A 144,179-nucleotide genomic window follows, 5' to 3' on the forward strand; every position below is an offset into this window, starting at 1 on the left:
TTAGTCTTTTTACTGAAGAATAATATTCCTTAACATTCATATACCATAATTTATTAAGCCATTCTCCAATTGATGGGCATCCATTTAGTTTCATTTCTAGACACTATAAAAAAAGGCTGCCACAAACATTTTTGCACATATGGGTCCTGTGCTCTCCTTTAAGATATCTTTAGGATATAAGCCCAGTAAAAACACTGCTGGCTGACCCTGTTCTTTTAGGACTATCACATTTTTGTATTAATTTTATTTGCCCATGCTTTTGGACACATCTTTTTAAAATCTGAGAGTACACCCACATAAATGTCCTTAGATAACTCCTTTTTCTTCTCACTGGTATTATTTTGCTTTTGTGCCTTTAAGATATCACTTGAGAGCTTTCCATTCCTCCTGGACTCTGACTTTGCTAAGGAATTTTAGCCCATGGGATCCTATTCTTTCATTCAATCCCTTGGACTCTATGCAACCACAATCTTGGACCTGTGTCAAACTTCACTCTTTTATCACATAGTCTTAACATGTAATCACATCCCCCTTAAGTTGTCCCCTCTCTCATGCCTTCAATGCCTTCTTCACTACTAACTTGTTCTTATCTACCTCTAATTATAATTGGATCTCCACTATCATAAAGCCCTTCTGTGACTCATCAGTACAGTCCCATTTGTATTTTCTATCTCTAAACTTTTGGAAAAAGTTGTCTATCTCAAATACCCCATTGATTCTTGAAGGCAGGAACTTTATTTAACCTTTCTATTTTTTCCCCAATAGCTAACACATAAGAGTTCTGTACATAATTTTTGTGGAATGGACAACAAAATACAGGGTGGTTGAAATGGGAAAGAACAAAATGATCAGATGTTTCTTCAAAGTGAATTAAAAATGCATTCTTAACCTGAATTAAAAATGCATTCTTAACCTACAATCAAAATATCTCACTGATTAAATTTTCCAAAGGGATTTGGTAAAGACTGAAGTTCACAAGTCGATATAGCATCCCTCTGTACCATCCCTGCCCCTTTAACCCAACCCCACCAAATTATAAGAATATACCTCTCTTTTTCCTTTGCAGAGGGAGTGTGGTTATGAAACAGTTCATGTGGTGTCTGAATTTGTAGATGGGCTAGTCCTGCTGGATTCCTTTTTTTTTTTTGGACTCATTTGGAGTAGTGATTATTAGGAAATGAATGCAATGTAAAAGATATCAATAAAAACTTTCAAAAAAGGTCCAACAGAAAAGTAAGACATTTTCCCAGAATATTGACTTCAACTTGTATAATTATCAAGAATGCTTCCTCATAAGTCTAATGCAAATTAGAAACTAATGCTTAGAAGTCTGAAATATATGCTCCAAGATATCTGGTAGCACATTCTTCAAGAAATATTTCTTATGTCTAGGGACAGTTTAAATATTTTCCTCATTTATATAATAAAATTGTAGATAGAAGCAGCTTCTACAATAATGGTAAAGTCAAGGGGAGAAAGCCCATCAAAATGCTTGTTTAAAGCCCATTATCCAACAGTGAAGAAGAATGAGACAATAAGGATAACTCAGTCTACAGAAATGTCTGAACAAAATTGATTTATATATATAAATTAAATGACTTTTTCATTAAGATTTAAAAACCAGTTTGGAATAAAATTTTTAAAAAGTCTCTGTAAGCACATTTTCACAATACAAGTAAGAGATAGAATGGCATTTCTTTGTTAACTTGTATGGATATTTTGTAGACTGGCATCACAGAAGTTCAGTCTCTTGATGTTACAGTCGAGGGGCTCCATAATCATCTGGCATTCTCTCAATGTTATACCTATTTAAAAGAAAAAGAATTAATACACTGTTCAGAAAGCTTGAACAATCTATTCAATGACCTTTATTTTGCTTTTGTATTATTTGATTTATATTCTCTTCTTGGTTTTGCAGCAACATAAAAGGGTATGAAATTTATCTTAGAATCTAGAATTATTCAGGCATTGAAAGAAATGCTGAAGAACCAAGAGAACACTGTATACAGTAACAGCAACATTGTATGATGATCAATTATGACTGACTCACCTCTTTTCAGCTATTCAATAATCTAAGACAATTCTGACTCATGATAAAAATTTCAATCTACATCCAAAGAAAGAATTGATGGAAGCTTAATACAAACTGTACATATCTAACCTATATCAAACTGCTTACTATCTTAGGGAGTGGAGAAGGTAGAAGATAAAATTTGGGACTCAAAACTTCATAAAAAATGAATACCAAAAATTGTCTTCATATGTATTTGGAAAAAAATAATATTATTTAAAAAAAAGAAATTTGAGGAAAGAATTTGTAATAGAGTATACTAAACTTTGTTTAGGCAGAAAAAAATTATAGAAAAAGAGGAAAACAATTCAGATTTGGAGATGGACTTAAAAAAGTAAAGGCAGTTCTTTTATAAGCCTTTAATTAACCAGGTTCAAGATGTCAGAGAGATTTCTGACACGTTTAGGTCTTAGACTTGGATTTGTGATTTCTTTGTCTAAAATCAACTACCTCCATATCCTCCACTACTGTCTTGTATTTCAGTACCATTCACTTTAATTCCTAGCACTTTCTTTTGTCCTTTTCCCTGTTGCTTCATCTTTATTCCCCCCCACCCCCCACTCCCTGCCTTAATATTTAACTATTTAAATATTTGACACAATTATCTGTAAGGTTTTGCGTCTTGACCTTAAATGAATAAACATACCTAAAAGGGCATAAAATTATGAATAACCACATTCCATTTATTATCTTCAGCCATGTCTTACCTATGGTTAGAAATGTACATGATGGGAACTCCAGGGATCTTCCGGATTCTTCGCTTAAGATCTCGATCAACTGTAGCCACAATGTAACACTTGTGCTGGAAGAGAGACAGGGGCTGAAATTATCTAGAATAGACAGACAAATGATACTGTCTAGTTTACAGAGAATACTAATGAAAAAAGTTACCAAAACAATATAACATATAAAATAAGTAGTTTTCTAGGTGAAAGAATTAATCACTCCAAGAGACTACTATCAGTAGCTATTTTTTATCTCTTCTTTTTTTTCCCCCCTCAGGAAGAGATATTCTCACTTATGAGTAGGTTCCATATGAATTTCCTCCCAGGATAAGTGGATGTTTTTTGGCTATATGTAGATCACAGTTCATCAATTATTAAGCAATTTTTTCTAGGCTAAGCACAAAATAGAGCCTTCAAAATGGATACCTGTGTGACCCTTTGGACTAAGCAATCATCTGCATATGTTCCTTTGTGTGAGCATGGTAATCGTTCAAATCGTGGGTCCTTGGCAATCCTGCAAGGATATAAAAGCTGAATTCAGAGACAGATCTAGGCAATCTGGTCACTATCATTTTTTAAGTAATAGATTTACAACAGAATTCATAAGGAGATATTAATGGCAGCATTTCTTTACATAGTTCAGTTCTATCAATAATGTAAATAAAAGCTTAGATAACAATCCTGTTCAGAACAGGTTAGATTATGCCATTCTGGATGGCAATTTGGAACTGCGCTCCACAAGTTACTAAACTGTACATATCCCTTAATCCAGTGAGAGCACCAGTAAGCATATTATACTGGAAAGGTATAAAATAAGGAGTGAAGAGACCTAAACATATAAAAAAATTTTAAAAAAATTTTTCAAAAGGTAGTTTTCAGCATTTATTCTTGCAAAACCTTGTGTTCCCAAATTTTTTTCCTCCCTCCTCATTTACTCCCTCCCCTAGATAGTAAGTAATCCAACACAGATTATACATAGCAACACTTTTTATTGTAGTAAAGAACTGAAAACTAAGGATATGGTACTTTTCCTTAAATTGAATTTAACGGAAATTCTGTTAAGTAAGTGTTCCCACACAGTAATACCATTTAAGAGAACAGGAAACTTAAAATGTCACCTTTAATTGAATATGGAGATAAAAATTTAAAAGTTGTAGAAAAATATGATTAACCAAAATATCCTTGCTTATGAATTTTAGAGCTCTGAATTCTTACCTGAAACTCTATAGATAATTAGCTTGAATTTTAACTAAGTTAATAAGATGAGAAAATTTAGGACATTAAATAAATGAAACAAGACCAAAGGAATCTTTAGTATGTCCCTACCTCAGGGCTACTCGGTACTTCTGTCCCAGTTTTTCAATTTCAGCCATTACACAGTCAGTTATGCAAGGAATGCCTACATGTAATAATAATAATAAATAAATATATATATATATATATATCAATTGTCCCTGTAAAGAAATCCATATCACTTTGCTAAAGATATATTAAGACCTTACTTTCTGATAGTATCATGATTTATTTAGAAAATTCCAGAAAACTGGCAAAGAAACTGAGATGATGAACAATTTTAGTAAAGCAGCAGGTTATAAAATACATACACTGAAATTACCAGCATCAACACTGTTCACAGTTGGTCAGTGGCAATATAATAAAAATGTTAAAACTACTTTGTAAGTTTCAAACTAGAACAAATCACCAAAGGATTACTTTATAGAATTAGAGAAAAGTAATAAGCAAATTAATTTAAAACAAAGGTTCCATGCATCTCTTTGACACATTAGTGAAACCTATGGACTCCCGCATAGAATACTATTTTTAAATGTATAAAGTACATAATAATATATAAAAAGATTACATTAAAATAAAGTTATCAAAATGTTAAAGAAACAAGTTCATAGACTCCAGGTTAAGAGGAACAAAGATCTAAAATATCAAGTTTAATAATTATATTTTAAATTTCAAATGCAACAAACTAGAGGTGGCAGGTGGCACCTGTGAGATCCATGATTTGAATTCTTTTAAAAATGTGGGTTTTTTTTTTGTATTTATATCATCTTTCTTTCTAAATATATTCTTCAAACCTCTACCCAATGAATCATTCCTTTTAGCAAAAATTTTTTGAAAAAAAGTTCATCAAAACTAATACATTAATGAAGCACAAGTATATTGTTTCTTTCTTTTTTCTTTTTTTTTGTAGAGGCACTTGGGGTTAAGTGATTTGCCCAGGATCACACAAGTGTTAAGTGTCTGAGACTAGATTTGAACTCAGGGAGTTCAGGAGAATCCTGACTTCAGGGCTGATCCTCTATTCATTGCGCCACCTAGCTGCCCTCAAGTATATTGTTTCATCTTAGGAGAATTCTTAACCAAACAAAAAATAGAGGTGATCATAAAAGAGAAACGACTTTCAATTGCATAAAATTTAAAGCAAAACAAACAAAAAAAAATTTACATGAACAATTTTGTTGTTCATATTAGAATATTCTAGTTCATACTAGAATATGAAAAACTCAAGTAGGAAAAATATCTTTGTATCAAATACCTGATAAAAGTCTGATATTCAAGTCATATCAAGACACATTTAGCAAAGTAGCATAAACATAGATCAAGAGCTATTCTGAAAAGATGAGCGTTCAAAAATATATTTTTCAAAAGAATTGCAAACTATCAAGAGGTGAAAGAATGCTCCAAATCATTAATAAAATAAATGCAATACTCCTCAATGTGGCAAAAATGATAAAAGACATAAACAGTCAATGGTGGCGCTGAAAGAGGCTGAAACTAAGATATGTCTTGGTGAAACTTTAAAATGGAGTAATCCTTCTGGAAAATAATTTGAAATTGTAGGAGAAAAGTCTCTGAATTGCCCCAATCCTTTGACACAACAATCTCATGATTGGGCACATCTCATGATAGCCAAAGACAGAAAAGGCTAGCCCTATATATACCTAAGTATTCAAAGTAGTATTTTTGTAATGACAAAAACCCTAAACAAATAAAAACTCAAAAAGTAGATCGCTATTAGCGAGGAAATGGTTTAACAAAGTGTGGCATATGAATCTAACAATATATTACATGATTAAATAATTTTAAGGAATCCAGAGAAATATAGGCAAATCTATAAGAACTGATATAGAGTAAAATGAGTAGGACTAAGACAACATAGGCAATTACTACAATAATGTAAATTAAAACAAAACAACAAAGCTGAATTGAGATGAATTATAATGAGTAATCTTGATTCCAGAAAACAAATGATGAAACAATCTCTCCTCATAATATACCTAGGGAACTATGGCTGTGCAATGTAGTGGATATTGTCAAAATGTCAAAAATGTTTGTTACATCACAAAGTTTTGCTTAATAGCTTTTATTACAACGAGGCAGGAAATTACTATAGTATGGAAAAAACAAAGATAATGACAGAAGCAAATAAAAGCAGCAAAACTATGGGAGGGTATAAGAATCACCATTTATGGGATTATCCTCAAAGGTTAATGAGAAAACTGAAACTTTTCTATAGTTATCCATTTTATTACATGAATAATTTTTATGTGCCAGTCCTTCAAGAATATCCATGATTTCATCAACATGGGCGTATCCTTTACTGACTTAAATAGCAATACCTTCATATCAAAACAAAACATTTTATTGCACTTCTTTGACCAAAAAATTTTTTTCTGCTAGTCAAACTTTCTGGTGATAAGTTCAGCACTTAACCATAAGGCCCACACCTGAAGCAAGTTCAATTTGGTAGACACTGGCAGAGCTTATGCTCCAGAAAAACCCAGTCATTTTTACCATGACAATATTAGCAATAAAAACTTATGCACAAAAATAGCATATGTCTTCTCCATGACATGTCTAAATGGAAAATGTGGGCAAAACATGGGAAAAAGATCGCTTGAAAGATTCATAAGAGGGGCTTAAGCATAAACCAGATCTTATATGAAGGATTTATGAAATTACAGGATGAATCACATGCCAATAAGGCACAGTGTAGATGCAATCAATATTGGTGGAAGGATTACTTGCACTGATCTGTGGAGCTATGAAGCACGTGTTATAACAATCAATAAACACTTAATAGATGAATAATATGAAATATGAAATGAGGTCCATTTCTCATTGAAAAGAAAAAAGAATAATAAAAATTCAATGATTTCCAAATTAGAAAGCTCCACAGAATTTATAAAATATTATACATTGATACTTGATACTCTAGAGGCACCAGGAAATTCTGAAGCAACTTTTAGAAAAATAATTAAGGATTAAATGCTTTTACCATATTCCATTTCCTTGAAAACTGATGCTGTTCTAGTAACCAAACATAAATATAAAATCTCAGGATAATAAGAACTCCTCATTTCACAAGTATTGTAGGTAAATGGAACTTAACATGTTAAGGGAGAGACTGTTTCACTTTTGCTTTTGTATTCCCAGCACCTGACACATAGTACATGTTTTAGTAAGTGATCATTGATTAATTCATGTTGAAAAAGTTTTATTCCAAATTGTGGTATATGAATATTATGGAATATTACTGTTCTGTAAGAAATGACCAACAGGATGATTTCAGAAAGGCCTGGAGAGACTTACACGAACTGATGCTGAGTGAAATGAGCAGGACCAGGAGATCATTATATACTTCAACAACAATACTATATGATGACCAGTTCTGATGGCCCAGGCCATCCTCAGCAACGAGATCAACCAAATCATTTCCAATGGAGCAGTAATGAACTGAACCAGCTATGCCCAGAAAAAGAACTCTGGGAGATGAGTAAAAACCATTACATTGAATTCCCCATCCCTATATTTATGCACACCTGCATTTTTGATTTCCTTCACAAGCTAATTGTACAATATTTCAGAGTCCGATTCTTTTTGTACAGCAAAATAATGTTTTGGTCATGTATACTTATTGTGTATCTAATTTATATTTTAATATAGTTAACATCTACTGGTCATCCTGCCATCTAGGGGAGGGGGTGGGGGAGTAAGAGGTAAAAAATTGGAACAAGAGGTTTGGCAATTGTTAATGCTGTAAAGTTACCCATGCATATATCCTGTAAATAAAAGGCTATTAAAAAAAAAATAGGAAAAAAAAAAAAAAAAAAGAAAAAGTTTTATTCCAAGGATGATACTCACATTTGGCATACAGACAATCCATCATTGACTGCACTAAGTCCAACTTGGCCTTGATGGAGAAATTGATAAAGTTGGTATCAACCAAGATGTAGTAAGGGGGTCCCAACTGTGTATTATATTGGAAGAACAAGCAGGATGGGTGCTGGGGACTAAAAGACAAAGAGTATAGATTAATGTAAAATGATTTTTACTCAATACCAACAACACACTTGACAACAACTGAAGTTCTTTGACAACTGAAAGGTGTCCAAACTCTTTAGAGACATGCTCTAAAAAGAATGCTACACATTAAAAAAGGGAAAGGTATTCTGAGGCTTAGCTTATTTCCCCTTTTTTTCCTACAAAGAGAAAGACTTTGGACAGACTTTGGAATGTTGGGAAATGGTGAGGATGGAGAAGTGTTTGATGGACAAATTTTAAAGGGCTTTTTATAAGGACATTATGTTGAATCCCAAATGCTACAAGGAGCTCCTGGGGAAATGACAAGGGCACTTCAGTAAAATCACTCTGGCAGCTGTGAAGAAAAGAAAGTGGAATAGACAAGATTTAGAAAGTCCTGGAAAAGGCTATTGCCATAAAAGCAAGAGGGATGAGGGCCTGAACCTAGGGTTGTGGCCATATAAGTAAAGATAAAGGAATAGTTGATAGACACATTACAGTGGGAGAAATGACAAGATCTCACAATTGATGGCATATGTAGGGCAACTACATAAGAGTCAATAATTCTCATGTTGATGTCAGGGTACCCCAAGAAAAATAGGGAAAATGGGAAGCAAGGTAGATTTTTTGGGAAAAGATAATGAGCTCAATTTTGAATATCCCAAGTGTGAGAAGCCTGTGGGTCAGTTAGTTTAAAATACTCAATAAAGGATTGGAAGTAGAGGACCACAGCTTAGGGAACACACACACACACACACACACACACACACACACCCTTTCGAAGTCTTCTGTACAGAGATAACTTAACTCACGGAAGCTACTGAGATCATCAAATAAAAGAGTAGATAGGAAAGAAAATGCAGACCGGTTTTGGGTATGCTTAACCTTACAGGGTCAATGACCCGGCAAATCATATGATCATATAGTTAGGAAGAAAACAAAGAGAACAACATTATAAAAACTTAAGAGAAGAAATGACAGTTAAGAATATTAAATACAGCTGAGAAATACAGAAAGATGAGAACTGGGAAAAGGCCATTAGATCTAGTCAAATTAAGAGATCATTGGTAACTTTTTTTTTAGAAGCCACATTGCAAAATATTTAGAATAAAGGAAATTAAGAGACAATGGGTTTAGATGCTTTTTTCTAAGACGCTGGCTATGAAGAGAGAGTTTTGCTTGAAAGGATGGTATTGTCTAAGAGGATTTTTAAGTATAGGAGACTTGGATATGTTTGTGATCAGCAGGGATGTAAGGGATGATTATGGAGATCTATTTGAAAAGATGAAAAGAGATGAGATCAAGGGAACAAAAAGAGTTGGCCTTGATGAAAGGAGTCATGTTTTTTATTAGAAGTGTAATACAAGTGAGATTAAAGGAAGATATCGAGGGGTTTTGGAGACAAAGAGAAAGGGAAAAGAGAGAGTTTATGGTAAAAGGTTTCTATTTCCTCAATAAAAAATGAGATGACATTCTCAATGAGGAGAGAAAAGAAATGATAAGAGCATGAGGAGGGAAGAGAAAGCTTGGAACAAACTCTGTTCTGAATAGAATGTTGAACCAGTTAGTAAGGAGTAAAAGGACTGTCTAACTGAGGTGAGGGTGGAGCTGAGATTAGATAACACAAATTTGTAGTAGAACAGTTAGCTAGATTGCATGGCTTTCTCCAACTCTGTTCAGCAGGATGTGAGTAGCAATGGAGGAAGTACATGTTCAGTGTAAAACAGGATTAGGATCTGGAAAAAGGTATCAATGGGAGCTGGGGCAAAGTAGGGAATGAATTAATTAAATGTAGTTTGGAGAAATGGGGATAGTAAAGTTAGAGCAGGAGTGAAAGTCTGGGAGAGTAGAGAAGGAAGGGAGATCAGAGATTCCAGTGTGGACAAAGAATAAATTCAGGAGGGATATGACATAGGGAGATATGGAATGATAAGAGCTTATGATCTAAGAGGTATTTTGAGATTTTTTGATTGTTGAAGTGAAATACATGTTGGAGAAATCAAGGGTGTGACCATCCCCAAATGTGGCTGAAGTGAATCAGAAGAGAACTGAGGGAATGGGAAAATTGGGGTATGCGGGGACATCAATAAAAATTTGAATAGACTGATCAGGTGGAGAGTGGGGAACTAGAGGTGAAGAGAAGAATATTCCTACTCCTTTTCAAAGACCAATACGTAAGGGGAATATGAAGGACTGAAATTTCTTAGTATAAAGGTAGCAGTTAGGATGAAGATTATGAGCCAGGTACCGAACTCCTTGAGAAATGCACTAAAATATCTTGGGCACTGATAGGTAATTGCTGATACGATTTTTTAACTGGTTCATAAACTTGAATGGGTTGATGGTGATAAAGGGAGAATCTGCAAATGGAAGTGAGGAATAAAGAATATTCCAACTCACCCTCAAGGACCAGTACATAAGAGAAGTATGAAAGAAAACTCAGGAAATGCTAGATAGTGACTAGGAAAGCACTATTACCTAGGAGAAGCCAAGTCTCTTAATATAAGATGAAAAGAATTTAAGAGGAAGAGGTTTAAAAGGGATGTTTGTTAACTACATACAATCATTCCAGAGGGCTTGGTGGCAAGGATGGAAGTGGACATGGGAAAATACCAGGAACAACTTTGGATTTTCTTCAACACTTACACTTCTCTTTCTTTGAGAGCACTGGGATCTTTCTTCTCTTTCTTTTTTGGTTTTAATCTATCTTTTTCTTTTCTAACAAAATAAAAAATAAAATTGAGAATAACATCCTAGTTTAAAAAAAATCCTTATTAAATTTAAGGACAGCCAACTCAATGTCATTAACAAGAATAATGACTTAATCAAATTGATTAAATTTAATCTAAATAATTAAATCTAAATTTGTTTGGTTTAATCCTATTAGTAAAATCAGTTCCTTGAAGGCTGCAAGTGAGAATTACCTTAATAACATATTGGATGTCAGGAGATTAACTTAATTAAATATCTTAATATCCTGAGATTAAAAACATGTAGTATTTTTTATTTACTCCTAAACAAAAAGTAATTGTGGTTCACAAAGAGATAAATAATTTTATTTCTCTCAATCAATAACTTCTTTATCAAGGATTAAAATCTACATGCCAATGATAAACAATCACATCAAACACTTTCTCAAATTTTACAAGAATAAATGAGTTAGAGTTAGGGCTGGTTAATCAGTGCAGGAATTAAAATATTTCTCCAAATAAGAACAAATGTATTAAGATTTAATGTGGGTGCAGTGGATAAGAGCACCAGCTCTGAAGTCAGGAGGATTTGCATTTAAATGTGGCCTCAGACACTTAAGTCCTAGTTGTGTGATCCCTCAGCAAGTCACTTAACCCCAATTATCTCAGCAAAAAAACAAAAACAAACAAAGAGTTAATGTGGATATAAAGAAAGGAAAAACTTTTCCTTTGAAAACTGTCAATTGCATACTTTTCAGAAGAGCAGATTACTCTAGGAGTATAATGATGCACTATTCATAAACTCAACATCTTTCTCTACCAATCTCTAAAACTGTTAGGTAGGTAAGCATAAATTTTAATCCTCCTTTTCCATCCTCTACTCATTTGCTTCAGGTGTTATTCTTCTCATGCTTGCTTTAAAAAGTTTAAAAAGCTTAAAAAGTTCCCATGCTTGTATCAGTTATTGACTGATACAAGGAAACATCTTACAAAATGTTTTTAGCAACAGCATCAGATAATTAACTTCAGGACACAAAATAAATTACTGGTTCAATCTGGCTGTGGAGCTTGAACTCACCCAAGTTTTCTAGACTCCAAAGCCAATTCTCTATCTACTCTGCCAAACTTTAAATATAATAAAATTGAGATGAACCGAGTAACTGAACTGAGGCTATAAGAATGTCAAAACTTAAATTTTTTGGGGGGGGAACTAATTACTTATTGAAAGCAGCTATATTACAAGCAATCTTACATAAAATAATTCTCCTAAAGAGAAGATTTTTAAAAATTAAAATTTACGTTCAGATTTGCATTTTCTTCGAAATTCTCCCTTTCCCTAAATTCAGAGGAGGCTTTTAAAAATTTAAGTCCCATTTTAAAACGGGAAACACCTAACCAGGAATCCGGGGACCAATTCTGCAAGCAAATTAACGACTTTCCTCTATAAGCATCTGGTTTTAGGTTGGTAGTTGCGAGACCACTCACAATCTTTCGTCTCGTAAACTAAGCATTCGCTTCATGGTCGCGTATTTCCTCGTTTTCTTTTGTTTCCCCTGAAAACAAGCGACACCTTTGAGTTAAAATCCTTATCTCCGATCAGATGTTCTCCTCCCCCCTCCCCCCCTCCCCCTCCCTCCGAGGGCCCTCACTACATACTGAATCGCCCCAACACTCCCCCTCGCCCCTGCTTCCCTCTCGTCTCCCTCTCTCCGGCTCCCGATCCATAACCTCGGCAGGAAGCTGAGGAGAAACACACCCTCAGAACCCGGCCCGAGAGGGCTTGCACCATCCCCTCCAGACTCTTCATTCTTTGGTGAAGATAAATTAATTCCTCTACGGTCCCCTCTAGTCCCAGTTTCTCACCATGTTTCTCGATCCCTTCACAAGCTGAGGTACGACGAGCGGCGCTCACTTTCTACGTCACTTCCCCAGACTTCCGGCAACACGAAACCCCGGAACTGGAAATGCTCTCCGTTCCTTGAGAAACGGAAGAACTTCTCCAGCCGGACCGGGACCGGGACCGGGGACTGAGGTCTCCGGCAGGGGTGGCGGCCGGTCCGGGGGACTCGGTGCTGGCGCTGCCCTAAGGCAGCGGGGCGGGGCCCTCGTGTCGCTGCAGTCCCCTCTCTGGGTAACGTCTCTCCTAAGGCTGGGAACCCCTTCCGGCTCTGGGCTTACCTCAGGGTCCCCTAACGAGCCCGGGGTCGCGGGGAAAGTGGCCCTAAGGCACCTGCGATGTCAGGGTCCTGAAATGCGCTTCGGCCCGCAGGCCTAAGCCGCCTTCCCTCCCCTGGAATACTGCCCTGGGTAGATTGATTCATTCGGCTATTCATTGGACAGATGAGTGCCTTGCATTCGTCCCTTAAAGAGGAATTGGGGCTTATTGGGCAGTACAGCTTCGGTGTCTTTGCTAGAGAGTGGCGGAAGTTGTTGGGCGAGAATCTCGATGGTGGTTAAAATATAATGGGTACAAATTAGAAAAATAGCTTCATACTGGAGAGAGAAATCTTATGTGAGTGCATTCGATACGCACATGCTGAAAATAATTTGGACATTTTAAGTACCGTGCGTGCGTGTGTGTGTATATATGCATACACACACACAAACTTATACGCATGTGTGCACATATACACCTATGTATATGTGTATAATTAGCATACTATAAGCATATTTCTGCATATAGCTTGTGCAGTGCACATACACACATCTGTATATTTTAGCATCATACTACATATAGCCAGCATACATACACGCATGTGCATATACTTAAGGGCATATACATGTACATGTATGTTATATATAGCTATTGTGTATGTGTACGTATATATGTTAAAAAGCATCGTTAGCACCTCATATATGTATATAGGTGCATATATATGTGCATTGTGACTTTCTGCTACAAATTACTTATGTCAACATGGTGCATTTCTCAAGTGGCACTTAAAAAAAAAAAGGTCCTTGAATGAATAAATAAATGATCTAATTTAATCATCACAGCGTCATTGGTTAAGTAGTCAGCATTATTCCCATTTTACAAATAAGGAAATGGAGGCTTAATGAGTTTGCAAGTTAATTGAGGTCAGTTTGTCAATGTAGGGATCTGGACTGACTGGACTTTTAATTCTGGTGTTCTTTCCATTGTGCCTCATTTTTCTCCATTGTATTTATGAAGGCATTGTTATTCATATTTGACTCCTTAAGTAATATAAATGATTTAAGATGGAAATAATTGAGTTATCAAAGTATCTTTTGGCTCTTGTCTAATTCTGGGTAATGCAAAGCCAGACTGTAGCTCTTCCCTTAGACATGAGTGAAAGCCATAAAGAGGTTTGTCAGATAATAGTTAGGGGTTTTTACTTTTATTGTAAAAGAATGGAGCATCTGACTAATAACGTTTTTAGCTGGATTTTTTGATCTTTTGTTTGTAATGATCTAAGCATTCATGAATCCCTTCTTTAATTATTTGTTTTAGATTTTTATCAATAGTGTGTCTTCAAAAACACCAATCTGTTAGAACTCATACTTTTTCTTCAGTTAATTTGAAATTGAATAAAATGGAGTGGAAAAAAAAATCTTGATTTAGTTTGTGTGTTGAAATTTAGAATTCCTGGAGAATTCTAAAAGTATGATTACTCAGCACACATCTTTTATACATTTTTTTTTCTTTCTCAGAAGGTTTCTGTTTGCTTTTACTTGATAGAGAAATTTCCACAATTACTTAACCAAAGTAACCAGGTCATGTATTCATTCTTTGAAAAACATTTTTTTTTCTCTATTGAGACTTGATACTGTTACCAGGCAGTAGTGGCATCGGTAGAGTCTGTATGTATGCTTTGAAGAAGGGCTGTGTTGTTTTGGGTGAAGTAAAATCAAAAACTGATTTACTTCTTTGATTTGACTTAATGCTGTTGTGCAGTTACAATAAAAGGAGATACAATGCTATTTGTAGTCCAAAAGGGAGAATTCCTTTTACATTTGATCCACAGCCTGAACTCACTGAAGCTCAGATTTGCTCCATCTCATAATTAGACTTGTTATATTAAGACTAATTTGAAAGTTATTGAAATCATTAGTGTTTATCTTATAAATTTTTATATAGGTAGGGGAAATTTGTATGGGCACTTCTTGATATTTCAGAACAAAAGAATTATAAATAGACTTCTGCTATAATTACCATAGACAAGAGTTAGTTAATCCAAAGACAATTTCTGGAATGTCACCATTTTGTTCTTTTCCTTTTTAGTTGTAGGCTTCATTTAATCACATGTCTGTTTTTTACTAGCTTCTGGTGCCTGTTATAGTTGTGGATCATTGTTTTTTCATTGTTGATCTATAGAATTTTGTAGACTATATAATTAATATTCTATTCTATAATTCTTTATATTGAAACGTTTTATACAGGAGTTTGAGAGAATAATTCTTTCTCATGTACATTGAAACAAGAAGCCCCAAGCTGTCTCTTGTTGCTTTTGTTTGAAGAAAGGATTTTGTTGATTTGTTGCTATTTTCTCTATATTTTATTTTTGTTATTGTGATTTTACAGTTCTGCTTTTTGAGTCAAAATCCATGTAACAAGACACTATTCTTTAACAGTGGTTTAAAGTGATTTAAACAGGGATTTAAGAGAAATTGTGTAAGTTGTTTTAGAGATATCAAGTTTTGATTTAGAGGCTGAATTTTTCCATTGAAGAGGTAGTAGAAATGCATCTAGAGACAATTATTCAAAGATTCTTTTCATTTGATAGTGACTATTTTGGGTTTTACATATTGGAGTAATTGACATTTACATTTCAGGCTATTATTCAGATTAGAGTACTGTAATTAAAAAAAAAAACATTTCTTGAACATCAACATACTTGGCCAAATTTTATGGCTTTATCAAGGAGTCTTTGGGAGGTAACATTTTGCATTTTAAATGTTTTGGGCTATAATTAGCTTAGATTTAGGTTTCAGAGAACTTTGCTTTATTCATATAGAACTTATGGCACCATTTGCTTTTAGTGATTTTCAAATTTTTGAAATAGAATCTTCATTTTTTTTTTTTTTTTTGGCTGAAGCAATTGGGGTTAAGTGACTTGTCCAGGGTCACACAGTTAGGAAATGTTAAGTGTCTGAGACCAGATTGAACTCAGGTCCTCCTAACTTCAGGGGACTTCAGTGCTCTATCCACTGCCCCACCTAGCTGCCCCTTTCATGGTTTTTTAATATGAAATTTTGATCATATGTTGCATAAAGTTTTTTTTAGTGTTACATTTAACATATAAATATCAAAACTGTCTTATCTATGTCTTGCTCTGAACTTTTTGCTCTTTTCTACGTATTTTAAAAAATGTTTCTTTGATTTTTCTCCTTTTTTGAATCATTCTCATTCATCAACTTCTCCCCAAATAGAAGAAGCCCTCAATTATAGCTAATTATTGTTCAGTCATGTCTGACTCTTCATGAGCTCACATCATTTATAGGCTTTTTTTGGCAAAGCTAACAGGAGTGGTTTGCCATTTCCTTGTCCAATGGATTAAGGCAGAGTTAAGTGATTTGCCCAGGACTATATAGCTAGTAAGACTCCGAGTCCTTCCTAACTCCAGGTCCAGTGCTCTGTCTAGTGAGTCTTTTAACATAAATATAGTTAAGACAAATCAACATATTGTCTATGTTTATAATGTATGTGTCTGCATCTCTAGTCTATTACTTCTGTGGGAAGAAGTGGGAAATATGCTTCATCATCAATCTTTTGCATTTGTGATTGGTCATTTATTAGTGATCCTTTCTTTTTTTTAGAAGGAATAGAGAAAGATTTATGTAATCCCTGTAAGGAGCTCCAGGAACAGAAACTCCCTTTACCTATGGGGAATTGATATTTATTTTGCTATTTTCTTAAAAAATTGCCTGAGTACACTGAGAGATTAAGTGTCTTGCTCAGGGACTTGTACCCAGCTCTCTCTAAATTTGAGTCTGGCCCTGTGTTCTCTATAACACTGACTATAAAACTGACTATTTTGCATGAGTTTTCAAACCTTAAATTTCCAACTTTGATTAGATTAGTGGGGTACTGTGGAGCCCAGAGAAAACAAATATTTTTAAATGCTTACTATGTGCCAGACATTGTGCTGAATGCTGGGGATATAACAAGGGCAAAAAAGTTCTCTACTCTCAAAGAGCTCCCATTTCAATGAGATAACAACATGCAGAAAACTAGATAATAAAAGATAGAAAGATAGAAAGTATTGTTTCAGAAGGAAAGCATGAAGGGTGGGAAATACTGGAGAAAGGCCTCACAAATCATATACATGTACTATGACCATACTTTCCCTGTAGAACGTAGTGAAAAATGTGGGTGAAAAAACTTTGATCTAGGATTCTTATAAAAAAAAAAAAAAAGCATTAGAAAAATTGTTTTTAATTTGTTATAAGTCTAGACTCATGATAAAAGATCCTTTTTCTCAAGTAACTGACTTAAGGACATAGAATTTTTGCAACCTTAATTTAAATAGCTTATGGTATTCCAGTTGGAAATTAAATTTCCCTCATCTTTTGTTTTTGTTTTTGCTGAGGCAATTGGGGTTAAGTGACTTGCCCAGGTGTAGTGTTCTCTTCTCTAACTAAATATATAATGTTCTCTGAGAGCAGATTTCTTGGGGGGACTTCTGGAGGCAGCCTTAGGTTCAGTTTAAAGTAATAATCACCCCAAATGCAGCCAGGAGCTAAAAGTTCATATCCTTTATTGTCTCCTTCAAAATAGCCCGGTTAGGTTTTTTAGAGGCCTATCTCTCTCCTTGGTTCCAAGAGCTCTTGCCGCTTGTCCTTTGCCTCTGCCAGCTTCAGCCTCTGTAGCTGAACTCTGAATCTTGGCTTCTCAATCTCCCCTTGCTCCTAGTGGGCTTGTCTTTTTATATGCTCTTTTAGAGGTGTGAACTCAAAGGTTGACTCCTCCGAGAGTGGGATTGTGGGCTTTTGACTTGTGAATCTTCTCCATTTCTCTTTGACTTGTGAATCTTGTAGAACTCCAATGAGTACTAAATACATTAGTGAGCTAGAGAACTGTTAAGTACCATGCTAAATTAGATAAATGACTTAGCACCTTGTAAGACTCCTAACACTCAGGGTCACACAGCTAGGAAATATTAAGTGCCTGAGACCAGATTTGAACTCAGGTTCTTCTGGCTTCAGGACTGGTGCTCTATCACTGCACCACCTAGCTGTCCCCTTCATCTTTTTAGATTACAGAAATATAAACATCAAAGTTGGAAGGAAACCCTCTGAGATCAAAGGTCATCTAATCCAAAGCTTCTTAAACTGGGGGTTGTGACCCTATACGAGATCATGTAACTGGATGTTTTGGGGTTGCAAAAAATTTGGCAACAGTAAAAGGTTTCTAAATGCAATGACCAAAACTTAATTCAAAATCAAATGCCAAATGAATTCTGGCAGTGCTGTTGATGTTGCATTACTTTACTTCACTGTAGCATTAAGTCTACTTCACTTAGCGTTGATTCTGATCACATAACCTGCGCACTTTGCACTGCATATGCACTAACAATGCTAGAAACACCTCTGCTCAGATTCGAGACAGTAAAAATTTCTTGAGTGAAAAGGGGTCTTGTGGGAAAAGTTTAAGAAACCCTGGTTTAGTCCAATCTATCTTTCTTTGAAGCAGGAACACATTACAATAAACTTAAGTTATTACTCATCTAAGCTTCTGCTAAGAGATCTTATAGAGATAGGAAGATCATTTACTCCATTCTGTTTTGGGATAGCTCTAATTGCTAGGACATTTTCCCTCATGTTAAGTTGAGATCTGCCCTCTCTTCACATGTTACATGGATCCATTATCTTTATGTTTCTTAAGGCCAAATTAACCTAACTTCTCTGTTTATGTACCTCTTAAGTTTGGGAAATTTTCTCTCCTTTCCCCCCAAGTCTTTAAACTAAACATTCTTAATTCTTTTAGTCAGATGACCTTGGGCAAAATTTTGGGTGTCTTTATGATCCCATTCTCATTTCTCTGAAATGGATTCCAACTTTTCAGTGTTCCTGCCAAAATTAACTACTTAGAACTTCTGATCTGGTCAGGACATCTTAATGCTGCCTAAGATTACAATTTGTTAAGGGGCAGGTCAATTCTCTGAGAGCCTCTGCAGCTGTGGATCATGACACTTGAGGGAGTAGTGGGGCAGCCTTTGCTGATGCAGGCGTTCCTTGTGGATTGGGAAATAAATTGGAGGCATAGGGAAGAGGAGAGAGGTCAGAGAACAGCAACTGCCTCTCAGTCTCCTTGTATCATCATCATCATCAGCTCACACGAAGAGATCCATTCTACAGGTCTGAGTTAGGTCTCCAGCAGCCACTGGCAGGTGGCTCCCATATTATAACACAATTGAGTTTTTGATTCTTTCCACATGAACTTTTTGATTGTAGAGTTAGGTAGAATCTGGATTCAAATCCCGTTGCTAATTTCCTGGCTGTGGGATCTTATCAATTCATTTATCTTCTCAATGCTCCAGAAAACTTTTTCTAAGACTTTAAATTTCAGATCAGTTGCTTATCTGCTTTAGTAGGGGAAGTTCCTCACTTGCAGTAATCTAGAATATTGAAGTTATATTTAAAAAAAATTTTTAATTTAATTTTTCTTTTGTGTGGCAATTGGGGTTAAGTGACTTGCCTAGGGTCACACAGCTAGGTAATATTAAGTGTTTGAGGCTGTGTTTGAACTCAGGTCCTTTTGACTCCAGGGCCAGTGCTCTATCTGCTGTGCCATCTAGCTGCCCTGAAATCACAGTTTGGGGACAAAAATATGATGTACATTTTGTCCACAAGTTATTAAATGTATTGCTAAAGTTTAAATATACTCTCATTGCCCTAATCTATGTAGCAGCTTATCCAGAAAGGAAATAAGATTAATTTGTTGGTTTGAAGTGGTTACTACTCATCTCTCTTAAGTCCTCGCAAACAATCATTTTAATAATGTGGGTTAGTAATTTTATCAGGAGTTAACATCAAGCTTTTAATGATCTATAGATTTTGAAAATTAAGTACATTTTCCTATCTCCCACTTGTTCTCTATAGTTTTCAAAGATTACTAACTAAAACATGGAAATCACATATGTAGGTTCTCAGTGCACTGGGGATAGTTTATTTGGGTTTAGTGACTTTAGTGACTTGAACTTTTTGAAGATAACCCACTTATCTGAGATTTTATTTAATTGTTAACCAATTCTTTCCCTATCTGAAGAGCATTCTTTCTAGAGAAAACTGAAAGAAAAAATTAGGTATTAATAATTTAACATCATTTATATAGTAGTTTAAGATTTTCAGAGTGTTTCCCAAACAACTGCCCATGAAATAGATAATGCAAATGTCTAAATATCTCAATTGTATAGATTTTTTTTTTTAAGAAATAAAAAATAGAGGCATAGATAGATATGGACTGTTTAGGGTCACACAGCTCTACCCTTTCTCCATCATCCATTGTCATTTCCCCATCCACATCAAGTAGCAATTCTGTTCCCCCTATGTCTTCCTTATTTACATTGTAACTAAAAAAGTATTTTTTTTTTTGGTTGTCAGATTTTATCAAAAGCTTAACTTCTTTCTTTTCAGCTAACCTTCCTGATAGTATTTTAAAAAATTGTGCCACTCTTGTTTTTATTCTCATTTGCCTATTCTTGCTTCCACCATCTGTGTTGCAGTAGTCTAGAATATCTGTTGTCTTTAAGAAAAGCTGGTTGATAGATTTCAGTTTCCTGAGGAGAAAGATGGTTAATGGAAAGCCTACTGATCTTGGAGTGAGAAGATTTGAATTTGAGTACCAGCTCTGCTGCTTGTCAGCTGTATGATCCATAGATAAGTCTAGAGAATGTCTTTAACAATATCTGTATTACCTGCTTTGCAAGTCTGTTGTGAAAAAAGCAATTTATAAACTTAAAAGCTCTATAGAAATGTAAGTTATTACCATGATTATTATCTAGATAACTTAAAACACTTAATCTCAGAAAGTGATATTGAGGAAGCAACAGATTAATTTTTTAAATAGTATTTTATTTTTCCAAATATATGCTAAGGTAGTTTTTAACATTTATCTTTGCAAAACCTTGTGTTCCAAATTTTTCTCCCTCTCTTCTCCCTATCCCCTTGACAGCAAGCAATCCAGTCTAGGTTAAACATGTACAGTTCTTCTAAACATATTTCCATATTTGTCATGCTGCGCAAGAAACCAGATTAACCTTTAAAGAAAAAAGTTGTTTCCATAGATTTACCAGTTTATTCTGCCAAACATTTAAAGAACAAAGCAGCTGTTTTCAAAAGTGTCAAGCTCTTCTTGAGATCAGTTGCTTATCTGCTTTAATAGAGGAAGTTCCTCACTTGCAGCAATCTAGAACATTGAAATCAAGCTCTTTTCATGAGAAAAATGTCATTCTGATTTCTAAACCATGGAAAGATAAAGCACAACTAGAGATCTGTCAGCTGCCATTACTAATGAACAGTAATGTAAAAATAGGAAATCAGTCCCTGATAAACAAAAATTATTAAATCAAAGATTGACATAGAGAAATCAATATCTTTAGAAGATTGCTTGTTTTCTGCTTCATTTGAATAATCTATGTTTATATTGTCAGAATTTCTTGACTTGACTTGAAATTCTTTGAGGATTCCTTACTCTTGATTTGAGTCCCTCTTTGACCCTGGTATTCTATAAAACCTCTTTTAAAATGTGCTAATTTAAGTCTAGGGTATCAATAGCTTATGTCAAGCATTATTTTTAATCATGTTCTTTTAAAATGGTCACTCCTGAATTTCTCATCATTTAATTTTCTTCCTATTTATTATTATGAACTTGACAAACATTGGTGAATATGAACATTCCTTATACAAGAAGAACAAAAAAAATTGCACGTGAATTTGCATCCTCATTAACTTAAGGTTTTTTATATTTCAGATTTCACATGGTAGTTATAACATTAACCTTGTTTGTGTCTCCTGAATTTCCTCTGTTCCTTTCCTTTTTTTCTAATGAGTTATTGATAATGTTCTTTGCTTATTTTTCAGTAGCACAGTTGCTCCCATTTCTCCTGCCCCCTCCTTCCATCAATTATTTTTAACTTGTAATCAAATCTTCCTTATTGGTAGGAATTAGGTCCCCAATGGTAGTTTCTCTTTTCATTTCTGCCTTCTAAAACTTGAAAATAAATGAGTGGAAAATTTATTAATTTCCTCTGTTTTAATAATGGAATTTGAGTGGAGAGAATATTAGTTTTGGAGTCAGAAGACCCGAGTTTAATTTTTTTTCTTAAGTATTTTTAAGCTCTAGGAACTTGGATTAAAACTGTTTGTGTTTCTGGGCCTCTGTTTCCTTATCTATAAAATGAAGTGGTTAGATTAGATGATCTTTGAGATCCTTTCTAGCTCTATGATGCTATGACTTCCCTATCACTTATCACGTCATACTCCTCTGACAGCTTTTTGCTTTGGTTCTGGCCCTCTTCCTTCAATACTTTTTTTAAAAAATGACTTAGTGATTCATAATATACTATCATTATAAAACCTCTTTTGTTTCTCCCCCTTTTGAGATATACCTCCACCCCACTATTTCTTTCTGGTACGTGCATAGCCAATACAAGACTGTTTTAATATATAATACTGTCTTTGCTAAGTGAGGTAGCATGGGCATATGGGATAGAGAAGTAGCCATAGAATCAGAAAGTCCTTGGTTTTATTCCTACCTTTAATAGACACTGGCTATGTGACTTAGGGAATTACTTAACCTCTCAGTACCCTAGGCAACTTTTTAGAACTGACCACATTATAGAAAGGGTATTAGTCTGCATTGGTAGAAGAAATTGCTCCTGGAAAGTTCCTTACACTTTACTTAGATGCCAAGTCCAGTTTAAAAAAAAAAATCATTCTAGACTTGATATATAATGATATAATTTTATCCCTCCATTCCAGGCTTGGAATACCTATCATCTAGTTACTGGTATAAGACTTACCATTACTTAGTAATGTTCAGTGCATTTGAATTTAGATATCTGGACCCTTGTTTTATTACTTCCCTTGTTTAGTATTGTCTGTTGGGAATTATTGGCCACTATCACTACCATTCTTCCTAAGTCATGCTTGCTACTAAGTAACATCTGGCCAAGAACCTATAATTGGAGTGTTCTTCTTTTTCCTCCACTTTCAATTTAAACCTTAAATCAGATAAGCAAATTACTAGGCAACTATATTACTAAATATATTCTCTTTCAAACTCTGGTTGGGTGCATTTCATCTGTAGCCTTTTATTTCTGCTTATTTCTTAAGCAAAAATTCCAAAGTCCACTCTCAGGTACTAATTTTTTTAGTAAGCTATACTCTTTCTGAATTTACCTTCTAACAACTGCATCTTCAATAAGCAATAAGGATAAAAATAACAACTGTGCCCCAAGAAATTTTTTTTCCCTTAGACCTTTGAAATCTGTTTAAATATTTTCTATATCTGGTTCCACTAGAATTGTTATAAGAAGTAGTTATTAGTTGTCAGGTTTGACTGTTTTTGGAAGGTACTCTATAAAATCCTGTATTGGTTAGCAAGAATTTATTAAGCATTTACTGTGTGCTGGCCACTGTACTAAACTCTGGGGATATAAAGAAAAGCAAAAATAATCTCTACTTCAGAAGCTGACATATAAATTGGGGAGATAATATGTTATAAATTGTAATAAGCTAAGTCCATACAAACTATTTTCAGAGTAGATAGAAAATAATCCCAGAGTAGAAGTCATTAATAGGTAGGGAGACTAGGAAAGGTCTTCTGCAGGAGATGAGATTTAGATTTAGGCTTGGAGGAAAGCAGAGAAATTAAGAGACAGGTGAGGAGGCCAAGCATTCCAAGCATGTGGGAGAGCCAGAACAAAACATGGGCGTGGGAGATAGAATTTTCATGCTTGAGTACTGCAAGTAGGTTATTTTAGTAGGATATAAAGTATATGGAGGAGAGTAAATTATAAGAAGACTAGAAAGGTAGGAAGGGCCCAGGTTATAAAGAATTTTATTTGAAAGAAAAATAAGTGGTATTGATATCACATTTTTTTTTTTTTTTTTATTGCCTAAAGTTTCTTCTGTATCTCTCTCTTCTTTATGAAGACCTTTAATGCCAGAGGATTTTTTATTTGATCATGGAGGTAATAGGAATATAGCACAATCTGTACAGATGATTGAAACATTCCTTCATAACTGCTGAAATTGACTCTTCCTGTCTTTCATCTGTTCTGTATCTCATACAGATGGTGTTCTGTTCATACCTGTGCTTGAGAAAAATAACTTTGGCAGCTTAGTGGATCAGTTCAAAGTGGTTGAATACTATTCCATGTAAGAGGTGATATCTGCATAAGCATAGAAAAAATGAACTTCCAGAAGAGGTTGTGAAGGTTGAAATGATAGAATTTGGTGGTGGATGGCACTGAGGTTGCAGTCCTGGTCCTACGATAGTGATGATTCCCTAGACATTAAGAGGGAAGTTTGGGAATAGGAGGAATTCATATGAAGTATTTTGATATGTAAAGTTTGAGATACCCATCTAGTTCGAGATGACCAAAAGGCAGTTGGTGATGCATTAGCACAGTAGAGAATGTATCGAGATCTCTAAATATGGGATTTATCTGCATAGAGATGATAATTGAACTCAGCGAGGCTAATACAACATACGTGTAATTTAGTACAGAGTGAAAGAAGAGGGCAAGGACAGAACTTTTGGAGACAACCAAGATCAGTGAATGTGACATGTGTGAGGAACTGTCAAGCCACGATGTAAGACAGCCTCCTTATGGTTTGTGTTTGGACATCCTCTCTCCTGGCAACAGCAGTGAGTTCTTACTCTTATTTTGTAAAGCACAGGAAACTACCTTTTATTAAGATCCAGTTCTTTCCTTTATGGGATCACATGAACCCATTGCATACATAAGCTCCAAAGATTTCATGATCCTTTTTTCTTTTCTTTGTCACATTTTCCCCTTCTCCTGCAACAGGGTTTAGACTCCCCTTTACCTCCTTGGAATCTTTTTTTGTCTGGCTTGAAATAGTTCTTTTCATTCAAGAAATTTTCAAGTTCTTTTCATTTATTCATTGGTTCTCCCTTATAAACTGGAGAGAATAGAGAGTCATCCTTTTTTACCTTCTTTTGTACAAATGCAGGGAATTAAATTGCATTTTAAAAATATATACATGTAACTTTGGAAGAAATACAGACAGTGCAATTTCTGTGGATGACAGAAATAAACATTCCTTCACAGCTGCTGAAGTTTTGATTCTTTTGGCTTATTCCAACTGGGACACCTAATAGAGGCTGCCTCTCTGTATATTTGCCAGGTTATTAATCAACAGTTAGCCAATTCTATACAATATCATAAGATAAAGATAGATCTGGAAAAATCCAAAACTCTAACTATTACTCAATTCTGCATTCTCTTTTGCCCTTCAATGTCTCAGTTGAGCAAATCTTGAGTTTTTGTTATACTATCATATTTGGTTTATGTCTTATATATCAGAAGGATTTGTTTTCTCTCTCTCTCTCTCTCTCTCTCTCTCTCTCTCTCTCTCTCTCTTTTTTTTTTTTTTTTTTTTTGCCTAGAGATGCCTCAAACACTAACCTTTTGTTTTTAAATCACCTTCATTTAGAAATTTTTTATATCACTTGTATTTATGAATATATCTCCCCCTCCTCCCATACAGTGGGGTCATTTCTTGTAAAATAGGTTAAAAAGAAGGGGAGAAAGTAGTTCAATAAAACCAACAAACATTCATTTATGGCTGATAATATTTGTAGTATTCTACAACCATAGTCCCCAGACTGTTCAAAGAAGGGAAGGAAACATTTTTTCAATTAATTCTTTGGGGCCAAGCTTGATAACATTATAGATGGTTGTTTGTTTTTTTTTGGGGGGGGGGGGGGGAGGGAGATGCACTTAAAGAGCTTGAATAAGTTGTGCTATATGATTGTAATAGAATACTATTATACTATAAAAAATGAAGAACAGGCAGAAATCAGAAAAACCTGGAAAGACTTTAACATGAACTGATAGTGATGTGAACAGAAACAGGAGAACATTGTACATAATAACAGCAATACTTTGGAATGATCAACTATGATAGGCTTATCTTTTCTCAGCAATACAGTGATCCAAGACAATTCCAATTGACTTTGAATAGAAAATGCCCTCTGCATCCAGAGGAAGAAGAGACTGAATAAAGACCAAAGCATATTATTTTCACCTTTTTGTTGTTGTTGTTTTTATTGCTCATAGTTTTTGTTTTGATTTTTCTTTTCCAACATGACTTACGTGGAAATATTTTAAAAATTGTACATGTATAATCGATATCAATTTGCTTGTTGAATTTGTAAGGGAGGAAGTAAGGAAGTAAGGGAGGGAAAAAAATTGGAACTCAAAATCTTAAAAAAAAGGAATGCTGAAGCTCTTTTTGTAGTGATAAGGAATTGGAAATTGAGCAGATGCCCATCAGTTGAAGAATGGGTGCATAAGTTATGGTATATGAAGCTAATGGAATGTTATTGTTCTATAAGAAATGATAAGCAAGTTAATTTCAGAAAGCCTGGACTTAGATGAACAGATGTTGAGTGAAGTGAGCAGAATCAAGAGAACATTTTGCAAGTAAGAAGAAGATTATGCGATCAACTATGATGGACTTGGCTCTTTTCAACAGTGATTCAAGACAATTATAATAGACTTGGGATGGAAAATGCCAATGGCATCCACATAAAGAATTATGGAGATTAAATGTGGATCGAAGCATACCATTTTCACCTTTTTTGTAAGTTTGTTTTTTTCTTTGTCATGATTTTTTTTCCCTTTTGGTCTGATTTTTCCTGTGCAATATGACAAATATGAAAATATGTTTTAAAAAATGAATGCTGAAACTCCATCTTGTAGTTGAAAAAATAATATATCATTAAAGAAAGGAAATAAACTACAAGGAAAAAAACCCCCCAGAAAACAAAAGTGAAAACAATATGCTTCAAAAACTGCATTCAAATTCCATAGTTCGTTCTTTGGACATGGAAAGCATTTTTCATCATGAATCTTTTGGAATTGTCATTGACATTGGATATATCATTCCTTGCCAGGAATACCTGATCATTGTAATGCTGAGAAGAGATAAGTCTATCATAGTTGATCACTCACAGTATTGCTATTACTGTATACAGTATTCTGGTTTTGCTCATTTCACTCAGTATCAGTATCAGGTTTTTCTGAAATCTGCTCATCATTTCTGTGGTCTTCTATTACATTCACATACCACAATTTATTCATCTGTTCCCCAACTGATGGGTATCCCTTTAATTTCCAATTCTTAGCCACTGCTAAAAGAGCTGCTATAAATATTTTATGTATATGTAGGTCCTTTTCTCTTTTTTTGTGGTCTCTTTTTAGACCTCGTAGTGGCATTGTTGGATCAAAAGATATGCACAATTTTATAGCTCTTTGGGCATAGTGCCAAATTGCTCTCCAGGATGGTTGGATCAGTTCACAATTCCCCCAACAATACATTAATGTTCTAGTTTTCTCACATTTTTTCCAACATTTATCATTTTCCTTTTCTGTCATATTAGCCAATCTGATGGGTATAAGGTGATACCTCAGAGTTGTTTTAATTTTCAGTTCTCTAATCAATAGTGATTTAAAGTATTTTTTCATATAATTGTAGCTAGCTTTAATTTCTTCATCTGAAAACTGCCTGTTGATATCCTTTGACCATTTAGCATTTGGGGAATTGGTTGAATTGTAATTATATAATCAAATCATTCAGTTTTACCTACCTACCAGTGCCAGGCACTGTGTTATAAAAGATATAAAGAAAAATAAAAAAAAACAAAAACAAAAAAACAGGCCTTCTCCTCATGGACCTACAATATGGTGTATTCATTTTCAATTTTTCTTTCCATATACATTGAGTCCTTGGATATATTGTTTTCTTGGGTCTGCTTGTTTCACTCTTGAATCATTTCTTATGTGTTGTTTTATTAAACATTCATTTTCTTTAAAATTTTTTCTCACTTATTTCTAAATGTATTCACCCTCTCACTTGCTCTACCAGATAGCTGTCCCTTGTAGCAAAGAAAAAAAAGAACAAAAGGCAGTTCCTAAAAATTTCTTAGCCTTGAGTCTGACAGCATGTACAATGTTTCACACTCATCAACTCCCACTTTGGAAAAGAAGACAACAAGGTACACTTCTTCTTTGGGGTCAGACTTGGTCATTTTAAATGCACAGTTTATGATATTTTTTTCTCATTTTTTTTCTGTTAAAATGCTGGGATCATTGGTGTTTTTTTGATTCTGCTTAATTCATTTTGCTTTAGGTCATATAAGTTATCCTATGCTTTTCTGAGTTCTTCATATTTATTGTGTTGTTTTTTTTTTTTTTTAATGAGTGTTTTGATCACTTATTTGTATTAAAAAATTTAAAGAGGAGAAAAAGGGTCAGCAAAACTAGTCAAACATCAAAAAAGTCTGACGTGTATTATTCTCCATTCATAGCCCCCTACCTCTGCAAAGAAGTAGGGAGAAGAAATGTTTTTTTCCTTCTTTGGGGCCAAGCTAGGTCATTATAATTTCATAGCATTCAATGATTTTTTTGGTTCTGTCTATTTACATTGTTGTGTTCATTGTATATATTTTTTTCCTGGTTGTGTTTGCATTTATTAATATAAATCTTTTCATTTATCTTTTGATTATATTGATAATGTCTTAAAGCACATTAATATTCCATTATATTCATGCACCACAATTTATTTAGCTATTGTAAAGGGCTGAAACTCAGAGTTGATACACTGAGGTCAGGTTGGACAACGGAGCACTTAAAGCTAATTACCAATTGGACAATATTCTATTAGCATATGCTTGGAAAATGGCCCTTCCCACTATTCTGTGCTGGTTCAATCTTTTGGTGTATACAGAGAATTGTGGGAAGGATTAGAGGGTGGAGTAAGACAAGCCAGAGTCACTTTGGTGGTAGAGGTGGAAAAGGAAGGTCGTGGAGATCCTGTGTCCAATCCCTTCACTTCTGCCTATAAAGACCAAGGACTTTTGCTTATCCAGACTCCGGCTGATTCTAAAGCATCCAGGGTGCTAACTTTGTCTTCACAAGTTATTCCCTAATATAAGAGCATCTGTTTTCTAATTCTTTATTACTACAAAAGTGCCTCTATGAATATTTTGACATTTGAAACCCTTACATATATATATCTTTGATCTCCTCTGGGTATATGTTTCTAACAGTGGGAAGGGTGAATGCCTGCTGAACTTCCCACCTGGGGGGAACCTCTTCTCCCCAAAAAACTTTTTTGAGATATAATGCAAAGATATCTCCCTGTTTTCCAAGTTCTTAAATTACATTGATTTTGTTAATGCCAAAGGAGCCATAGTTTTCGATGCGTGTTGCATTATTCTTTTGAGTTACAAACACTACTTGTATAGTTGATATATATTTGATAAAGTTACAGGTATCTTTCTGTACTTGATTGTACTTTCTCACCACAGTTTAAATCACTACATAGAAGGAATTTTATGTCTTTGAGAGAATATATTTCCTTTTTTTTTTTTTTTTTTTTTAAATAATTATAACTTTTTATTGACAGAGCCCATGCCTGGGTAATTTTTTTTTACAACATTATCCCTTGCACTCACTTCTGTTCCAGTTTTTCCCTTCCCTCCTTCCCTCCACCCCCTTCCCCAGATGGCAAGCAGTCCTATACATGTTAAATATGTCATAGTATATCCTAGATACAATGTATGTGTGCAGAACTGAACAGTTCTCTTGTTGCACAGGGAGAATTGGATTCAGAGGGTAGAAATATCCCAGGAAGAAAAACAAAAATGCAAACAGTTTATATTCATTTCCCAGTGTTCTTTCTTTCGGTGTAGCTGCTTCTGTCCATCATTGATAATTGAAACTGAGTTAGATCTTCTCTTTGTCAAAGAAATCCACTTCCATCAGAATTGATCATCATGTAGTATCGTTGTTGAAGTATATAATGATCTCCTAGTTCTGCTCATTTCATCTAGCATCAGTTCATGTAAGTCTCTCCAAGCCTTTCTGTGTTCATCCTGCTGGTCATTTCTCACAGAACAATAATGAGAATACATTTCCTACATCATTCCCTTTTCTCTTATTCAAAGATTAAATCATCCAGGTGGAACAACCTATTTCTTCCTTTTGGGATATTCCATCTTGTGTTGATTTCTGTTGTGGGTTTTGAAACTAGTGAGAAAAGGCAAAATAATTTGCCTTTTCAGATTTTTTTTCATGAAGGTAAAGAAGTTTTTGTCATTTCTTTGGGGATGATAGCAATTGGCAAAAACAGTAGGAGAAAGATTCAATGAACCACTTTCTCCAAAGCATTAAGTTTAACTAGAAGTAGTAGGAAGAAGAAAAAAAAGATCCATGCCCTAATGGGAAGTAAACCTGCTGTTGGAAACCTGTGTGCTATTTTGTTTTTGTTCTTTGGTGAACAGGTCTCAGATTTCTATTGAATGCCTGGACCAATGCTGAAGGGGGAGGGGCAATGACCCTGAGGTAAATAATTCCAACTAATGTTGACCTTTGTCCCCTGTTGACCACAAAACCTGTTGTTTTATTGGACCTTGATTCCTGGAACTTTGTTGACTTTGTTATTTTTTTCTATAGACAATGTGAAATTTCCTGGAAAACCATTAGGTAACCAAGGGTTAGCTGGCAGGTGATTATTAGGTAGGCAAGAACATATACACATATAGGTACACATCCCCCTCCCTCTATGCACACTCATATACTCACACATAGATACCTACATGCACACACACACTTTCTCACAAATCTACATATATCTTAGTGAAGGTTATTTGAATGTCTGAATTGGTTTTCCCATAGAACTGGGGGCTTTACCTTGAGACTTTTTGTGGATGCTTGAGTTTTTCTTTTTAGAATATAATATAGTTTCAGCTACTAGAGAAATGCCAAGCTAAAGTTCTTCTTTGTAGTTTATAAAATTTTGTGTTATTAGAAATCAGAATAGAATAGAAAGTAAAATAGTTGTTAGGGGAATTAGTATTTCTGACTCTACTTGCACCTATTTTTATATATGTATATGTTTTTATATTTGTAAATAACACAAACATATACTTACATATAAGCACATATGTATAGACACATGTAAGAAGGGAAAGGAAGAAACATTTTAAATGTGACAAATAGTTCTAGTTCCATTCCACTGGACTACAGAATTGGCTGCTTGCCTACTATTTCATGCAAAGCTTAATGAAATAACTTCCTAGACTTATTGAGGGAGATGTCTTGTCAGATTCAGGGAATTAGTCCTGAAATTTTCCCACTGTAACTATGAGTCAGTGTCCCAGGGTCATTTAAGTATCCAAAGCTGCTTTGGTATGGGAATCCTGGGGTGCTTTCTAATTCTGCAGGCCATTGTCATATTGGTAATCCAGTTTTATGTGTAAGAAAAACATGAGGATGAGGAGTATGACATTGAAACTGGCACCTCAGTGACATGTGTATATGAGAAAGATGTCAATTTTCCATATTTCTGTCTCTAAATCATTGTGTGAAGTCACAAATTATCTAATTGTTCCTTTTTTCCTTCCTCCTCAGATCTGAATCTTTTTGTTCCCTCTATTCTAGAGGCATATTTCATAGGAGTATAAGATAGAAAGGGAACATAAGTTCTACCCCCCTAATTTTATAAGGAGGGAAACTCGGAGAGGTTAAATGATTTAAATGTTTTGTTTTATATTCTGCTTTCCTGAATGTTTGTGATAACTACCTCCTTTTTAGTCTAAAGAATTTTTGGTTGAATAATAGATTATCAAATTTTTTGTTTGTTTTGATAAAGAGCAGAATTGTTCAGTAGGCAGAGCATAAAATTTATTAGAAATTTTTGGATTTTTGCTATATCTGAAAATTATTCTCTTGATAATTTTTTTATCCCCTAATTCTTTTTTTATTATTTATTTTTAATTTTTTAATTTTTTTGCTGAGGCAATTGGGATTAAGAGCCTGGGGTCACACAGCTAGGAAGTATTAAGTGTCTGAGGCCAGATTTGAACTCAGGTTCTCCTGACTTCAGGGCTGGTGCTCTATCTACTGCATCACCTAGCTGCCCTTATCCCCTAATTTTAAAATTTCTATTTAACAGATAATGGATGATACTTTACTATCCTTCCATATATAACTACACAGGCAGTACTCTGCCTCAGCTAATGATGACAGAGAATAATTTTAAAAGGACTAACTTTGAAATTAGAGGGCAGTGTTTAATTGAAGCTAATTTAACCTAAAGATGGGACAGGGCCTAGTGTTTTTATTCAGTTCAGCAACAGCAATACAGATGTTTCATGTTAATTTGAAGAGAACTGGAAGCAAAACTCTTAATTAAATTGGGAAATGCAGTTTTTAGGGTTAAAGGTGAAAATCTTTTATAATTTGAAAATCTTGCCAAATGTAGACATAGTCTATAACCTAAACAGACCTTGGTAATGTGATAAAATGGAATTTAAAGAAATAGAGATAAAATGGAATGCAGTAGTTTAAAAAAACACTTTAAAAAGATTGTGACAAACTTTCTAATTTGGAATATTATATAGGATTAGAAAACAAATTCAGGTCAGTTTATATTTAAAAAAACATGTCTTTAAAACTTTTAAACATTGAATTGTTAAAATTTATGGTAGTGGGTGTTAGCTTTGGGTCATGTTTAGGTTAGTATCCTTACTAATAATGAAAATGAGTGGGAATGACATGTGAATTACATTTGCAGAAAATGTGAAACCAGGAAGAGATGTGAACCTCAGGGAATCCAAAAAAACTAAGACAAAGGAACCCAAAGATGTGGGTGACTTAGTCAGGAAATTACAGCATGAAATGCAACTTAAAGTTTTAGCAAAGGCATCTGGAGAAAATTAATCTGAAACACAGATATTGGGTGGTAGTGGAGAAAGCTGAAAAGTAACAATGGTTAAAAAAAAAAAAAAGTCATATGTCAGCATACATTATTTTCCTGGGTTAGATGGTAATGGAGCTGTTAACCAGGAGATTACATAGGAAACTGTAATATCACGGTAATTTAGTATTGTGTGATTTTGGGGGATTGCCTACACAGAAGTATTATGTCATGGAGCTGAGGAGGATTAGCTCATTTTGTTTTGACTGATGAGACAGTTCCTGGAAGGCTGCAATCAGTTTAAGGCACCTCATTACAAGATAGCTATAGAGATATTGGAGGCAGTTCAGAGAATTATAACAGAAATGATTAAGGAACTGGAGGGACTGACTTATGAGGAAAGAATATAAATGAAATCCTTATAACTTGGCAGAACAGAGACTGTAGAAATATACAACTGTATAAATATCCCAAGGGTGAAATCAAATCTTATGGAAAAGAGTAATTTTTTAGGGTGGGAATTGGAGAGGGTAGAAGGAATAAAACCAGGGTAAAATTTAAATAAGAGAAAATTTAAGGTAAATATCTGCATTGTTTGATGATGGAAGCTACCTCATAGTTCTTTCTTGCCATATTTCATGAGTTTTCCACAAAATAACATTTTCAGTTGGTACTTTTTTCCCTGGAATCACATCCATTACTTATGTCTAGAAGGCACTGTAGACCACACTCTATCACAGCCACCCTCTTTTTTGACTTTTTAGTTCTCAACTTTTCTGGAAATAAGTAGGTTATTTGGAACTCTGATGAGCACAAGATTGAAATGTCTCAGCTTTCTGAACCAGAATCTGAGATGCCCTTCAGCATTTTAGAGCTGCAGATTAAAAAATTCTAGGGACATAATCTGATGATTGAGGGGAAGAAATGATAGATATTTGATTCTATTTTATGGATCATTGGTTCAGTAATGTTTGTAATAAAACTTATGCTTGGGAAATAATTATGTGAAAAACTAATTTTTGTTCAAGGAAGCACACCCAACATTGGACTCAGCTAAGACAATTAGTAATATAATTAATGAAGCGTATAACCCTTTGTTAAATGAAATCCTGAGAAAATTTGAAAAAAAAATTATTTTTCAAAATACATATTATAGGAGCCTTTCAAGATATTTGAAACTAAATGTATGTGCTCTGCAAAAATAGGTGCCATTTATAATTGCAAGATCTTACATTATTAGTATATTAATATGTCAGAGATCAGCCATAGTGGTGAACAACAGAAATTTCTCAGGAGTTGTTAGTGGCTTCTTTCTGGCCAAATTCAAAACCCTTTACTTACCTTCTTTTAGATAACTGTACACTTGACAATGACAGCCTCCTTCATTAGCTTCCAGTCCTTAAGATCCTATCATAATCCTTCAGGGTCATTTCTTATCCTTATACTCTTAGCTGTGCATATTTATTTGCTCTTTATTAAAAAAAAAATCCTATTGTAAATTCTTGAGATAACTATATATAACTATGTATATATATATGATGTGCAATCATTTATTCATTGCTTTATTTAGCTATTAATACCTTCTCTTTTTTTCTTGGCAGTTTTGAGGTAGAGATTTCCTTTCTTCAGCCAAAAAAAAAAAAAAAAAAATAGGGGGCTTGTTACCTTTGCTAATTACAAGTATGTCTGAAAGCTTAGTGGCAAAACTGTTTCCATAAATATCCTTTCCATAAAACAAACAAACAAAACTATACCTTTTCCTTTTGGTGATTATACCAATTTGACCTGTTCTTTTTTTTTTTTTAAATTATTATTTTTTTTAATTTAATAGCCTTTTATTTACAGGTTATATGTATGGGTAACTTTACAGCATTGACAATCGCCAAACCTCGTTCCAATTTTTCCCCTCCTTTCCCTCACCCCCTCCCCCAGATGGCAGGATGACCAGTAGATGTTAAATATATTAAAAATATAAATTAGATACACAATAAGTATACATGACCAAACCGTTATTTTGGTGTACAAAAAGAATTGAATTCTGAAATATTGTACAATTAGCCTGTGAAGGAAATAAAAAATGCAGGTGGGCAAAAATACAGGGATTGGGAATTCAATGTAATGGTTTTTAGTCATCTCCCAGAGTTCTTTCGCTGGGTGTAGCTGGTTCAGTTCATTACTGCTCCATTGGAAATGATTTGGTTGATCTCATTGCTGAGGATGGCCAGGTCCATCAGAATTGGTCATCATATAGTATTGTTGTTGAAGTATATAATGATCTCTTGGCCCTGCTCGTTTCACTCATCATCAGTTCGTGTAAGTCTCTCCAGGCCTTTCTGAAATCATCCTGTTTGACCCGTTAGTTCTACTAGTCATCATGTATAGGTTACCAGTCTAATGATTTTTGTTAGTTTCTAAATCTGTTTGAATGATATTTATTTTGTTGTTTAATGCTTTATTTAATATTTTTCCCAGGTTATATTCAAAACAAAATTTTTTTTCATTTGTTTCTAAAATTTTTGAGTTTTAGATTTTCTCCCTTTTCCCCACCCAAATTAAGAAACCACATGTGAAGTTATGCAAAACATTTCCATAAAAATCAGGTTATGAAAGAAAACATAGCTCTCCCACCTTAATGAAAATAAAACTCAAGAAAAATTAAATTAAAAAGAGAGGGGATGCTTCAATCTCTATTATATTATAATTAGTTCTTTTTCTGCGTATGAATAAGATTTTTCTTCAGAGTAGTCATGCATGATTGTACTGAGAATAGTAAAGTTATTTACTATTCTGGTCATCTCAGAATATGGCTTTTACTTTGTATATAGTACATTTCACTTTGCTTGAGCTTATATGGAGGATTTCCTAGTTTTTTTTTTTTTTTTTTTCCCTCTGAGAGCAGCCTGCTCCTCATTTCCCATAAAACAATGATATTCTATCACAAACATATACCACAGTTTATTGAACTATTCCCCAACTGATGGGCATGCTCTCAATTTCTAGGTTTTTTAGCCCTGTCAAGAGAGCTGCTATGAATTTTTTTTTGTACATATAGGCAATTTTCTTTCTTTCTTTCTTTTCTTTCTTTTCTTTCTTTTTCCCCCAAATCTCTTTTGGTATTCATGCCTAGTAGTGGTGTCTTTAGGTCAAAGGATATGCATGAATTTGTAACCTTTTGGGCATAGATCATATCTTTTGATCATTTATCAATTGGGAGATGGCTCTTATTTTTATAAATTTGACTCAGTTCTCTCTATGTTTGAGAAATGAGGCCTCATCAGAGAAATCTGCTTCAAAAATTTTTTTTACAATTACTATTGCTAGATGTATTTCCTGTCATTTATTTTCTCTCTCCTTTCACCCTGTCCTTCTTCAAAGGGGTTTTGGTACTGACTGCTTCCTCCCACAATATGCCCTCTTTTTTATCACTCCCCTCCCCCCTTCACATATTCCATTCACCTCCTATTGTCCTGCAGGATAAGATAGATTTCTGTGCCCCTATTAACTATACATGTTATTTTCTCATTGAGCCAATTCTGATGAGAGAGCTAAGGTTCACTCATTCACATGTTCCTTTCTCTCTTCCCCTCCACTGTAAAAGCTTTTTCTTGCATCCTTTTTTATGACAGCTAATTTGCACCATTCCATTTCTCCCTTTCTATTTCTCCTAGTACATTCCTCTGTCACTCCTTAATTTCAGAATGACATTTATTTTCATGAGAGAATTTGGGATGATGTGATTGTATAGGCATTGTAGGTCGTCAGATGGAGAAGTGACTTTTATGTCCACAGAGATCTTTATTACTTTTCATAATTTAAACTTTGCTTCCTCAGTTGTGAGGCTCTGGGCAACAAAGCAATGTTATATAAACTGGAAGGAAATTTTTGTCTTCTTAATGCTAATGATATTTTTTAAGCCAGTAGTTGTGTAATGTCAGTCCTTTTTTTGGTGTGTGCCATTCACGAGTGTTTCCTATTTTTAAACTAATGCCAAATTATTTTGATGATTACTGCTTCATAATGTAGTTTGATATTGGGAAGAAGTCTCCCTTATTCCTATCTTTTAATTATTTCCTCAGTTTTCTAGGTCCTAAGTGAATTTTGTCATCATTTTATTTAGCTTTGTAAAGTATTCTCTACAAGTTTGGTGTCTTAGCAATACATTTTTTTTTTTTTTGAGGCAATTAGCATTAAATGACTTGTCCAGGGTTCACATACTTTTTTTTTTTTTTTTTGTCTTATGGATTAAAAATAACAGTACACTGTAGCAGTTGATGCAGCTTGGTCCTTCAGGGTATTCTTAAGTTCTTAAATTCCTTCTATTGTTAAGGAGTATTTTATAATTGTTTTTATATGGTTATTGAATGCATTTTGATAGATTGATTCCCAGATATTATATTTATTTTGAATGAGACTTCCATTATTGTCTCTTCAATTTCATTATTGCTATATAGAAATGATGTTGATTCTGTGGTATTTGAACTTTGTATGAGAGGCAATATGGAGCCATTTAAGATTTTTCAGCTGAAGAGTGATGTGGCCAAATTACTGAAGATACCTAGCTAGAATGTGTAGATTGTATTGTATGGGGAAGAGAATGAAGGCAATTTCGATAATCTTGCCTATTGGTACTATACTGGAGTAGTAGCAATGAGAATAATAAGTTTACTTTGCAGTCTTGACTTTCCTTAAGTTATTAATTGTCTTGATTAATTGTCTTTGCTGATTCCTTAGGATTGTCTAAATAAATTATATCATCAGCAAATAGTGATAGATTTGTCTTTGCCTATTTTTATTCTTCTAATGCCTTTCTCTTGTCTTGTTGCTATTGCTAACATTTCTAGAACTGCCATGTAATAGAAGAGAAAGAGGGGGCATCCTTGCTTTATTCCAGTGTTTATTGAGAAAGTTTATAATGTTTTCCTATTTTATAGTATTTTAACTTTTGACTTTAGGCAGATTCTTTTGATCATATTTAAAAGAAAAAAAGATCCCTCAAATCCTTCTCTGCTGATACTGACTACTAATTCTTATTGAAATGCACTATGAGATTATTGAGCTCTGATTTTCTTCCATTAAGTTTCACAAATATTTGTCAAGTACCTGCTATTTGTAAAGTACAGTATATGTTTATTACTCTCAAAGAGCTTACTCTATCTTTACAGGAAGATAGGACAATAATTTTAATACAAGAAAATGTGATGGATCTGTGGAAAAGGAACATAGTTTAGATGCAACCTAGGAGATGCTGAAATTGTGCTGGATTGGGAGGAAAAAGTATCAATGAGGTGCTTTTCAAGGTTACTTCAATAGGTAGGATTTTTAACAAGAAGAGATGGTAAGGAAGGACATCCTAAGAGCATTCTCCACAATATTATGAAGAGAATCCTATCCTTTTCATTCCCAATGCAATCACCCTATTACAGTTTCTCTTTACTACTTTCCAGGACCGTTCAAATTGCTTTCATTTTCTTCCTCATCCAATTCATCCTTTGTACTGTTGCCAAACATTTTCTATTTATATAATCTGGCTACATTACTCCTCTGCTGAAACACAGTCTTTTTACCAAAACTTAGCCTGTTTTGCACAAAGGTATTTTTTTAATTGTTGTCATACATTTTTACATAATATGAGTTTTCCACTTTAACAAAAATGAAAAAAGAAAAATAGCAATTTGTCAAAACCAACCAACACATTGACCATGTATGACAGCATGTGCCTCTTTCTCATACATAGACCCCTATCTCTCCATTGAAGGTGATTCCCTTCTTCCCTCTTTCACCCCTGGGACAAACTTGGTCCTTGTAATCATACATCATTTAGGTTTATTTTATTGTTCTTTGCTTTTACATTGTTGTCATTGTGTATGTTGTTTTAATTGGTCATGGACATATTGTAATGGGAAGCTATGTGGTACAGTGGATAGAGTTCTGAGCCTGGAGTCAGTCCCTGGGTTCAAATATGACTTCAAACACTAGCTGTGTGACCCTGAGCAAGTCACTTAATCCTGTTTGCCTCAGTTTCCTCAACTGTAAAATGGGATGAATAAAGAAATGGCAAATCACTTGAGTATTTTTGCCAAGAAAACTCCAAATGAAGTCACAAAGAGTAGGATACAACCAAAAAACTATTTAACAACAACAAAACATCTTTATTGTACATGCATCAATTCATATTTCCTCTGAAAATAATTTTTTTTCACGTTTTTTTTTTCCTTCCCATGTTTTTCTGAATTCATCTTTTTGTTGTAATAATGTTCTATTGCAGTCATATACCACAATCTGCTTAGTCCTCTCATATTGCTAGGCTATTTATTTTGCTCCCATTTCTTTGCAACACCAAATATTATGAATATTTTGGCTTATGGGACTTTTCTGTTTTTAACCTCTTTAGGGGTATATAAGTGTAGAAAGGGAAATCTAAGTCATAGAGTGTAGATGTTTTGTGTTACTTTTTAAAAGCATAATTCCAAATTGCCTTCCTGAGAAGTTGGAATAACCCATTGGTTTACCAATACTCTGCTAGTATGCCCTCATAAGAGAGTTTCAGGATCATAAGTTTAGAGGTAGAAAGAATTATAGAAGCAATTAAGAACAGCCTGCTATTTTTACAGATTGGGGAGAGGTTAATAACATGACTTTTTTTTTTAAATCATTTATTCATTTATTTTTAACTAAAGCTTTTTATCTTCAAAGCATATACATTGATAATTTTTCAACACTGACCCTTGCAAAACCTTGTTTTCTAAATTTTCCTCTCTTTCCCTCCACTCCCTCTCCTAGATGGCAGGTAATCCAATATATATTATACATGTTAAAATATATGAATAAGATGACTTTTCCTTGAAAATTAGTATATAAGGAAGGGAAGGTCTTTTTGATTTGAAGTCTAGTACTCTGCTGTGTTTGCCACGCTACCTTCCAAAGTATTCAATACATGTTCATTGAAATGAGTTGGAGAAGGAATACAGCAAACAAAAAGTTAGGGTGTATTTGAAAAATGTTTGGTATTTTAGTTTTGCAGGAGCATAGGTCTTAGAAAAGAGAAATAGTGAGAGTTAAGGCCAGAGACCTAGCTTTTTAGACTAGAGCATGGAAGACTTTGTATGTCATGATAAAGAATTTGGAGCTTTCTTTGTAGGTACTGAAAAACTATTGGAGAGTCAGGTCTTATTGATGAATTAAGCTTGTTATTGCCATGTGATTCAATTAAAATTAAGGATATGATGGTGAAGTCATTTTAATTGGGAAACCTCTGATTAGAGTCTAATTAGATCTTGATGATTATTTTTATCCCTCCCTCTTTTCCAATGCTTCTACCTTTCTTATTCCTGTTCTACTTGTTCATTGTTATTTTGTTTGGTTGTCTTTTAGAAATAACTAATTAGCTGGTTTCTTTACTTTTCAGGCTAGGAAGCTGGAACACATACATCTGATTGGATGGACTGTGCCTTGTTATAGACAAGAAGACCAGAGATGGAGTCATAATCTCAGGAATTTTCTCCCAGGAATTTACAGTGAACTCCAAACACTATATTTCTCTGTGAGGCTACCTTAACAAAAGCCTGATGGACAGACTATTACTATTTGCTTTGCCCCTTTTTTTCCTCCGTGTGGAAAGTGGAAAGCAAGGCAACAGAAACCAAGAGAAAATTGGTTTAATGAATGAGAGTGCTACCTCAACTCTCAGAACATGGGTCCTCCTTTAAAGGTAAGATATTGGTGTGGTTTAAGGTTGTTATTGCTGGCATAAGGAAAATCATAGTGCAGGCATTTCCAGAAAGAAATAGCTTTAATTGTGAAAGGGCTTTGTTTGGCAGTACCACAATGATAGCTAGATTGACCCAGGTGTTGCAACCTTATAATTTTGAAAGTGGTAAAAAATTAGCATTCATTCCTGGGGAATGGCCTTTCCAGTACTACTCCTTAATGTTAGGTCTAAAAAGGTCATTTAGTAGTTCAATATTAATGTATATTTTCCAAAGATTTTAGAAGTAATGACAACATACATTCTCACATTTCTTTGAGGTAGCCCCAAGACAAGTTTTCTTTTTTTTTTTTTTCTTGGTTTCCTTTCACAGATTATGTAGGGAGTAGGGAATTTGTTCAAGGTCTTTGAACAAGGAGCTACATTAGATAGTTAGGGTTATATCCTATTTTCATATTTTGTCTTTTAGCTTTAGTTTTTGTTTGTTGTTTTAAATGGAAAAACATCTCAATTGTAGAACAAGAAGATTTTGCCTTTTCATTTTGAGCCCTACCAAGAGATAGCATAGACTAGAATAATTCATATTGTTTTGTTACCTGTGTAGAATCCCTCTTGGGACTGTTCTCCAACTTGATTTGTATTCAATGATTGAATCTCTTCAGAGCTTGGCTGTTACCTTGACTTTTAAGATATGCACTGCTGAGCTTGTGTCTCTTGACTTGTAAACTGCCTTTGAAGGATCATCTGAAGGCATGGCCATCTTCTGTCAGGCAAAAGGCTTGTCCTGTTTTCTGAGAGGTATAGTTAGGGATATTTTGATGGAAAAGACAGCAATTAAAGTAGACATTGAAGGATGAACACATTTTGGAAATAGGTGGAAAAAATCACTTAAGCGCAGATGACCTGTATGAATAAAAGCATGGAGGGAGAAAAGTACAAAGTTGTTTAGAAAACAATAATTAGTCTAGTTTGGTGAGAGCATAGGATGTGGGTGAAGGGAAATATAAGAAACAAGGTCAGAAGAGTAAAGTGAAAAGATTGGATAATAAGAGGCATAGGATAGGTTAAAGAAGATTTTAGAATAGGTCACTAAGAGGAGCACAGAATCCTTAAAAAAAATTTTTTTTTCTTATTTTCAGTTCCAAATTTTCTTCTTTCTTTCTCTCCCCCATCCTTTGAAATATAATAAGAATATAAAATATTTATGAAGTATGTTGCCTTTTATAAATATGAAGTTATGCAAAATGTTTCCACATTCATGTTGCAAAAAAATAAAAAGGCAAGAAAAATAAAGAAAGAGAAAAAAAGTTTCAATTTGTACTCAGAGTTCATCAATTTTCACTTTGGCAAATAGATAACATTTTTCATCATAGTCCTTTGAAATTACCATGAATCATTTTATTGATCAGAGTTTCTAAATCTTTAACAGTTGATTAGAGTTATAAAATTGCTGTTATTTTGTATCATTTCTTATATTACAGTAGTATTTCATCATATTTAGGTACTATAGCCTGTGCGGCCATTGCTCAGTTGATGATCATTCCCTCAATTTCCAATTCTTTGCCACTATAAAAAGAGTTGCTGTAAATATTTTTGTGGATTCTTTAACATTTTATTTGATTTCATTAGGGTACAAATCTAGTAGTGCTTTTGCACACCTGTAGCCTTTTGAGCAAATTGGTCTCCAGAATAGTGGGGACAGTTCACAGCACTCTTATAACAGAAACAGAATCCTGAAGAGCCAAACCTGAAGTGGAATAAGTAGGAAAGTTGTAGTGTGGCTTGAGAACAGAAAGAGCCCCATTGGGTTTGGAGGTAGAGCATCTGGATTCAAATTCTTGTTCAGTAGTACTCTGTGACTTTGGACAGTGAGGGCATTTAACCTACCTAAACTTTAGTGTTAATTTTTTTATCTGTAAAATGAGGGAGTTGAAATAGCTTATCTGTGGAGTACCTTTTAGCTCTATATCATTATCTTGTGATTTGAATAACAAGGGAAGGAGTTCTTTGGTATAGTATTTAAGAGGGACAAGAGAGAAGAAAATATAAAAGACATTACAGTTAGTATGGGAAATATCAAAGAATAAAAAAATCAATCCACAAGTGCTAGACACTACTAGGCACTGGGGACACTATTGTAAAGAATGAAACAATCCCTATTCTAAATGAATTTAAGTGGCGGAAATAATAAGAACTTGTAAAATATAGACCAGAGCTTCTTAAACTTTTCCCACTTGACATCCCTTTTTGCCTGAAAAATTTTTATGCAATTCCAATTACAAATCAAACATTTACTGATAATTAATCATAATTTTACGACCTCCACATTCAGTTACAAGACCTCATATGCGGTCTTTACCTACAGTTTACAAAGCTTTGATCGACAATTATAAAGTTAGCAGATCTCTCTCCTTCCACCTCCCCCTCCTCTTACTCCTTCTCTCTTTCTTCTCCCTGTCTCTCTCTGTGTCTCTGTCTCTGCCTCTCTCTCTTTCACACATACACACATGAAGCAGTTAATGTAGGGTAGTTTGGGTGGGAGGGTAATTAGAAAAGACTTTATGCAGAGGATATTGCATCTTAAAGGAAAAGAGGAACTCTCTGAAGTTAAGAGGGGAAATATATTCTAGTTATGGAAGACAAAACAAAGACATGGAGGTTGGAGATGGAATGCAATGTATGAAGAATGTGAGATACAGTTACTTTGTACTGCAGAATATGGGAGGAAGAATAATCTCCCCTGGCTCAATAGATTGGGGCCGGATTGTGTAGGGATTTAGAAGCTAAACAGAGGAGTATATATTTGATGCTAGAGGCAAAGAAAAACCTATGAGTGACTGAATAGAGAAATCACATGATCAGATCTGCATTTAAGGAGCATTACTTTGGTAGCAGTGTATAAGGTGGATTAGTGCTGAGAGACCTGAAAGCAGGGAGATCAATTAGGAAACTGTTGCAATAATATAGTTGAGAGGAAATGAAGACCTAAATTAAGATGGTTGACTATGTGAATAGAGGAAGGATTAGTAATTCTAGAGATGTTATAAAAGTAGAAACTATCTCCACCAGTTGAATTAAAAAGATGAAATAGATTTCAGAAATGTCAGAGAAGTGGGTTTTGTTAAAGGTCAAGTAATTGACCATTAGTGAGTGATAAATTATGTGAGTTCATACCCAGGTTACAAGCCAGAACTAAGAACTTAAAAAGGAAGCAGTATTTGACTTGCTGAATTTTATATATAGAGGAGTGGAAATGTGGGATTGACCTAAAAGCAAAAGTCTGGATAAAAGATAGGTTTGTGATGATGGAATACATGTGAAGAAAAAAAATGAGGAAACCACCCAATGACTCAACCATTAGTAAAGCTCATTAGTCTTTTGGAATGACAGTGTATGTATAGACAGAAAAACATGTATGCCTTATATAATGCATCTCTTCTGAGGAAAAGATGGATAGATGGGAACATTTCCCTTGTACAATTCTTAACTTGTTGGGCTTGTTTAAAAAAAATTTTTTTTTGATAGCTATATTTTGACATAATTGGTTTCCTTTCTGGTTCTATACATTTTACCTGTTGAACTTGTTTAAAAAAAATTTTTGATAGCTGTATTTTGATATAATTGGTTTCCTTTCTAGTTCTATATATTTTATGTTATATATTTTACAGTATTTGGAAAAGGAGCACATAGGTTTTACCAAACTGCCAAAGGGGTCCATGACATAAAAAAGGTTAAGAATGCCTGTTTTCATATCCTGTTGGCATTAGAGACATAATAGTCTTTTTTCTCTACAGAGGCATTAATTGCTGTGAAACGTTATATTCAGATGACTGTGATGGGGAAGAGATGTTGATAATGACAGCAGATGCACACTTTTCTCTAAATTATACCATTATACATAGGCTTTTAAACATATCAGGGAGCAAATAATTCATTTCCTTATTAGATGGTGTCTAATGACATATGATATTATAATCTTTGCCTGGGTAATAATAATAATGCTTTAAGGTTATTTGTGTTTTTTGTGTTTTTCTCACAAATTTCTAAGGTAGAGGTGTCATACTCCTCTGTAGTCCGCAAATTAAAATGTAATTGAGAAATGTTGAACAAAATTTTAAAAAATATAGCATAAATAATATTAATATGTGATCTTTTTAAGTCAATATGTGACCCAGATTGTTTTCTAATTGAATTTGGCACCACTGCTGTAAGGGCTATAATCCTTGCCTTGTTGCTCAGCACTTCTGTGATCTTCAATGATTTCCTTACTCTCTCTTAAGGCTTTAGTTTTGTTCTTACAATGAAATGATTTGAACAGATATTTGAAAAGGTCCTCTCCAGTTCTAAGTTCTATAATTGTCCTCATCAACTCAGAAAGTTGATGATTTACCTGAGGCAATATGAGGTAAATGTTGGAATGGGACTGAAGCATGAGTCTCCTGATTCTCAATCTAGTGCTCTTTTTGTTCTTCTGTCTGTAACTCAAATATTTTGAGCTTTTGAGAATGAATTAGTGATCAGAATCATTTGTTAGAATGAGAAAATATTAGATCTGGAAGAGACCTTAAACATCATCAAATGATTTCTAAATTTATAGAAAGGAAACTAAGTATGGGAAGAGGAAGTAACTACCTCAAGCTTGAGTTCAGTCCTTTCTGCATTACCCTGTGCTGCCTCTTGAGAGCTTCCTGATGACTGTGCCCATCAAACAGTTGAATTCAACAAGCACATATTAAGCACCTACTGTGTGCCACATCTTGTTCTGTGCTTTGGCACTAGCTTGCTTTTTTTCCAGAAGCAAGAGGCTTTTCATATCTCCTGAGATTAGAAATTGTATGCAAGCCATTGTATGCTTTGCCTGTGCATTCCCTGATTGAGCAAAAATTTCATTGACAGAACTAGTTTGGAAAATATTCCAATAATGTGGTTAGTACCCAACCTAGCCTAACTATTGGTTTTAGCTGCGCCAAGTTAGCAGCATGTCATGCCATTTCAGAGAGAGGATACTTTATTGAGAGAGACTCACAACTTCCCTCTGCAGGGATAGACTATCAGAGCTAGAAAGGAACTTTTAAGTTTGTCTTGTTTATTCTCATTTTTCAGATGAGGAAACTCAACAGAGTTAGGACTCGAATCCAGGTCTCCTGATTTCCATTGTGATGATCTTTTTGGTATACTTTAATGACTTAACATGTGTATTTATTTGAGAAGACTCAGTCATTAAGGTCTAATTCTTTGTGCTGCATTTTTCATTCAAGTAAAACTCAGTCCTATTTAGAAGTAGCTTGATACTAAATTGTTTTAGCTATGCACTAGGGGGTGGCTTTTTTCCCTTTTTTTTTCTTCTCTGTAGACTGTATGAATAAGAACTCTTTTTTTTTTTTTTTTACATGACCAAAACATTATTTTGCTGTACAAAAAGAATCAGACTCTGAAATATTGTACAATTAGCTTGTGAAGGAAATCAAAAATGCAGGTGTGCATAAATATAGGGATTGGGAATTCAATGTAATGGTTTTTAGTCATCTCCCAGAGTTCTTTTTCTGGGCATAGCTAGTTCAGTTCATTGCTGCTCCATTAGAAATGATTTGGTTGATCTCGTTGCTGAGGATGGCCTGGTCCATCAGAACTGGTCATCATATAGTATTGTTGTTGAAGTATATAATGATCTCCTGGTCCTGCTCATTTCACTCAGCATCAGTTCGTGTAAGTCTCTCCAGGCCTTTCTGAAATTATCCTGTTGGTCATTTCTTACAGAACAGTAATATTCCATAATAATGAATAAGAACTCTTATAAAACTTGATTAGGACAACCCTGAAAAATATTCTTTTGTCCATTTTCCATTGCCCGTGTCTTTCCCTTTTTTAAGTTTCTCAGATATGTTCCTTAGACCCATTTTTAGTCACTACTAGCTGTGATGTTGGGGATTTTCCCTTATATTTAAATAATAAAAAATTTGTTTTTGGAAAAAGATGTTTTTATCAAGAGTATAGTGAGTTATTTAATATGTTTTGATTCTAAAAAGTGTGCTCAGTTCAGTTTAGAATGGAAAACAGTTGTGGTTCCTATCCATTGGCTGTGAATTAAAAAATAGGCTAAAATACTGATAAGTTTATCTTGTGACACATAATTTTGTGGGAAATAGGAGCTATTAGGGTCCAAAGGTCTTAGAGTGTTAAGGTACACTGCAGGTTATCCCAAGGGAAACTGGTGGTTCAAATAAAAGTAGTGAAGCAGTAGCAATATGAGCTTCCCAGGGTTCCAAGCCATCCTCAGAGAGTGGCTTCTTAGTGTGAGGGGGAAAGTACAGTTTTCGTAGCTTGTTATTGCCTCGGCTCTCTGCTGCTCCATGGAGATTGTCAACCAAGGGGCCAATTAATGGCAATTAGCCTGATTGCTGAGCATAAACAAGCAGCTTGCTGTTACATACCCAGTGCTTATTGGGACAGTTAAAATTCATTTTAATTACATAATGTCAATATGAAAATAATAATACTTAGTTGTTAAATCCCACATTTTATATCGCTAATTCTATGTGGATGAATTACTTCCAGAAAGCAAATGTAAGAGGACAGTGACTCTTTCCTCCTCATTGTTTTCATTAATTAGCACCAATTTGAGGAGGGAAACTGTCCCAGTAGACCTGAATTTGAAAAAATGAAAGGCATGTTATTTGTAATTAGCAGTGAAACAAGGAAACTTTTTTTTTTTTACATTAGAATTTTTTATGTGTGTGTGGGAATTATGTAGTTTATCTTTGTTTCCATAAAATGTCTTAAATAGGACTGGTTTAGTTTTGCATGAAAGGATGAGGATAGAAAGAATTTAGAGATTTGTTGGTTTAATTAAACCCATAAAACTTATTCTGTGCTATCCTAGGTGATATGGACGTGAGGAAGAGGAGTGGAAAGAACTAAGCTCATTTTCTTTTACAGTTGCAGCTGTGATCCTCAGCTATCTGTCTTCACTGAAGGGACCTGATGTTTTACGTTATTGGTGAGTAATGAAGAGAGCTCTATTCTCTTTTTTCTGTTATTTGTAAATCTTATTTAACTTCATTGGTATTTGACCTAGAACATGACATGATGTGGTAAAACTACTTGTGCCTTGTAACTGATTTGTTTTTATCACAACTATGGACACTACACATGCATTGTATATAATGCATATCTTGTGAAAGAAGTGCACCTAATTACTTGTCAACAACCCAGGACTAGATTTAGAACAGGAAGGAACCTCAGAGGTCATCCAGTGCAGCCTCTTCATTTTACAGAAAAGTAATCCGAGGCTCAGAGAAGTTAAAGAACTCCTGGCATCATATCAATATACACTCCCAAATCCAGGAATCAAAATCAGGCCATCTGATGCCAAATCCCTAGACCCATATACTTTGTTCGGGAAGGCTTTCTGCCCCTTTTCAGAGATTCCTGACCTCTCCTACTTTAAGAAACAGTGAAGTATAGCTGGTGGATTATATGTCTGGTCTTTTCTCCACATAGGTGGAATCACAGTATCTGTGGTTGCCTTCTTCTTCACAATTAAGTTCTTCTTTGAGCTTGCCGCACGAGTAGTCAGCTTCCTCCAGAATGAAGACCGGGAGCGCCGAGGGGACCGGACTATTTATGACTACGTGCGGGGAAATTACTTGGACCCCCGGTCCTGCAAAGTCTCCTGGGATTGGAAGGACCCCTATGAGGTGGGCCATAGCATGGCCTTCCGAGTGCATGTAAGGGAATGTTTTGTCTCCACACCCATTGGGGTTTCTAGTGGCTTGCTTTTGCAGAGCCTGGTTCTGCCTGTGGGTGGTACTAGACTAAACTACTATTACTGTCTTCCCTTTCCTTGTTTTCCCATCCAAAGAATTTGAAAAGGATTCAATTTTAAATATCAGGAACTATTTTATTATACTTTTCTTAAGGGTACGCTTCTCTTGGAAAAATTATGAAGTTAATATAAAAGCATTATCAGCATAACACAAGTCAGAACATCCTCACTGCAATGTGTTTAGTCCAAATAGCATAATATTAAAGCTTGGCCTGAGAAAGTAAAGCTGAAGTTGAAAATGTTTGGAAGCAGAAGCAGTTGCTTCTTTTTACCTAGAATTTCCTTCATGACATTCAATTCCAATGATACAAAAGTAATTTTTAACTTTAAAATTTGGGTCAATACTAATAAATTTCTCCAGAGGAGAGACTTCTGGCAAGAGAAGTTGGTTATTCAGAAATAGAGGGTTTAATTCAGTGGTGCACTGACACAATTCATTCTTGACTTCTGCACAGATAAATTTATATATTATTAATTTTCTTCAAACATTGCATTATTTGTAGCTAGGATTATTTCTCCCTGTAATACTGTGAGCAAAACTGTGAGAGTGGATGGCAATTTCAGTCACACAATTCCTCTCCCCATCTCAGTATCTGCTATTCTCCATACATAATAAATGGGTTTACCTTGGCCATAGGGGAACAGCTTACTTTCTCTGGGATTAACGGATGCCTTTCACTTCCCCATGCAGTTATTCTACAAGAATGGACAGCCCTTCCCTGCTCATCGACCTGTGGGATTACGAGTTCACATCTCCCATGTTGAGTTAGCAGTGGATATTCCAGTAACCCAAGAAGTCCTTCAAGAGCCCAATTCCAATGTTGTAAAAGTGGCCTTCACTGTTCGCAAGGCTGGTCGATATGAAATCAAAGTGAAACTTGGTGGATTAAGTGTGGCCTATAGTCCCTACTACAAAATTTTTCAAGCTGGTAAGATTTTAGGGGTAGGACTTAAAAGTCCAGGATGGACTTAAAAGACTTTTATATTTTCAGACCATTCCAAATGAGAATAATCCTATCATCTTTTTACCTTTACTGACATTGTATGTTTTCCTGTATTGATAGAACCTATCCTTTGTAATTATTTTCAAAGCTTCAGTTCTCTGACAATTAAACCTCCTTTTGTCTTGTTATACTCTCCATATCTATTTGTACATATTACATAAGCAACCAGAAACTCTCTTGCTCTGCTTAAAATTCTCAGAAATGTAGAATCTGTAGTAGAATGAAGCATATGTTTTGTTTCAATTTGAGGGAATAACACCATATACACTGTGGTGGCATCCTTCTGAGATTGTCACTGGGCATTAACCAATTTAATAACTACAGAATAAAGATATATAACCTTTTAGGGTTAAATTCTAGAGAAGTTTAATTAGGTTTTGATACTTAAATTGTAGGCTGGTAACTGATTTCCTTACTCTCATAATAAAGGCCAAGGCCCTGAAAATGAAGCTTTTATGATTTCCCTTTCCTTTTTGAAGCTAAATCTTTCAAGCACCTTCTTTTGTAACTATTTCATTGTAACTTCTTTTTGTAAAAATGACGTCACTTGGAGATCTTCATTTCTACAAAAATTCTCTTCAGTGCAGAATGTGAAAACATTCTTCTCCCTTGCAATCTAGTCTGTTACTGAGGTGTGGGAGTGCAGGGTATGAGGATGGGAGCACAGTGATAATACATGACCTTTTATTTTCTTTCATTATTTTAGTTTTGGTTCTGCTTCACTGAAAAGTCCTCAAGGAGAAACTAGTATAGAGTAGAAGTGATTTTAGCAACAACTTTTGAATTTTCTTTTTAAGTCTTTTCTCTATGATTTTACTTAGTGCTTAGATTGATAAAATATTTATAGACATATGAACTCTGAATTCATCATATGAGAAAGTTCCTTTATTTCCTTCCATGCTGTGATTTAAAAGTGTTGTCTGTCCTTGAGGATGGGGAAGCCTTTAGAACACACTGTTCAAAGCAGCTCTTTGTATGGTAAAGATCCATCTGTTTCAGTATCTCACTCTAAAAATTAGATCTTGTCCTCTTTATTCTAGGAATGGTTGTTCCTTCCAAGACTAAAATTGTGTGCCATTTCTCTACTCTTGTTCTGACCTGTGGGCAACAGCACACCCTTCAGATAGTCCCTCGAGATGAGTATGATAATCCTACCAACAATTCTGTGTCTTTGATAGATGAACACAATTACAGTGTATCTATTCATGAGGTGAGCTGTCCTTTTCCTATATGCTAGAGAGATTAAAGTCCTTTTGTTTTTGGTCAGCTTCTTTTTCTTATCCCATTTCCTATCTTCTTCTTATGTTAAATGATATTCTATCTCTTTTTGTAGCTTGGTCCTCCAGAAGAAGAGAGTACTGATGTCTCATTTGAGAAATCAGTGACATCCAAAAGACAGACTTGTCAGGTGTTCCTTAAGCTCACCTTGCATTCTCGGGGCTGCTTTCGTGCCTGCATTTCATACCAAAATCAGCCAATTAGCAATGGTGAATTTGATATAATTGTCCTAAGTGGTGAGTTGAAAGAATTTGAAATCTGGTCTGTTTGATACATTTCTCCTCTCCTTTAACCTACTGAAATTTTATTACATCTTTGAGCTCTCCTTGGTTTATAGCAGTTCTTAATCTTTTTTTGTAATATGAATATTTGATATTATGACAAAGCATATAAACTCTTTGTTTATATTGCCTAAAATAAAATTCACAACATTAAAAAGTAAAGTAGTTATACTGATGTGCAATTATCAAAATATCTATAAAAATAATTCCTATTCCCTTGAAATCTGTCCACAGACCCCTGGTTTAGAGTCTTACAAATTAAATAATGATCTAGATATAGCTCCAGATTTATTTCATATATTTCTATATCTGGGCCTATGTATAAAAAGATATCACCATTTAACTTTTTGGCCTATTATCTATCTGTCTATCTGTCTATAACATGTTTCTCTAACAAGTTCTATTTTCAGTCTTTTCCTTAATGCCTTTTAGAGAATGAGAAGAACATTGTAGAACGCAATGTATCCACCTCAGGGGTCAGTATTTACTTTGAGGCTTATCTTTATAATGCCACCAACTGTGCCAACCCACAGTGGCACCTTCCACCAATGCACATGAGCTCTTCCCAACGTCGTCCTTCTAATGCCACTGAGGAGGAGGATGAAGATTCACCCTCTGACAGCCAGACCCCTGAAAAGGTGAAAAAACCTAAAAAGGTGTACTGCTATGTCTCACCCAAGGTAAAAATACCTTTATTTTTATTTTTAAATTCCTCTGCTCATTGCTTACATATTTATGGTGCTTGTCACTAAATAGGACTGTAACTTGATAGAGATTCCTTTCATGGTCTCTACTCCATTAAAGTTGGAATAGAATAATTATCTTTAACATTCTAGAAAACTAAAAAAACTTAAGTAAAAGTTGAACATACACTTGTGATAATGTGAAGTTTTTGATAATCTGGACTGAATTAGACCAATCCAAGATATTTTAAATTGTAACCTGTTACCATATGTTTTTAATTCTTTTCTGGGGATGTAGTTTTCAAATACATGGGCTATGGCAGGTTTTTGAGAAAGCTCTTTAGCTAGTGGAATTTTCTTATTAGAACTAAAATCTTAGCTGGCATCTTGTGCTGTATCAAAACAAGCTGATTAAAGATAGAATTTTATAATTTCTCAATGCATGACGAATGACTCTCTCTCTCTCCTTAGTTGGAGGGATTGGAATAGAGATACTTTGGTTGGGGTGAGAATATGAACCTCTCAAAGCAGTGCTTTAGGTAGGGAGTTATTTTCAAAGTGCTCTTCTCCGACCCCTGACAATGTTCCGAAGTAACTCACTTGACTGGCTCCCTGAAGCTCTATTTATTCTCTTGCAACTTTGACAGTTAAAGATTTAGCCTAGTGAACACTCAAATGACAGAGCCATCTTAGAACGTTTTTACTTCTTATATTATTATAAGAATAATAATTTCTCCTCTTATTTAGTTCTAAATTACATCAAGAAGGCCTTACTATTTTCTTGTATGAGGAATATTTTTTTCCTTTTTGAAGAAAAATCGAGAGATTGTTTTCAAGTAAGTGTTCCTTTATCCCAGTTGATCCTGAGGTAGGGAAGACTATTGTAAGCTACAGAATCAGTTCCTTCAACATAAGAGGTTGTTGCTAAAAGGAAGGAGAAGACTGCTTAGTTTTTCAATGCATGGGACTCCCTTGTTTAAAAAAAAAAAAAAGATCTAGAACTGAAAATGATGTTGGAGTCTCTTTTCTAGATCTCTCATTTGAGGGCTGAGAAAATAGACTCAAGGAGGAAGGAAGGGATGATGTTAAACAATTTTAATTTGTCTAAGGGCATATAAAAAGTAGAGTGATGATTTGAACTTTGAAGAATTTCTCAATCTTGAGCCTTGAGAAGTAATTATTATTGCAGTAAGAAATGTAGTTTAAACTTTAATGAAACTTAAATTCCAATGACCCTAGGTCAGTTTAAAAAAATTTCTTTTGCTTTATTTCATTTCTGCTTTCTTGGCCTTCCAGCAACTCTCAGTGAAAGAATTCTACCTAAAAATCATTCCTTGGCGCCTCTACACTTTTAGAGTATGTCCTGGGACAAAGGTACGTGGAGCTTTGTGTTTTTTCCATATTGAATAATTTTTTTTTTCTTTATAAAGATTATTTTTTCTATCTTGCCCAGACTGGAAATGCAAGATTTTTATACTGTCCCAGTCCCATTATGATTGCCATAGGAGCTTTTACCTGCTCTGTTCCTAACATGGAGTAGTTTGCCTTTACATAGGCAACTTGGTAACATCTTCCCTCTCTCTTGCCCTATACTGTCCCTCTTTCTGTGCCAGTGCCTCGCTAATCCTCCTGTCCCCAACATTCATGCTGAATTTAGTGTTGTCATCTGATCAATTTAGCCCATTGCAGGTCAGAATACCTGAGCTCAGGAGATCCTCCAGCCTCAGCCAGACCCCTGTAATAGTAGGGATTATGTAGTGTGCACCACCATGCCTTATTCTTTATTTTTTCCCCTGGGAGAGCTTTTGATGGATCTGGAGGTTGTCACACTGTACATAGAATCTGCTGCCAAATGAAAGAACATTATCTCTACCAGAAAGCTTTAGGACTATGTAAATTATAGAAAGAAATATCCCATCAGAATTGTTGGCAATTCAGAATACTCTAGCACTAACAGTTTATTAGTGCTAGAGTTTGCCTATAAGATTTATATTAACAGAAAGAGTGGTTGTCCATTCAAGTCTCTATTTTGTTCAGTTTTCCTGTGTTGAATATTAACCCACAGACTCAGCATTTATATACATCCTTTTACTCCTTTCCCTATATAGACTCAGAGAAATCATAAGATTTTTCCCAGAAGCTGGAATGGACCATTGTGTTAAGAGTAAGCTTCCGTCAAGCAACTTCAACAGACTTATTTTTTTGCTAACTCATGGCAGCTAGACCCATCTGCTGTTCTTCTTAAAATCCTTAACCTGTAATCTTAGGATTAAGAGGGCTTTCAAAAACAACTCTAAACTTTCTTCTTCCTGAGCTGCTTGCTGGTAGAAGTATATGGAGCTACTTATGTCTTTTGTTGTCAAATTCTGTTCCTCAACTCTGATGAACAAAATTATTTTGAACTCAGATTTTGTGAGAACTCAAAGCAGTGTTTTGGAGTAGTGGTGCTTGCTGCAGGGTCACCCTGCTTCAGCACGATGCACTAGACTTTCTTTGAGGGTGTATGTCCAGCTTGTGGCATGGTGGGTTTTGCTGGGTCGAACTGGAAGATTAATAGTTCTGACATTGAATTTATGTGTTTTTTTTTTTTTTGTTTGTTTCTTATAGTTTTCATACCATGGACCTGATCCTGTGCATAAACTGCTCACACTAGTGGTAGATGATGGGATCCAGCCCCCCGTAGAACTTAGCTGTAAAGAAAGGAATATCTTAGCAGCCACTTTTATCCGTTCTCTCCATAAAAACATAGGTAAAATTGGCTTGGAATTTTTAATGAGAAGGGAAGGGTTACTTGTAATGTCTGGGCTAGCTCTCTAGAGGGCCTCAGGATCAGTCCTTGGTCTTTAGGTGGAGAAGTGAAGGAGACAGGAGAGTCGCCATGTGACTGGTCCAAGAGGGAGTCTGGAGCTTGATTTCTTCTCTGGGGCTTAGAGCTGCTGCTGAGATAATGTGGCTGAGAGCTGCTGCTAAGAGCTGCGCCCAAGAGAGCCTTCTGTTTCTGGGACTCCCTTAAATACCCCAGCACTACTATATCACCACACTACATTGGCCATGCACAGCTGTAGAACATCACATCACCACATTACCCTAAGTATATGCTAACTAGACTGACCACATCATTACATTACATCAAGTATGTGCTTAGAGAACCACCATTTCACACTGAGTATGTACTTTACTACAAGCACCCTGCTGTCTTAGACTCAAGTACAGCCTTTCAGAGTTCTGCCCCACTATAGTTACTAACAGCCCAAGGTGTAAGAATGTAGAATTGGATTTTCCAGACACATTAATGGGGATTGTGACCGTAATGAGTCCTACTGTTTCCCAGGAGGCTCAGAGACCTTTCAGGACAAGGTGAATTTCTTCCAGCGAGAGCTTCGGCAGGTGCACATGAAAAGGCCACATTCAAAAGTCACATTGAAGGTCAGCAGAAACACCCTCTTGGAATCTGTAAGTATTGTTTTATTTCTTAGAAACTCCAAAGATCCTCTTGGGTTTCTGATTATAGTCAGGCTCTTCCAACTTATTGTTCAAAATGGTCTTCTCTGTAATTCTTTCTTTGGAGTATAGTGGTTGGAGAACTAGATTGGACAGCACAATGAATTTAAAACCTAAATAAAAAAAGCTTTTAAGAAATATTACATATGTCTATAGGATGGGAAATATTACATATGTCTATAGGGTGGGAGGGTAGTAAAATTATATAATACTTATATAATTATAACTTATTATATAATAATATATATAAACTACTTATTAATAGAAGAGAAGAGATGGTGTTGAGCTAAAAGGAAAATATTTTTCTTATACTGATGGTCCATCAGAAAATGGCTATCTCTTAACATTTTTCTCAGTTGCATAGACATTAACATAATTGATAGTAGATCTGGCTTCTGTCCAAAAACTCTTGAGTATTTGGCTCTGGATATCTCAGTTGAAAGTTTCTTTTCCTTTACCATGTTCTTACTGTTTCCTCATTTCCTGTCTTGCCCTCAGCTCTGTAGTTAAAGTTGTTTTGTGGATATAGAGACCTTCATGCTGGAAACCAGAGGTTATCCTTGGTTATTTTAGTGACTTGGGTAGTTTTCATTGTTCACTTCTCTGGACCTCAATTTTCTTAGCAGTAAAGTTGAAGTTACAAGCTCAATATTTTAATATTTTTTTAAGAATCAGTTTACTTTGAAGCTCTATGTTCTGTATATATGTGATATTTTTAAATTAGTTCCCTTCCAATATGACATTTCATATTGATGTTGAGTTTGAATAGGCACAACCTTGCTTTTGATCTCAGCATTTCTGTTATGCCTATATGTTGATTGTTTTCTCTCTTTCATTGCCCCTTAGTCTCTGAAAGCCACTCGGAATTTCTCCATTTCAGATTGGAGTAAGAATTTCGAAGTAATTTTTCAGGATGAAGAAGGTAACTTGGGAGTTTTTAGTTTCCATTTTTGAAAATTTTTCCCTCTTGAGAGAAAAAAATAAGCAGTGAGGCCGGAAAGGAACAATAACATTCTGGATTCAGATGATGGAATAGAGCCTAAAGAACACAAACAAGGGAAAGTCAAGAGGAGGTGTAAAAGTTTGGGGTCTAGAGTTTTTATTGACTGGAAGGCAAAGGGAAATGAACTGCTTTTCTAGTTTTTTGTCTTTTTGTGCATCTACACTAGGGGGCACAATTTAGTGGTCTAATAGTTATTCTATAGATGGGGTCAGCTTCATAAACCTTTGTATTTTAGCTGTGTGTGTGTGTGTGTGTGTGTGTGTGTGTGTGTGTGTGTGTGTGTTTTAGGGGGAAAGGGGAAGGTGGGAGAAGAGAAGACAGAGAGGGAATAGAACAAGGCAGAAAAAATAAAGGACATTAAATCACTGTAAGCCCCAAACTGATTTTTCTTTGTTTTGTTGTCCAGCTCTGGATTGGGGAGGCCCTCGTAGGGAATGGTTTGAGCTAACCTGTCGAGCATTATTTGACACCACCAATCAGCTTTTCACTCGATTCAGTGACAACAACCAAGCTCTGGTGAGTCTGTGGCTTTCCTTTAGTGGGAAACTGTACATCAAATCGAAAAACCAATAATGTAATGTTTGGGCTAGCTCTCTGGAGGGCCTCAGGATCAGTCCTTGGTCTTTAGGTAGGTGGAGAAGTAAAGAAGGCAGGAGAATCACCTGATCAGGCACTATTGGTTTAGTAGTCTAAAGAAAAAAAGGGTTTTTTTTTTTGTTTTGGCCTTGATGTTGATTCTGTAAGTGAACTAATCAGGCTGTTTCCATTCTTTTTATCTATAATCTTGGCATCTCTAAAACGGGAAGCATTTTACTTATTTACAGATCACCCATTCAAATGAAAGATATGATAATGCAATCACTACCATTACTACTACTTGTTATTATTATACTAAATGTTATTCTAGTTCAGGTTTTCTTCTCAAAGGATACCTCAACAACCTGGATCTTTGATCTCAGTACCACAGAAATAGACTTTAAGTGGGAGAATTCAAAGGGTTAGTATTCATACTCAGCAAGTATTGCATTTTTTGTGTAGGAAAAGATTCAAGATAAATTTTCAGCTGTAAATTGCTCAGAAAAACTGTCCCAGATCAGAGAGAAATTTATATACACCAAAAAAACCCTCAAATATGCTGGAACTATAGTTAAGAATTGTACAGGACCTTTTAGAGGTTACAATAAAAGACCACAGGTTTTGGAACACTTATTATAAATCAAAAGAACTAGGGTTGCACCTGAAAATATATCCAATAAAATTAAGTATAATATTGAATAAAGAAAATGATCATTGAGTGAACTGTCAGATTTTCAGGATTTTGTCTTAAACCTGAATACAATTGAAAATTCAACATATAAGGTCTAACATCAAAAACTAATTTCAAGGACTCATTAAGGACAAACTGTTTATGTTTTATATGTGGAAATGTAAATCATATTTAAAATTGTCATTAGTAATGGGTGGTCTAAAAGAAAGATTGGGGTAGAACTGAGTATAATACAATTCTGAAAAAGCAGAACTGTCCAGGAAAAGGTGAAAACAGTAATTCTGCTATAGGAATGGAGGTACAAGAACAAGAATCAGAATTAGATGGAGGGCAAGTAGTTCTGAAATCCTGTTCACATTGGGCATGGGTTAAAGAGGAACAGTACATGTACTCAGAAAAGCATAACATTCTCCAAAATTTAAAAAGAATAAGAGGGGAGGGAAATAGCATAAGGTAGAGTATAAAAGAGTATGTAGATTAATGGGAATTTAATAAAGAGGGAGGGAAAGTGTGGGAGGAGAAGATAAGCAAGAAATCCATGGGGGGAGGAGGGGAGGTTAAGTAATAGCAAGTAAATGGCACATAGAAGTAAAGGAGAAGAGTTAGCAGAGAAAGAAAACAAGAGATAAATACAAATTCATTAACAGTGATTAGGAGTGGAATTTTATTAGAAAAAATGTAGAGGTTATAATCATTGATCTCAGACATAGTCAAACATTAAAAAAAAGATTCAATCAAGAGAGAAATCTACATTTTATATTAGCTATATTACTATATTAGATGTATAGGCATTTATATGCCTCTGTGTGTGTATGTGTATGTGTGTATGTATATATTTATGTAGGTAGGTATATGTAGGAATGTGTATATGTGTACACAAATATATCCATGTTTAGAGAAAGTGGGAGGGGAGGAAAGGGGAAAAAAAGAATAATGTAAAAAGTGTACAGCAGAAAACAAAAGAAAATCTACAAAGAATCAAAGAAAAGATGTACAATTATAAATTCATTATCTTCTATTATTATGTTTTCCTGAAATGGAAATATATTATTACATATTTTGAATCTTCCTTTATGTTCTGTTGGGCACATGACAATTTTTTTTCTTTATGTCTTTTTCTATTTTGTTTTTTCTTATTTTGCATTTAAGTTTTAAATAAATACATTAAAAATAAAATAAAATAAACATTTTAAATCTTTGTTCTTCAAAAATCTTCTCTTTTAAAAAATTTTAAATTTTTTCTCACTTTCATTTTTTAATATATCCTTCCAGTGATCCCTACCCATCAAGCTATTCCTTGTAAACAGAATAAAAAAATAGAAAAAAAAAGTTCAGCAGAATAAAATTAATTAGCACATCAGCCATAGTTGATTGATATATATAATGTTATCTACCTTTAGTTACCTACTTTTGCAAATAAGGAAAGGATACATTTTGACTTTACATTAGTTTTTTTTTTTTTTAACAGAAACTGGATTTTTAATTGTATGAAAGTATGCCTACAAAATATGGAGAATGTAGTAAAAGTTATGACATAAAACTGAAGATAGGCCCCATGAGCATTGTTTCAAGTTCATTAGGATCTAACTAGTAAATGAAGCAAAAATCACCAGTTTTTATTAGATTCAGGAACCAACCCCCTGTTCTTTCCCAGGGAGAGAGGAAGAAGGAGAAAGAGGGACGCTGATGGAAGGATAAATGATTTGGTTTACTGAACAGCTTATTCACGGGTCAATTGAGAGAGAAAGAAATCTGATTCCTGCTAAGAGGCAATATAATATAGAGATACAAAGGTGATGTAATAGCATAAGCCCCAGATTTCAGACAAGGATTCCACTTCTGACCCTCAATTTCTTCATTCAAAAAAATTAGGAATAATATTACTTACATTACCTACCTCAAAGGGTTGTAAAGAAAATGTTTTATAAACTTTAAAACATTATGTAAATATGTGCAATGACTTCTACTGTAATAACTGGTCAGTAGGTTTTGTCATTCAGTAAAACAACAGCTATTTAGGGAAAGAAAAAACGTCCTACACTGACACAAACATCCTTTGTAAAGGAGAAGAAAATATATCATAGATATGTTTCATTCAGTATATAACTTGTATTATCTCTAGAAAGCAAAGAAACTTAGCCTTGGTTGTAATTCAAAAGGGAAGAGGGAAAGAAAGAGAAACAGAAATTTCAGAATTCACCATCATACCACATGAGCTCTGTCATATGAACTGTATCAAAAAAGCAGAGTTGTTGAAATAGTACAAATACATCCTGGTAGCATCTTGGAATGGGGAAAACTATTAAGTTATATTTAAGATCACTCCAGTCTTTTTTCACCAGCTTCTCAGAAGGTGACTAAGTGTAAGAGGTTAGGCATCTCTGTCTTGTACTAGAATGTGAAAGGATCTTAGAATAAAGAGGCATGGCAGGATGTGATAGGAAGGACTTGATCTTGAAGAGTTCCTGTTCAAGGCAATCCAAAGTCTGAAGAAGGACCCAATTTAATTCAAAGGAGAAATAGGATTTGGAGCTGGATTAGAAGGACAGGGAGTTTGGGCCCAAAGCTCTTGATTAAGCTGACTAGATTTTTCAAATTAAAAAAAAATTGATAATTTTTGCTTTTATATTAAATACTTTTTAGTTTGTAACCCTACCTAGCCCAGATCGTCATATCTTATAACAAATAATAAGAGAAATAAAGTTCAGAATAACTAAACATATCAGTCCAGAATTATATGTAGTATTCCACACTCTCCTCTTACCTCTTCAAAGAAAGGAGGCAAGTATGCCTTTACTTTGAATTAGTTAAGTGACAAAAAGGCCTAAGTTACTTTAAAAAATAAAAAAGACTGGCAGTTTTGAGGAATTTTCAGACTGAGTTCCTTTTTCTTTAGGATCTCTCCTAATCTTGGGATTAAGGGACAGAGCCATTGAAATTTGTTTTCTCCTGAACAGGTGCATCCAAATCCTAACCGACCTCCACATCTCCGGCTAAAGTTATATGAGTTTGCTGGGCGACTTGTAGGCAAGTGTCTCTATGAATCATCTTTAGGAGGAGCTTACAAGCAACTGGTACGAGCTCGTTTTACTCGTTCTTTCCTGGCTCAAATCATAGGACTTCGAATGCATTACAAGGTAACACAGCTAGGTATATGTTTTCCACAGTAAAGCTCCAGGTATCTATTCAGTTTGATTCAGTTCAGCAAACACATATAGGCATCTCTGTCTTGTACACTTTCTATATGCAAGGCACTGGTACTGCTAAAAATATAAAGATAAATAAGAATCAAAGTTCCTGCCTTCAAGGGAAATTTACATTGTAGTGGGGGATGTGACATGTTAACAGATAATTAAATGTAAGATAATTTGAACAGATCAGGAAAATTAACAACTAAGAAGATGAAAGTAAAATATGTGAGCTGAGTTTTAAAGGAAACCAGGCATTATAAGAAGTGAAGGTGAGAGGGCTGTCTTCTAAGTATGTGAAACAGCTTGGGCAAAGACAGGGAGCTAAGATATGGAATGCTGAATTCAGAAAATGGCAACTAGGCCATGTAGAATGAAATATGTTTAAAGGATAAGTAATACAAAATGTCTGGAAAGGTGGTATGAAAACATGTCAGAAAGGACTTTAAATTACAAGCTAAGAGGTTCTTTTGTCCTAGAGTTGATAGAAAGTCATGGAAGATTTTTGAGTTGTGAGAATAGCATAGGAAAACCTATGTTTTTAGGAAAATCATTTTGATAGCTTTGTAGAATATACTTTAGAGAAGAGAGGAACTAGAAGACCAGTTAGAAAGCTCATATAATCTAAGTAAGAAAGGTGAAGATGGAGGTAATGCAGTGGTTGTATAAATAGATGCAGAATATACTTATGGATGGATGGATAATTGACAATATCAAGTAATTAAATAGATATGGAAGATGAGAGAAATGACAGAGTTGAAAAGTACTTAAGATCATGAACCTAAGTGACTAGAAGAATAGTGTTGCTCTCAAGAAAAATATTCAAGAGAATAGGTTGGTTTAGAGAGGAAAATAATGAATTTCGTATTAGATTTCCTGCGTTTGAGATACTTGTGGTACATACTGTAGAGATGCCCAATAAGCGACTTGTGATGTTTGTTTGGAGCTCAGGAGATAGAGTTGGGTCAACTCTAGGTGTCTAGTAGGACCAGAAGCCAGATTGTAAAGGAATTAGTGGTGAAAAATAGAGGCAATGCATTTCATTGAGTAAGGAAGGAGAGAGATGACAATGGCTTTAAAAGGCAGGCAATAAGATCTTTTTTTAAAAAACTTAAAAAAATACATTTTAAATTCTTGTCCTTCCCCCACTCATTAAGAAGGCAATAAATAGGGTACTCATTTTATATAAGAAGTTATGCAAAACAGTTCTACTTGTGAAAGAAAAAAAAAAAACAAGAAAAAGAAAATGAAAAAAGTATACTGCAATCTGCACTCAGAGATCATTGGTCCTCTCTCAGGAAAAGCATTTTTCATCATGAGTCCTTTGGAATTGTCCTGAATTGTTGTATTGATCTGATTAGCTATTCCTTTTGGTGTTGTAGTTATACTATTTTTGTTATTGTATTTGATGTTCTGCTCAATTTATTTTCTATCGGTTCATGTACATTTTTCCAGGTTTTCTAAAAACATCTTGCTCTTCATTTCTTGTATCACGATAGTGTTCCATCATAATGATAGCACAACTTGTTCAGCCATTCCTCAATTGATGGACATTGCTTCAGTTTCTAATTCTTTACCACCACAAAAAGAACTGCTATAAATATTTATATATATATGAGTCCTTTTCTTTTTTCTTTGATCTTTTTATGGTTTAGAACTAGGAGTGATATTACTGAATTGAAAGGTTTGAATTGTTTTAGAGCCCTCGGTTATTGTTCTAAATTATTCTCCAGACTGGTTGGACCAATTTACACCCCACCATCAGCAATGTTATTACTGTTCTAAGTTTTCTACATTCCCTCTAATGTTAGCTATTTTCATTTTCTGTTATGTTAGCTGATCTAATGGGTATGAGGTAAATTCAAAATTATTTTAATTTTCATTTCTCAAAGCATTTTAAAATATGGTTATTGATAGCTTTGACTTCTTCTGAAAACTGCCTGATCATATCCTGTGACCTATTGTTGGGGAAGGACTCTTATATATATATATTTTATATAAAATTGCCTTGGTTCCTTATATATTTGAGAAATGGGACTTTTATCTGAGAAATTTGGTGTAAATTTTGCTGACCATTCCCTCACTTCTCCCCCGACACCGTATTTCCTGCTTTCCTTCTAATTTAGTTACTTTGTTTTTGTGGGAAACCCTTTTAATTTCATATAATAAAAGTTTTCTGTTTTACTTCCTATGGTATTCTTTATCTCTTGTTTAGTCATAGATGCTTCCCTTATCCATAGATCTGACAGGTACAATTTTCCATGCTCCTCTAGTTTACTTAGGGGTAAGGATCCTAAATTTTGCCTAATTGTGTTCCAGTTTTCCTAGTAATTTTCATTAAATGATGAGTTTTTCCCCCAAAACTTAAATCTTTGAATTTATCAAACATTAGTTTATTATGGTCATTTGCTACTGTGATTTGTGCGCATAATCTATTTCACTGATCCACCACTCTATTGCTTAGCCAGTACCCAATTCTTTTGGTAATTATTGTTTTGTAATATAGTTTGAAATCAGATAGTTATTTGTCATCCTTCATATTTTTTTTTCACTGATTCTCTCACTATTTAGGAGTTTGGTAGGACTCCTCTTTTACCTAAACAGTTTAAAATATAAGAATTAATTATCTTTAAATGTTTGGTAGAGTTTACTCATAAATCCATGTGATTCTGACATGTTTTTCTTAAGAAGTTCATTTATGGATTGAACTTTGAGTTTTGAAGGAAGTAGGAAAATTTATAGGCAGAAATGAGGAAGGAAAGCATTTTAGGTATGGGGGACAGCCAACAAAAAGACATAGTTGGGAGAAGCAGTGTGTCCTCTAAGGGAGGCCAGTGTTTCTGATGGTAGAATGGGTGGATATGGGAAATGAAAAAGCTAATAAAGTATGAAAGGCTATGTTGTGAATTTTTTAAAGCCAAACAAAGAATTTTATATTGATCTGGAGATTTTAGGGTTCACTGCAATTTGTTTAGAAGACAATGACATGGTCAGAACTGTGCTTTAGGAAAAATGATTTTTTGAATAGAAGATGGATTGGAAAGGGAAGAAACTTGAGATAGAATGCTATTGTAAAGTTGAGACTTGAAGTGATGAAAGTCTACACCAGGGTGGTATTGTATAGGAAGAGAGAATGGGGATGTGTATGAAAGATCTTATGAAGGTAGAAATGACAGTGGATTGGATATGTAGAGTAAGTGTAAGTTTAGGAATTGAGGATTATGCCTTGAATTAGAGATTGCATGACTGGAAGGATGGTGGTACTCTCCATAGTAAGAGGGAAATTTAGGAGAAAGGACAGCTGGGGAGAAAAATTATGAGTTCTGTTCTGGACATTTTCAGTTTCAAATGCCTGTGGGGCATCTAGTTCAAGATACACAAGAGGCAGTTGTTAATTAGAGCTCATGAGAGAAGTTAGGTCAGATACATAGATCTAGGATCTATTTGCATAGAAATAATTGAACCCATCCTTGCTGATAAGTTTAGTAAATGAGGTGGTATAGATTAAAAGAGGATCCAGATCAAAGTCATGGTTAGTGAGTGTAACCCAAAGGAAAATCCAGCCACAGAGAGAAGAAGTTGATAAGTAGGAAATGAGAAGAGAGAAGTGTCACAAAAGCTTAGAGGAGTAAGTATTCAGAAAAAGAAGGTGAGGGGAAAAGAAGGAAAGTGTGGAAAACTTCAGAGAGGTTAAAGATGAAAGTTGAGAAAAGGCTACTATATTTTACAATTAAGAAATCATGGGGACTTCGGAAATTTCAGTTGAATATTGAGGTAGAAAACCAGGTTGCAGAGGGTTTGTTATTGTTGTTTGTCCTTTGTTCTTGAAAAGGGTCATGACATTAGGGAGATGATGCCATGGTATGTAAATAAATTAGATTTTAGTGAGAGTGGGCTGCCTCACTTTCTTCTCCAGACCCATCTCAGTCAGATGGCAAGACACAGAACCGAGGATTTAGAATCTAGTGAGAGGAGAGGAAATAGAAGTACCATTTGTTGCTTTCTCAAAAAAAGTTGATGAGAAGAGGGAATGAAATATAGAATGATAGCTAGTAAGTGAGAATTTTAAAGATAAAGGAGACAGGAAATAGGGAGACGTTGAAGTTTGTGATAGAAGGCACAGTCTTCTAGAGAAGATGGGATAGGATTAAGGACATATGTATAAGGATTTTCTTTGATAAGAAGAATCTTGTCTTCAGAGAGGAGGAGTGAAGGAGGAGATGGTCTTCATCTGAATGATTTGAGAAGAAGAGGAAGTATATGAAGGCATGAGGAGATAAGGAAAGAATTGGAATTTTATTTATGTCAGAGAAAAATAAAGAGCATACTATGCAGCAGGGAAGGTCCCAGTCAAGATCATTCCCTAAATGATAAATGATCAAAAGATATGGACAATTTTCAGGTGAAGTAATCAAAGCCATATGAAAAGGTTCTCTAAATCATTATTGATTGAAGGAAAGCAAGTTGAAACAATTCTCGTGCCTATTAGATTGACTAATAGCATAGAAAAAGAGCATGACAGATGTTGTAGGGGATGTGGGAAAAATGAGATATTTATGCATTGATAATGGAGTTGTGAACTTCAACTATTATGTAGAGCTATTTAGAACTATGCCAAAAGATATATATATCCTTTGACGTAGCAGGAGCCCTGCTGGTAGATAGGAATTAGAAAGTGGGAGGATGCCTAACAACTGGGAAATGGCTGAACAAATTGTTCTATGTGATTGTGTTGGAATATTATTTACTATAAGAAATGATAAGCAGGATGCTCTCAGAAAAACCTGGAAAGACTTATATGAGTTGATGCAAAGTGAAATGTATTGTGTACAAAGTAACAGCAATTCTGTGAGATGATCAGCTGTGAATGATTTAGTATTTTCAACAATACAGTGATGCAAGACAACTTTGAAGAATTTATGATGGAAAATGCTATCCATCTCCAGAGAAAGAATTGATAGATTTTGAATACAGATTGAATTTTCTCACTTTCATTATTTTTCTTGATTTTTGTTTTTTGGTCTGTTTTCTTTCATAATATGATTAATATAGAAATGTGTTTGACCTGACACCACATATATATACTATATAAAAATTGCTTGCCTTTTGTGGAGGAGGGCAAGAGAGAGAATTTAACTCAAGACTTTTAAAAAAATGTTTAAAAATTTTTTACACGTAATTGGGGAAAAATAAAATACTAAATTAATGTAAGCCAAAAAAAAAAAAAAAGATTAAATAAATAAATAAGATCCTATCTAGAGCCTTTCCTTAGAGATAGGGAAGTGAAAAGGACAGGGATTCCTTTCTCATACCAAGCTCATTTTTGTTAAAGAGCTAGTATTCATGTTTGTCTTCACTATTTCTCTTTTTCCTCAGTACTTTGAAACCGATGATCCAGAATTTTATAAATCCAAGGTTTGTTTCATTCTCAACAATGACATGAGTGAGATGGAACTGGTTTTTGCAGAAGAGAAATACAACAAATCAGGGCAGCTGGATAAGGTAAGATGCAGGACTAAACCTCAAACCTATTCATTATACTAGCATAGAGAAGCCTGAGAGCTTCTTCCTTAGACCCTAGTGATAAAGGGATGCTAATCTAGCTATCAGTTATTGAACAAATTACTCCTTTTACCACTTGGTATAATCTTCTTGTTCCCCCTAGAGAAAAGAGACATATAGATATGGGGATTAGAAAACCTCTGATTTTAAAACTAGAAGAAATCTTAGGAATCATCTTATCTATAGAATAAGAAATTGAGACTATGATACTTGCTGATAGTCTCACAGTTACTTAGTAGTAGAATCAGGGTGAAAAGCTATGCTTCCTGATGACATTTCTTGTTATTATCACTGTCTTTTTTGGAGAAAAGAGTACAGAATAGTTTAGGAAAGCAACTCTCTTCACTTTGGGAACTCCTCTAATTCTATAGCCTGAAGTAGTAGAATTCTGTGGAGTGTCTGTAATTTTTCCTTTTTGCGATATTTAAATACTCTCTACTGCTGTTTCCTCTGCTTCTTGTGTAATCTGTAGACTCACGATTTTGTTGAGGGATAGTTACTGTAACTGAGATCAGTAGTGATTGAATCTTTGACTATTGAGAGAGGTTGAGACATTCAGCAATAAATTGAGTAGGATTCCCTTCTAAAGCAGCATCCATGTGATGTGACCAGAACCAAAAAAAAACACATCCAGAAATGTAATCTGTGGAAATAACCACTGTTATAACACAGAAATAATGAAGGGGCTTGTTGAGTTTGAAAAAATGTATTGAGAAGGGTGCCTAATGAGAAGTGAGAACTTTTAGTGAACTATAATGGTCAAATCTTTGTATATCACCATTTTTTACCAATCTTCAAATCTCGCCCTCTTTCAGGTTGTAGAGCTCATGACTGGGGGAGCTCAAGTCCCAGTCACCAATGCAAATAAAACTTTTTACCTAAATTTATTGGCACAATACAGGCTGGCCAGCCAAGTGAAAGATGAAGTAGAACATTTTTTGAAAGGTAAACTTTTGTCTGCTCTTTTTGGTTTGATAATTATAACATACTTAACAGCATTGTAGATTTGACTTTATTTTGGCTGCTCTGTTTCAGGCCTGAATGAATTAGTTCCTGAAAACCTTTTGGCTATTTTTGATGAGAATGAACTTGAGGTAAGTGCTTGAATTCCTGAGGCCCTGCCTTGATTTATGGCACCGAGCATAAGATCTAGCACATAAGAAAGTTCAATAAGTATTTGTTGAATTAATTAATGTGTATGTTTATAAGTAATTATTTTATTGGGTATCTGATATGGAATACAGTAGGAAAGCCCTTAATAAAGGAGTCATCTTTATTTTTGCCACTACTTTCTTTTCATTTAATACTTCATAAGTCTTTCTTGCTTCATTAGACTATAGTAATGGAGACTCTAAAAATGACCAGTCATCTAGAATGAGTGATAATGTTGGATGAGTCAATGAACAGATGGTTTGGCATCTGCACTATTGAAGGGGGTATTAACTTGGATATAACTAGATTCCTTGAGGTACTTAGGGGCTCATTTTATGGTGTCCAGGGTTTTCCCCTAAACGTCGGGAACTTTGAAACTTCAATAAGTTAAGTTGTAGGTTTGATAACATCAACCTGTAAGCAGCTTTTAAAAGTAGCCTTTAATGACATTTGGGACAACACCATCATATGGTTATACACGATATATACATATTTCAGATCTTGTAACAAACAGAAAATGACTACTGTAGATAAGGCAAATTATCTACTTGATAAACAGAATTGAAGTCCATACTCTCTGTGAGAAGAACATTGAGTTTGCAATTTACAGATGATTACTTTTACACCTACAATTTAAGTGAAGTTTGTGACTGAAAAGTCTAGAATTTTAAAAAATGCCTGGATTTTGAAACATTTAGAAGTTTTTAAAGTGGCTGAATTTTTTTTTAATAGATACTATGCATCCTGCAAAATGGGAATGTTGTTTTGAGGGAATGGGTAGAGGTGGGGTTATAGATCAGGGCCTTAGCAGCCTTGTGTTTGTACTTGTTAACAGAATTTTCTTAGATTATGATGTGGTAACTTTTGAGTGATTTGTATAGCATTTGTGTATTATCTGGTATGGTGAACACTTGGATATAGAATCTAAGTGAAATTGACACTAATTGTCTGAAGTTTCTAACAGGCAAGTAAATTTAAGAACTTATTTTAGGGTCGAAGAACTCTTAACTCTTGCTTTTGAGAGATGTTTATTACTATATTTGAATTTACTTTTATCATATTTATGCATTTTGGAAGAAGGGAAAGAAAAGTTCTTTAATTTTAAACTTACTTTAATTGGTTTTGTATTAATTTTTATTAACTTTTTTTGTATTAATTTATTAACTTTAATTGTATACTGACATTTTTTTGTAGTAGGAAGAGGTTTTAGTTAGGTCTAGTGTTTGTATAGCATATGAGTGCTGTATCTTCATCTTCAGCTACTATGTATTGAATAGCTTTCAGATTTTGAACCAAGCAAGAACATCATTTGAGCTCTGAAATTATTAATGTTCTGATGTTTTCTATTATTCCCCAAGATACTATAGTTTTCCATTTATATGATTGAAGGAAGGGGAAGTTAAGGACTAAAGGTGACAGAATTAAAATTTAATTTTAAAATGACTGCAGGCAGGCAAGAAGGTATGTCAAAAACATTCAGAATTGGTTTGAGTGCTTCCATTGAGGAAAAATACCTCTTTGCTTCCTTCTTCATACTCTGCTCTATATGATTCTAGAAGGCCCTTGTTCACTTTTGTTATTTCTCTTCACAGAAGTAACTAGCAATTACATTTTGCCCTTAGGACCTTTGATGTTATGACCTCACATTTTTTGCCAAAAATTTTCACTTACCTTTTTTCCTGTGATACTATCTTTTTATTCAAGATTTTTTCATATTGGCCTAGGAAATGGCTAGCATTTAAATATGTTTTAATCTTTGATGGTGTCATTACTTACTTGAATAAAATATAGAAAAGATCTTTCTAAGAAGGCCCAATGGAAATTATGCCCTTTGTTTATAACATTGAGTTGATGAGTATGCTCCCATTAATTTTTTTCTATCTCCTTTTAGCTGCTGATGTGTGGTACTGGTGATATCAATGTCTCTGATTTCAAGGCACATGCTGTGGTGGTGGGAGGTTCATGGCATTTCAGGGAAAAGGTAAGTAGAAAAAACTTATTTTTTTTAATATTTAAAAAAAATTTTAATAGGACTTTATTTTTCCAGTTACAATTGAAGACAGTTTTCAACATTCATTTTTGTAAGATTTTGAGTTTCAAATATTTTTCTTCCTCTTTCCCTTATCTCTTCCCTTCCCAAGACAGCAAATAATCTGAAATAGGTTACACATGTACAATCATATTTATTTATTTATTTATTATAGCTTTTTATTTAGTAGTTATATGCATGGGTAATTTTATAGCATTGACAATTGCCAAACCTTTTGTTCCAACTTTTTTCCTCCTCCCTCCCACCCCTTCCCTCAGATGGCAGGTTGACCGATACATGTTGAATATGTTAAAGTATAAATTAAATACAAAATAAGTATACATGTCCAAACAGTTATTTTGCTGTACAAAAAGAATCGGACTCTGAAGTAGTGTACAATTAGCTTGTGAAGGAAATCAAAAATGCAGGTGGACAAAAATAGAGGGATTGGGACTTCTATGTAATGGTTCTTAGTCATTTCCCAGAGTTCTTTCGCTAGGTGTAGCTGGTTCAGTTCATTACTGCTCCATTGGAACTGAGTTGGTTCACCTCATTGCTGGCCAGATCCATCAGAATTGATCATCATCATATTATTGTTGTTGAAGTATATAATGATCTCCTGGTCTTATTCATTTCACTCAGCATCAGTTGGTCATTTCTTAGCGAACAGTAATATTCCATAATATTCATATACCACAATTTATTCAGCCATTCTCCAATTGATGGGCTTCCACTCAGTTTCCAGTTTGTGGCCACTACAAACAGGACTGCCACAAACATTTTGGCACATACAGGACCCTTTACCTTCTTTAAAATCTGGGATATAAGCCCAGTAGTAATACTGCTGGATCAAAGGGTATGTACAATTTGATAACTTTTTGAGCATAGTCCAAATTGTTCTCCAGAATGGTTGGATATATTCACAATTCCACCAACAATGTATTAGTGTCCCTGTTTTCCCACATCCCCTCCAACATTCCACATTATTTTTCCCTGTTATTCTAGCCAATCTGATAGGTGTATAGTGGTATCTCAGAGTTGTCTTAATTTGCATTTCTCTGATTAATAATGACTTGGAGCATCTTTTCATATGGCTAGAAATAGTTTCAATTTCTTCAGCTGAGAATTATATGTTCATATCCTTTGACCATTTATCAATTAGAGAATAGCTAGAGTCAATTTTCTATATATTTTGGAAATGAGACCTTTATCAGAATCTTTGACTGTAAAAATGTTTTCCCAATTTATTGCTTCCCTTCCAATCTTCTCTGCATTAGTTTTGTTTATACAGAAACTTTTCAATTTGATATAGTCAAAATTTTCTATTTTGTGATCAGTAATTATCTCTAGTTCTTTTTTGGTCATAAATTCCTTCCTTTTCCACAGCTCTGAGAGATAAACTATCCTATGTTCCTCTAATTTATTTATAAACTCATTCTTTATGCCTACGTCATGAACCCATTTTGACCTTATCTTGGTGTACGATGTTAAGTGTGGGTCAGTGCCTAGTTTCTGCCATACTAGTTTCCAATTTTTGTCAAATAGTGAGTTCTTATCCCAAAAGCTGGGGTCTTTGAGTTTGTCAAACACTAGAGTATTAAAGTTATTGACTGTTTTGTCCTTTGAACTTAATCTATTCCTCCTGATCAACTAGTCTATTTCTTAGCCATTACCAAATGGTTTTGGTAACTGCTGCTTTATAATATAATTTAGATCTAGTACAGCTAGTCCACCTTCATTAGATTTTTTTTTTTCATTAATTCCCTTGAAATTCTTGACCTTTGGTTTTTCCATATGAATTTGGTTGTTATTTTTTCTAGGTCATTAAAAAAGTTTTTTGGGAGTCTGATTGGTATAGTGCTAAATAAATAGATTAGTTTAGGTAGTATTCTCATCTTTATTATATTTGCTTGCCCTATCCAAGAGTATTTAATATTTTTCCAATTGGTTAGATCAGACTTAATTTGTGTGGAAAGTGTTTTGTAGTTTTGCTCATAAAGTTTCTGATTTTCCCTTGGCAGATAGATTCCTAACTATTTTATACTATTAGTAGTTACTTTAAATGGAATCTCTCTTTGTAACTCTAACTGTTGAACTTTGTTAGTGATATATAGGAATGCTGATGACTTATGTGGGTTTATTTTGTATCCTGCAACTTTGCTAAAGGTATGGATTATTTCTAATAACTTTTTAGTATAATCTATGGGGTTCTCTAAGAATACTATCATATCATCAGCAAAGAGTGATAATTTGGTTTTTTCATTACCTAGTACAATCATTTTTAATATTTCCATATTAGGTGTTAACAAAAGAAAAATTGGAACAAAAGTTTGTTCTTTTTGTGATTTTCACTTTTGTTCTGATTTTTCATTCCCAACATGATTAATAAGACAAAACTTTTAAAATAAAAAAAAAAGACTTAAATCTTTTACTTATATAACTTTTTTCCCAAATCTATCCTTACTCTCTGTGCCAACTTTTATAATTAAAAATTTTTTTAATTAGGAGAAAAATGAGCTATTCTGTAAAACTAAATCATCAACTGAGTTTGGACATTGTATACAGTGACATATATATAAATATTATGTAATGTAGGCTATTACATAGCCTCTCATCTCTTGAGTAAAAGGTGGGGTATACATTTTTTCATCTCTTCTTTGGAGCCAAGCTTGGTCATTATAATTATATGAGGATTAGCTTTGTAGTTATTAGTTATTCAGAAAGAAATTTTATCATTAAATCTTCTTTCTTAAATGATCAAGGTAAATATTATACTTCATTATATCACATATCCCACCTTGCCATTTGGGAAATAGATTTCAAAATGGAAACAAACTGGAGAATTCAGAAATCAGAAACTGTGAAGAAGGTTAAAGAGGGTTAAAGAAGTAGACATATTTAAAATGGAAAGGAATGAAATGTGGAAGTAAAAAGATCGAAATGTTAAGGGAGCAGAATCCTTAAGGACTTTCCTAGTTCATGCATCAGGATAATTGAAACATAAGCAGTAGGAAATGCAGATAATTAGCCAGCTAATATATATTCATAGCAAAGGTTAATTACAACATTTTTTACACAATCTCTATCCTTGAAGTAGATCAGACTGAGGCTTGCTATTTTCAGACAAAAGGATTTCAAAGATCATCATTCAGTCAACAATTTAAGCATTTAGTTTGTGCCAGCCCACAGAGCTAAGTGCTTGAGATACCAAAAAAAAAAAAAAAAAGTCTTTACCATCAAGGAGCTGACATTCTAATGAAGTCTATGACAGTCTAATGGATATTCTAATTTATATATAAGCATAATCAAAGCTAAGTACAAACAAGATAGAGAAAATAGAAGACCCTTCCAGAGGAAAGGCACCAGTTTCTTGCTGAATGTGAGATTTGAACTCTCTCTAATGAAGCCAGGGAAGCTAATAGGCAGAGCTGAGGAGGCAAACTGTTTCAGCCATGAGGAATATCCACTAAAAAGAGTCAGGAGATAGAGGGCTGTGTCTCAGGAGCAGCAAGTGAACCAGTGTTGTGGGATCAGAAGATGGGTGGAAGAGGAGAGTGAGAGAAGAGGAAAGGTAAGAAGGAGCTAGATTGGAAAGGCCTTTCAGTGCCAAATAGTTGCCTTTGGCATCATTCTACTTCCTGAGTAGAATGGAATTCCCTCCTAGTCTTAGAATGAAATGGACTTGTCACCAATGCTTTGAACCCATTCAGCAGTTCAAGTTCATCTTAGAAGAAATCATTATACCTGATCCTTCCTTTGTAGCTCCTGAATATCCCAGAGCTTATTTTTCTGTTCCCTAAACCATCAAGGCTTTCCTTGTTTTTTTCTGACCCTTTGCTGTTCTTGCCAGGTGATGAGATGGTTTTGGACTGTGGTCTCCAGTCTCACTCAGGAAGAGTTGGCAAGATTGCTTCAGTTCACAACTGGCTCCTCGCAGTTGCCCCCTGGAGGCTTTGCTGCCCTCTGCCCCTCATTCCAGATCATTGCAGCTCCTACCCACAGCACGTTACCCACTGCACACACATGGTGAGTGTTTGGCCATAAATGACATCCTTTTGGAGGAACTTCTTTCCACCTCTTGTCCTTTGTGACCAGTCATTAGTAATGCAATTTAATTGATTTTCTTCTTGCTTTCCAGTTTCAACCAGTTGTGCCTCCCTACATATGACTCATATGAAGATGTGCACAAAATGCTGCAACTGGCCATCAGTGAGGGCTGCGAGGGCTTTGGCATGCTCTGATCCACTCTTCTACTGTCCATCTGAACCCTAGGTTCTCCAGAGTGCCCTGGGCGCACAGTTTCCTTTCAGGCAGAGCACAGACATAGCCTTCCGTCCCTGAGGGCAGACAGAGCAGTCAGTTAGAAGATGTTGCATGCTCCCTTATTTCTGGAGTATTTTGCCACCTATAGGCCTTGTCCCTAAATCCCCTATTATTTCCTTCTCCTCACCATAGGCCACTTCGGTACGGTACATAAATATTGGAAGTTTTTGGCATGTTAACCCATCTGAAAGAAGAGGAATTCCACTTGGTCCTCAGTGAACAGAAGATCTCTGCAATTGGGGCTTCCTGTTTTTTGGAAGACTGCATCAAGGGTTCTGAACTCTGGACATCTGGCTCGCTGGAAGCCTTAATATCTGCCCATGCCTTGCTCCTTCTGCTAATGCTCCCCAATGGAACCCCCTTTTCTCTTCCCTCTGGGATCTGACACAGCCACAAGACCTTCTCTGTGGAAAGGATGATGCCTTTTCTCATCAGGAGCAGAGAGAATCATAGTATCTGCTATAGGAACTAGCCAGTCTAACTGGTCATTGCGTTGTTTCCCTGCATAAAGCAGACATTCATAGGCCATAGCGTTGTACTACCTCTAATGGGAACTGGCAGCACAAAGGTGCCCTTCTCCTGGTGTCAGATGACACTGGGTATAGAACTGGAAAAGAAGCTGCTCTTGTAAGCATTTCCAGAAGAATTCACAAAGCCTCACAAGAGAGTTCTTTTGCTGGGTTTTTTTTTCCCCTCTTAAATTCAAGCCAGGTGAGGAAAGTTGACTTGGTTTATAATATTTAAAATGATAGAGCTACAGTCCCCTAAGTTGAACATAATGATTATATCTCAACCTTTAAGTGTATCAGAATCAAGGGGCATTCTTGAATGTGGCTAGTTAGAAGCCAGTTTTATGGTACATTAGACTTCTTCTCACAGAAGTTGTTGGGTCTATTCATTTTCCTCCATCTTAGACAGTCTGCTATGTTCTGTGAATCCATCTTTTGCAGGGCACTAGTATTTTGTCTTAAGACTTTGCTAGAGAAAATTTTCTAGAATAGGGATCCTATTTATTATCCATTTGAATTCTACTGGAGAAATCTTACTGGCAAAGAATTAGAACATTAGTTTAACTCTCCCTGGTAGATATGAATTTCTTTTTTTCCTCTTTACTATTTTTTTCATTCTGGGAGTTCTGAGGCAAGGAGAAAGGGATCTAGAATTCCTGAAATATGGCATACTGTTGACCTGTGGTAAAGCCTTCCTGTGTCCTTTCTTTCAGGTTCAGGGCACTGAGAGTATGCTTAAAAGAGAGCTGATTTAATAGTAAAAGTTTAGCTGCATCAGTACCTTCCCCTTATCAACCAGGAATGAGAGGGCAATGGGTAAGGTGGAAAGGAAGAAAGAAATTATGAATGCTGGTTTCTGAGAAACTGTGGAGGGTCTTGATTGGTGGAAACTGGCAAATATCTCTTGGAAGATTTTCTTTTTTTATTACAAATTTGAATAATAATAATTTCAAGGTAAGAAATTTTGCCCTCTTGAAAAGTTTCCCATTTTCAAGAATGCTTTGCACCAGTGCAGTGTTTTTTACACCAAGAATATTACAAGCCATCTTTGTTGCCAAAAGCAGCAAGTATATAAGAATCCTAAGAAGAGACAGAACTTATGGCAGGGCCTCAGCCTCTTGGAAACCTTCAGGTGGGGACCAGGAGGGACAAGCCCTCTCACCCGTACCCTTTGCCCTCTCCCTGAGCTGCTACAGCTCCTCTGTGGCTTCAGTCTCTTTCAGCTGTCATTTGTTCTTTCTTGACCAGGGTGCTGTCCTCTCCCATTTGCTGGAGCCAGAATCTTGCAGCTGGGGCCTTAGCACTCCTAGCTCTTCCATGCCCCATGTTTACTGCTCTCCTCAGGGACCCAGACAAGGTGTTGCTTCTTGCCTTAATCCTCTTCCAGTAGGATGTAAGAAGGCAGGTGCAGTCACCACCCTGGAAAACAGGAACAACCCCTTCAACCCTCAGGCCCAGATAGGGGGTTTCCAGCTTTGGGCATGTGGACTGCCTCTGTGGTTTTCCTGTGGTGGACCCTCTTCTGCATCCCCTAATCACCATTCCAGAGAACTTACTGCTGGGAATTAAGGTGTTTTCCTTGGCTAGAAGTCCTGTAAAGCTTTTGTTTTAATATTTGTTTAGAGGGACTTGAGTCCCATAATAGCTCTCTTGGAGCAACCCCATATCTATAGTGGGTCCTCAGTGTCTGGTTATTGAAACCCCTTTGGTACTTACTATCTATTGTTTTTTTTTTCCAGCTCCAGTTTACCCTGCTCCTTCATTCAGTCCAAAAAGGCTCCTGGCCCTATCTGATCTTCCCATCCTGCCCTTGGCATTTACCAGTGTGGGAAGACTATACAGAACATTGAGGGAAAGACCATTAATTTTTTGGTAGTTCTTGATATATATATTTTTTGGTTGGCAGTTTTATTTATTCCCTTGGGATTGAGGTGCTTTGGGGTTAACGGAGTTCACAACAAAGGAAAAGGCTGCATGTTTCAGGAACTTGGGGCAAGGGCCAGTCCCTGCTACAGATTGGTCAATCTGGGTAGGGTTTGATCCATGTGGGCAATTGCAGCTGATGGTGTAAATAGCTTGTACAATAAATAAAAGTTTCAAAGAAATAGTAAATAATACGTGTGTTGTTTAAAGTAGAAACTTAGAGTTTCCTTAAGTAGTATTAAAAATCTCTTTGAAAAGCTTGAAACGTCTGGGCTGGAGATGGAGAAAAGAGTTATACGAGACTGTCCAAAGAGGCACTCTGTCATAGTAACTAAATGGAGAATGTTTCATGGAGGAGGCAGAGAACTTGGATACCCAGAGCTGAAAGACATTAATGAGATAACTAAGACCTCAAGAGGAAGGGATGATTTGAATCCAGGTGCTGCCTCCAAATTCACTGCATCACACTGGGGTGGGTCTTTGGAGCAAGCATCCACATTACAGAAGATATGAATTATGAATAATATGAATTATTTTTTCTAAATTGATTGATGCAAATCTGTGCCATGTATTATGCTAAACACTTTGTACAGATATTATCTCATTTGATCTTCACAATAACCCTGACAGTAGGTACTATTTCCCTCCCCCATTTTATAGTTGAGGAAACTGAGGCAAACAGATTAAATGACTTAGAGTCAGAGTTAGTAAAGATCAGAGGCCATATTTGAACTTAGGTCCTCCTATCTTCATTGTGCCACCAGACACTGGTGTAATCCACTGAAATCTCGTTAACATTTCTGCTTGGCCTTGTGCCTTGACTCTGAAGAAACCCATTTCTTTCTTCTTCCTGAGTGCTTTGAGTTTGGCCAAAAAAAGTTTTTCTAAGTAGTGCCAGTTTGTAACACAGATATGTTTTGTAAATAGAAGAGGCAGAGTCCTTTGACCCCCCCCCCCCCCCCCCCCAGTGGAAATGACCTTAACCAAGAGGGAAGAGGAAACATCCTGTTTTTTTCAGGTAAGTGATTAATAATGATGTTATCTCATTCTTCCTTGGCTGAGTCCCTGTGTGATTTGAAAGGGTTTTTAAAAATCTTAAATGTTTTATTGAAAACTTAATCATAAACTTAAGTACAGCTATCTAAACTTGTTTATTAGCTATTTATAGTTTGTTTCAATGAATAAAATATAAATTTTTTCCTGTGTCTGTTACTACTTAGTAGAAGCCTCTCTTCAATACATGAAGATATTTTCTTCAAAAAAAATTTATTAATGGATTTACTCAAGAAATAGAAACCTTTGCCTACATAAAGAAGAAAAAAGATCATACTGACACTTCTGTATATTTTATTTGCTTAAATTTAACATGGTAGTTCCAACACTTTTCTGCCCACCTGTGACTTTCTGAACTTCCTTCTCCTCTCTTCTGTATATTTAAATTGTTTTTCATCAATGATCTTAACTTTTTTTTAATATCAATTCTCCATACCCCAATGCTACATGAACCCTTCTGAGCTTTTCCAGACCCTAAAAAAAAAGTTTTCTAACTTAACCAATGAATGAAAGAACAAAGGGAAGGTACACATTGGCTCTGTTTGAAATTTTCTACCTCATTCTGAACCACTTTTACTAGAAGTCCAAACCATTTTGCTAGAAGGAGAGATTATCAGTTTTCTGGAGTTGGGATTGATTATTGCATTTGTCATAGTTCTTAAGTCTCATGTGGCAGCTAGGTGGCTCAGTGGGTGGAGTACTGGCCTTGAATTGGACCCGAGTTCAAATTTGGCTTCAAAAACTGTGACCTGGGCAAGTCATTTAATACTGTTTGCCCCAGTTTCCTCATTTATAAAAGGAACTGGAGAAGAAAATGGCAAACCACTCCAGTATCTTTGCTAAGAAAATCCCAAATGGGGTCTAGAAGAATCAGATGTGACTGAAATGATTGAATGACTTAACTCGTGATTTTTTTTTATAGTATTATAGTTGTGTAAATTGTTCTTTTGATTCAACTTCTTTATTAATTTATATAAGTCCTCCACAGTTTCCTTGCATCTCTCTATCATTTCTTACAGCATATTTCATATTACCTTAACTATGATTTGTTCAGTTGTTTTAAAATTGATTGGCATCCATTTTGTTTCTAGCTTTTTATTAAAACAAAAAGTCTAGATATAAATCCTGTGCACATGGGTCCTTTTCCTTCATTCTCTAATCTCTTGGGGATGTATGCCTAGTCATGTTATATTATTAATCTTTATTTTGAAGACCAGTGACATCATGGGGTAATGTCTTGACTTAGTTGTAAATTGGATTTAAGTGAGAATTATTTCAAGTCATTAGCTTCGCTCTTCCTGAGACATTGAAGTCCAGTGATAGGGCAAAAGCCAAAACAACTGGCAATGGTCTGTGATGCAGTAGATGATCTTAGTGTCTTTAATGTCTGATCAAGCTCTAAGCACTCCACAATGCTGTTGGAACAAATTGTTCTTTTTTTTTTTTTTTTTTTTTTTTTTACATTTTTAAAAAATTTAATAGCCTTTTTTTTTTTTTTAATAGCCTTTTATTTACAAGTTATATGCATGGGTAACTTTACAGCATTAACAATTGCCAAACCTCTTGTTCCAATTTTTCACCTCTTACCCCCCCACCCTCTCCCCCAGATGGCAGGATGACCAGTAGATGTTAAATATATTAAAATATAAATTAGATACACAATAAGTATACATGACCAAACCGTTATTTTGCTGTACAAAAAGAATTGAATTCTGAAATATTGTACAATTAGCTTTGTAAAGGAAATAAAAAATGCAGGTGGGCATAAATATAGGGATTTGGGAATTCAATGTAATGGTTTTTAGTCATCACCCAGAGTTCCTTCTCTGGGCGTAGCTGGTTCAGTTCATTACTGTTCCATTGGAAATGATTTAGTTGATCTCGTTGCTGAGGATGGCCAGGTCCATCAGAACTGGTCATCATATAGTATTGTTGTTGAAGTATATAATGATCTCCTGGTCCTGCTCATTTCACTCAGCATCAGTTCGTGTAAGTCTCTCCAGGCCTTTCTGAAATCATCCTGTTGGTCATTTCTTACAGAACAGTAATATTCCATAATATTCATATACCACAATTTATTCATCCATTCTCCAACTGATGGGCATCCATTCAGTTTCCATTTTCTAGCCACTACAAAAAGGACTGCCACAAACATTCGTGCACATACAGGTCCTTTTCCCTTCTTTATAATCTCTTTGGGATATAAGCCCAGTAGTAACACTGCTGGATCAAAGGGTATGCACAGTTTGATAACTTTTTGAGCATAGTTCCAAACTACTCTCCAGAATGGTTGGATTCGTTCACAACTCCACCAACAATGCATCAATGTCCCAGTTTTCCCGCATCCCCTCCAACAATCATCATTATTTTTTCCTGTCATCTTAGCCAATCTGACAGGTGTGTAGTGGTATCTTAGAGTTGTCTTAATTTGTATTTCTCTGATTAATAATGACTTGGAGCATCTTTTCATATGACTAGAAATAGTTTCAATTTCTTCATCTGAGAATTGTCTGTTCATATCCTTTGACCATTTTTCAATTGGAGAATGGCTTGATTTTTTATAAATTAGAGTTAATTATATATTTTGGAAATGAGGCCTTTATCAGAGCCTTTGACTGTAAAAATATTTTCCCAGTTTATTGCTTCCCTTCTAATCTGAACAAATTGTTCTTATCTGCTTGGGGTAGGCATCCCCTTAATGTTTCTAAGGAATAGAGTAGTGAGCGCATTTTAGGTGTCGGGAATAACCTACAGAAAAGCATATGGAGAGGAAATTAATCTACCAGTTTGGCAAACAGCAGACCAATTTGGCTAGACCACAGAATACATGGTGTATATGAAAAGCAGATTATTGGAAAGGTAGATTAGAACCAAGATGGGATGGTTATTAAATGTGAAGCTAAAAAATTTATTATATTTTGTTCTATTATGTCTAGTAATGATATCCTTTCTCAAAGGGCAGTCACAACTAATGACGTCAAAATCTGTAGTATCAAATTACTTTATAGTTGGATCAATTCATAGTTCTACCAGCAATGTATTAATGTATCGGTCCTTCTACAACTCCTCTAGTAATTGTCACTATCCCTTTTTTTGGTCATCTTTGCCAATATGATAAATGTGAGATAATTTCTCAGAATTGTTTTGTATTTCTCTTAGTATTAATTTGGAAAAGGTTTTCAATATGGTGGTTGAAAGCTTACCTTGGAGAACTGCCTAGTCATATTCTTTGATTACTTATCTTTTGTGGAATGGTTATTTTAAAAAAATTAAAAAAATTTTTTTCTCAATAGCATTTTATTTTTCCAAATGCATGTAAAAATAATTTTCAACATTCATTTTTATAAGATTTTGTATTCCAAATTTATTCTCTTCTTTTCCCTTACCTAACCTCCTCTCCCAGACGCAAGCAATGAGATATAAATTTTATATGTACGATATTTTTAAACTTATTTCCAGATTTGTCATGTTATGCAAGAAAAATCAGAACAAAAGGGAAAAAACCACTAGAAAGAAAGAACAAACAAATAAAACAGAACAATGAAAAAGTGAACTCTTATGCTTCTATCTGATGTAATGGGACTCTGTGTGTCCCTGATCTTTGTGGAGGGTAGGCAATCAGGCTTGGGGAAATTCTTAAAAATGATCCCCACCCACCTGAATCTCCCTTGGGAAAGCTACTTAATCCCACTTCCCAATTGATCTGGGAATTACTTTTGTCTGGGAAACAATCACCTCCCTTAATTGATTAGAAAATTAGTCCCTAATTGCTCCCTAACCCCAAACTATAGAAGGCTGGATAAGATTCTGTACCCAAATCTTTGCTAGTTCCTATCTGGAAATGGCCTGCTGGGTAACTTCTGGGTAACTTCTCAGTGTAATAATCCCCTCCCCCCCTCTTTTTTTTTTTTTTTTTTTTTTTTTGCCAAAAACCTCACCTAGAGATCAGGACTGTGAATTCTTTTGCAGAAAACCCGCGACACCAGCCTAGGGATCCCATCACTGTTAAAGTATCTCTCACCCCTCATTTCTTACCCCTCAATAGATCTATATTCAGTCCCCATAGTTCTTTCATGTTGGAATCCAGCTCCAGTAATTAACTAATAGTGTGAATATCTGAGGCTAGGCGGAAGATGTTTTACAATCTTCATTTATTAATCTGAGTGCCAGGCTTAATATACCTTTTAGGCTAGCATTAAGACTTTACTAGCTACTTTCAGTTGGCATCATATTCCTCCAGGGTTAATGCACATTCCATACTTTGACATTTCAGTATCCATCTTAACTATCAATACCAAGATACTTATCAACACAGACTTGTAAATAGCCTAGTTATGATGCTCATCAGCATTAAAAGAATTATAAATAGTTGCGATGTTTTATCAATACCAAAGTATTTGTTGTAGTAATAAATAGCAGAAGTTAAAATGCTAATGTCTTTACTTCAAATATGTCCTTAATTCATTGTTAAGAGTAAATAGTATAGTTGAAATGCCTTGTTCCTGTGGCATTCATTCTCCTAAATTTATCCCGAGTATGTCTTTCAAAGATTGTTAGAAGAGATGGTGAGCCAATATGGGCATGGACTTACTGGCCCTCTGCATTTTCTCTGGATGCAAATGGCATTTTATATTCTACGTCTATTAGAATTGTCTTTGATCACTATATTGCTGAGTAGAGCCAAGTTTGTCATAATGGATCACCACATATACTGTAACTGTGTACAATGTTCTGATTCTGCTCATTTTATTCAGCTTCAGTTCAGGTAAGTCTTTGTTCAGGCTTTTCTGAAATCAGCTTGCTCATCTCTTATAGAACAATAATATTCTATTACATTTATATATTGTGGAATGGTTCTTCTATATTTTTGAAACATTTTATTATATATCTTGAATATTGACATTTTCTGCAAAGATTTTTCGTAATTAATGATTTCCTTTCTGGTATTAATTGAATTGAATTTGAACAAACCATTTCAATTTTATATGTTCAAAATTGTGTTTTACTTGTCATGTTTTCTATCACTTTTTTGGTCAAGAATTATATATATATATATATATATATATATATATATATATATATATGCTTTCTAGCACTTTTTTTGTTGAGAATTATATATATATATATATGTATATATATATATACACATACATAATTATTTCCATATATAGATGCTTTTTAGCACTTTTTTGGTTGAGAATTATTTCCATATATATAGATATATGTCAATTTATTTCTTTTCCTGATCCTCTAAGTACTTTATGATGTAATGCTATATAACTTGGTCATATGTCTATGTAGAGCCTAAATATAGGCTCTAAATGTAGGAAGGCATTGGGCTTAACTTAATTTCTGCCCAGTTATTTTCTAGTTTTTTCAACAGTTTTTGCTGAAGAATACATTTTTTTACTTCAGTAACCAAAATTGTTACATTTATTGAACACTTTGCTACTATTTAATTCCTTCTTTGACTTTTATACATAATTTATTCCATTGATCAACATTTCTTTCTTTAACTGATAACAGTTTCAAGAACTACTGTTTTGTATTAGGTAGTTTAAGATATAGTACTGCCAGACTCCCTTCCTTTTCATTTAAAAAAAAAAAAAATGCTATGGAGATTCTTATCTTTTCTTCTTCCAGACTGAATGGAATTGATTAGATGAAATTTTCTCAGTTTGAGACTAAGTCACGTGATCCCTATTCCCAATGCCAGAAGATGAGGTGCAAAAAGTTAGTGAAATTACAGGAAGTGATATGACCCACAGGAAGTGATATGACCCACAGGAAGTGGACATTATCTAGTGAAAAGTAAGTCTTTTGCTATTTAACCGAATGTTCTACTTCCTACTGGTCAGGTTGAACACGTGACAGGAGCTGGGATGCCTCCTGGGTGTGTTGGGTCTTTCTCTGTAGGGACTAAATAAATGCTTTCTCTTTATACCTGAAGATATCTCTGATTAGTTAATTTGGGAAAGGTAGTCTTGCACCTGTCCCACACAAGATGAATTATATTATTATTATTTCTAGCTCTATATCATATGACTTTGGTAATTTAATTGGAATTACACTGAGTTTGTAAATTAATTTGGGTAATATTGTCATTTTTATTAGGCTGACACAACTTAACAAGCAATTTTATCTATAGTTATTTAGAACTCTCTTTGAAGAATGTTTTGTAGTTGTAATTAAGATTGCTTGTTGTATTGGTAGCTGGATTTCCAAATAATTTACACTTTTAAAAGTTATTTTGGAACTTAAAAAAAATTTCTTGCTGGTTTTGTTGATATATGAAAAGATTGATTGTTTAAATTATTATTTCATTTAATTTGGAATTAAATCTTTAGAGCTGTATAAGTAAAACATCTTATCATGTACAGAAAGAAGTAATTTTTCTTTCCTTTTTGTCTATGGTTATTCTTTCCATTTCTTTTTTCTTATTACTATAATTAGCATTTTTCTAAATACAATCAAGTAATAGTATTAACAGTTATAGAGGGCCACAGATAGTGGAGGAAGTCTGGATGAGGTATAAAACCCTTCAGCCCAGAGGGAACCTGCTGATAATGTCTGGTTCACCTCCCCATCTCAGTTAAAGGCTCTCAGCCTTTCTGAGAAGTCAGGGGGCGGCGACAGCCTGTGTTGTAATTGAAGCAGTGATATCAGGTGACAAAAAGTCATCTACATACAGTAGCAAGTTTATGTGGTTCCCGTGGGAAGTATATACTTAACGCATGTGTGCAATGTTGCTTTGGTTTTATATAAGAAAGTATAAAAGGGTATATAAGGTAAAAGGGTGAAAACTTGGAATAAATGGGTTCCATATTTTAACCATCTTCAGAAGTCTTGCCTCATCCCTCCTCCACTAAGGCAGCATATTTTAACCACCCAGTGTGAGAGCTCTGAAAGCACAGTATGTTGTCACCCCAACTTGGGGGCTCTAGAAAGCAGGACAACAACAATGTTTATTCTTTGTTTGAAAAATTTCTGTTTTCTCCATTGAAAATAAACATTTGATGCTAGATATTATTTCCCATGTTAATGGAAGGTCTATTTATTCCTATGTTTTTTGGTGTTTTTAACAGAGTATTGTTGCATTTTATGAAAAGATTTTTCTGCAACTCGACATAATCACGTGACTTTGATTAGTTTTCTTATTAATATAGTGTGTTCTATTTCTAGTTTCCCCAATGTTGAGCCAATCCTGCCTTCCTGATATTAATTTGGCTTGATGATATTGTATCTTTTGAATTATTTTATCTTTTTTGCTAATACTTGATTCAGTAGTTTTATGTCAATATTTTACTACAAATATTAACCTGTGGTTTTCTTTCATTAATTTATCTCTTCCTGGTTTAGAGGGAGAGATAATCATTGCTGGGATATGAAAATTAAGGGTTGAGAGATCCCCTGACAGCAATGGGATCCTCCTTGGCTTCTGGCAGGCTTTGCAAAAGAATTTACAAACCCCAAGGTTTATGGCAAGAATGGGTTTAGTTACTCCTGATTAGGAATTAGCAGAGATGGATTGACAGGCATTCGGTTTGTCAAGTTTGTTCTGTCCCACTAATCTTCAACTCAATAGAGGAGTTGACCATGCCCCAGGCCAAGATTTCCAACTGAATGAGATTGCTTATTTGGGAGTTACCCCTCGTAGGTATCACCATTCCCCCAAAGATTTCTGACCCTTCTCCTGCCAAAGATTAAAGGGGACACAATTTACATCAGGCTCCCCAACCCCCAAGATTAAAAGGGACACAGTTTATATCATCATGACCATATTTATCTCAAAAAAGAGTTTTGGTGAAATTCTTTCCTTATTTTTGCAAATTTATGTAATATTGGAATTTTAAAATATTGTTAAAAATATTGATTCTGAGATTTTTCTCCCCCTTTGGAGAGTTCCTTTATTGTCTTTTCACTTTATTTTTCTTATATTGTGTTATTAAAACACTTTATTTCTTCATCTAGGTCTTATCCTCAACTCTTCTCTCTTTTCACCCTTCCTTCCCTCCCTTTACCTAATTTCTTGCCAAGTTTTATAGATTCTACCTTCACAACATCTCTCATATATAACCTTTTCTGTTTTTTTAACATTGGTACCACTTTGGTATGACTCTCATGACCTAAGCTGTTGCAGTATTGCACTTTTTTTTTGGTAAATTTTTAATTTTAAATTTAAATTAAAAATGATAAAAATGAAAAAACAAACAAACCTTACCAGCAGACCAAAAGAGAGAATTCAATACAAAACAATACATTTCCATTTCGAGAAAACCTACATATTAAACACTACATTTTGGTTTCAGAGCTGCCCAGCTTTTCTTTCCTTTCTTGTTGTTTTTATTTTGTCCTCTACTGTGCACTTTTTATTTGATTTTTTCCCCTTCCTCTTCCCTCTAAAGAAAGCTATGATTAAGTATGCGCACACATACACACACACACGCACACACACACACATCTACAAACATACACATATGCACTTATATAAGACTGTATTATGGTTTTTCCCCTCCTACAATCTGTTTTTCTGAAGGTGGATAGCATCTTTCTTCATAAATGCAAGGCTTTCTATGTTTTTATCCAATCAACCAGTTTCCCATACCACAACAATATTCTAACCCAGTCACATCCTGTTTGAGAAATTGTCTATGAAAGTTTTCCCCCAATTTTTCTGCATTCCTTCTACTCATAGATATATAGGTTTTATTTATCCAGAAAATTTTAATTTAAAATAATCATAATTATCCTTTTTATACTTCAACATTGCTCTCACCTTATGATATAGTTTAAGGTCTGATACTGCTGAATTTACTGCCTTTACAACTTACATCTTGAACTACTGCAATAACCTTCTAATTAGTCTCCTTGCCTCAAGTCTCTTCTCATTCCAGATCATTCTGACAAGGGGGGACCCCAAAACTCTCTAAAACTCCTTAAAGGACAGATTCTCCTTGAATTCTGGCCTCTGTAAAAAACTCTGCCTGAGGGAAACAGGACAAACAGCTTCATTCTGTTATGGAGGTGGGGATAGTAGAGATTCTAGTGGAAATTCTAACCTCATTGAATTGGAGATTAGTCAGAGAAAGACTCATTCAGTTCCAAGATTTTCCCTAATTCCAGCTCAAGCTGCACTGACCAGCCCCCATTAAGAGCAAACCCCAGCTTTGTAGATAAAATGAACCAATTTGGGGCTCAGTCCTTGCAGAGGACCTAACATGCCAAGGAACCTCTTTCTGGCATAGCAGCACCTCTGCCCACTGACATGATATTCTCTTTCAGCGTTACCCTCTCTTTATCTTCCTCACCTATTTCCCTAACAAGACTTTATACCTCTCTGAAACTTTACTTCTCTGTCAGACCTTGCCACTAAGAAATTCAGCCAAAAAAAAAAAAAAAAGAAATTCAGCCTTTCTATTCATGCATAACAAAGGCTGACTTCCCAATGCTAATAATAAACTTCTTACCAGTGTAGCTTTTTGTGTTTGTAAATTCCTTTATGAACTCTGTGCTGCCAGAAGGGGGGTTCCCACAACTCTTTACCCTGTGTTAAATCCTAAGGGGACTTAGGGGAGCCAAATCTCTTCATTTTGTTCTCTGAACCCCAAACCTGCCACTAACTTCATCATTTAACTGCCTGACCATCAGGAACCCTAACCTCATCAATTTTTTTCAGTTGTCACATTGATCTTCCTAAACCATAACTCTGACCATGCCATTTCTCTCCCACCCTCCACTCTTAATTCAATAAGATCTACTGACTCCTTATTGTCTCTAAGATAAAATAAAATCCTGCTTCGATTTAAAGCCTATTACAACCTGACACTTTGTTACCTTTAAATTTTTCTTATACTTTGCTCCATTCCATGAATGCTCATGAGCCAGTGATAATGGTCTTGTTGTTCCTCACACATAATAATCCCAACTTCAAATATTTTCCAACTCTGTTTCCCAACTCTGCTTCACTGGCTGTCCTTTCTGCGGCGGAGACTCTCTTCCTCACCTCCTTGCTTTCTCTACTTTTCAGCTAAAATTCTAAACTATGAGACAAGAAGTCTTTCCTGTTCCATCCCCTATTTCTCCGTTTTCTCCTTCCTTCCCTCCACATCCTCTCTATGCCTTCACACTGAGATTATGTACCCTTTGCTCTGTATGTGCCTTGTATATTTCAAGATATATATATAGGATGTGTGTGTATATATATACATATCTTGTATGTATGACCATGTTCTTCCCAATTAAAATGTTATACTTGAGGGAAAGGACCATGTATTTGCATTTCTTTGTGACCCCCTCTTGACTTACCATAAGATCTTAATAAAGACTTATTGAACTTGTTGCCTCCTTAGATCTGTCACTATTTTGCATAGTACTTTCTTTTTCTTTATGTCATTTTCCCAATATGTCACTTGGGGAGGGGGAATATGGCTCTACTGATCCACCACAGAAGAATGCTATAAGAAGCTACTATCAGTTATGGCTAGTAAATCCTTTGCAAATATAAGGTTCCATGAGAGCATTCAGTAATAAGTTTAATGGAGAGACTTCCAAATTTAAATAAAATGAATTCTACATAAAGAAAACAAGATATTCTTGAGAATATAGATGGAAAAAACCCATCCCAAACTTTAATGTTCCACTTTAGTGGAAAATCTGTAAGTCATAATAAAGTGAAGCCATTAGAAGGAGGTAGACAACCAGCTGATATTTATCTCTAGCAAGTGTCCCTGGAGAAAAAGCTCATTTAAATAATTCCTTTAAGATTTTTTTCTCTAAATAATTTTCCTTATGTGAAAAGCAATAGGAATGGCAGGAGTCAAACTCCTGGTGCCTGTCTCTTTTGTTTGCCAGTCTCTCTACATGAAGAAAACCTTACTCTTCTGTTTTCTGTTCTTGTCTTGAAACACTAGATAGGACTTTTCTGGTCTGAGCTCTTGCCTCTTGGCTTGAATCCCATAATCTCCTTGCCTGAGATCTTTACCTTCTTCCAGTCATCTTTCAGAGGAAGGAAAATTATTTAATTTTACTTCCCCTTTCCAGTCAAGTGATGGTAAAACACTATTATTTTTGTAGGATAAAGTAATATTTTGTGTTTGTTAGCATCTTGAAATAGGCATCATCCTATGAACTCTGAGTTCACAAGATTATATGTTTAAAGTTAGAAAAGACTTTTAGAGGTAATTTTCCCCCCAGCCCATTTATTTTGTAGATGAGGAAGTAGGCTCATTGAGGTGAAGAAATTTGCCCAAAATCACATAAGTAGAAGAACCCAGCATATTGTCCATTATATTCTGCTGTCTACCTTTATGATTTATTCATCCAGTATATAGATATCAAAAAATAGTATGACAAAATGAATAGACAGGCTGCTCATAAACCAAGACTGTCTTGTAACACAGAGTGACTGTCACTGAACAATTCATGGCCTTCCAGGTCTCTAGGAACTCTTAAGATTATAAATTGCACAGAAAAGGCTGAAGTGTTGGCACAGAGAGTTTCTCCATTTAAGGATCTCTAAACCAGTGAAGTTATAAGTCCAATCCTGATTCCTATAGATGTAAAACCAGACCTTGGAGTGCTCATTTTCTAATCTTTTTTAAAAATAGATTTTTATTCTGTCAAATATTTCCCAATTAAATGTAAATTTTTTTAGCATTCATTTTGGAAATTTTTGAGTTCTAAATTCTCTCCTTTTTTATCTATCTTCTCCCCTCCTTGAGAAGGCAAGATATTTTATATCATTTGTACTTGTGAAATCACACAAAACATATTTCCATAGTAGCCATATTGCCAAAGTAAACAAACTAAAAATCCCCCATGAAAAATAAAGTATGTATTCATTATTTCTCTCTCTGAATATGAGTTCTTTGAAATTGTCTTGGATCATTTTCTTGATCACAGTAGGTAAATCTTTCACAGTTGATCCTTCTTAGAATATTGCTATTACTATGCAGTGTTCTGGTTCTGCTCACTTCATTTTGCATGAGTTCTGTAACTCATACAACTGATTTGCAGTAAGTAACTGATTTATTGATCTTAATTTTAGTTATTCCCAGATAGATGCAGCCAAAGGAACCAGGGCACAGAACAAGATGAGGCTCAGAACTATGAATTAGTTGCCTCTACCAACCATTCTGAGGGTTGTAAGCTACATCCATTATCATTGTACTTCATTTGTCTGAAAGCATCTTATCACTTTCACAGTTGAAGACATTCCACCTCACTTGGACCTCCACCACTGACTCGGTTTCCTTTATACACCCTTCTCTGGAGTTTATACTTTTGTGGTGGTTTCTCTATATGCCTTCCTTTTCCTTCGTGATGGGGTACCCAAAACTCATCAGTCCTCTTTCCTCAATCCTTTTTAGCTTTTGGGAAAACATTTCTGTTTATGAGTTTTGGAGACTTAAAAGAAAGTAGAGTCACAGCTCCAAGTCGAATCTGTCAAGTGCCTTTTTACACATATGAATTTTTCAGAGAAAACCAAGAGTCAGCAGGACAGAGGCCCCCCACTGTACAAACTAATCATTCTTGCAACATTACTGGAAAATTTGTCACGTGGTACCAAAGCTCACTATCCTCTTAAACCTGCTGTCCCAGACAAAGCAGACCTGAGGTATTGACTTTGGCAGCAAAGGGCTGGACAGTGGCCTGCTGGTACGTGAATGTAATTAAGATAATTGAGGTAGGGTACTGCTTACTTCCCTAGTGCTATCACAACAATCAAATGAGCTTGCCTTTTGATTGGGATAACCAAGGGGGCTCAAGAATAGATAAGGTCATGCCAAGTATAATGGACCCTAGAGCCAGTGCAGAGTCAGCTTTGTGAAGCGATCAGCAAAGAAATGCACAGTGCAATGAGAAAGCCAGTTGTTCGTGACCAGACTCGATGGGAAAACTCCATTTTCTCTTAATGTTAATCAAAAGCAGACAGTCAAGAGTCTCTGGTCATCTTTTTGGAAAAGGCTGCAACTGATTTATATTTCTAAGTTTGGACCTAAACTAGAGTCAGATCCTTAAGTCTCTGATTTGATTTCAGTTGAATGTGACCTGAGTCTGGATGTGGCCATTAGGACAATTAATTTTTAGTATCTTCCTTGAGGCATTCAATTCACCTCCAGAAACTTTAATTCTGAAAGGTATTCCTTTTTTTTTTATTTAATAGCCTTTTATTTACAGGATATAAAGGGATTCCTTTATTTCAAGTTTATCCCACAAAAGAGACCTGTGTTAGGACTTGGAAGGAACCTTGAAAATTATAAAGTCCAATTTTTTAAGATATGAAAAGCAATGCTGTCCTAAAGGAGCAACTTACCCAAGGTATTACAAGTAAAGACTTTTTTGGATATTCCATACAGGGAGGTATTAAAGTGGTATTCTGAAATAATAGTGCTCAGCTCTGGGGATCTCTTGACACTAGAAGAATAGGAGGTCATGGAATCATGAAAAAGCTTTTTTGGATTGAGATAAAGTTCATTTAGTGGCAATCTGATGAGCTGGGTCTCTAAGATTGATTCATTATGAGGAAGGAACAAAAAAGAGCCAAGTCAAATCTATCATTTAAAAGAGGAGGGCATTAAAAGAGGTGAGCAGACACTATTTCTTTTCCTCCCCTAAGATTATTGTTACAGTATTTCAGAGTTTTAGCAGAGTCCATAACTTTCTTATGTCTCAACTCCCCCACCTCTCATTATCTTAAGAATCTACTTTATTCCAGGACTCTTGCATTCTTGTTTACACCAAATGATGGGTGATACCAAGTGAGATTCAGCTATACCTAGGTAAATGTGAAAGGCCATATAAGTTATTGAAATGAAGAATCAGTAAACTTTTATTAAGTATATGTAACAATGAGCTAGACACAATGCTAAAGTGCTGGGATACAAAGAGATATAAGGCAGTTTTCACTCTTAGGGAGCTCACAGCTTAATGAGGAAACAATATGAAAATATTCTTCGACAAAGAGATCTAACTCAGTTTCAACTGATCAAGGATGGACAGAAGCAGCTACACCCAAAGAAAGAACACTGGGAAATGAATGTAAACTATTTGCATTTTTGTTTTTCTTCCCAGGTTATTTTTTACCTTCTGAATCCAATTCTTCTTGTGCAGCAAGAGAACTGTTCTGTTCTGCACACATATATTGTATCTAGGCCATACGGTGACATTTAACTTGTATAGGACTGCTTGCCATCTGGGGGAGGGGGTGAAGGGAAGGAGGGGAAAAGTGGAACAGAAGTGAGTGCAAGGGATAATGTTGTAAAAAATTACCTAGGCATGGTTTCTGTCAATAAAATGTTATAATTTTTTAAAAAATGAAAATAATTGTATAAACAAACAGGATAAAATAGAAATAGTCAAAAAGAGTACAAACTGAAACAGATGAAGCTAGCCAGAAGCAATTAAAATCATTTGAAACTGACAATGGGTTGATATCTAAAGCTTAAATTTATAGTAGATACTGGTAGTAATTAGTGGCAAGGTACTTAAATTGGCATTTACTATTTTATTTCTTCCAACACTTGCTTTATGTGGTATGTTTCTGATTTATAAAGAGAAAGTGAAACTAATTTGTGTTATGTTTTCAATTCTTTGAAGGGCTTTCAAATAGAATCAAACTTGTCCTGCTTGGCCCAAGAAGGCAGAGCTAGAATTAATGAACATTTATAAGGAGGACATATTTTAGCTCAAAACTTCCTAGCTAACAATTAGAGAAGTTTAAAAAACAGTGGTGGGGGTGGAGGGGGCATGGTGGTGGAGAAATGGACTGCCTCAAAAAGTACTAGGTATTCCTGCATTAGAAGTTTTCAAGTGGAGGCTGGATGATTATTTGTGAGGATCGTGTAAAAGGGAATTCATGTTGAGGTATAGATTGGTCTAGAGCAAAGATTTTATAGACTCCTCAAAATGATGAGTTGAAGGAATTTCTAAATTCCACTTAAATATTAGAGAATGAAGATGTTATTTTTCTCCCAAGTTCCAACCCCCTGAAATAGATCCACTGACCTTTTAGGAGCCACAGAGCCAACAGAGAGTAGTAGGTATAGCAGAGGAAGAAGAATATCAGTAAAGGGGATCAGTCATTCACAGGACATGCTATTCTTTAAGAAAGGGACATCAATAGAATCTATGGCCTCAGATTTCTATGCAAAATATGTACTATAAAGAACTAGAAAACTAATTTCCTCCCCAAGAGAGGTTAGGGCCAATAGGGGTAGGAAGCTCTCAAGAGTAAGAATCTGGTGACACAAGCAAAGGATATGCCCAGGGAACTCATCAGTCAATTTAGATTTTTAAAAGACCTGCTTGCAAAGAATGGAAATGAAGGCATTAGTGAAAATGAATACGAGAGTGTCATGGCTGAGTAAAAATAATGCAAGGAATCCTACAATTCACAATGAGCTGAATAATGAATGCTTAAATTTACAGAGTTTTTTCTTTGCCATCTTGGGAGCAAATGGAAGATGAAAGGAGGGAGAGGGATAAGGCTTCTCCCAGATTTATTGATTTAGATTTTTTTTTTTTTGGACTAAGTGAAAGAGGAGATTTTTTTATTTTTACCTCAATTGCTACCTAGCTTTAATCACTGAATGAGTGCAGCCCCAGTCAAACTGAGACCTCTTGAAGACTTTAGCGTTAAAAGGCCAAGGTCTCCCACTGCGTCAGAGCCATTTCCAGTCATCCTGATCTATATCTGCTTATTGGATCCAGATGGCTCTGGAGGGGAAAGTGAGGTAGGTGACTTTGCACAGCCCTTTCTCATTTCAATCCAATTCATTTGCATATCATGGCATCACTTCCCTGATGTTATGGTCCTCTTTGAGAATGAAGGGCAAACTACAAAGGATAAGGCCATTATTTAAAATGGGTAGATTAATGATAATGGAGACAAGGCAGAACTATTCAACTTATTTTGCACCTGTGTTTTTGTTTTTCTGTTTTTCCCTACTAAGGAGAATGATCTTTATACTGGAAAGGATAAAAACAAAATAAATATTGGGAGTTTGTGATGACCGCATTAGCACCCCAGATACCTCAGAATCAGCCAGAGTCAGGATAAGCAAAAGTCCTTAGTCTTTATTCTTGATCTTTAGGGGTAGAAGTGAAGGGGATGGAAGAGAAGCTCCACAACCTCCTTCTTACTCTGGCTCGTTTTACTCCACCCCACTAGTCCCTCCTACAATCTTCTGTATACACTAATCATTGAACCAGCACAGGATAGAGGGAAGGACCATTTTCCAAGCATATACCCATAGAGTATTGTCCGATCAGTAATTAGCCCTACGTGCCTGAACCAACCTCAGTGCAACGACTCAAGAGTTACAGCCCTCTACAGGAGTTAATTCTCAATCACATGAAAGTTCATCTAGTTTCCTTCAAGAATTCAAGTCAATAAACCTGGAAAAATTTATGAAGGTGCTAAAAAAAAAAAAAAAAAAAAAAAAAAAAAAACCTTCTGAATCTGATTACTGATCTCTTATCTCTGATTAAAAAAAAAAATATGTGACCAATGGAGAGATCCCATAGAACTGGAGACCATCAAGAATCCTGATTTTTTTTTTTTAAAGGAAGATAGTTGATTCTTTAAACTATAGGAGCTTGACTTGAATTCTTTTTGTTACAATCCTACATTATAAAACTAAAAAAGATGGGGTTGTAGGTATTTAGAAAGACAAATAATGACTGCTAAGACTACTATAGTTTCATTGAGAAAAAGTCATGCCAGATGAATCTTGTTTTTTTTTTGAAAGTTACACAAGATTGGAGGATTAGAATTCCATATATGCATACTTGGATTTCACTAAGGCATTGTACAAAATTTCCCAAGGTATCTGAGATGTGGGCTGGATAATAGAGGATAGTACAATTAGGTGGCTTTGGAACTAGTTCAACATCCAGACTAAAAGAGTGAATATAAGTGGATGAATGAAAACCTAGACTAATTGAGCCCAGGCCACTAGGGAGTGTTCCAGTGATCTGTCCTTGATTCTATGATATTCAGCATTTTTATTCATAATCTGTATAAAAGGGTAAATGCCATGGTTATCGAATATAGCTGAGATGAAGCTAGATGGATAACCCAATATACTAAATGAAAGAATTAGGATTCAAAAGGATCTTGAGCTTTTTAATTTTGGCTCCATCAGGAGTATCAATAGCCACTACCAAGAAGTTCTTCTCCAAGAAGAACCAAATTGCTATCTATGAACTCTTTTTTAGGAAGGGAGTAATGTTAACCAAGAAAGATGTCCATATGCCAAAGAACTCTAAACAGTCAGACAAGAATATGTCCATGTCATGAAAGACATTCATCTCTGAAGTATTGTTTTGTCAAAGAGTAATTTGCATGGAGACATTTCCATTAGTATCTTACCAGTGAGGTTATTCAGTACTTCTGGGATTGTTTTCTCCTGCTCCTTTGAAATTGTCCCTAAACTTTATCTGCTCAACTCTGGGCTTCTATCCTCAGCATTCTAAAACTATAATACCCCTCTCTTGCAACCCATTTTCTCCCACTGTTCTCTTTCCTTCAGCCTTCTGTGGTTTGAAGAGTTGGGAACTAGGCTGTACTTTGGGAGGACAGGCCAGTCTCTTTAGAAGACAAGTCATTACCCCTTTAATTAAAAAAAAAATCTTTTGTTTTTATATCACCTTCTTTACCTTCCTCCCCTCCCCCCAAGCCATTATGTAATATAAAAGAAAAATAAAGTAGTTCATAAATCTAATCAACACATCAAATGAATCTCATAGTATATGAGGTATTTCAGACCTCTCTCTGGTTTTTATCTCTTTAAGGAAGTGAAAGCACTGTTTTCTAATTTTTACTTTGAGGACAGGTTTGGCTACTATGACAGGTTATTCACTTTTGTTTCTTTAATTCTATCCATTTAATTTTTTTTTTTTTTTGGTTTCTTTTTGCTTAAGCAATTGGGGTTAGGTGACTTGCGCAGGGTCACACAGCTAGGAAGTGTTAAGTATTTGAGGTCAGATTAGAACTCAGGTCCTCCTGACTTCAGGGATGGTGCTCTATCCACTATGCCACCTAGCTGCCCCCTCTATCCATTTAAATTTTTATAGTCATGTACATTATTTTCCTGGTTCTGCTGCTTTTGTTTAGCATCAGTTCATATAGGTCTTCCCATGCTCCTCTGAATTCTTCATATGAATTAAAATTTTTTATTATGAACTTAAACATTAGATATGCACAAGAAAAAAAAGAACAAAAAAGGAATTCTATGTGAAACTGAACTTAGCTATGTACTATTTCTTTTTCTTTCCAGTATGTGTAGTTAGGCCTTTTTATATAATTCAATTTTGTTTTTGGTAGATCCAAAACTCGGCTTGCATATCTTTGTCCCTTTCTTAACTTTCTTCCATTAGCTTTTAAATTTAAGCCTTTCTTTATTTCTTTCCTTGATTTTTAGTATTCTTATGACCATTCTTGTAGTCCTCCCCATTCTGCATTATAAAAAGGCACTCAGTCAGTATAAAATTATTAAAAACTTACTATGTTCCAGCACTGTGCTAAATATTAAGGATACAATTAAAAGCAAAAGACAGTCTCTGCCCTCAAAAAGCTTACAGTCTAGTAGGGAAACTAGTGAGTAAACAACTATGTACAAACAAACATGAACAAGAAACAATTGATAGAGAAAAGACTCTGGGATTAAGAAAGATTGATTTTGGTTGGTGCAGATGAGGAGGGAGAGCATTCTAGGCACAAAGGATAACCAGAAAATGTTTCTGGAGCTGAGAAAAGAACAGCCAGGTGGCTAGTATGACTGCATCAAAGAGTATGTGGCAAGAGATAGAGTGGGAAGGAGGAGCATAAAAATGTGAGAAAACTGGAAAGATAGTATATGGGCAGGAGCTGGGTTACAAAGCATTTTGAACACCAAACAGAAAATATGAAGTCCACACATTGTATGGAAAATGTTGAAACTCTCATTATACAGTCATTAATTTTAGAATGAGGAAGGAATCGTGACTCATTATTTATTTTTATAGAGTTGATTATTACATCATTACAGGTCTTAAGTCTTTCATAATTGTTTTTCTTTATAATGTTATAATCATTCTATAAATTCTTCTCATGATTCCAATCACTTCCTTCTATACTGATTCATACAAATTTTCCAAGGTTTCTCTAAATCAGTCCCTTATACCATTCCTTCTGGCAAAATAATATTATATACAGCATTATTATATGTACAATAAACTGCCAGTCCATATCCTTTCACTATTTATCTTGTAGAATGGTTCATGTTCTTAAATATTTGAAACAATTCTCTATGTATCTTGGATAATAGGCCTTTATTAGAAAAAATTATTAAGATTTTTTTTTCCCTGTTAGATGTTTCCTTTCTAATTGTATTGATCTTTTTATACAGAATTTTATTTATTTATTTATTTTAAGCAAAACTGTCTTCTGTGACTTTTTTTTTTTGTCCTTTGCTTAGTTAAAATACTTTTATTCATGATTGTGAATGGTGCATTCTTCTTTACTCTCCTTTCTTTATGATATGACCTTTCATATCTTGGTCTTGTGTCTGTTTCTAGCTTATTCTGGAATATGGTTTTAAATAATGATCTAAACCTAATTATGGCCAGACTGCTTTCTAGTTGCCTCAACTGTTTGGGTCAAATTTTATCACTTGCTGTAATCTTTGGATTTATCAAACGCTATTATGTTCAATTGCTTTTGAGTCTTCTGAATGAAATCTATTCCAGTGCTTGTAGCATATTTTGAGATCTAGGCTGCCTTTCTTATCATTTTAAAAATTATTCCTTTTGATATTCCTAACCTTTTGTTCCTCAGTGAATTTTGTTATTATTTTTCTAGTTCTAAAGAGTTATTAGATGGTACATTGGATAGAGCACCAATTCTGAAATTAAGAAGACTGATTTTTGTAAGTTCAAATTAAGTTATAGATGCTTACTAGCTTGGGGCGCAGTGGATAGAGCATCAGCCCTGAAGAGCATCAGCTCCATGAGGAGCTGAGTTCAAATGTGATCTCAGACACTTAACATTTCCTAGCTGTGTGACCCCTGGCAAATCACTTAAACCAAATTGCTTCAGCAAAAAATAAAATAAAATAGACACTTACTAGCTGTATAGAATGCATAAATTAATTTATATTTTTAAGTAACTTTAAATATTTTACTTTTATTATTTCCTCAGTCTAACATTGAACAAATTTATTATTTTTAATTATTTAGTTCTAACTTTCTATCTGTGAAGATTGTTTTGTAGCAATATTCATATAATTTATGTCCTTCTTGGAAACTCAACTCCCAGTTATTTTATATATTCCCTAATTACTTTGCTAGAAAAATTACAGTTGTTAAAGTAGCTGTAGTTAAAGCACACCAAGTGTATTGTTATGGGTCTGTGAATTGGTCCAGCTATTCTGGAAAGTCATCTGGAACTATCTTCAAAAGAGTACTAAGTGATGAATATGTAGCTTATAATTTTATTCCTAGAGCGATCAAAGAAAAAAGGAAAAAAGCATATTCAAAATTATTTATAACAGCTTTTTAAAATTGTTGATGATGTAGCAAAGAACTAGAATCAAAAGGAGTGCCTATCAAATGGAGATAATCTAGTATATTGTGGTATATAAATTTAATGATCTATAGTTATTGGAATATTTAGTGATATGTATGTAGTGGAATATTAAAAAATGTAAGAGTTGAATTCAAGGAAACCTAAGAAGTCTTGTATGAACTGATAACATTTGAAGTGAGTAGAACTAGGAGAACAATTTAAAAAATAATAGCACTGTTTAAAAAAAAAAAAAAAACTTGGAAAAATTTAAGAATTCGAATCAATGAAATGGCCAGCCATGACCAGAAAACTGCTGAGAAAGCATGTTGTCCATTTCCTGATGAAGTAATAATGTACCCAATGTGCAGAATGAGATACATATTTATGGACAAGACAAATGTATGGGTTTGTTTTGCTTGATTATGCTTATTTGATATAATAATGAAGTTTTTCTTTTTTTAGTAAGGTAGTAAGTTTATAGAAGGAAGGTAGGTCTAATGATAATCTTAAAGAAAAAAAACAGAAAGGAAATAAAAGATGATCACTAAAACAATTTTTTTAAATGCACAGAAAAACAGGGATGTTTAGAGGCAAACATAGGACATCTGAAAGTAATATGCTAAATTATGTATTTTAAAAATCAAGCTACAAATTAACAGAGACTTCACAGATAATCTTTTTTCTGTTCTACTTTGTAAATATATGTTTTCTTTTGGGGGAAAGTGATTGTTAAATTAAAAATAAACAAAACTCAAAAAGACAAAAAACAAAATAGAAAAACCACTATCTAATTTGATTTTTTTAAAAGAGAAAAATCAAATTGTCAATATAAGAAATGTGAAAAAAAGAATTCATAAAAAATGATGAAATGAAGGAGGAAATTTTTGCCCAATCATTTGTCAATAAAACTATAAATAATAAAAAAAAAGTTAGAGAAGCAAAGCAAAGTTTATTATACATTCTCTAGAGAAGGGTGTCCCACCCATCGAGCAGATAATTGAAGGGAGGAAGCACCGTGGGGGGCAGGGTCAACACTTTTAATCCCTAATGCAAATACCCCCTCTCACCACTGACCCTCATCCTTATTGGCTGAGGATCTTACATTCTAAACAAGGGAACTACCCAAGAAATTGAACTTGACCAATAAGTACATAGTTGCCCATATTTGACTGAAATAGGGAGATGCTGATGTCATGGGAGGATAGCAGGAAGGGTACTTAAGTATGCCCTTGACTCAATGCTTAAAGTCCTTCAGGCCTACTCCAACTCTGAAGTAGATGAAACCTTACTCGACTTTTGCAACTGTTTTGAAAGATCTCACCTCATCTCGTTCACTTATCAAATGTAAAATCTGCAGATTAATAGAATAAGCAATAGGGAATTTAAGTTGTCAGTCTTCAAAAATTAAACTGAGTAAGTCACAGAAGAGCTGATTAAAAAATATCTAAAACAAAATTTCACCAAATGAATTCCACATGCCTTATATCAACATCCCAAAAAAAGAGTAATGCAATTATTTTATAAATATTCAATTATTATATAATTTTTTTTTTGAAGAAATACTGAAAGAAAAGATCATATAAAACTCCTTGTGTGAAAGAAATCTGCTTCTGATACTAAAGTCAGGAGACAAAACAAAAAGAAAATGGTAGAGCAACTTCTTGTAGTGTTCTGGTTAGCTTTCTTGAAGTCTTGGGACCAGCCTTTGTTTCAGCAAAATAATCACCATGAGAATAGCCAGGGATAAAGTCCAGAAGTCTTTATTGTCTCCTTGCCTAGGGCCTGGGCTAGTTTTCTGGAATTCCTTCAGATGGGTCTTGGTCTCAGTGAGAGAAGCAAGAGAGCCACCACGAGGCTGATGAAGATAGAATGTCTCTCTCCTGAAATCTCTTTGAGTCCGAGAACTTGAGCTCCAGCCTTCAGTCCTCTGTCTTCTCGGAGTCTGTCTCTGGCTGAGTTTATATGCTTTATTACAATTACATCCTTATAGTATATTGAGTATAAACCAATCATTATATCACTAGGGCAATCATACTGAACTAGAGAATTCACATGTTAAACTAGATAACCATTGTGTTATCAATTCCACTGAGTTAACACCTTGTTTAAATCAATCATACTGACCCTGAAGTATATTTCTCCAAAGTTCCTGCTCTTTATAATCTCTGAATATTGATGCAACAAATATTGATGATTTTTAAAATCCTTCATTAATGATTTTATTTCAACAAGAAAATCAGATACATATTTCAAAGTGGTTTGTTGCATATTGAATGAAATATTCATGAAGCAAATATATAACATCTTTAAACTATACATAGGCTATGACCAGGTTGGATTTATATCAGAATTGGAGGCTTGATTCAAAATTAGAAATACTATAAACATAATAAAAAAATAAACCAAAACCAATTTTCAAAATCATATTAAATCAGTAGATGCAGAAAAGACTTTAAAAAAATATAACTTAAAAAAACATGGAAATAAATGGACCATTCTTTAATTTGGTAAATAATTTCGGTATATAACTAAGAGCTAGTGTTATATAATAGAGAAATGTCAGGGACTTTTCCAACAATATGGTGATAAAGATTCCCATTGCTATCACTATTATTTGCTCTAATTCTATAAGTATTCTTTGCCAATCATCTTTATCCCTTCTCCCTATTCTCCCATAAGCAGTCTCATCCCTTCAGTCTATCAGCTCTAATAAATGAAGTTTTGCCTTATCTCACTCAAAGTCTATTTTCATGTCATCTTCTCACCCTACTCTCTGATCAACATCTTCATCTTTTATCCCCTCCTTTCTTTACCACACATCTTAGACTATACTAGATGCCCCTAACTTTGACTGATAGATAAACTTTTGGCCTAGCTTTCCTACAGACCTCAGGCTTATTCATCTGATTGGTGTTGGCTTCCCTGATAAGACCTATTTTCTAGCATTCATGGCTATTTTTTTGTTGTTGTTGTTGTTCAATCTTAGACTAGATGAAAAAGCTTATTATTTCTTTTTGGATTTCTTGATTATTATTTAATTTGATTTTCTTTTTTAGATCTTTGTTGAAATATGTATGGGAGAGCTAAACTTCTCAGAGACTTTTCATGTCACATCTTAAGTAGAAGTTTCATATTCATTATTTCATACCACAGAGGAATATTTTCACATTCATATATGACATCCATATATCACAATGTAATTTTTATTTTAAAAATAGTTTTTGTTTCCTTAAATGTTTCCCAATTACATGTAAAAATTTTTTAACAATCAATTTTTAAAATTTTGAGTTCCAAATTTTCCCTCCTTGTCTCTTTAAGAAGGCAATTTGTTATTGATTATACATGTGAAATTATGCATATATTCAAAACATTTTTATCCTAGCCATGTTATAGAAGAAAACACAAACAAAATAAAACAATAAAGATAGAGAAAAAAATTTTAAAAGTATGTTTCAATCTGTATTCAGTCATCATTTTTCTCTCTAGAGGCGGGTACTTTGGAATTTTCTTGGATCATTGTCTTGGAGTAATTAAGTTTTTTAATAGCTAATTATCCTTATGATATTGCTATTACAGTGTATAATTTCCTAGTTCTGCTCATTTTGCATGAGTTCATATAAGTCTTTCCAGGTTTTTCTGAGATTATCCTGTTTATCATTTGCTTTAATATTCCATCAAATCATATACCACAACTTGTTCAGCCATTCCCCAAATGATGGGCATCCCTTTGATTTTCAATTCTTTTTTTTTTAAGCAATTATAACTTTTTATTGATAGAATAGTTATATGTTAATGTATTTTTTTTATTATAATAACTTTTTATCGACAGAACCCATGCCAGGGTAATTTTTTTACAACATTATCTCTTGCACTCACTTCTGTTCCGATTTTTCCCTCCCACCCTCCACCCCCTCCCCTAGATGGCAAGTAGTCCTATATATGTTGAATATGTCATAGTATATCCTAGATACAATGTATGTGTGCAGAACCAAACAGTTCTCTTGTTGCACAGGGAGAATTGGATTCAGAAGGTAAAAATAATCCGGGAAGAAAAACAAAAATGCAAACAGTTTACATTCATTTCCCAGTTTTTTTTTTTGGGGGGGTGTAGTTGCTTCTGTCCATCATTGATCAATTGAAACTGAATTAGGTCTCTTTGTCAAAGAAATCCACTTCCATCAGAGTACATCTTCATACAGTATCGTTGTTGACGTATATAATGATCTCTTGGTTCTGCTCATTTCACTCAGCATCAGTTCATGTAAGTCTCTCCAAGCCTCTCTGTATTCATCCTGCTGGTCATTTGTTACAGAACAATAATATTCCATAACATTCATATACCACAATTTACCCAACCATTCTCCAATTGCTGGGCATCCATTCATTTTCCAGTTTCTAGCCACTACAAACAGGGCTGCCACAAACATTTTGGCACATACAGATCCCTTTCCCTTTAGTATCTCCTTAGGGTATAAGCCCAGTAGAAACACTGCTGGGTCAAAGGGCATGCACAGTTTGATCACTTTTTGGGCATAATTCCAGATTGCTCTCCAGAATGGTTGGATCCATTCACAACTCCACCAACAATGCATCAGTGTCCCAGTTTTCCCGTATCCCCTCCAACAATCATCATTATTTTTTCCTGTCATCTTAGCCAAACTGACAGGTGTGCAGTGGTATCTCAAGAGTTGTCTTAATTTGCATTTCTCTGATTAATAATGATTTGGAACACTCATATGAGTGGTAATAATTTCAATTTCATCATCTGAAAATTGTCTGTTCATATCCTTTGACCATTTGTCAATTGGCGAATGGCATGGTTTCTTATAAATTAGAGTCAGTTCTCTATATATTTTGGAAATGAGGCTTTTATCAGAGGCCTTTAACTGTGAAGATGTTTTCCTAGTTTGTTGCTTCCCTTCTAATCTTGTTTGCATTAGTTTTGTTTGTATAGAAGCCTTTTAATTTGATGTAGTCAAAATTTTCTATTTTGTGATCAATAATGGTCTCTAGTTCGTCTTTGGTCACAAATTTCTTCCTTCTCCACAAGTCTGAGAGATAAACTATCCTATGTTCCTCCAATTTATTTATAATCTCGTTCTTTATGTCTAAATCATGGACCAATTTTCAATTCTTTAGCACCATGCAAAGAACTGCTATAAATATTTTGGTTGTAAGTTCTTTTCTCTTTGATCTCTTTAGTATATAGATGAAGCAGTGGTATTGCTGGGTCAAAGGGTATGCATAATTTGGTTGTCCTTTGAGCATAATACCAAATTGCTCTCCAGAATGGATGGATCAGTTTACAACTTCACCAGTAAGGCATAGTGTCCCAATTATCCCATATCCTTCCTCCTCATCTCCTTGAGAAGGCAAACAATTTGTTGTTGATTTATCATTTTCCTTTTCTGTCAACTTAAGCAAAGCTTCCGAAACTGTTGTCTGTGACCCCATGTAGGTTTGGATAACTGAAAGTAGAGAGGTCACAAAAATTTTGGTAGTAGGAAAAGGTATCAAATATTCCAACAAGATTTACTTCTTTATGTAAAGATAGAAGCACATCCACCTTTTTAATATACAGATTTTTCTTCATCTTTAATAAATGGTAAAATTATATATGTACCAAAGAATTGTTTTTTTGTTGTTGTTGTTTTTGTTGTTTTTGTTTTTTATTTTTTTCTTTCTTTATTTTTTTAAATAGCTTTTTATTTACAAGTTATATGCATGGGTAATTTTACAGCATTGACAATTGCCAAACCTTTTGTTCTAATTTTTCCCCTCCTCCCCCCCCCCCCTTCCCCTAGATGGCAGGATGACCAACACATGTTCAATATATTAAAGTGTAAATTAAATACAAAATAAGTATACATGTCCAAACCATTATTTTGCTGTACAAAAAGAAGCAGATTCTGAAATAGTGTACAATTAGCCTGTGAAGGAAATAAAAAATTCAGGAGGGCAAAAATATAGGGATTGGGAATTCTATGTAATGATTCAAAGAATTGCTTTAAAATAAATTTCTTTATGATTTATTATTAGCAAATGTTTAATTTGTATACATATTTTATATATCTATCTGAAGTACATAAAAATTTCTCTGGTGAAAAAATGGAAAAAGTTTAACAAGCCCCGATCTAGTGTATTACCCTGTTGCATAATAAAGCATTAGAGCAATAGAATGGATGTGGATAGGCACTACCTCTATCTCTACTTAGTATCTATCCAGAAAGATTCCTCTTTCCAAGTTCAAATATGGCCTTAAACACTTACTAGCTGTGTAACCTTAAGCAAGTTTTGAGCACTATTTGCCTTAGTTAACTGATCTGTAAAAAAGGCTGGAGAAGGATATGGCAAACCACTCCAATATATTTTTCCCAAGAAAACCCCCCGAAAAGGTCATAAAGAGTAATACATGATTGAAAAAAAAAAAAAAAAAGAGTGAACAACAACAATAATGTGTCTAAAAAGATAGTGAATAGAATGGAAAAAGAGGCACTAAAGGTGGGGACTGTCAGAAGCCCCAAATGAGTTCACTCAGAGACAAACATCTCCTTGGGCAGGGAAGTTTAGAAAAGAATTGTATTCCTGCTCCTATTGACAGGTCGTTATGGGACAGACAGGTAGCTAGGAGTGGATAGAGACTTCCGAAGGCTGCCAACCATGAGATCCATGTGTGCCTCACATCTTCTCTCCCAAATTTTACTCAACTTTCACTGTATTTTTCCACCTCCATGAAGCTTCTTGGAATGCTAGCTTACAGTGATTCCTCCCACTCCTACAGTCATAGCCCTTGCTTATGTAGTAAATTCTTCAACAAAGTTGCAGCCTCAGAACATCTTCAATCAATACTTGTCAGATGAATGAATGGGACAGAGAGAGGTTCCTTTTTCACAGTACTTGGCAAAAGCTCCAGCTATGCTATGACATCACTCATCCTCAAAAGCATTTGTTAGATGCCTCTGCACATGATGTTCCTCTGGACACTGTACGAGGCAGGTCAACAGACCCAGTCCCTACCCTCTAAGTGAGTCCCAGACTTTCCGGAGTCATAACAGCCTATTATTAGATGATTTTACAACTCTTCTCTCCAGGCCAGACTGAAAAAAAAATCCCCCCTCCCCCCAAAAAACCAATTGTGTAGTATATACAATGTGTGTGTCTCTGTGATGATGGGTAACACCAAATTGGTGTTGCTGGAACCAGAGTTTGTGTAGTTCAGAGGACTAAGCCAACTTTGCTGTAGACAGACCTATAAAAGATACAGAGAGCTGAATGTTGAACGCATAGCAATTCGATTTATGTTGTATACAAGCCAGAGGGAAAATGTATTTGCTGGTGGAAGTCTCCCGGGGTCCCCACAGTGGGTGGGGGGATGAGGTAGGGCCTATAAAATGGGTTGTCTGGGTTTTGGTCCAGCCTGGAGTAAAGAAGGCTCATGAACATAACCCAATCTTTTACCTGGGCTTATTGAATTCTTGAACAAAAAAAAAGTTGAGCCAGGGACGGCAGCTGGTTTGCCCAGTTGGCAAAGGTGGAAAGGAGGAGGCTCCGAGCAGGCGTTCCTTTATGGGGGGAGTTGGGAGTCTTTCCAGGACAGGGATGGTGGATCGTAGAAGCTCTCCATGAGACACAGGGAGAGGTGGAGGCTGGAATGCATGAGAAGGAAAGGGAGAGAGGCTGAGCTGTGTTGTGAAACCAGAGCTCCTAGTCTCAGCTGCTCTCACACTGTCTGGGAGCCGCCAGGCTAGTGGCTTCTTTGCCCTTTCTGTGTTCAGACTAAATATCCAGCTCTGAGGGTGAGCTGAGGAATTCCTGGCCTCTACCCACATGGGGCCTCTTTGGCTTCAACTCTCTTTCCACTAAGCCAGGGGCTGTTGTCTACCATTAGCCTGCGAATCCATCTCTCCCTCCCCCGTGAAGGGCTCAGGATCTCAGCTGGCTCTACCCAACATGTAGGGTGAGGTTTGTTGGGAACAAGGGAGGGAGGGATTTCTAGGGAGACCATACTCTTCAATCAGGTTCTGAACGGGTACCCGAGAGTGGTTTCAGTTCCTTCTCTTCTGTTTCTCCTTTCACTGAAAAGCATGGTATTAAACAATGAGAGGTATTCAAAGATAATTGATTTGGTACATGCTTATGCCTTTCTCCCCCTGACAACATGTTCCATATGACTAGCATCTTCAGAGACAGTGATGTGAGGGCAGGAGTATGGAGAAGAGAAAGATCCCCTAAAGTATATCTGAGAAAGCTACAGCAGGGTCCTGGGACAGCATGACTTTTCAAATAGATCCACATCTGCTTCGCATATGCATTCCTACTCATGGCTAATTTGCATCCACAGGCCTTCGCTGCATAACCACAACCCAATCAAAATAAACTGTTGGTTTTAATTTTTATCTACAAATTCATGCAGACATCTGCAGCTATCCTGGATCCCCTCTGGAACGTCAGATCTCGAGGCAGCAGGTTGCTCAGTAATTTCTACCCCCCACACCATCCTTAAAAGAAAGGTGGCTCTCCTCCAACAAGAGGCGGTGACAGCCTGTTGGCCCAGATTTAAGAGAGGGCAACTCTGGGTCAAAAAGATGAGGGGAAGGGGGGGACCACAACTGGAAGAATCTAGGGTTAGAGGGCTTGTCCCTGATGTCACAATTATTCCTTTTGGCTAGCTGAGGAACAGTGGAAATCTATCTCTCTTGCCCTCTCCTCAAATCTAGAGACCATGGAAAGGATCTGGGCTTTTGGGGCCTTCTCCTTGTCCTTTCCTTCCTCTTCCCTGTGGATCACAGGCTACGTGCTGGTGGGACCATATTTATCCTTTCCAGTTTTCACTCTTTTTAACCAAAGATTCTCTAGCAATAAAGCAAATACCCCAAAAGATGGCCCTTCAAAATGAAAAGAGAATTTTTGCAACAAATTTGTAGTTGACTGAATTAAAAAGGTTGTATGATTTTCTCCATATACCTTCAGCAGAAGGCATTTTGAAGGGAAGGTGGCAGGTGGTAGGAAACATCCAAAGCTGAGGTGTGGCAGCATACAATTGAAGGTATGATAAGGGAGCCATGGACTTAAGAGAAGACGATAATAAAAAGTTGAACTGGTTCACCAAAAAGTCAAGATAGGGAAAAGAAGTAGGGAGGGACTACTCTAGGGGAGATGGTGTGTTAATGAACTAAAAGCTTAGGGATTGGACATCACAGTATAGACAAAAATGATGGTTTGATGAAGAAAGGCAGAGGGAGAAGTGGAAAGTCAATAGATTATGATCAGAATCCTTAAACATCACATTAATAGATGATCTTGTCCCCAAAACACAAGTTTCAGATAAATTTTGGCATTACCTTTCCCCTTCCTGAAGGACTGCTATTGAAAATTGGTTCAAATCTACTCTCTTTCTTGTGCTGCTCTAATTCTGTACATCTCTTGAGTTTCTCTACTATCACATGCCATTGTCTCTCTTTAAGGCTCTTTTTCTCTTATGCTACCTGACTTTTCTCAGACTACACTGTGCTTACTGTTCATTCATTAACCAGACATCTACTATGTATCATCAGGCAAAGAGGCAGAATCTGGACAGGGATCTGAAGGCCTAAAGTCAGGTCCCAACTCGGACATATATTCCAGGCATGTCACTTAACTTTTCAGAGCCCTAAGAAATTTTTTAAGCCTAGAAGTGGAACACGTGTTGATCTGCATTGATAGGGAAGTTTTCTGAGAGTTCTCCATACTAAAAAAAAAAAATAAAATAAGAATAAAATAAATCACAGAACTAACCTTATTCCCAGCCCCTAAACTGTTCCTATTCTCAGGGAATTTAAATTCCACTGAGAGGAAATATTATATAGATCAGAAGATAGGAAATGTGGACAAAGCAATTCTGTCAGTGGCAGTGAGAATGGCATCAGCAGCTAGGGGATTCAGGAATGGTTTCAGATAGAAGTTGGCACTTGAACTGAACCTACAAGAAATTACAAATTGTATGAGGTAGAAGGTGAAAAGTAAATACATTTCAGACATGGGAGAAGATATTTGAGACTTACTATGTACCTAGCTTTACACTGGGTGCTAGGAAGTATTCAAAAGAATATAAAACATAATCCTAACCTTGGGAAAGTTTACAATCTAATTTGGGAAACAAAGAGATCACAAAAAAGGGGAAAGGATCCTCATATTCAAAAAATATAGCATCTTTTTTTGTGGTGACAAATAATTGGAAATCAAAGGGATGCTCATTAATTGAGGGATGGCTGGGCAAATGATATATGACTGTAACAGAATGCTGTTGTGCAATAAGAAATGATGAACAGGCAGGCTGATTTCAGGTAAATCTAGAAAAACTTACATGAACTGCTGCTGAATGAAGTGAGTAGAATCAGGAGAATGTTGTACACAGTATCAACAATATTGTGCAATGATCAACTATGAAAGGCTTAGTTCTTCCCAGCAATACAATTATGCAAGACAATTCCAATAATCTTGAGATGGAAAATGCTATTTATATCCAGAGAAAAAACTGTGGAATCTGAGTGCATATTGAAGCATTCTATTTTTACTTTTTGTTCCTTTTCTTGGGGTTTTCCCCTTTTGTTCTGATTCTTCTTTCACAACATGACAAAAGTGTTTAATGTGATTGTACATGTATAACCTGTATCAGATTGTCATCTTGGGGAAGGGAGAAAAAATTTGGAACTCAAAATCTATAAAAGTGAATGTTCAAAATTATCTTTAAATGTAATCAAAAAAATTCAAATACTGTTAAGTAGGAAAAAAAAAAAACTAATTTGGGAGAGAAGGTTAACACATATGACAAGTTAAGTTCCAATATAAGAGATGCAATAAGGAGTACTAGTATGGACAATAAGTATTATAGTATTTATGAGATTGGTTTGCCTTGCTATGTTCAGGGAGGCTTCAGGGAGGAGGTAAGATTATAGCAAATGTGAGAACATGATGCTTCTACTTTTGATGAGGCTTGTCTATTAATAGTGTTGTATATTTAAAATCTTTTTAAAATTGTAAAGCTACAGGTCTACTTTAACTAATTATCCCTCAAATTCAAACTCTATAGCCTTTTTTTGGTGCAGAGATGAAACTACTCCACTGCCATTAGACAATCCTACATTTCCTTTATTAACCCACTATCTCTTTTTCCACATAGCTCTTCCACAACTTCATCTCCCACCAACTTTTCCACAGACCTCTCCTATACTCCAACTCTCTCATCTAAGAACCTTGTCTCATATTTTACAAAAAAAGAGGCCATTTACTGTGAGCTCCCTCTTCTCCCCTCTTCCCTATCTCATATCACTGAAATGCCTTCTGCCACTACCTCCTCCTTCATCTCTATCAAGCTCACAAGAAGAGGTGATCTTGCTCCTTACCGAGGTCCAGCCTTTCATCTGTACAAGTGAGTCTATTCCATCTTTTTTCTTCTAACAGATTGCCCCCACAGCTATCTCCACTCTATCACTCATCTTCAATTTCCTCCTATCTCCTGGCTACCTCCCTATTACCTAACAAACAAACAATCAAAACCCTTTCACTTGTTCCTTCCATCCCCATTGACTATCATCCTATATCTTTTCTTCCCTTAGTGACTAAGGGCATCCTTGAAGAGGCCATTTGCAATACTTTCTCTCCTCTCACTCACCTCTTCACCCTTCACAATCTGGCTTCTGACTTCACCATTGCAACAAAACAGTTCCTTCCAAAGTTACCAGCCATCTCCAGAGGTCTTTTTTCTAATTAACCTTCATTCTTCTTGACCTCTCAGCAAACTTTAACACGGTTGGACACTCTTTTCTCCTTGATAAATCTCTTCTGTATAGGTTTTTGAACACTACACTCTCCTAGTTCTCTGCCTACCTAACAACCCATTCCTTCTCTGTCTTCAGATCATTCTCTTTAATCAAGTGTCCCTCAGGCCTTCTTCTCTTCTCCCTTCACTTGGTGACCTCATCACCTCCCTTGGATTTAATTACTATCTCTATGCTGATGATTCTCAACTGTCCTTCCAATCTCTCATCTCCAACTACATTTCAGCCTTCTTGAACTAGATGTGCAGTAGGCATCTTAATTTCTTTAAAATTTTTTTTTAGTAAATAAATCCTTTACTGACTACAATGAAATAAAAATAGTAATTGACTCAGGGATCATAAACAAAAGATAACATAATTATCTTTTTATTAAGAAATATCTTAATTTCAACACGTCTAAAATAAAACTCATGTTTTTCCTAAGTTCTCCTTGCCTCCTAACTTCCTTTTTTTATTATCTAGGTTAATACCATCTTCCCAGGTCCTCTGGCTCACAACCTAATTATTATCCTCTATTCCTTACTGTATCTTACCCCCAAGTTATATTGCCAAGGCCTGATTTCACTTTTGCAACATCTTTGAAATACTCCCCTGTTCTCCTTCGTACCACCCTGGTGCAAGCCCTTATCATCTCATTCTTGACTATTTCCACAACCTGTTCTTTTCAATTCCTTCTCTATTTAGCTTTCCAATTCTGGAAAAATGATTTTCTCTAAAGCATATGTCACTCCCCCTATTCAGTAAACTCTAGTGGCTCTTCATTTCCTCTAGGATCATATACAAAAGCCTGGTTAGTGTTCCAAGTCTTTCATAACCTATTCTCTACCTTTCTGGTCTTCTTCTATCTTATACTTATTTGTACTCTTTCGTCCAGTGAAATTTCTTCTTTGCTGTTCCTCAAACAAAATACTGTATCTCTTGGCTCTGGGCATTTTCCCTGGCTGTCTCCCATCCCTGGAATACTTTACTTCTTCATCTCTATCCACTGACTTCCTTTAAGTCCCAAATAAAATCCATCTTCTGTAGGCAGCCTTTACCAAGTCCTCTTAATTCCAGGACTTTCCCTGTTTTAATAATTTCCCATTTTTCTCATATATAGTTAGTCTTGTTTGCTGGTTATCTTCTTCCTTAGACTGTGAATTCCTTGAGGGAAGGGTCTATCTTTTTCCTTTTTTTTTTTTTTTTAAGTCTTCTTGCTCTTAATATAATGTATGTCACATAATAGGTATTAAATATATGTTTATCTAGTACCTGACTAGAGCAGTTTAATTCTATCTTTTTGGTGTTGTTGAGTTGTTTCAGTCGAGTCCAACTACTCTTGTCACTATTTGGGGTTTTCTTGGCAAAGATGTTGGAGTGTTTGCCATTTCCTTTTCTACAGGTGAGGAAACTGAGAAAGCAGGGCTAATTAGTAAATGTCTGAGACTGGATTTAAATTCATGAAGATGAGTCTTCCTGATCTTGAGGGCTCTATCCACTATGCCACCCAGCATCCCTTAGTGTCATTTAGATTAGAAAATTTTCTTTTGTAGTTGCTCCTAATTATTTTTCCTTGCTACATTTTTTTAATTTGTATATTCTTATTTCTTTTATAAAGAAATACTAGAATAGCTTCTGTGGCCAGTAGTGTAAGATAATGATGTGGTAGTGAGGTGGAGGTAAGGGGAATCAGAAACAGATGTCAGAATGGGATATCTAGAGAGAGGAGCAGCAATAAGAGGAAAATTATTAAAAGTGGGTATGGCCTCCTTTAAAGTGCAATTCCAATACTACTTTCTATAGCAGTCCTTTCTTATCTTCTTTAACCTCTATTAGCCCTCGAATTACTTAGCCTGTATTTTGTATTTGCTTATATAAGGGTGTGGGTCTTCAAAGCCCTGGATATAATCACTGAAAATGGACTGAAAATGAAGTGTTAAACTAACTGCAAAAAATGCAGCTAGGCCAGGTGATCTCTTTATGAGGTGCAAATTAGTCCCTTGAATGAATCTGACAGGAAACTGGATAGGAGGAAGCATTATTGCATCAATGGTAGGATGACCTTTAAAAAGTCAGTTCATTGAGTAGAGAAAACAGGCTTAAAGAAGAACCCAGCTACTGATGGGATGAACAGAGGAAGCATGAAAATGGAAAAAGGGGATCTATAAAAAGACAAATGGAAATGGAGCGTTGGACTTTCAAATTTTCTTTATTGGTTCTGATACTAGTGTTATTTTCTTTTTAAAAAAAATTATTTGATCTTTTATTTTCCCCAAGTTACATGTAAAAATAATTTTTAACATCCATTTTTAAAATTTTGAGTTCTAAATTTTCTCCCTTCATCCCTTCCCAGCCCCCCTCACTGAGAAGGCAAACAATTTTATATAAGTAATCCATCTGTAATCATGCAAAACATTTCTGTATTAGTCATGTTGTAAAAGAAAACAAAGACAAAAAAAAAAAACCTCAAGAAAAATAAAGTTAAAAAAGCATACTTCAATCTATATTTAGACACCATCAGTTCTTTCTTTGGGGATAGACAGCAATTTTTCATCATAAGTTTTTCAGAGTTGTCTTAGATCACTGTATTGCTGAGAATAGATAAATTGTTCACAATTGATCCTTTTAAACCATTGCTGTTATGGCAACAGCAAGATTATACAATGATCAATTCTGATGGACATGGCTCTCATCAACAATGGGGTGATTCACACCAGTTCCAGTGGTTTTGTGATGAAGAAAGCCAATCTGCACCCAGAGAGAGGTTTTTGTTGTTGTTTGCTTGCATTTTGTTTTCTTTCTCATTTTTTTGATCTTATTTTTCTTATGCAACATAATATTTGTGGAAATATGTATAGAGAAATTGGACATGCTTAACATATATTAGCTCACTTCCCGATTTGGGGAGCAAGTAGGGGAAGAGAGGGAAAAAATTAGAACATAGGATTTTGTTGTGACAAAAATTATGCTGCTGAACTACCCATAATGCCCCTGCTCTGCACATTAAAGACTCCCAGGGGCTTATCTTCCATTTCTTTCTCCCCTTGAAATTCTTCATTAGAATTTTTTCCACTGGATAGGGGATGGGGTAGGGACAGAAATTTTTTTTTACCTTTTTTGTTTTAAATGTTTATTTTGTCTTTATTAAAATATCTAACTAAGGACATTTGCTAGTTGAGGAATGTTGGGAGGAAGCAACTAAGAAGAAACATCCTCAGAAAAGAAACAAAAGATAAAACTAATACTAAAGTATTTTTTCCAAAATGTTATCCCTAACTGGAAGCTCAGAGCTAATCAAAAAATAAAGATAATCCTTTTATTTCCCAGAGTGGTAAAGGAATATTATATTGATGAAATCTCTCAGAATAAGTCAGTAGTAAAGTGAAGGGCAAAGAGGAGTGATTGCATAATCCTGATTACTGCATTATCACTTTAACACTGCTACAAGTGACTGTTATGCCACAGTTCTCTTTTATTATCCTGACTTAGTTTATAATTGTTCTACTCAGTCCTGCAAAACCTGCCTTCTCTCTTTATGAGAATATTTGATGAGGATAAAAGATCTTATGTTTTAGAATATCAGAATGCCTCTCCTCATCCCAAGCTATCAGAATATCAGATACTGTCTTATCAAGATGCCTCCCTGAATCTTCTGGTGGCTCACCCCACTCTGTCAGAGTCCCATTCCTGCTCTCAGCACCCTGACTCTGCCCCTGCCTCACTCTACCCCCTGAGTCTGAGCCACAAGTATATATGTCATTGAGAACTCTGATTGTTTGCTGGATTCTTGGAGACAATAGTCTCATTCAGCCCTGGGACCAAAGCATGGATCCATTTGGTCCCAGGAAATCTCTCCCTTTTAAATAAATTATTAAATACTCTCTAATCTCTATCTTGCCTCAGTTTCTCCGGCATTACACTATGCTCTTCATGGTATGTATGTAGTGTTGTCTATTTAATCCAATCCTGATGTCAGTAGGTTTTCAGAACTACGAGCCCTGCTCCCCCCTCTAATGCCTCTGTGTCTATTCTTCTTCTGCACCTCATTTGTATGACATAATTACTATTTTTACCTTTAATTCTTTTCCAGTCTTTCTTTTGAGCTGCCCTATTGTTGATGTCATCTTTGACATATGATATTCATTTCCCATGTAAAGAAACAAATAATTTGTCCATGTTAAGTTGCTTGAAACTGATTTTGATATTCCTCTTATATATTAAATTTTCTATTGAGTTCAGATTTGGTTGAAACAGAAAAGAAGGAAGGAAGGAAGGAAGGAAGGAAGGAAGGAAGGAAGGAAGGAAGGAAGGAAGGAAGGAAGGAAGGAAGGAAGGAAGGAAGGAAGGAAGAAAGGAAGGAAGGAAGGTGGTTCATTTTATTTTATTATTTTTTTAAATAAGAGTATTAGTGTAAGCATCTCTAATCCTAGGGTGGGAGATGGTGACTCTGGCTTCACCTCAGCTCTCCCCTTTGACCAAGAGCTCTCCCCTCCAGCAAGTGCCAGCAGCCAACCAGCAGCGTCCCTGCCCCACTGTCTCTGCACTCATTGAGTGCTGGTTCTTTCTCGCCCAGGGCCAGGACTCTGTAGCACAGCTGGGCCTGGTATTCCTAATCAGCAAAGATTCTCTTAGTCTTTCCCGACTCAGACCCCCCACTCCACAATCAGTCCAGGAGGTGAAAGTTTCTGTGGTTCCTACTGAGGCTCCATACTCAGCTAGCCCCAGGAGTCCCTACTTCATGTTTCTGTGGAGCTAACCTGGAGGTTTTTGCGCTTCAAAAGGGTTAATCCTGGACCAGGGTTTTCTTTAGATCTTCTAAGATTGTATCAGGAGGACCCCCAAGCCTTGATTTTTCACCAGTCTGTTTACCCTGAGTGCTATTTGTTCTATTTGTAGGGGAAATCTGAAGAATGTGAAATTTACCTATTGACTACCATTTTCCCAGAATCCTCCCCTCGTGTGATCTTGAAAAAGTCAATTTTTTCAAGTTTCAATATTCACTACACTTGGATTTAATCTCTAAGATTTCTTCCATTTTTATGTAGGGAATAGTCAAGTCAGATCTAGTCAAATCAAGAAATATTAAGTGTTTATTGTGAGCCAGGCACTATGCTATACACTAAAGAGATACAAAGAAAGGCAAAAGTATTTTTGCTGTCCTCAAGAAATTACATCCTAATAAAGAAGTCAGTGTGTAAAAAACTATGTATAAACAAGATATATAAGGTAAAATGAAACTAATCTCAAAGGAAAAGCATGAGCCTTAAGGAGTACTAGAGTAACGAGTGAAACTCTGAGAGAATTTCTGGGTAATTAATAATCAATTTATTAACTAGGCTAGCTAGGAATCAATAAATTAATTATCAAAGTACCTATGGGAAGCCCCAAAGTCTTAAATACTTTTTGAAAAGGAATGATCCTAACAAGTGAAAATCAACTCTGATTAATGGACATTTAATGAGGAGGTGAAGCTACAAGAACATAGTTTGATCATGAACTGTCTCCAGCAATCTGGACATATATATTATGTGGGGATATACACATATATATCCAGAAATGGGCTTAAATGAGGAAATTGAAGAGTAGAATCTGGCCTCCAACTTAATATTTAGTTACAAATATAATAGTAAAAATAATTTCTTTCACTAGAAAAAGCTACTCGCAGATGATTGAATGCTAGCTGAAACTTGAAAGAATCTAGAGCAGGTAGAATGTGGACATGGAGGAAGGAAAGCATTCCAAGAACATAGAACAGCCAACAAAAATGCATTTAGTAAAGTGTTGGAGTATTTTGTTCAATGAACATCAATGGGACCAGTGTCACTGTATTGCAATTTTTGGTATGAGAGTAAATCATAAGAAGACTAGAAAGGTATGGAGAGCTTTAAAAGCCAAATAGAAAAGTATATTTGATCTTGAAAGTAAAAGAAAGCTTGTAGGGTGTATTGAATGTAGGGTGTATTGGATAGTGGTGATAAAATCAGTCTTGCATCTTAGAAAAATCACTCTGGCAGCTCAGTGGGAGACAGATTATATTAGGGAGAGACTTGAGGAAGAAAACCAAGCAGAAGCCTATTTGATAGTCCAGCCTAGAAGTGACAAAGGCTTGTACTAAAGGAGCAATTGTGTGAGTGTAGAGAAATATATAAAGATATTGTGAAAGGAGAAACAACAGGCTTTCATAACAGATTGAATATAAAAGGTTAAGAGAAACTGAGTTGGAAATATTGTGAGTCTGGGTGATTGGAAGGATAATGTTGTCAGTAGTAGGAAGGAAGTTAGGAAGAGAGGAATATTTTTTTGGGGTAAATGAGTTTGCTTTTGGACACATCGAGCTTGAGATATTTATGGAGTAGCCAAGTTCAAGATGTTCAATAGGAATGTTGGAGATGTTGAGAGAGAGTAGATCTGGATAAATAAATCTGAGAATCACCTGTGTAGCGATGATAATTAGATCCTTCATAGGAGCTGATGAGATCATCAAGTAAGACAGTATGGGGAAGAAGAGAATAAGGTTTAGAACAAAGAATTGAGGACATATATAGTTCACAGGTATGACCCAGATGAAGATCTGGCAAAGGAAACGTGAGTCAATAAAAATGTCATGAAAACCTAAAGAGAAGGTGGAGGCAACTGGATGGTGTAATGGATAAAGAGCTGGACTAGGAATCAGGAAATCTAACTCCAGACACTAGCTGTGTGACTCTGAGCGTGTTGTTCATTCTATGTTTGACTCAGTTTCTGCTGCTTTTATATGAGAATAATAATAGCATCTATTTTACAGAGCTGTTGTGAGGACCAAATGACATGTTTACAAAGTGCTTACTTAGCACAGTGCCTAGCACATAGTAGATACTTAATAAATACTTATTTTCTTCCTTCCAAGAAATTAGGTGTCACTTTCTATTATATTCCTAAAAGGGTAAAATACTTCTGAATTTCTGTCATTTTACTGTTGAGTTTGAATCTGTTTTGCTGTTTGAACCTAGACTAGACTACCTCCATTTATGAAACCTTCCCATGTACAACAGGTCCTTTGACCTTGGACTTCACATATGAGTTCTTGCTCCCATGCCTTTAATTGGGTCTATGTCATTTACACAGATTTAGTTCAAAGTAAAATTTACAGGGAGTTTGGCATATACCCAGAGCACCCTCTGGTACTGAGCAGAGTAAATTGTAAGATTGTATAATTCAGATACAACTCGTAGACACCAAGGTGTCACAAAATAGTAACCCATCTCATCTATTATATTCTCTAATGACAGCTTGTGGAACAGATGTTTCACATTTGCCATGGATCTGTTTTTTCTGAACAACTCATAAAGTCAAGATCTTCTGGCTAGCAGAGGACTGTAATCATACACATTACGTTGAACAAATACATTTTAAAAACAACAACCCTCTCTCTGAAAAATAACCAAATAAAATGAAGTTGGACCAGATTATTTCTAAGGTCTTTCCCCCTTGATTCTAGGAAAGTTTGGCCTTTGGGAGATTCTACAGTGCCCCAAACATTGCTTAGTTCCTGTTCCATCTATGGGAACTTTATGGGAATATTTTATGAATTAAGAAATTCAGATGCCATCATAGTTCCTGGTCCTGATGCATTTCCCTGAGGCTCAAGCAGTACCTGTGAGAACCCTTCTGTCTGCCTCTAGGAAGGGGAGAGATACCAGCATGAAGATGGCTGAAAAGCAGTGGGCTAAGTCTGGGATGGACTAGCTGTAAGAAATTCACTTTAGGTCTAGGGCTGAATACATGAGTACATGAAGTACAAGAATAATGTACAAAGAGTACATGAATAATGGATAATGGATCTAGAAAGGTATATAATGCAAGGTTATGAAAAATTTTATGTGCTAAACAGAAAAACTCACATTTTATTGTATAAGAAAGAAGGAGCTGTGGGAATTTATTAAAAAGGGGGAGGTATACTTATGCCTGTGTACAGGTAGTTACTATAGCTCCTTCTTCAAGATTTCAGGGACTAATGAAATAGCTCACTGGAGGAAGGGTGTTCAAGATCCCTGCTTTATAAGATTTTGCATGAGAAAGAGAGAGTATGAGATCTTGAAGAACAGAGAATGGAAGAGGAGCACTGCTGGGAAGTAGGACAGAGACTTAATGGGGGTAGACAGTAGTCATTGCCATATCCACAGAAAGCAGACGGGACTGCAGGAACCCAAGGGGAGGAAGGGCCTGATCAATAATGGACTCTCCTCATCACCCTTGGTCGGAAGTATAGCCCCTGAAATGCATCTTCTGATTCTTTTTTTAAAATTGGTTTATTCCTATTATCTGTGGTCATGCAGTTACTTGATTTGTGTATGTGTGTGTATATGTACATATATACACATATGTAATTTTCCCAATTACAAGTAAAACAATTTTTTTGCATTTATTTTTAAAACTCTAGTTCCCAGATAGGTTATTGATATTCTAATGACATTAAGGAATGTCTATAAAACCTTTATCTCAACCATTAAGAGGGGATGGTCATAATCTAAGGTAGAATTACGAAATAGGACAAATGGAGGAACTGGTCACCCCATTAAAAGGGAACTTTGGCATAACATTCCCCACTTTTTCTCTTGGAACTATTCAAATCTTTGAATTATCTTCCTCTAGAAAGCCTTAGCACTATAATCTGAACAACCCTATGTGAAGTAAATAAAAATCAAAATAAAGCTAGACCAATGCAAGGACTTATGGCAAGGTCAAGTCTCTCCCTGATAACCCCATAATTAATCAGCAAAAGTTCCTTATTTCAATTATTTCTGACAATCAATTGTCAGATCCTCTGCAGTTGGGAAGCATATGGACAGCTGTGGTCATTTGTGCATGACTTGGCCTCTGCTTACGGAGAGCAGCTGGGCTCAAGGCAGTTGTGTTGCCCACTGAGAGGACCGGCTTTAGGAGAGAAGGGCGAAGGTTGGAGTAGCCCCACCTGTCCCACCCAGAGGAACAAACAGGGCTGCCACTAGAATACAGATTTCTGAGCAGATTATGCACAGAGGCCTCGATATCAACAAGGTCCTTTTAAGGACTTGGGGTAACAGGAGTGGAGAAACAACACGAACCCCTAAAACTAAATATACATCATAACCTGACTTACCAATTCTCACAATAACCCTAACCCTAACCATTTCTAAGTCTAACAGTAAGCCTAAAACTAATCCTAACCCTAACCTATACTCAGAAAGTCACAACAAGTTTTGTCCAGGTTCTAAATATGTCTTTATTATAGATTTCCAGTCATTAGAGGTTAAAATTTCATAAGCCAAATTCTCTAATACCATCTTAACATAAGACGATGTAGATCTATAAATTGCAAGCCTTTTTCAGATCTTTGATAATTTCCAGATTAAAAGGAGTGTGTCTTCTTTCTTGACCTGAAGAGTCAAACTCTTCAATCACAGGGTATGCTTTTATTCTGAAATCAGATGTATCCTGTCCTTCACTTTAATTAATGCCTTTTGTAATCATGTCATGGGGATGGACAAAGCTGCTGCATGGATGGTGCTGATGGTGTCACTGCCCCTCCCACTCCTCCTCCTCCCTCCACCCATGAAGGTGAAATTGAGGGAGGTCTCCTCCTGAGACACCAATGTTCCTACTGTAACACAATCTCTAAACCTAAATGCACACTATAACCTTAACTCTAATTCTGACTTTACCCTTATCTCTAATCATAAACCTCCCCAAGTCAACTTAGCCTTTTCTCTAACCATAAACTCCAGCTCCTACTCTAAGATGAACCCTAATTCTCACCCTAGACCTCAGTTTGCCAACAACTCTAACTAACCCTAAACCTAACCTTAAAAGTGCTCCCACCATACGACAATACTTAACCTCTAAATGTACACTATAACCTTAATTCTATAACTGTTGCTCTAGCCTAAACCATAACCATAACTCTAAAAACTCCCACCTCTACCCTAAAAGTTTCCACCTCTCACCCCAATCCTGAGCCTATTCCTCTGACTCCACATCTACTTTCACTCAGATTCTAATCCTGTAAATGCTGACTTCAGCTCCATTTCAAACTCTAAACCTAAATAACTCCAAATGCAACTCTAATCCTCCTACATTAACCTTAATCCTTAACCTAATTTCTATCTTAACCATAAACTCCAGCTTCTACTGTAAGAAAAGTTATAACCCTCATGCAAGCCCAAAATTGATGCTGCCTCAAACATTAACTCTATTTGCCTTGAATTTTATTTTTTTAATTAAAGATTTTTATTTCAAAATCTATATGTGGATAATTTTCAGCATTCATCCTTACAAAACCTTGTGCTCTAATTTTTTCCCCTTTCTTCTCCTATCTCCTTTCCTAAAGAGCAAGTGATACAGTATATGTTAAACATGTGTAATTCTTCTATACATATTTCCACAAATATGCTACACAAGAAAAATCAGATTAAAAAAGGGGGGGGGAAGAAAACAAAATGCAAGCAAACAACAACAAAAAGAGTGAAAATGCTATATTGTGGTCCACATTCGGTTCCCGCTGTCCTCTCTGATTTGCCAATGGCTCTCTTCATCACAAAACCATTGGAACTGGCCTGAATCACCTGAGGTCTTTGGTTTTGTCAAACACTAAATTACCCCTATTACACTGATTGACTACTCTATTTCTTAGTCAGTACCAAATGATTTTTGATGACTGCTGCTTTATAATATAGTTTTAGGTTTGATATAGCTAGGCTATCTTCATTTGCTTTTTTTTTTTTCATTAATTCCCTTGAAATTCTTGACCTTTTGTTCTTCCAGATGAATTTTGTTATAATTTTTTTCTAGCTCTGTGAAGTAATTTCTTGGGAATTTGATTCATATGGCACTGAATAAGTAGATTGATTTAGGTAGTATTATCATTTTTATTATATTAGCTCGGCTTACCCATGAGCACTTGATATTTTCCCAAGAGATTACATCTGAGTTTATTTGTGTGGAAAGTGTTTTGTAATTGTGTTCATATTGTTCTTGACTTTGCCTTGACAAATATTTTATATTATCTACAATTATTTTAAATGGCATTTCTCTTTGTGTCTCTTGCTGCTGAACCTTGTTGATAATATATAAAAATGCTGATGATTTATGTGGATTTATTTTATATCCTGCAACTTTGCTAAAGTTGTGAATTGTTTCTAGTAGTTTTTAGTTGATTATCTAAGATTCTCTATGTATACCATCATATGCAAAGAGTGACAATTTGTTTTCCGCTTTACCTATTCTAATTCTTTTAATTTCTTTTTCTTCTCTTATTGCCAAAGCTAACTTTTCTAATACAATATTGAACAGTAATGGTGATAGTGGGCAACCTTATTTCACCCCTGATTTTACGGGGAATGGTGGCTAGTTTATAGCCATTACATCTGATGCTTGCTGATGAAGGTGGAACTCCAATTCAGTCTATGACTAACCTCAACTAATATGCCTCCAAATTTAAAAAAAATCCAAATTTAACTCCAAATGCCTGCTCCAACTCTAATCCTAACCCTAACCCTAACTACAAAATTTAACCCTAGTCCAAATCCTAAAACTAACCTAAACCTAACCCTAAAGCTATCTCTAACTCTAAGCAAAAATTCAAATCCTAATCCTAAATCTAATCCTAAATGGCTCTAACTCTAATTTCAGTTTAAACCTCTGTATTGGCCTTAAATTTGGCCTTTGATATCAAGAGGAATCCTAACTCTAACCCTAACTCTAATTCTACCCCTAAATTGGTGCTGCCTCCAATTTCAATCCCATTTACCTCTATTCGGCTTCCAACTCAACCTTAGCCTAACCCTAATCCTAACTTTAATGGCTTCAAACTCTCACTGTAACTCTAATCTTCATCCTCAGACTCTACATCCACCTCAGATTTAGATTCTAATTCTAAACTCTCCAACTCTGCCTTTGTTTTCACTTCTACCTCTAACCCTAAATTCTAACCATAACTCTAACCCTAAATTGGTGCCTTCAACTTTAACACTAACCCTAAGCTAAACCTAACCCTTTGACTCAAACCTTTCAACCTTAGCACTCATCATACCCTTAAAACTAACCCTAATCCTAACCCTAAATGTGTCTCTAACCTTAATCCTTTTACCTGAATCCTAAACTTAATGCAAATCCTTCAACTCTAACTTGAAACTTCCAACTTTGCTTCCACCTCCATCTCTAACTCTAATATAAACCCCAATCCTAAATACCTGTGCCTCCAACTCAACCTCAGACTCTAACCTCAGTTTAAACCTCAGAGTCCTCCTCCAACTCTGCCTTCAACACTAAGAACACTAACCCTGACCTAGCCTAAATTCATGCTGCCTCTTACTTTAACCCTAATTTGCCTCCAACTTTAACTATAATTTCCTCCATGTTTCTCTTCATCTTTTGAGATGTGTGATGTTAGTTGTTATTGATGATGTTGCTACTTGCAACTGCTTTTCCAGGTTTGTGTCAGTCTGAAATGTAGTCGACTTTTGTGATGGTAAGTTTTGAAAATAAATGCTTGAAGTTGTTCTTACTGTTTGCAGTAAATTGTTTCAAATATAGATGTGTATTTAAATGCATATCTCCTTAAAGTAGGAAATTTATCATCGTTTATGTAACATTTATAGAACTCAAGCAGTGGAAGGTTATTGTACCTAGCTTTCAGCTAATAATTGCTTTGCAGCTGAAGGATTTCATGGTGTAGTAGATTATCAGACACATCAGGTGGTTCCACATAGAATGATGTAGTAAAGATGTTCAATTCCAATTTTTTGTTTTTTCCTATCCTTGAATCTTTCACTAAATGCCTCCATTAGTGTGAGGGATGTAGAAGACCCTTACCCAAAATGACTACTCAGAGATTATTCAGTAGAAAGCAGAAAAGTTGTTTATTAAAACCTCCAGAGGATGAGCCCTCCCATCACAAGATAAGAAAGAGAAAGCTCATGATAGGAGGGCTAAAGAAGTAATAAAGATACATAGCTTTTATACAAGAGACTATATCACAAGTAAGAGAGCATTCAAAAAGTTATCAAACTGTATATACCCTTTGATCCAGCAGTGTCTCTACTGGGCTTATATCCCAAAGAGATTTTAAAGAAGGGAAAGGGACCTGTATGTGGGAAAGTCATTTAATTTCTCTGAGACTGTCTCCTCATCTGTAAAATGGGGATAATAATAGCTCTTACCTTCCTACATTATTGTGAAACTTAAAGGAGATAAGATCTATAAAGTTTTGCAAATCATAAAGTGTTACATATATGTTAATGATTATTTTTTCAATAGTATTTTATTTTTCCAAATACATATAAAGATAGTTTTCAGCATTCATTTTTGTAAGACTTTTTGTTCTATTTTTTTCTCCCTCCCTCCTTTATCTCCTCCCACTCCAAGACAGCAAGCAATCAAATACAGGTTATATATGTACAATCCTTTTAAACATATTTCCATATTTGTCATATGGCACAAGAAAAATCATGTCAAAAGAGAAAGAAAAAACCATGAGAAAGAAAACAAAAAGATGAGGACACTATGCTTCGATCCCTATTTAGTCTTCATAGTTCTCTCTCTGGATGTGGATGGCGTTTTTCATTCCAAATCTATTGGAATTATCTTAAATCACCACATTATTGAGAAGAGCCAAGTCCATCACAGCTGATCATCACATAATCCTGCTGTTGCTGTACAGTGTTCTCTTGGTTCTGCTCACTTCACTCAACATCAGTTCATGTAAGTTTTTCTGGGGTTGTGTGGTAGCACAATCAAAGTGCTACCCGTCTTTTAGTCATTCCTGATCCCTCAAGTTCTGCTGCTTCCTCTCCCCACCAATAAATTTCTGTTGTTCAGTCATTTGAGTCATGTTGGGCTTTTCTTGGCAAAGATATTTCCTTCTTCAGCTATTTTTACAGATGAGAAAACTGAGGTAAATAGGGTTTAAGTGACTTGCCTTGGGTCAACAGAGTCAGTAAGTATCTGGGGTTGGATTTGAACTCAGGCCTTCCTGACTTCAAGCCTGCTTGGCCCTTTTTAATGAGCAAATTGTTCCCCTAAAAGAATGAAAGCTTCTCGAGGACATGAACTTTGGTATTTTACTCTCTTAGACTTAGCTTAGTGCCTGGCATATAATTGGTATTTCATATACATTTGTTCATTCATTGAGTGGGACACGAAAAGTTGTGTTTTTTGTTTGTTATTTGGAAGTTTTTGGGTGGGAATTGGTTGGGAGAATGTAGGAAAATGAGGTGTCAAAAAAGGACTGTGTTTAAGGAGATGGCTGCTGAAAGAAAGGTTAAGTGGCTTGTAAAACAAAACAGATTTAAAGACATAGGGAGAGGGATAAAATTTTGTGAAGAGCAGGCATGTCATTTCTGGGACATCTGGAGGGAAGGAAGGAAAAAGTGGTGATGATGCTATTTTGTGTAATAGAGGAGGGGAACAGAGTTTATATTGGAGAGATTCAGTGAAATAGTAGGTACTTTATCTACTGTAAGTATGAAGTTAAGGTCTTATAATCTGTATGATCTCAGGCATACTTACCCTTATTTTTTTCCCTCAGTTTATGTTTGTAAAATGAAGGCATTGGATTCAATGATTTAAGGTCCCTTCCTGCTCTAAATCCTCTGACCCAGCCCAGTCCTAAAACTAGTCTAGCCAGCTGCTAGATAATTGCCCCACCCTCGAGCAAATAATTTTATCTCTGAGCCTCAGTTTCCTCATGTATAAAATGGGAATAATAATCCTTTTATTAGGCACCTCGCAGGGCTGTTGTAAGGTAGGCACTATGTCAACCTTAGAGTAATATATAAATGTGAATTATTGTTATTATTATTATTCTGTCTCCACCTCTGCTCATTCCTATCCTCCTGGTCTGCATGGTCTCCACCCAGGGGAGGCAGCCAACTTCATCCTGGAATGATGCTTGAAGCAGCCGAGGCCCGCTGTCCTGTTCAGGGATTCCGACTTTCTTCTGGGCACTGTATTGACAGTGTAAAAGGTTCAGCGTTCCAGTTCCTTGCTTAACGAGGAAAACAGGAATGGAAAGGCTGCCAGGGGGCAACTGAGCTAAGAGCACACCGGCGCCTCCCCAGGGATGCTGTCTGCCTGCTTGGAACTGAAGCTGCTGGCCAACGGTATGTTTCTATACTTTGGAGATTCAGCACTCCCCTATTTCCTCTTCATTTAAAGAATTCCCTCCTTCTGCCTCTGGCCCACACCACCCACTCCCCAGTCCAGTGCTCTGCTTTTGGACTTGGAAAAGCTGTGTTTATAAAGGTGAAGAAATTCCCTTCTGCCTTTCTCACATGCATCACTTTGAAAGTTGAGCATTCCAAAATATTTCCAGCCCTTTCCTCTCCGTTTTTCCTTACCAGACCAGGTAGGATTTTTCAAGGCTAGGCTCCCTCTTACCTAGCCAAAGTAAGTTGTTTGTCTCTGTGGCATGAATTGAGGGATGTGATAGGAACAGCTTCTCCAGTTCCTAAATATCTCCACCACCAGGCCTCCACAGAGTCTGTTATTGCCACCATTAGAGAGTTATTCCTTTGAATTTAAATGTTATAGTTCTAGGAATACCTGCGATTTCTGCAGAGTGGACATTTCCTTCACCAAGGCTGCCAATCACAACCTCTATTTGCCTTTCCTAGGCAGTTTTTATTGAAATATTTACTACACTCTGGTCTAAGACTCCAAGTCTGGCTGAGCTAGCAACTTTCTTCAATAAGACAAAGGGTAGTATTCTCTCTAGGAAGCCCACATTAAAATGCAAATATTTCTGAGAGGGAAGACATCTGAAATTTCTCACTGATAGTTTCATAATCTGATTGATGGAGCCACTTCCATCATTGTGAATCACAACTCATCCTGTGTACTATTGTCTGAATCCTTTCAGAAATCATCCACAGAAGATCAATCCCCAACATTCTATATCTTTCTCTAGGTCTTTCAAAAACAAAAATAAAACAAAACTACAAATATTTCATGGACAGCATTTGATCTGTTCATCTGTTATCCTTCCCTCATGGCAAATGAGTGAACCTAAGATTTTGTCAGTCATCAATATCTCAGGTGATGTGGCCTAGATAGAGTTCAAGAAGTCCTACTTTCAAGTTTTACCTTAGATATTTATCTTAACCTCTTTTAGATTCAATTTCTTCATTTTTAACTGAAAATAATAGCATCTGCCTTATAGGCAGGTTGTAGAATCAAATAAAGATTTTATACAGACACATGCATACAATTTTTTGTTGTTCAATTGCTTCAGTTATAACCAACTCTCATGACACCATTTTGGGGTTTTCTTAAAAATACTGGTATAGTTTGCTATTTTGCTATTTTCTTTTACAAATGAGGAATTGAGGCAAACAGAGTTAAGTGATTTGACACAAAGCTGGTAAGTGTCTAAAGTGGATATGAACCCATGAAGATAAATCTTCCTGATTCTAAGCTCACTGCTCCATCCACTGTGCTATGAAGGTATTATATAACATAGATACATAGACACACAAACACATACACATATAGGTACTTAGATAAATATATATGTACATATGCTAAATATATATGCACATATACATATACTTTGAAAACATCAAAACACATCAAAGTTGGATACTATTATTAGCTTTGTGACTATCAGTTCTTCATCTCTCCTGAATCAGTGACCCAAGTGATTGACTAAGAGCAAGTGTTTTAAATGAAATGTCATTCATTTTACACCAATAAAATTATCATTTTGCACCCTGCCTCCAAAACTTCAACATACATCTTGAATTTATTTATCAGGTTATCTTAGTCAGACTTTGAAGATCTAGAAAAACAGACAAGTAAATTTTCACAAGGGAAATGAGGAAAAGGATCTATTCAGAGGTAGAAATGTTCTCTGGAAAAGCAAGATTTGGGTGGGAGTAGGATGACCATGGGAATGAGACTGGGCAATCAAAGAAAAATCAACTACAAAATAGGAATATTAATAGTGCTAGGGGCAGCCAGGTAGCAAAATGAATAGAGGGCTGGTTCTGGAGTAAGGAATGCCTGAGTTCAAGTCTGACTCAGACATTTACTAGTTGTGGGGCCCTGAGCAAGTCACTTAACCCCATTTGCCTCAGTTTCTTCATCTGTCAAATAAGCAAGAGAAGTAAATGGCAAACCATTTCAGTATCTTTGCCAAGAAAACCTCAGATGGTATCAAGAAGACTCAAGCATGACTAAAAAAGTGATTGAACAGCAATAAATAATAGCACCTACTTCACAAAGTTATTGTAAAGATCAAATGAAGTAATATCTGTAAAAAGTACTTTGCAGTGTCTGTCACAAAATAAGCACTATAAAAATTCTTATCCTCTTCCTAGAATAACTGAGAAAGGAGCAGGACATAAAGGGAAATGAGTGTCATTTAATTTATAATTTCACTTTGGTTGTCAAACTTTCCTTTAAAAAGAACAAAAACCCAGCCTTAAGGTAATTTATGTTTCTCTTGCCCCTCTGTCCAGGGAGCTTGGCCAAGGATGGGATCCTTCCCACCAGCAGGGTTTGCCTGGCCTCTGACCTCAATCTGGGTGAAATGGGCCCCTGAAAGGGGTGAGACTTTCTACCCCAACCCCCACCTCCATGCCCTGTTCTTCTTGGTATTGAGGCAGCCCATCCAGCTGCTGTCTTCCATCCTCTGCTCTCCCTGGAAGTGGACAATGGCACACCATGTTTCTTTCCCTGGCCTCTTGACACAAGAAGTCTGGGAGGGGCTGGTGAGTTGGAGAGGCCAGCTGGAGTCTCTTGAGAGGGGACACATGGATTCCAAGGGAACAGTGGGACAAGGCCAGAACTATGAAGTAATTGATGGCAAATATTGGCATGAAAGGGAAAGGGAGAGCAACTGGAAGGGTCTGGGTAGTTCATAAATACTTCCTTCCCTCTCTTCCCCTTTCTACCCCAAGAAGCAGTGCTGGGGAAGCAGTGTGATATAGTGGAAAGAATACTATCTCTGGAGTTAGAATACCTGAGTTCAAATCCCATCTCTGATGCTCACAACCTGTGTGATCTTGCATGACCTTAATTTCTCTAGACCTGTTTCTTCCTTTGTAAAATGAAGATGATTTCTGAGATCTGTATCTGTTAGTGACACCATGATTTCCTCTTAGCAACTCTACTCTTAAGTAGTTATGTCCCTCAGTGATGCTCCTCCCTCAGTATTCCTTCCCTCCCATGCTACATACTCCTCACTAATTCTGAGCAGAAGTTTTCCCATGTGTCTCTGGCCCCTCCCCAGCCCCCCCTTCTTCCAAGAGCTTCTCTTCTCTAGAGTGCCAGCTGAAGGCTTTCACACACCCTGGATTACTTCTAACCTCACTGTCTGGCCTCTGTCAGGGATTTAGTCCCACACTCCCCACCCACCATGTGGAGCAGCTGTTTCTTTCTGGTTGTATAGAGGCAAGAAGAAGAGTTAAGTGGCAAAGCATTCCCTGAGGGCTTGGGAAAAAAGACCAGTACTTGACCTCTAACCTCTGAGTGAAGAAGGGAATTCACTGGAGAGGAATGTTGAATGGGTCCTTCTAGAGCAGCTGACTGTCCAGAGAAGGGGCTTGATCCTGTCTCAGGGTGAGTGATGGAGGGGTAGGAGGTATGAGGAGATCATGATAACTGAACTTGGAAGTTAGAAGAGTCCCAAAGCATCCACACACTGGTAGGGGAAATTCAAGAGGAATATGAAGGAAAAAGGCAAAAAACATTAGTCATCTATCTGCCTATCTTCTAAATATTTGGCCCATCCACAGTCACAGAACCTGGGTACAAATTTTTATTCTGATACTTAGTTGACTGTGTGACCTTGGTTAAGGAACTTCTCTTTTCTGAATCTCAATTTCCTCATCTCCTAAATGAGGGGACTGGAACAGATAATCTTTAAACTTTCAGTTTAAAACCTATGTTCCATTGGAACTAATATCTCCACCCAGTTAGCAGGACAAATTCATATGACTCTCAGTTTTGTTTTGTTTTGACCTGAGCTGTGATTTCATTTGTAAAGAGAACTCAAGTGAAGAGAACTCAAACAATGCAGATTGGTACCTGTTTGCTATTTATAGTCTCAGGGTGTTTCTTGGGGCCCTTAGATGCATGTCCCACCCCTCAAAGCCATTTTCTATGTTGAAAGCAAGGATTTTAACCTAGTGCTTCCTGACTCTAAGGCAACCTCAACTTCAGCTCATTATGACCAACAACTTTTTGCTATTATTCTCTCCTCAAACTTTGGTGAAAGAGCAGTTTACAGGAGAGGCCTCTACTACTGTGAAGAAAGAATATAATTATAACCACTGAAAAATATGTATAGATTGTAAGCATAGGTAATTCTCTCCAATGGAAGGATATTAGTTGTCCAATTGGTCCTTTTTCTTGTGCTACTTATAAGTTCTCAAAGCCCCAGTTTCCTCATCTATATCAGAATCACAGAAAGCATCTCTACAACAGGTGCTCTTACTCAGTTCTGTGACATGGACTCCTTTGGCAACTTAATGAGGCCTATGGACCCTTTTCAGAATCATGTGAAATACATGGGACTAAAAAGAAAACCAATTATTTCTGAATACATTTATCAAAACATTTTTCTATCCAAGTTCATAGATGCTATGAAATCTATATTTTCTATCCATGAACCTCTTAGTCCATGGTCTATATATTAAGAATTCACATACCACATCCTCCCCAAAACAAAGGGTCATCTGACCTTATCCTGAATACCTCCAGTTGCTGAATGTCTTCTTTAGAGGACCCCAAACCTTTTACATTTTATAGTCTACAATAGCTGTGTGGTAAAGGCCGCTACTTCTCTCCCCTTTCAGTTAATCATAGGCTTGTCTTAGGAGAGGCAAAAAGGAATTTATTGCTTTTGTGTGGGATCCCCTTTACCCAAATTGACTACTCAGAAACATCTTCAGACACAAACAGGAAACTGTTATTCGTTCCTTGCAAGGAGAGGTCTAAGCGACCAGCTGAGCAGACCCAGAGTCTCTCAGCTCCCATTTCCCAGCACTGTGTCTGGCCTTGAGCCAGAGATGTTGAATTGGTTAAATAGCAAAAGACTTGGGTTCATTGAATGGACTGAAAAGGAAGTAACCATTGACCAGTGGTCAGCAATGCTGTCTACTTCCTGTGGGACACATGACTTCCTGAAGCTTAGCCCTAGGGTCTGATCTACTCCATCTCATAGACTGAGGCAATTGGGGTTAAGTGACTTGCTCAGGGTCCCACAGCCAGGAAGTGTTAGTATCTGAGCCCAGATTTGAACTCAGGTTCTCCTGACTTTGAGTTTGGTGCTCTATCCACTGTGTTATCTAGCTGCCCCATCTTTTTGAGAGATCTTCACCTGGTCCCATTCACTCCTTCCTCTTTTTCATATGTTTCTCACACTGATCCTGATACATATCTTCCACTAAAGCATCTCTGTGACTTAAGCCTTCAGGATGGTCACTCTCTTCAATATCAACTGTAATCTGCCCTCTAACATTTAGAACCAACACTCGCCCATCAGGAACCACTTTAGCTAAGAAATCTAGAACTATTCTGGTGATTAAATGTGTAAACAAGGGGATGATAGGATATTGCTGCCTACAATGAGTAGGAATTAGAGACCCTGCTTCCGCCAACTCCCATTATCTGTCTTGGAAACCCTGTTATCACAGACCAACAAGCTGACACCTGGCAGCCAATGTTATACAGCACTGTGGAGGCCGGTGGTCTCAGGGCCATTATCCTCCTCTCTCTTCTCCATCTCCTCTCTCAAGCAGTCCAGATCCAGATTCATTTGGGACAAAGGGACAGAGGTCTCATCTTCTAGCACTGCTTCAGGCTGATGAGAGGTATAGAGCTGGCCCTGCCTAGTGGGGTCCAGACTGAGGAGGGAAGACAAGGGACTTGTAGGTGGCATCAGCAGCATCCGGTGCTGAATGTCAGAATCAGGTCTCGGGATTTCAGGTTGACCAAGTGGTTGGAATCTCATGACTTGGAGTCTGGAAGAAACAACTCTCACAAGTAGATTAAAAATGCAAGGACTAAATATGAGCAAAAGAAAAAGAATAAGCAAAAGTGGAGTTAGTATGGGGGTTACTGGGGACAGAACTAGCAACCCTACCCAGAGGAAGACTAAGGGGAGGGGAAGATGAGGATGTCATGAATGCCTCTCATCCAGATAGCTTTCTCTAGAATATCAAAAAATGTTTTTGACAAATTCCTGCTTTTGTTTCATCAAAGGAGTAGGGGCAATGGATGGAACATTGTGGCCTTAAGGAGTATTCTCTCCTTTAGCAAAAACTCTAGAGTTTTTTAAACCATCCTTTCAGAATTTACTTGCCTGGGAGCTATGTGAGGAAATGTAGGAGTGAAGAGTTGGGGAATTAAAGGTGCCATGGCCAGGGGCAAACAAGCAGCAGCATGGCCAGTTGAACCTGCAAGCCTGTTTCCTTTGGCCTGAAGTGAATCCCTTTTCCTTTAAGAAACATAACAGAAACCTTTCTAGGTCCATGGACAGCTTGCAGTAATTATTCCCTTGCATACTTAATGGAGGAATGTTTGGCTGTCAAAAATCCCCTTTCTTTCCATATAGCCCCATGATCATGCAAAACATAAAGTTAGTATGGATAGTTATTCTCATTTCTTTCTCCAATTCTAAAGCTCTGATATAGGCAAAAAACCTGCTCCAAATCTGATAGGGAGCCAGAATCTCCAAAGACTGGCCCTGGATGAGCTTAGGAGCTTCCTCAATTAGAAGGGCTATGGCAGCTAGCTTTAAGGCCTCGGGAAGGTCACCCCCAAAACATCAAATTTCTTTGAGAAGTAGGCAAGGGGTCTAGGATAGGGTTCCAGAGATTGAATCAAGATCCTAGAACCTAGTCCTGCCATCCATTCTTGTACAGTGTAAAGGTAAGGCTAAGTCAGGGGAGAGGTCAGTTTAGCTTTCAAGGTCTTAAAAACCTTGGCCTGATCAGGGCATGATAAAATTGTCTGCTTCCTTTCCCAGTGAACAAAAGGGAGTTGAGAAGTGGCTCAAATACTTAGGCAAAGTGGGTCTTTAGACAAAGTAACTCATCCCAGGATGTAAGAAAGTTAAGTTTTTATAGCAGCAGCCAGAGAAGCCTCAAGGGTGGGCTGCAGAACAAGATATCATCTACATACTTGTATTGTGTGCCTCATGTTTTCTAATGATCACTTGCTTTGATTATAGAAATTTGCTATAAGAGGAAAAAGCAGGGAGCCATCTACACCTAGAGAGAGGACTGTAGAAACTGAGTGTGGATCACAATATAACATTTTTGTATTTTTGTTGTTTCTTTGAATTTTGTTTTCTTTCTCGTTTTTTCCTTTTTTGATCTGATTTTTCTTGTGCAGCAAGATAAATGTATAAATATGTTTACATATATTGAATTTAACATATATTTTAACATACTTAACATATATTGGATTACTTGCCATCTAGGGGAGGGGGTGTGGGAATGGAGGGGAAAATTTGAAACATAAGGTTTTGTAAAGGTCAGTGTTGAAAAATTATCCTTGCATATGTTTTGAAAATAAAAAGCTTTAATTTAAAAAAGAAAGAAAGAAAGAAAAAGCAGGGACATGATTATAGTATAATATAATCAGTCAAAACTGATCCTTCAGGGCCTCAATCTGAGAGCACATACATGACAAGATAAAACCTTCTTATCTCTGACAAGTAATGATGCAGTAACAATTTCACCTCATAGCCAGACTCAGGAATAATGAGGTAGGAAGCAAAGAAACAGAACTGAGAAACTGAGTCAGAAGAATCTCATCTAAAGTACTAAGGTTGTCCTCCCAGCTCTTGCCCAGATAAGACGTCTACTTGTGACAGTTGCTGAGGTCTTAGTTGAATTTGCTTCCAAATTATTTTACACATACACAAAATTCCTTTATCTCAACATTGGTGTTATATGTTGGTCACTTCTAAAAACTCATAAAGTTATCAAATATGAAGCAATTAAATCCAATAAAGTAGTTAACACTCAAATAGCATTTGTTTTATACTAAGCACTTTTGCAATCTTGAAATGACCAACTCTCCCAATCATTGCTCTCAAAAGTTAGCTAACTTTTTCTGTCATTTGCAGCTTGGCCAGAGCTGAAGTCTACAAGAAAAAGTCAGGTCTTTCCCTCTCCCCCCCCCTCTCTCTCTCTCTTTCTTTCTTTCTTCTTCTTTAAAAAAAATCTAGCTCACAGAACAGACATGACATAGACATTCTGCACAAAAAACACAGACACAGATAAAATTTACATTGATGAGGAACAAGACAGCAATATCTCATCAAGTGCATTCTCTAGTGGTATTTTATTTTGCTCTGAAGATTTGATTTGGACGGCTCCTTCTTTCCCCTTTCTCTTCTGGGAAGAGCAGCTCTCATAGCTTGAGATCTTATAATACACTGAGTCTCTTGACTTGGATCCCCAAGCCCAGAGTGGTTGCCCCTATCCAGCAGTGTACCTCTGCTCTGTGCCGTTTATCAGGACTTCCTTCTGGTTTACTTAACCTTGGATTACCAAATCTTGATAATCCCAGAGTCAGCCTCAGCCTAAATGCAGCCCAAGGACATAGGCAGTGCCCTGGGGAGAGCAGCTCCAATCTCGGAGCTGCTTCTTCCTCTTACTTCTGGATTATATGGCACAAGTTACCTGACTGGCCACTTCACTTGCCCCTGGGCTTCTTCTTCAGAGAATTGTGCTCCTGTTTGTTTTTGGATGCCTCTCTTTAAACCCATACTTCACAGAGAAGGTCTGATCTCAAGAATGGGTAGAGAAAACCCAACTTGGCACCTGTTTGAATCAGATCCCCAGCCATCTCTCTGGGAAATCAGAGATCCTGGAATGAACCTCCATAAATGTGTGAGAGGGGTGCTACCCCCATAACTAAATTGACCACTCAGAAGCATCTTCAGATACAAATAGGAAGCAGTTATTCGGTCCTTGCAAGGAGAGGTCCAAGAATATCATCTGAGCAGACCCCTGTCCCCCAGTATGGTATCTGGCCTCGAGCCAGAAATGTTTAATTGGTTAAATAGCAAAAGGAAGTAACCATCAACCAATGGTCAGCAATGCTGTGGGACACTTAGGCCTAGGGTCTGACCCACTCCATCTCATAGACTTTTTCCCCCTTCTTTTTTTTTTTTTTTTTTTTTTTTTTTGCTGAGGCAATTGGGGGGGGGGTGTTAAATGACTTGCTCAGGGTCATACAGCCAGGAAGTATTAAGTGTCTGAGGGTAGATTTGAACTCAGGTCCTAATGACTTCAGGACTGGTGCTCTATCCAGTACACAAACTATCTGTCTCTCATCTCAGAGACATTTATTTCCTCTTGAGAAAGGACACACCCAGTATGGACCAAAATGGAATCATCAAAGGAGTGCAAAGGTGAGCAGTCCTCAGCAAGTTTATATAGACCCTGAAGTGGAGTTCCCATCCACCCTCTGGCTCTTCCTCACCTTGGCTGGGCTTCAGAGCTTATGAGGGAACTTTCCCCAGCAACAAAAGAAAAGGAAACAAAGGTATTTGCTCAGCAGGGAAGGGAGTTCTGGGGAGAGAGAAAAGTTCAGATAAAGAGGATTTTTACAGGAAACTTGCAGTCTAGCCCTTAGTGGTACAAGGTTATGAATGTACTGGGCGGGGTTCAACCATAGAAAGACTGAGATTAAGAGAAAAAGATTCTTTTCAAATCTCAGGACACCATCTCCCTCACAAAACCCAGTCCTAGCCTCTAAGGAATTCGCATTCTTACATAATTTCATACAGACCATCCATTTATGTCTCTGTGGATTTCAATCCTCCATTTCAAGTCCCATCTTTCCAATTCAACCTTTACAACTGTGGAAACCAAATGCCCATTCAGTTTTTCACATAGCCAATTTGGAATTTCCTCACTTGAAAAATGAAGGATTTTTATAAGTTGTTTTATAAAGTCTTTTCTAGCCCTGTGAATTATGAATATCTAACTCGAATAAAAGTATTTTCCTTATCAAATTGCTTTGTCTTCTTCCTGTTTCTGCTCCCTATCCACAGGATCTTGATCATTCATTCATTGCTATTATGTACAGTGTTGTTGTTCTGTTGTTTCTGTCCCGGGGTTTTCTTGGCAAAGATACTGGAATGATTTGCCATTTCCTTCTCCAGTGACAGAGATTATGTGACTTGTCCAAAGTCATATAGGTAGGAAATTTTTGAGGCTTGATTTGAACTCAGGTCTTTCTATCTCTAAGCCCAGTGCTTTATCTACTTTTCCACCTAGCTCCCTCCTTTTATGTACTCACCCCTAGAGCCATAGAGACTAAAAGTTTAGTTAAATAGTGACCCCTTATACTTGTATATACTTATACAGTGCTTATAACACTGTAGGGAACTAAGACATGAATACTGGTAATTATATATCAAGGGGTTGCTCCTTTTTCTGTGAGCCAAAGACTTTGTCTCTTCTATCTCCTTTTCAGAAATCTCTGAGAAATCACCTGGCAGAGTTTCCTTAGAGGAAATGGGATAAGGAAAAATAAATAGGAGGATTTCTCTGAAGTCAGAAAGATTCAGTTTGAGATATTGATTCAAGCATGATGCAACTACTTAGACATTGAAAGAGAGGTAAAAGGAAGATCAGGAATTGATCTAGGTAAATGGAATAGTCAGAAACTAAGTCATAAAAGAAACAAAGAACCACTTGAGCAGTTCAATAAAGTGGCATTCTCATCACTGTCTAAAAGGACTTTTTTGTGTGGAGGGTACAAACTAAAGGGTGTACTGGGAGGGAATAAGACAGATTCTGCAGGGAGTATGACTGATGATATAATCTAGACAAATCCTCACCAGTGACAAAGTTGACTTCAGGATGGAGTCAAGGCAACCAGTGTGGAGTTGGAAAAGGTTAGAGAGTAAATCAGGAGGGAAATACTTAGTGTCCACAGAGAAAGGAAAGAGTGACTTTTGAGGTTCTAGTGTAATTTTTAGAATGGTTCAGCTGCTTAAGATCTGATATTTAGAAAAAAAAAAAAAAGGTAATTACTACCATTGGGTTGGAGAAGGGCCAAACATGAGATAATACTAGAGTTAAGAAGAGCAAAAAACTCTGAGCCATAACATCTGGGAGCAAAGGTGGACAGTGGGGGTTCAACAATTAAGGAAGCAATGAAACACTGAGCACTAATGTGGCAGAGTAAAAACACTGTCCTTATCCTTAGCTAGTTCTCACTCAGGGAAACTCTACAAATGGTGAAAAGACTTTCAGGTCTCTGAGGTTATCCCTGGTGTCTTTTGATTCTGCGCTGGTAAGTTGTTTCTGTTTAAGCACGCAGTAAATAAAACTGTTATGTTTTGAAGCCTTGTGAACCTCGAAAGAGGAGGTCTATGAGTTGTGTCTTTTGACTCTATGGAGAACATAGTAAATAAATAAAGCTGTACTATGCTGTGAAGCCTTGTGAGTCTGTATGCTTATAAGAGGAGGAGTATGAGTAGTGTCTCTTAACTCTATGGGCTTGTTTGTTTAATAACACAGTAAATAAATGGTAAGCCTTATGACTGAATATTATAGCAAAAGATACTGAACCTAAGTATTTCTAAGTATTTCTAACCCATGTTTAACCTATATTGGATTGCTTGCTGTCTTGAGGAAGGGAAAGGAAGGAGGAAAGGGAGAAATATTTGGAACACAGAATTTTGCAAAGGTAAATGTTGAAAACTATCTTTGCATGTATTTGAAAAAATAAAATACTATTAAAATAAAAAGAGTGAAAAAAACAAAATAAAAGGAGAGATGGTGACCATTCTGAGGGGAATTCTAGGAGTTCCCAGCTTTTCTATGAATGAAGGATAATGAGCCCTGTTTATCTCCAAAGTGTACTTGTGCCTTCTGATACAGGAAGGAAAAACTTACACAAAGGTTAAAAGTATCATACATCTATACATACATGTTACACATATGCATTAAAGAGTTACCAAAAAAAAAAAAGTGCTGAGTGTCAAGAGGGAAATTCAGAAAAGCTAAGTGTAAGTACAATGCCATTGCATTTTAAGTTACATTTTAAAGCTATAACTCTGATAGTTCACAAATAGGCTCTGCCTCAGAATTCAACAGTACACTGATTATCTTTTTAAACTTAGCTTTGCAAAATAACTGTTAGGACATAAATGCTGTAACATACTTAACATGTATTGGTCAATCTGCCATTGAGGGGATTGGGGGAAGGAGGGGAAAAATTGGAACAAAAGGTTTGGCAATTGTCAATCCTGTAAAATTACCCATGCATATAACTTATAAATAAAAAGCTATAATAAAAAAAATAAACTTAGCTTTGAAGTTTGATCTGGTCCAAATATCTTATCTCTGGATGCTGGCTTCTACCATCCTCCCAATCCCTTCTTCCTCTAGTTGTGGTTGCAGGATAGGATGGTAGCTCCTTGTTTTTTGTACTAGTCTGCTTCCTACTGAGTTAGGGGAGGAAGAGAAAGAAGGAAATAGAGGTCTAACTCAACTGACAGCAAGTCAAAAATAGCTAGTGCTCATGCATAACCTATTTCAGATTTTTTTTTTTGCTGAGGCAATTAAGGTGAAATGACTTGCCCAGGGTCACACAGCTAGGTGTTTGAAGCCAGATTTGAACTCAGGTACTCCTGACTTGAGGGTTGGTGCTTTACCTAGCTGCCTCTATTTCAGATTTCTTACTCTCTCAGGAAGGAAAAAAGGGAGGGAATGAAAGATAGAAATTAAAATTCAAAACTTTAAAAAATGTTTTTAAATTGTTTTAATATGTAATTGCTGGGGAAAAAAATTAAATGGCCAGTACTTATTTATAAATTAATCAACAAATATTTATTAAGTACTATTGCTAGGTTCTGTTTTAGGTGATGAGAATAGAGATATAACAAATGAAACAATTTTTATCTGAAAAAGGTTTACATTATGAAAAGAGAACAAGTATATATATATATATATATATATATATATATATATATATAAATATACGTAGATTAAATATAAAGAAAATAAATACAAGATAGTTCATGAAGGACAACACTAACATAATGGGATCAGGAAAGGTTATTGTTGCTCAGTCATTTCAGGCATATTAACTCTTTGTGATCTCATTTGGGATTTTCTGGGCAAAGATATAAGAGTGATATACCCTTTTTTCCTCCATCTGATTTTAGATGGTTAGAAAATTGAAGCAGAGTTAAGTGACTTGTCTAGGGTCATATAGCTAGTAAATGTCTGAGGCTGGATTTGAACTCAGGTTTTCCTGACTCCTGCCCTTAAGGTTTTATATAGAAGGTGGCAATTGAGTCACTTCTGATTTTATGAAGAAGAGGTGTTCAGAAAGCAATACATTCCAGGCATGAGGATGCAAAGAAAAAGAGAAGGAAGGTGAAAATGTCGTGTATGAGGAATTGAGAGAAAGTTAATTAGTCTCCATCACAAAATGCAAGGAGTGATATATAATTGGGCTGGAAAATTAGATTGGATTAAAATTGTAAAAGACTAAAATTCAAACAGACGAGTTTATATTGATCCTAGAAATGATAAGGAACCACTTGTGTTTATTGACTAAGACAAAGGCCTGTGATGCCTCCATATTGGGCCCCTTCACATTATTTGCCCTCAAATGTGTTTATAAACAAAAGCAAAAGTAGTTGCCTAATCCTTTGTCGTGTGTTGCCGTGTCGTCTATTCATTATGGTGGCATAATGAATAGAAATTAGGAAGAATTCTTGATCCCTTTAGAAAGATGGCAAACATTATTCCTGCTTCAAGAAAGCCTTAGAAAAATGCAAGTTTCCCATAAAGTGGATAGCATATCTACATCTATAGAGACAGATATATATATATATATATATATATATATATATATATATGTAATTTATATGTAAGGATGGGAATTAATTGAATCAATTGAATCACCTTTATCCCAACTTAAAGCTAGTGATAAGACACTATGCCCTATTAATTTTGTGGAGTGAGAACAATTTGCCAATCTAATGTATGAATTAAGTAAAAAAGAGACCAATCAATGATAGTCTTTAGTTTCAATGTGAAACATTCTCCATCATTTAAAAATCATCCTTGATCTTTCCTGAAAGTTATTAGATAAAATAAAATTATGACACATAAGACATATACTTGAATTAAGTGAAGAGACTAATCAGACTCTATGTCGTTATATAACTATAGCTATTTAGAATTAGCTCTTCAAACCTCTAGTAGCATAATAGTAAAAATCTTCCAGCTAAGCCCTGAAAAGTAACTGTTTTGTACAAGAGAAGAAAAAGATCATTTTAAAAAATTGTTTTAAAATTTTTTTATTTTCAGTTCCAACTTTTCTTACTTCTTCCACCCCACCCATTGAGAAGGCAAACAATATGATACCCATTATACATGTGAAGTCATGCAAAACATTTCCATATTAGTCATGTTTCAAAAAAATCCAAGGAAAACAAAGAAAAAGTAAAAGAAAATATGTTTCAATCTTCACTTAAGAGTCCTATAGTTCTTTCTCTAGAGATAGATAGTATTTTTCATCATTAGCCCTTTTGAACTGTCATGAATCATTATATTGTTGGGTATCAGAATAACTTTTTCATTGTTACTTATCATTACAATATTGCTGTTGCTGTGTAACAATGTTTGCATAGTTCTGCTCATTTTACTCTACATCATTTCATATAAGTCTTTCCAGGTTTTTCTGTTACTATCCCCTTTTGTCATTTCTTATTTCATAATAGTATTTCATCACAATCATATACCACAACTTGTTGAATCATTCTCCAATTGATTCCCATCCCCTAAGTTTTCAGTTCTTTGTCACTACAAAAAAAGCTGCCGAAGATATTTTTGGATATATAGGTACTTTTCTTTTTTCTTTGGTTTCTTTGGGATACAGACCTAATAGTGGGAATTACTGGATCAAAGGATATGCATAGTTTTATAGCCCTTTGAACATAGTTTCAAATTGTTCTCCAACTCACAACTTCACCAACAGTGCATTATTTTTCTACATTTTGGGAGGAAAGTGTCTTGATATAGACCTGATCTCTTTTCCTACCTCCTTTGCCTAGAGGAGGATCTTGTTACTATTAGGTCACATGGTGGATGGAGCACTGAACTTGGAGTCAGGTAGATCTGAGTTTGAATCTTGCTTCAGATATTTCTAGTTGTCTGACTTTGAGCAAGTCAATTAATCTTTCTTGGCCTCAGTTTATTCTTCTGTTAAATGGGGATAAAAATCCCCACAGGGTTGTTGGGAGGATCAAATAAGATAACATTTATTATAAAATCCTTTGCAGACTTAAATTTTTTTATATAAATGTCATCTATTATTGGGACATTTTTTTAAAAAATAAAGTTCCTTCTTGCTTCATCCTCTGTGGGATTTTATCAGCATCACCACCACCATTAGTCAATCATCACACTCGCCTCTAAAAACATTTCAGTGCTTATTTATAAGTGGCATCCCTATTCAGATAAGATAATCACATGAGGCAACAAACATATGTTGAGTAGTCACTATATGTCAAGGAAAAAAATCTACAAAGGACTATGTGTGAATTTTAGAGAAGATTTGGACTTTCCATCCACATCCTATTAACATCTCCAGATGATAGCAGTGTTTACATCTTGAACTGAAGACTAGATGTGATGAGGAAAAGTAGATTCAGATGCTACAAAGAACTAATCAAAAAAGCTATACTATATATACGGGCATCTCGGGGACACTAGCAAGAAGACTTCTAGGAGCTGAGAAGCTGTTTTGTCACATTTGCTTTCTATGTTTGAGTCCACTTTCCCCTGAACTCTATATATATTTGTGGAAGAGTGTCCCTTCGGTTTTGGGAGATGTTTTGCACCAACTAAATCTGCATAGTAAATTCCTAGTTCTAAAAACTAATCCAGGACAGCTAGGTGGCAAAGTAGATAGAGAGCTGGGCTTGGAGTCAACAAGATTCTTCTTCCTAAATTCAAATAGGGTTTCAGACACTCTCTATGTGTTCCTGGGCAAGTTATTTAACCCAGTTTGCCCCAGTTTCCTCATCTTTAAAATGAGCTGGAGAAGGAAATGGCAAATCACTCCAGTATCTTGTCCAAGAAAATCCCAAATGGGGTCATGAAAAGTTGGATACAACTGAAAAAAATGAATGAAAAAAGACTGATATCAACCATTAATCAAAGGAGAATTAATTAATCATTAATAATCATTAATCAGGTAGGAGCTTATTATAACAGAATCTTTTAGGGCCACTCCTAGAACTCTGAGGATCTGATTTACCAGTTCAAGTGGGAACTCCAGAGCATCTACTACATATTCATATTGATGAGTCTCTGAGACAAATTAGAGCCAGTGCATTTAGATAAGGCCCATGAGAGCAGCATTCAAAGACAAGAGCAACCCTGGGGGAACTTTAGGATCATTTTTATCTGGAAGTCCCCTATATTACCTGAAAATCTTCCACAGGACATTTAGTATATGTGACAAATCTGTGACAAAAGGTGAAAAGAGGTAGGAAGAGCATTCCAGAAATAGGAAATTGCAGAAAAGGGCATGTTGTATTGTGATAGTGCTAGATTGCTGAGAGATTTAAGTGCCAGGCAAAGGAGTTTGAATCCTTCTGAGTTTCCATTTGAATTTTGGGAGCTCATTGGCATAGAAGTAGTCAAAAGAAAAAGATATGGAAAGAATAAGAAAGAAAAAACAAGAAAGACCTGAAAAACACAGGAAAATTGTATCTATCCCCCAATCACTAATGAATAAAGGAAACAAGTTACTCCAGTGGTTGGAATATGGATGGGGGAATGATTTATTACTAAGATAAAATAAAGTAAGCTAAGCCCAGAGGCTCTCACTCCTACACTCATCTATAAATAGGACTCCTTCCTTTTTTATCTCAGTGATCTTGGAGATTCTCCCAACTTCAGAAAGCACCTTTCTGATTTCTACAGAAAAATTCCTTGAGGACTGACTGGTAAGAGACAGAAGAGAGAAGGGAGGGGGAGGTGCAGACAGCTCCGGCCAGCATTGACCTCTGCTGGAAAGCCAGCTGTTTCCTCCACTTTGAAACAGTGACTAACCCTTCGCTGTCCCCAGACTGTTCAGAGCAGCTTGGGAGGCTTCCAAACATATTTTATAGTCCAGATGTATAACCACTGGCTGTGACTTTTTGTATGAAGAACAGGTGGGTGGTAATTACTCTAGCAGAAGCTGCTAGAGACAGACACAAAATGGGGGGAGGTGAATCTGTTTAGTAGGAGTAGAGCAGGAGAGCCTTTCCAATCCCTGGCTTGCTTTGGGGAGAATTGAATTTAAGGAGAAATGCGTTTTTGGTGAGAATAACACCACCTCTACCTACCTCACTTTCCATCAGTTCCATGAAATATATTCTTTGATTTCAAATTGCAGGACCAAGGTTCAGACGGCTGCTCTGCTACTATTTAACTCTGCACAAGTCATTTCAAGTCTCTGGGGTCTCAGTACTCACAAATGCTCTGTGAGGTCATTTCTACTCTTAGTCTGTGATGTTTATCCTTGACAACTCCACCTAATTTTTCTGTTTCTTCCACTCACCTATCATAGTGCTTTTCTTCCCCAGTCCATATAAGTAGTAATCCCAAGATCTCTCTCCTTATGATCAAAACCTGGGGGGTGTGTGTGTGTATCGTGTCTGTATAGATTTGGAAGAGGGAAATGAGATCATATTACTCATTTACAATTCAGTGTGCATTAGTTTCTAGTCAGCCTTACATCTCTTCTAGAAAATATCTGCATTTTAAACCTGATCTTTAATTGTGGAAGGGAAGATTTTGATCCCTGTTAAAGGAATCTGGAGATAGAGAAGGATTTTCTCTAGTACCCCAAAACAATCACTCTTTACATTTATATAGCACTTTAATATTTTCAAAACGTTTTCCTTTGCCACTGGACTTCAATGTAGACTTTGGACAACTCTGCCTCCCTTAAATCTAATTCATGAGCAAGTTGAGATATAACTCAATATTGTCATTGGTCCTCTTCAAAAACAAAGGACCATCAACAAACAAACAGTACAATTAAGCATCTGCTATGTGCCAGACACTATGTTAGCCACTGCTAATACAAATACAAAAGCAAGACAGTCCCTGCTATGGTTCAATAATACCATCTCATAATGGTCCTTGATACAGAATAGTTTATAAAGTATATTTAATGTCCTTTGAGAATTTTTTCACTTCCCAGATAAATTTAACTTTTAGTTTGCAAACTTTCTCTTCTTATTCTCTCTGTCTATCCTTTCTCCCCCACCTCTTTCCATATAAATGATATTTATGTGTCTCTCCCCCCTCTTTCCATATAAATGATATTTATATGTATATATATATATATACATGTAGAGACATACATATATACATATACTCTTGCATATCTGTAGGCTTTTTCTATGTTTATGAGGAGCTTTGTGGCATATTGGACAGAGTGTTGGGCATAAAATCATGAAGAACTCTTGTTCAAATATTGAGTCTCTTGCTGTGTGTATGATTATAGGAAAATCATTTAAATTTTTTACCTCAGGCAGCTCCAAGACTTGACTACCAAGAACAATGTTTGGTGTGGTTTCTTCATTCTGAAAGAAATCACAGATCTTGATTATATATGTGTGTTGTGAGTGTGTGGTGCATATATATATACACATATATAAGGTACATATATATATACACATATATGGGTTTTTATATACATAGATATAGCTATGATAAACATACATGTATATGTAAAATGTATTATATATGTGCATCACATATATTATATATGTATATATTCTACATGTATCTTTGTTCTTTCTAAATTTATCCCTGTCATATAGTATCTATTCAATTTGTGTTCATAGCCTCATGTAATTGTCTTATCTGGGTGGGGATGTTGCTTATAAATAGGCACTTAAATCCTTCTAGGAGGTGAGGGTATTTGATTGTAGTATTGGTGAAGTTCCACAGAGGGTGAGGCAGAAAGAGCTTTTAAAACCCTCCTAAATATAGCTGGTATTTATAAAGAGCTTTAAGGTTTGCAAAGGGCTTTACAATAAATGTTATCTCATTTGATCTCCACAGCAACCCTGTGGGGGGATAAGGGTTATTATTTATCTATTATTGACAGATGAAGAAACTGAAGTCAAATGATTTGCCCAGAGGCATACAACTAGAAAGTATCTGAAGCAAGGTTCAGACTTGAGTCTACCTGATTCGAAGTCCAGTATCACTTAAGGATAGTAAGTCATGTCAAAGAAGCATCTGACTTCCTTGAATCCTGTCTTACCCTCCCCCAACTACCTGATGAAACAAAGGGATGATATAGATCTGGACCTGATGATGCACATTTATTTAAAGATACTAGTATAAGTAATCATTCAACTATGTTGAAACCCACAGATTAATATACCCCATCACCAATTTTACCCTTGAGGTTCATAAGAACACTCTCCCTATTCCTTTACAATATCAAAAGAAGTTTTATGGTGGTGATGGCCTACAATGTTACAATATTATTGCCTCGACCATGTCTATCCAGTGGTGTAATAATAATAATGTAATTATAATAAAATATTATTAAAATTATAATAATTAAAATAAAACAACATTATAATAGTTATTAAAACCTAGAAATGAGGTGAAGCAGCATGATATGGCAGAAAAAATCCCCATTAGATTTGGGATTGAAAAATTCAAATACTGCTTTTGACATTTATTATTTGTGTGGTCTTGAGTCGGTTAACTTAAATGAACCTCAATTTCTTCCCCTGTGAAATGGAATCATAAGATCTTAGATTGAAAGCTGGAAGGGATCTTAGGAACCATT

At 35.7% G+C, this 144,179-nt stretch overlaps 2 protein-coding genes across 9 annotated transcripts; one reads left to right on the forward strand and one right to left on the reverse strand.

Annotated features, from left to right (window-relative positions):
- Positions 1-1,559: 1,559 nt before the first annotated feature.
- FCF1 (FCF1 rRNA-processing protein) lies at positions 1,560-12,751 on the reverse strand. 4 transcript variants are annotated; one of them, XM_031952519.1, is made up of 8 exons: positions 12,666-12,750; positions 12,288-12,355; positions 10,759-10,830; positions 7,954-8,102; positions 4,123-4,195; positions 3,223-3,310; positions 2,779-2,873; positions 1,560-1,805 (listed from the first exon to the last, which is right to left on the reverse strand). In XM_031952519.1, exons 1-8 carry the CDS (start codon positions 12,666-12,668, stop codon positions 1,757-1,759), a joined length of 597 nt encoding a protein of 198 aa, XP_031808379.1. In that variant the 5' UTR covers positions 12,669-12,750; the 3' UTR covers positions 1,560-1,756. The 4 variants fall into 4 exon arrangements, with proteins under 4 accessions (XP_031808379.1, XP_012403271.1, XP_031808382.1 ...); XM_012547817.3 differs by lacking the exon at positions 12,666-12,750 and adding an exon at positions 12,559-12,657; XM_031952522.1 differs by lacking the exon at positions 10,759-10,830 and having other exon boundaries at positions 12,666-12,751.
- Positions 12,752-12,789: 38 nt separating this feature from the next.
- AREL1 (apoptosis resistant E3 ubiquitin protein ligase 1) lies at positions 12,790-76,588 on the forward strand. 5 transcript variants are annotated; one of them, XR_002770142.2, is made up of 21 exons: positions 12,791-12,933; positions 40,129-40,431; positions 47,365-47,425; positions 47,929-48,155; positions 48,945-49,182; positions 50,298-50,467; positions 50,591-50,771; positions 51,249-51,496; positions 52,796-52,873; positions 54,107-54,248; positions 54,831-54,952; positions 55,847-55,922; positions 56,410-56,519; positions 60,228-60,407; positions 65,835-65,960; positions 66,836-66,965; positions 67,056-67,114; positions 69,064-69,153; positions 73,052-73,227; positions 73,340-74,235; positions 75,773-76,582. XR_002770142.2 is itself a non-coding variant. In XM_023502099.2 (20 exons), the coding sequence occupies exons 3-20, from the start codon at positions 47,410-47,412 to the stop codon at positions 73,676-73,678; spliced, it is 2,391 nt and encodes a 796-aa protein (XP_023357867.1). In that variant the 5' UTR covers positions 12,790-12,933; positions 40,129-40,431; positions 47,365-47,409; the 3' UTR covers positions 73,679-76,588. The 5 variants fall into 5 exon arrangements, 4 of the variants coding, with proteins under 4 accessions (XP_023357867.1, XP_031808378.1, XP_012403418.1 ...); XM_023502099.2 differs by having other exon boundaries at positions 12,790-12,933; positions 73,657-76,588; XM_031952518.1 differs by having other exon boundaries at positions 12,790-12,933; positions 47,929-48,125; positions 73,340-76,586.
- Positions 76,589-144,179: the final 67,591 nt, after the last annotated feature.

This window comes from Sarcophilus harrisii, chromosome 2 (genome assembly GCF_902635505.1).
Source record: "Sarcophilus harrisii chromosome 2, mSarHar1.11, whole genome shotgun sequence".
Lineage (NCBI taxonomy): Eukaryota > Metazoa > Chordata > Mammalia > Dasyuromorphia > Dasyuridae > Sarcophilus > Sarcophilus harrisii.

Bases quoted from the DNA above. Each gene is read 5' to 3' on its own strand.
- FCF1 (XM_012547817.3), bottom strand. From the start codon at position 12,609: ATGAAGAGTCTGGAGGGGATGGTGCAAGCCCTCTCGGGCCGGGTTCTG. The intron at 8,103-10,758 runs GTAAGTGTTGAA...TTTGTCTTTTAG, and splicing joins GCTCTCAAAGAAAGAGAAGT to TCCCCAGCACCCATCCTGCT. The intron at 3,311-4,122 runs GTAGGGACATAC...ATATCCTTGCAG, and splicing joins AAGTACCGAGTAGCCCTGAG to GATTGCCAAGGACCCACGAT.
- AREL1 (XM_012547964.3), top strand. The intron at 49,183-50,297 runs GTAAGATTTTAG...TCTTTATTCTAG, and splicing joins CTACAAAATTTTTCAAGCTG to GAATGGTTGTTCCTTCCAAG. The intron at 54,953-55,846 runs GTAAGTATTGTT...ATTGCCCCTTAG, and splicing joins GAAACACCCTCTTGGAATCT to TCTCTGAAAGCCACTCGGAA.